This window comes from Sturnus vulgaris, chromosome 1 (genome assembly GCF_052056855.1).
Source record: "Sturnus vulgaris isolate bStuVul1 chromosome 1, bStuVul1.hap1, whole genome shotgun sequence".
NCBI classification, from domain to species: domain Eukaryota; kingdom Metazoa; phylum Chordata; class Aves; order Passeriformes; family Sturnidae; genus Sturnus; species Sturnus vulgaris.
This window is the reverse complement of record NC_142243.1, coordinates 105,851,301-105,985,731: the sequence shown is the minus strand read 5'-3', so window position 1 is coordinate 105,985,731 and position 134,431 is coordinate 105,851,301. Positions and strand designations below refer to the sequence as shown.

Genomic DNA, 134,431 nt, shown 5'->3' with positions numbered 1-134,431 from the left:
CTTCCTTGTCTCATATGGAAGTTCAGCAGTCAGCCCAACCTCTGTTAGCACCTCATGATGGACTATTTGAATGGTCTGCACAACCATCGAGGATCACAGGATGGAAAAAAAAAAAAAAGGAAGATGAGAACTGACACATCTGTGTTAGCAGATTCTTTAGAAGCCCTGGTTAGAGGGGAGCCATTTCCACTCTTCAGGGAGTGTGTGGGGATTGTTTCCTCCTAACACTGAGCCAAAAATGCTTTTTACCACTAGACTCATCAGGTGCTGCTGAGGTCTTTTAGTCCCTGGCAGGTTCTTCATGATGGACAAAATAAACGTGAGAGCATTTTGATGAGTGAGCATGGCAAGCAGAAATTACAAGAGTGGCAGAAATTACAAGAGTGGCAGAAATTGGTTAGTACCATCTACTCTGAAATAGTGGGGGGTTCTTGACTTTCTTGAATCAAAGAAATAATGAAATACTGAAATTATTAGCTAGATTGTGGTCATTGAACGGAGATTTGCCACTGATTTCAATGTGGTGAGGATTTAATACAGTAAATTCCTAATATTGTATTATGTCCAGTTAGCACTGTGTCTTTTACCAAAACTAAAATTCTTATCTGTCAGGAGACTGAAACAATATTTGATTGTGTCCCTAAACTTTTTAACCTGACTGTAATGGACGTTCAGCCAATGGGTTAACAGATCATTTCTTCACAAGTGAACAGAAAAAAGGAACAGTGTAAATTTGTCTCATGTCTAATAGTCACAACACAGAAAAAACTGAAACCACTGGCTTACCAGGACATCTTGAATTATGCACTGTGACAGTCAAATCTTCCTTTCACTAGATTTCTGTGCTCCTTGAGAGCAGAGATACACAACTATTGTCAAGATTTGTTACTTCTGTTGAAGAAAGATGAGAAGAAGGTACGAAAAAAAGGTCTGGAAGTCAAATTACCCAAATTAAACCTTCTCAGCACAATTTGAGGCCATTTCCTCCTTTTCTGTCACTTGCTGCTTGGGAGAAGTTACTGACCCCCCACCTGGCTATAGCCTCCTTTCAGGTAATTTTAGAGACCAATATGTTCCTCCCTGAGGCTCCTTTTCTCAGGCTAAAGAACCCTTGGTCCCTCAGCCATTCCTCATAAACCTTGTGCTCCAGACCCTTCCCCAGCTACATTGCCCTTTCCTGGACACTCCAGCACCTCAATGTCTATTTTGTTGTGAAACTGAGCACAGAATTCAAAATGACAGAAAGTGGTCCATTGAACACCAGCAGCAGCTATCTCAGGACCCTAGGATCACATCCAACCCCATAGATTTGTGTGTGTCTTAACTGATGTAGCAGGTCATTGACTATTTCCCTTTGGATTGTGAGGGCTTCATTCTGCTCCCCATCCCTGTCTTCCAGCTTAGGGGGCTGGGTACCCAAGGAGCAATTTGCTTTACTGTTAAAGACTGAGGAAAAGAGGTCATTGAGTCCCTCAGCCTTTTCCTCATCCTTTGTCACTGTGTTTACCCATGCATCTTATAAAGGGTGGTAATTCTTCTTAGCCCTCTTTTTGTTGCTGATTTACTTATGGAAATGTTTTTTATTGTTTCCTGTGGCTACAGCCATAGCTGGGCCTTGTTGCTTCTAATTTTCTATGTAACCTCAACGCATCCATGTATTCCTTCTTAGTTGCCTGCCCATTCTTTCAAAGGTCATAAACTTTTTTCCTGAGTTTCAGCCAAAGCTCTGTTCAGCCAGGCCAGTCTTCTCTGCCCGCTCATCTTTCAGCACAAGGGGACTGCCTGCTACTGCAGCTTTAAGATTTCCTTCTGGAAGTATGTCCAGCCTTCTTAGACTCTTTTACCCTTCAAGACTGTCTCCCAAGGGGCTCTGTTAACCAGAGATAAATGTAATTTAATTTAATCTGTTACTTATGTCACCACACTGAAGGGGCAGGAATTTCTGGCAGCAAAGAGTTTGCCTGAATTGGTTTGCCTTTTATCGTTGTTGTTTGTGAAAGTGATACTATAAAATGATCGAGTACTAGATTTAAGCAGGATTTGATATTTGGTGGGTCTTTTTGACCTAGGCAAGGATTTTTAGTTAATCTAGTTAGCCTTGGAAGCCAGCAGTTTTCTTACAGACTAGTGCTATTTGTCTAAATGGGGCTGTTCTGCTGGCTGTCAGTGTAGACATTAGCTCTGGGATCCTTTTTGTTCCATGCCATTACTTCTGCACGCCAAAATCTCTGGTTTGGAAGACTTAGAGCAGTTGTATTTCTGGGGTAGGAAGGAAAGCAAGGTGCATAGGAAAAGAGCAACCAAACTAGTAAAAAAAGAACATGAACAAAACTTTTTTATAGACAGAATGGGAAATGCAACCTGTTTCCAGTTTGGTCACTTTTCTATATTGGGAGTTCATTCCCATGAGTTCATCTCTGCAGTCTGTGAAAGACAAAAAGGAACTGCACCAACCGGCATGGATTCATTCTCCCTTCCCGTGCTGGCAGCTTCTCACTCAGTGGAAATGGTTGTGGTTTAGATGAAGCATAGAGTCCTTTTCCTGTAATGGGAATGTCTCATTGCTCTCCTGATGGCAGCTATAGTCATTCCTTGGGGAGAAAAGGCACAGATACTTGGGATACGCCTTTCAAATTACTACCATCGTTTATACAGATTCCTGATTGTGCTCATTTCACACCTTCTTTTTAAAGTAGTTTAAATGGGTCAATTAGAGATGTTAGACCTTAACGGTTTTATTTCTCGTTGAAATATGTAAAACCACTTTGCTTTAGTTTTTAAAGAGCTGAATTTGTTCTGTCTCTAGCTGGATGCCAGAATGGCTGCATTAAACACTGTTCACCTTCTTCCTTATAGATTCTTAGAACACTTCAGGCGGTCAGATACGAAGGTGGGATAAATATGTTCCCACTAAATAGCGAAAAGCTGAGGTGTCAGAGTTCTTATTAGGCTGAAAGGAGGCGTGCCGGTCAGTGTGAGGTTTCCTGGCACGGCTGAAAATTTGGCTGGAAATGCCTGCCAGGGCAGCGCAGTGCTGGGGATTGTCCATTAGGGGTCAGCGAAGCTCCGCCAGTGGAGGAGTCTGTTCGTGCGTTGTTCTGGTACCAGGAAGGAAGTACTGAAGTATTAGAAAAACACTTTATTTTCTGTACGCAATACTGTGTTTTCTCTTAAGTTAGCTAACTGCATGATAGATACAATGTTTAGTTGTACTTCTTGAGGATCCCCTTCAGAGACTTACTCAAAAATCAGTAAATACCCAGATGTGCCTTCTTAATTTCCTAATAAATTAATCAAAAGAAAAAAAAATTGAAACTCACCCTCAGTGTGATTTATTATCTTGCTGTTGCTCAGGACTCATAATATTTTTTTTTTTATTCTTAGAATTTCCTGTGGAATCTATTCTCTGTACTTGATTAGATGGTCTGGAGTGAAACTATTTTTCCTTCCAACTCTGGCCAAAATATAGGTAAACTGTCTCTTGTCAAGGGTGTTTTTCCTTAAAATTGTAAAGGTAAACTTTTTGTTTTAATGCTAGGTACTTCAGAGTTCTGCTTCAATTAATTATTCCTCAAGGATACTGTTGTTTCACAGATGATTACAGGGTCAGTATTATTAAAACAAAAATTTATGTCTGGCCATGTGCCAGCCCTTGCAAAAGAATCCAGCTTCCTGTAGACCCTAACAGATAGTTCTGAAATATTCAGTTTTATTTTAGTTAAAAGTTTTAGTTTATATTTCCTGAAGATGATTTTGGTTCTTAGAAAAGAGGAATCCTGGTTGATGTTGGCTATGATTTTTGTTGTGATGAGGGAATTAAGATGTTTGTTTAGATTAAAGTTGTTATGCTTTCTTCTAACCCAGAGTTCCTTATCATGTTCTCTAAAGCTCCCTTACGTTGTATTTAGAGATTATAAAATCTACCATGTATATCTCACACACAATCCCACAGACACCTCCCCTAGCTGGGATAACAGTTCGGGGTCCCTAAAAGCTGGCCAGCGCTGAAAAAGGAAGTCAGGTTTTTTTCCTCAGGGATAGTGATGCAGATTCACAGTAGCCATGTAAACACAGGGTTTGTGGAGTTGTCCAAGCTTGCCTGGAAAGAGGGAAAGCAGTAGAGGGAAGGAAGCTAAAATGTGTTAACTGCCAAATTATAAAATTACTTTATGCTCCAGGCTTCTGTCTGTAGTCCTTCTTGCAGGGTGCTGCAGCTGCCCCTAATGGGTTTTAGTGTCGGGGGGAAGGACAAAATCCAAAGAGCTCCAATAACCACAGGAAGGAAGAGAAGACCAGAACTTCAATTTGCAGCCAGAGATGACCTCTGGATAAGGGCATTGCTTTCTTTGCTCCAGTGCAGTTTTGATTTTTAAGAACAGAGAAATGGGGCTGCTTCATTAACTTAATCCCCTGTGTTATAGACAAACATTAAATGGAAGCTTTTTCCCCACTACAGTCCTAAAATAGACAAGGATTTACAGAAAATAAAGTTTTTCCCCTGCTGAGCAGGAAGTCTTGATGGTAAACTTCTGCTGTCCCTGAGCTGATGAATCATAATAGCAAAATGGATTTTTTTTCTCAAGAATTTGGCCAATTGCTTGCATTTTTTAGACCCATGTGGATTATTGATATCTTCAATATACTGTGGTGGTAAGTGCTACATCATAAAAATAGACTATGGGAAAAAAGAGCCTTTTTAATTTTCAATTTATCATCTGCTATTTGTTTCATTCCCCAGCATTCTCGTACAGGAACAAACAGTTGAACAATTGTTTCCTTTCTACCATTTCTGTGGTAAAATAACTTCCCATAATTTTCAGATCTTATATCAAATGTTTCCATCAGTCATATCCTTTGCCAGTCTTGGCAAGTCTTGTTATCTTCAGTTGTTCCTGTTATTGAAGGCATTTCATACCTTTAAACATCCTTACAGCCCTCCTCTGTACGTCTTTTCTTTTGTCATCTCTTTTCAAGAGGGTCTTGAACTTTGAACTGTGTTCAAAAATGTGGTTTCAGCATCAGTTCACACAATACCTTTTTATCATTTAATCAGTTGTTTATCCAGAAGAGGACTTTTGTTCCATGGCATCTTAGTATCTCTAAGAGCCTTCAGTGAAAGATGTGTAGAATGGCTTGTAAAAATCCAGGTAAATGAAATCAAGCGGATCTCCCTTTTCATGCAGTCTGTTATGGCTGGATATAGCAGATATTCTTAGATCCCAGTATTCTTTTTCTACATGACTTATAGTCTTTGATTACAGTATCTATCAACTATCCCACATCGATGTCACTCTGATGTCCCTTAGAGAATTCTCAGTGGAATGTGTGTGGGAGGGAAGAAAAAACGGCTGGTTTTTGTACAAGGCATATATAGTCACCACTCCAAAGAAAGCACAGGCAAGTTACACTATTTCTGTCACCTTATGTGCAGATGAAAAGCAATTCAAAAGCTTTGAAAATCTCCACATTGACACATTTAAAAGTTTAAGCTTGGTTACGTGTAACATCCAGCATCACTGGTGCTGGATATAAATCTATGTCAAAATAACTCCCATTTGCAGGTTTTTGTGAACTCTGTGAATCCAGAAAAGGATTAGTTAAAGTGGAAACACAGTACATCTTAATTGAAATCGGTTTGTTATTCTCAGAGTCTTGGTATAAGCAGAAAATGGGGCATGCTTTATTTGAGAAGCCAAGAATTTAATATTTGTGTAACTGACATTTTAGTAGACTTAAATAAAATGCAATATACAGTTACTAAGATTTTACTCTGGTTACTAAATTTCACCATCCCTATTATCCAACTAAATTAATACTTTTGACTGTATGAAAAATAATCAATTTAAACTGTTGCAGAGAAATGCACATGAGCACAGGCACACACACTGAGTGGGGTGTGGTGTTCATGACTGGGTTTCCTCCTTTTCCCTGCCAAGAGGAATGTGATGTTGGCAACTTCTTCATCACTCTAGGTTCCACTTGGGGCTATTTTCATGTTTGCTGATATTGTAATGGACCTTGCATTTTTCCCACTGGTCTGCAAGTGCATCTCATCTGCATTTACAATATACAGTGCATTTTACATGTGTTGGATAATGCTTTCTGCTGTCTTTTGCTCCTAACGCTAGTTTTACCCAGCTCCAAGGTGTATCTTTAATTTACCATTGATGAGTATTTGCATCCTTAGTGTGATTCCAAGTCCCCTCTTAACAACCCAGGCCTGTATTTTTCTAGACCACGTCCAGTATTCCCACTTGGAAGGCCTTGCTGTTATTCCTATATAATTGCACTGGCTGCTGTATGTGTGAGTCCTAAATACATCTTTCTTTGTAGAATAACCGCTGCCACCGTTGTATCTATAAAAAACTTTTACACTATGTGATTAAAATAAGCAAAAGTACCTAGAATGGGGAGTATCTGTCTGGTCACTAGAAAAAAAAAATTACAGTTAAGCTAGTTTAACCAAGGTTACCAGTCAGGCTGAGACAAGTTCAGCCAAAGAAGAGAACCAGACAGCTACTGCAATAAACATCAGATTAAAGAGGCATCATTTACCACAAAAAGATTAGCAAAATAACTTACTGTTTTCTATACATAGCTGTAGATCCTCTGTAGGTGCCTCCTTGAAAGGCACCCTCAAATTAAAACAGGCGAAGGTTGTGCATTCCTCTGTTATGGGTGCTGTGTCAATCTTAACAAGTGATGTGATCCAAAATAAGAAGTTCTGCTGAAATGAGTTGGTGCTGGACCTCGCTAGGGAAGGCATTGCTCTGTGCTTGTTGTAGTCTGGCCTTGGGTAGTGGCTGCCAATAGCAGTCAGAATTTGCTACCTGTGCTCCTGAAGAACAGCTTTTACTTTAGACTCCTTGAGTAGAAATCTTCTTCGTGTCCACCAGCACAGTTTTGTGACATGAACCAAAGTGCAGCAAGAGGGAATGGTCCTGATCTTTATGAAAATCGTAATGTAGGTATTCCTTGTGTGGGTTCAGAACCATGGTGATTCAAGGTTTTAAGTGGCATTTTTTACTAACTGGAGCATTTCCCAGTAGTGAAGGAAGAAATTAAGAAATTAGGACTGGAACTAAGAAGCTAAACAAAATATGTGAAATGTGAGAGGGATGTGAGGTTTCATGATAAATCCACTCAGGCAACCAGTGAGATACTTCTGCAAGGGCGGAATGACAAGATATGAAAGGCAGCTGCAAGAGACCAGGGGCCATCTACTCACAGATCAAGCTGGAAAATGGAAAAGCTCTGTCTGCAAGCCTGGATAAGCATGCACTCATGCTTCAGTGGGAGGGAAAAAAAATGGAAAGTAACAATGTTGAAAGACAAGCACACTTCAAGTTGAATCTCATTCTGTTAGGCCAGTCCTTATTTGTAATGTTTTCATCTCTTTCATGACAGCTGGGGCAGGAGATACTACTCTATAAAATGCTAGCCAGCATCTTGAATTACAAAAGGCAGGGAGAAAAGATCTGATTGTGTGGTGAAACCACTCAGAAAATGGTTTTCAATGCAAAAATAATAACTGCATGCTATTAGCTGTAATCGTAAACCTAAGCTAATGCAATGTTGTGTTTATTCCCACTGAGTGGTTTCCTGTGAGTCTGGTCTTTTGCAACTCCTTAATCCCTGCAAATGCTACTTTGTGCATTTTCCTTTCTAACACTGCTTTTCTACCTGCTGTCTGTGTGCCACATGCAATTTTAGTGAGCATGCAGGATTATCTATTTAGCAGTAGCTAGCACTGGCTGGCATTTGCATGCTACCTCTTTTCAATTCAATTACCGACTGTGCACAGGGCAGTAATTGCAGTTTCAGAAAGCTAAGGTTAATGAGTAAATTGAGTTTTATGTCTTCCTGGGTCATAAGATAAAAATTATGGATAAAATGTATTTGTATAGGAGAGATTTAAATAGTGACTGTTGTGCCAGGCTGTGCTGGAAGCTCATAAGGAAAGTTTAGGTGTCTGGTGAAATAGAAAATGTCATTGATAATGAAACTCAGGGGAGGATGGAAGAGAGCTATTCTGCACAGTTCAGCTTCTCTTTTCCCTCTTAATGGACACAATGCAATTTGGCCAGTGATAAAAGGTGAACTTAGTTTTTCTGCAATAAGACCAATTTTTGCTATGCACTGCACAGCTCTAAAAAGGCATCATAAGTAAATATGAGTGTTTGAGAGACAAAAATAACAAAAAAGAGGGGTTTATCTGATGAAGGGGTCTAAATTAAAATTAGACATTTGCCTCCAGGTGCCTGCCCATCTCTGGATAGGTGAAAAAGCAGTCCCTACAGTACATCAGTTATCAGTTGATCAACAGGCATCAGGATTCTTTAATTGAATCAGTCATCCAGTTCTAATCAGCTGCCATCTAGAAACTGAATTCCTGTTGAATTAATATGGAGCTGTTTTGTATGTTTCAGTTTTCAAAAAGACTTCAGCAAGTCAGTGGTTTCAGAGAAAGTCTAACTTGTTCAAGCTCTACCATGGGAAGAGGAGGAGGAGGTTATGCTGCAGTAATGGCTTTCTGAAAGCAGTGTGCTTTTTAAGGTCCACATCCCCCTCTTATAGCAAAATATAAGAGTAATTAACATTAATAAGAGGTAGAATGCAAACGTGGGTAGGTGTGTGGGACAGCCAAACCTCGTGTCTCAAATGCTGCACCCCAGGTAGCAACTTATCTGGGAGTCAGATCTGTCCTGCCTCACTTGGGCCATTCAGTGCCTTATGCTTTCCTTCTTTCCTTAGATCCCCTCAATCTCTTATGAGGAGCTTCATTAAAGATGGTCCTGTGTGTCCTTCCTCCTCTGGCTCACTGAAGCCCTAGCACATCTGGACAGCTTCATCTTTGATCTCCCTTAAAAGCTCCTCAGTAGAAAGTGTCTCAGCCATGGCTGGCACCTTGACCTCTCTCCTCAGTGCGTGACCCATCATGTCCCCTTCTGTCTCATTTTACCCCATACAAAGCTGTGTTAGTGAGGAGCTCAGTAACCACTGAGGGCTTCAACCACTCTGTGCTCCTGACCACTGCTACTTTAGGGAAGAGAACTGAAGGACTGTTTGTGGGGAAAACAAAGAGAAAATGGAAAATGGATGGGAGTATATCACAAGTAGGTTGGATTTACATGGGAGAGTGAAAGTGGAAGAGAAAATGAAGAAGACTTAAGACTAGTTAAGCAAATATCAATAAGGAAATTGTCCTCCTTAGTATTAAACCTGTATTGTCAGGCTGTCAGATTTAGTGGGGGAAGTGCCTGCCTTGTCAGCACTAGCTGAGCTGAGCTGAGCTCCTGGTGTGCCCAGATGAGCCATCAAAGCTGAGCTGACTGAGCCTTCTGACTGCCTCTTGCCAGTCAGAAGGGAGCTGGCTGAGCACTGTGCAAGTGGCACACCAGCACCCCTCTGGCAGCCCCAGCAAGCAGGGCTCAGACCCTTGGATCAGGATCCAAGGAGCTGTCACATGAAAATCTCATGCACGCATGGACAGGACAGCCAGGAGCCTCCAGAGCACTACTGCAGTGGGAGCAGAAGAATTGGAAGGAAAGGAAAGAAGGAAGGGAGAAAGAAGCAGAGAGGCTGAAATGGAAGAGAGAAACTGAAACAAATGTTGATAATATTAAAAAGCATTGTCCAGATCTTGCCAAGAAAATCATTAGTGTATGAGTGGAAGCGTCTTTCAACTAGAAGTGGTCTGTATGTACTTTGTTTCTGAAATACATACGTCAGGCTACTCTTATGGTGGACAGAAAACTTCAGCCCTCAGCTTTTGTTGAAGCTATGTCAACTACAGCAGTAAAACCTCCTTTTCTAGCATTGCAATATTTGACATGACATTCCAAGTAATGTGCAAAACAGTAGACCCAAAACGGAGATGCATTAATGTAGGTAAGTATTTTCTGCATTTTCTGTCCTGATTTCAGCTGGAACAAAGTTAATTTTCTTCCTAGTAACTGGTACAGTGCTCTGTTTTGGATTTAGTATGAGAGTAACGTTGGAGACACACTGATGTTTCCAATTGTTGCTGAACAATTTACAGCACTTTTCAGCTTCTTGTGCTTGACAGTGAGAAGGCTAGAGAGGCACAAGCTGTGAGGGGACAAAGCTTGGACATCTGACCCCAACTGACCCAAGGGATGTCCCATACCATATGGCATCATGCTCTGTGTATGAACTGGGGGGGAGCTGGCTGGGGGCCACGGTTCAGGAACTAACTGGTACCGGTTGGTGGTGAGCTATCACACTGTGCAGTTCTTGATTTGTATATTAAAATTATTTTATCGTTCTCATTATTACTATTTTCTTCCTTTTCTGTCCCATTAAAATGTCTTTATCACAACCTATGAGTCTGAGTCTTCCTACTCTCTCTGGTAGGCAGGCAGTGACTGAGGGGCTCTTTGGTGCTTAGTTACCAGCTGGGGGTAAAGCACAACAATTGGATGAACATACTTAATGCCCATTGCATTATACCCTTTTCTTCCTCCCCTGTGGATACACATGCACCTAAGCATATGTCAGGTAATCTGAAAACATTGCTGGCATTGAGAAGGGCACTGTCCTTGACCCTTCACCTCTGGCAGAGCTGTAACTTAGGAATCCCTCAAATTCTGAATTGGAATCATGAGAGCATTTTCTCCCATTTGTTTATATTTTATGGTAATGCAGCATTACATCCTGGTATTTCTTTGCCTCCATATCTTTCTTTTTTCTAATTTCCACACAGTATTGCCTGTATTCCACAGTTCTTCTGGACCAATGAGAGTGATCTCTTACAAAGACTTGTAGTTATTTTCTAGGGATTTCCAGAACCATATTTCCTAATATTCCCATAACCAAGATGAATGTTTCTAAGGGAATAACTACATGAGTGCTCACAGCTGTGTTCAAAGCATAGTGCAGCCAAAGTCTGTTGTGATTGCATATTACACACCCAAAATTCGGTTCCAGACAGTGTTGGGGCTGCATTTTAAGAGATCATGTTAGTTCCTAGGCCTCTTAATGCTAATAAAAATTCTTGCTGTTGCAGGATTAGTCAATGGCAAAACCCATCTGGAAGATGACTTTTTTCTCCCACTGAAACTGTGGGTGGAGGTCTGGGTTTGCATCCTTGCTTTCTTAACTATTCTTTATTCCTGGCCAAAGCAGAATTGATTGGGATTGTGATCCTGAGCCTGTTTAAATAACCATTTAATAAATGTTCTGGTTTTCTCATTACAGGAACAAATTTCAGATCTGAGACATTTGGGTGTCTCCATAGCTCTTTCCTAGGCTCTACATTATTATATTAGCTTGTGGCTCTAGTCCTGAAAAGAGTGTAATTTCATCCTCACATTTCAAAAGGTTAATCTCTTCTCGTTAACAATAAGGGGTCACATCACGTGGTTAAAAAAAAAAATATAGTAACATACATCTGAATTTCCTACCCATGTGAGCAGTGGAAAAATGAACAGGAGTGGGAAGGAGTCATCACATCATATACTAACTCATCTAAATCTGGATGCTTAAATTAGGTTCCTCCAGCAAGTGGAATCAGGACAAGTCATCTCTGTCACTGTTAGGAAAGCCAAGAGAGAGATTAAGCTCCTAATTTATTTATCAAAATATTTTATTGTATTTTATTATATGTTAAATACATTATAAAGGTGCTGTGATTATCTTGCCTTCTTCCCAGCCTCTCAGCCTCTTACTGATCCTGCTGAACTTTTAGAAGTATACCAGAACCACTTCTCCTGAGCTCTAGAGCAACAGGAAACAACAAAGAAACTTGAAGAAAGCCAAGACAAAAAAATGTTCAGAAAAAAATTCCAGAGATGAAGAGGAGGAGCTGCAAAAGTGTGTCACAGCCACAACAGTAGCTGCTGCTCTCACCCCACATGGGCTGTGAGAACTTAATGAACAAAATTGTCCACACACTTAATAAATACTTGGTCTGAAGGACTGAAGAAGGTCATGTTTTAAAGACCTAACTGCAGACAATTGATCGTGATGGGGCTAATAAGGTATTTCTAGGAGGCAAAAGTGTGACTCCAGCAGAGGCATAGAGGCAGAAGGTGTCACAGGAAGGGCTACCAAGCTCTTGGTCCTCACAAGTGGATGCCCAGCATCCCCTGTGGGGCTGTAAGGGCTCCACTGCTGCACCAGCCTTCCTGCCATTGGCTTCAGCAGCCTAAATGTTGCAGGAACCTTTAATCTGAGTCTTGCTAGATGAAAGCAGCTACACATGTAACTAGCAGTGCTGTAATGGCAGCTTTGATTACAGTGCAGGTATCTTCAAAAATAGATGATCTTGGAAATCAAGGTCAGGATGTGATTATGAGAATTACAGGCTTTCCTAAAAGTGCTGAGGAAAACAAAAATGCAAACTGAAAAACTTACTGATTCTTCCATTTTAACCGTGATGACCAGCTACATCAAACTGATCTGCCGGGAGCCATCACAGACAAATCCACAATAAAAGAAACACCTCGTGGATCGGTGGCAGACATCAGAAACCTTCCCAGAGGAGAGGTAAGGAATGTAGAGCTGCCCTTGTCGCTTCTCCTTTGGTAAATGACTACTCAAAAACCCTAATTAAGTTTCCGTCTTTAAAATGTGATTTCCATTTGGTCCCTGAGGTTTAAAAATAGTGAAAAGATTCCAGCAATTGATGACACTCTCAGTTGTACTAAATTAGAGCATAGAGGAATTAGGAGTTGCTGCTGGTGGTGTCACATAGTAATGGTATCTCCTTTTCTTCTTGCCCTTGCACCAGGTTGCTGTTCCCCACCACCACGCTCCCGGGCAGCAGCCACATACCAGAGAGGAAAATCACACGCCAGTGGTGCTTGCTGGTCAGAGTAAGTTTTTTAGCACTTTTGAATTCATCTAGCCCTTGAATCCCTTCATTCAGGCTTGCCCACGGGCCTGTGCCTCCAGTCTTTTCTCAAATAACACAGGCTTGTGAAAAGAAGTAACAATTTTGCCTTTATGGGTGTATTTGACAAAAGCTTAACTTTACTGACCACTACGGAAATTCTCTGGCACTGCTGTGAACTAAACTGGGCTCGGGGGATCCATGTGTGTGGGTTATAGACACCTTAATTGCACGTGGGCAGCATTGTCCTCTGAATCAGAAATATCCTTGCCTTGGGAAAAAAACAATATACTCCCAAAAAATTATTGTTGTTGTCCATTCACAGACGTGATCTCTTTAACATTGCCCTGCATTTGTCTTCACAAAATTTATTGGATAAATGGCAAAAAAGGCTATTAGTTGTTTCCACTGAAATATGTGAGTGATAAACACATCTGTTACACTCCTGTACAGTAATTGGGCATGCTTTTGATTGAACAGTCCCTGATTCAAAAGCTTTTCACCTGCTCTTAATATGAAGGCAATAAAAACGTACCTATGTGCTGTGTTTCTGGCACAGTTTCAGCTCTTCCACATTACTTAAATCGTGACCATATATTCCAGTTAGCTTAGGCTTCAGGCTTTAAAAGCTCAATGTGAGTAATGAAGGGAAAGCAATCTGATTAGCTGGTGGAGCTGACTAAAAGGCACCTTCATTACAAAGGAGCTTAGAAAAGGAATAAAACTACATGAAATGGATTAAAGGTATAATGATAATGGTAGTATCAAACAGCATAACAAAGAAAAATATCTGCATTCAACTGATATTAATATTTAATAGATGGCACAGGCATGTCCATGGCTTTATATTCTTCTGTTTTAATGATCTTTACCGCAGCTTGAGGTCCTTTGTCTTGTCCCCTTCTACTGACATCAGCTGGAGGAGACAAAGATTAAAACAAGGGTAATTTCCCCATGGTCGTTGCTTGGCACTATTTCTGCTTTGCTCAGCCATGAACTGAAGTTTAAAGGATGAAGTACTGTCACTCAGGCTGCTTCTCCCCTCCACCCCATCTTACCAGGGTTAACCACTCAGCCAGTCACCAGGGAAACGTGTGGCTCCTTTGCCACCCCACAGCCTCATATTGGGAACGGCACCGTAATCTCATTAGGAGGTTGAATTTGCCATTGAAGCTTGAATCCCCATAACGGAGGGGAGTGGACTAATGCAATTAAGCAAATTAGCATTTTGAGCCACTGCATGGTATCTGTCCAATACCATGAGCAAAGACTAGGTAGTTTTCTTCCTCTTCTGAAAAAAAGAGTCAACAAAACCAATACTCCAGTCCTCTCCCCACATGATGTTCAGGGAAATACTGTAGTCCCCTCTCAGCTGTAAAAGTCTTTGCAAATGGGAAGAAAATGGTTCACTTGACCAAAAACCTGAATTGTTTGCCTTTCTTTTTCCCAGTGCTTGGATCCCAGTGGTTCTGATTACTTTTACCAGTGTAATGTTGATGCTTCTAAAGGTAGAGTAAATAAAACCAGAACATTTTGTTTTGCTCTTTTCTTATGGTATGTGACAGCAGTTACCAGATCAGAACAAAACTCCTGTTGATTTCAAATCCGTTTTGATATGAAGTGTTTCTTAAGTGCTATGAATAACTCTTTTAAAATACACCAGATTTTCAAGAGATAATTCCAGCATATTCAGTAATTCTCTAGAAATGCGGATTATTAAATGCCTAAAGCAATGCTTTTCTGCCTTTTGTTGTGGGGTTTTGAGGCTAATCCAGTTCCCTCCTCCCTCCCTCACCCTGCCAAGTAAACAAAGCTGCAAAAGCGGACTGTAGCAAGAATCAGGAACCATAAATCTTTGAATAATATCCTGGCACATGAGTTTCAAAGGCAACATATTTCTCTGAGAGCCCAGGGGAGAGTGCGAGGGAGAAAGGGAAGGAAGGGAGCAGTGGTACCCTCCTGAGGATAATGCTGCCATCTCCATCACAGCATTTTTTTCCTGGGGAGGTAGAAGTTGGAATGGCATGGGTAGGATCTAGGAGCCTCTTACGCATATCAATTACTGAGGAGGTTATGCCGCTGGCTGCTCGCCTGTCTTCGTCTTTGAATGAGAAAGGCAGGAATAACAAGTGCGTTTTAGTAGATGTTATTGTGCTACCACTCATCTCTTCACAAACATATCCCAGTCTGCCACCAGGCACTGCAGTCAGGAGTGAAAGCATGGGTTATTACTAAATAAGGGCATTGGCTATACCCTCAACTTTATATAATACATGGCTCCTACCCTAAGCTGCTTACAAAATTGATGTATATTATGTAGGCAGAATACATAGTCCCAAAGGATAGTGTAATCTTAGCATTTTTTTCCTGAAAATGCGAGGGACTTCAAGACTGAGTCAGTGCTGAGAATATCTGTCACAAGCTCGAAAATAGAGCATAGTGTAGATAATGCTGCGGTTATTTGAAAAGCGTCACAAAGCCGAGTATTTCATGGCCACAAACTCCCAAAATGTCAGAGCTGAGCTGGTACTGAAGAGAAACTGATATGTGCTGAAACAGAAAATACAGGACTGAGGCTCACAAACAAAATGCGCTCTACACTGTGTTGGCAATAGCCATACAGTTTAGATTAAAGTATTTTGATATTTATGGTACCAGATCAGATAAGGAAAAATTAAAAAAAAACAAAATCATGTTTTTAAATATTGTTTTTCCTCCTGGTACAATTACAAAACAGAATCAAGGGTTGAATTACTTTCCTGTGTGGGTTCTTATGTAACACTGTAAAGTAGTCCTGTTTTGCCTATTTGGTTTTTCCCTTTTATCATGTTTGGATTAAAATGTCGCCCTAATCCTGCATATCCTGCTTTGAAAAGCTTAGATCTGTAATATATTGTATGGTATTCTTTAAAAGACTTTGCTCTTTACTGTGTGGTAGTCTTGTGTTAACAATATAGATTTCAATTCTTAACCTTGTATTTGATAGTTTTGCTTGGGTTGTAGTCTTCATTTAATACAATGTAAAACTTCAAATATGCATATTAATTGGGATGTATTCTTGGAATTTCTTCAGAGGTAAACACCAAAAATGTGTCATTTTGGTGACGTTAAAAAAAAAGATTAATTGAAGCCATATTTTGCATCCATCATGAAAGGCTGTGACTGCTGTTCCTGCAGTGGATGGGTGTTACTTGCTCTTGAGGAGGTGAGGCAGGAAAGCACTGCCAAGCGCCCATGACTAGGTTTTCCTGGTCACCTTCTTTCATCCCATAGTGAGGTAATAAGTTCACTGAGCAGCTATTATCTTTTTCCCTCTCCTTCCCTGTTCTCTTTTTGATGGTATGTTTACTGGCACTAATCACTGTGTGATTTTCCATCACACAAAGGTTTCAACAGGTATTTTACACAGCTCATTTTACAGATGAGGCATAAAAAACAGACCAAAATGCAGCTCTGCAGCTGCATCTCTGCCTTGACCTACTGCCAGACTTAAACATAATGGTTTCAAACTCTGCAAGCCTCTGGCATCTTTCTTGCCCTGATTATATTTTATGCTTGGTAAAAAGCATGAGGCACGGGTAGCCCCATGAAGATAGGAGGATAAGACCTTAAAAATTATGCTGCAGGCAGCAAGGATTTGAAGAGAGGTGTAATGTGGCCCAAAGGTCAAAGGAGATTTTAATACTCTGGATGAGCAGGAGTTAAAAGACAAGAGAAGAAAAAGCAGGAGATGGAGATAAACAAAGGCAGGGACATGCTTCAGGGAAAGTGTAGTAAAAGAAGAGAATCTAAATGCCAAAAGTGAACTTCCCTTTTTATCCTCTTTTTGTGTTTCATACAGTCACATCAGCACAATAGGTATTCATTTAGACCACAGGATACATTCATAACTTTTTCATCTCTTCAGGGGTCTGTTAAAATAGTACATGGCTTTGCCTCCTGAGATAGTGAACTCTTGTCTTGAATGGAAAAAGGATGGTGTACAGAGCCCAAAATTAAAGCAACTAAAGAGAGCTTTAAAGTTACAAAATGTGATAAAAATAATCAGCAACAATTGCAGATGTAATAGATTTTACCAATTATTCTTGGCCTTCAGTGAAGAAGAGGAGTTTTATAAAAACAAATAAAAACATCTCTGGAATGTGAAGAAAACAGGTTTTTAGTAAAAAGTCCAAAAGAAATAAGAAGGCAACCCGTTGTGTGGCATACAGAGGCACTGCCACATCCAAATGTACTGCTGTTGACAGACAGCAAAAAGCATGAGTCAGGTGTGTATTCTTCATTCAGGTGATGGCTGTCATACCATAATGTTTTACATTATTGTTCACTGTTTATTGCTAAAGGGAATTGTCACACTTTTAATATCAGCATTTGCCTGAATAAATCTCACATGCCTGTTTTTTGGGAGAAGTAGTATTGATTCATGTAGAGAAGATGACTAAGAGCAAAGCAGAATAGTGGGGAAAAAAGATAAAAATAATGAATCCTTAGTGTTTCTTTGCAAGAAAGGCTCTAGTTATGATGCAAATGATACAAAATTAATGTATTCATGAATTAAAAATGAGAGGTGGCACAAACATAAACTCATTGTTGTTGAAATGGAATTGCACTGCCGTGTTCCTCATGAATTGCCACGTCATGCTGAGACTCCTTGGTGCAAAGCTTCTCACCCTCAAAGGGGTGAGAGGCTTCTGCACCGCCGAACACAGCAAGCAGAGGGACATCCTTGTACAAGAAGGGTCTGTGATGTGCGGGGTGGATTTGTTAGAGGGAGGCAGAGCCAGCAGGTGTTGTGCACAGCCACAGTGTCTCCTGGAGTCTCCACCAGACCCTTCCTCCTCCCTACCCTCCCTATTCTTCATCCACTTGGAAAGAGTGTGTGACAAGTGGAGGAGAGGGAGGTGCAAGTCATTATCAGGCTGCACTGGGGTTCCAAAACTGCACTAGTTTTCCAAATATACTGCAATAGGAAGTATGTCCTAGACCTAGGGCTATTAATCGTTAGAAGGTAAATTTATCTGTAACATTGCTTTTCTTTTTCTCCTCATCCATATTTTGTCTCCTTCCCCCCCAAATTTTCCACTTTGCTGTGTGATGATAGATTTACAAGAATTCTGGGTGTGCAGTGTAACTTACAATCCAATGCTAGTTATCTGTAAGGTGTGTCAAAGCAGTCTCAGCACAGATCTTCATAAATTGATGAAAAGTTAATCCAGTTCTCATCTCTGAGCTATTCTCAGCATGCACAGCTACAGTGCCCACTGGCTGGGGCTTCATATAGTGTTGACCAACACATTTCTTAGAGAGTAAATCCTTTTCAAAGCAAACTAAAGTTATGTTTTTAACTACTGAAATATTTCTTAACTGTTCTAATAAATAGAAAACATTAAAAATGTTCCTGTGATAACCAGCTGATCATTTTGGGTCTACAAATTCATTGAGCTTCTCTATTGACCTTCTATTGTTTTCCTTCAAATATGATTTTTCTCCCCCATTTACTCCCGTTGTTATTCTAAATTTCATCCTCTATTTGTTAGCTTAGTTCTTCTTATTACTAATAAGCTATGATGCAGAGTATGTGTTTTGCTTATATTTTTAAAATCCTGTAGAGTTCCCTCTCATGCAAAACTGTGAAGAAAGGCTCGTTCTTGTTCTGTGTCCTACTGTCACATTTTCCACTCTAGTGTGCATTTCTTTTTCACATCACTCAATTCAGCTAATTCTAAACTTTTGCAAACCTCTCTTTATCAAGTTCGCATAAATGTCTTCAGCACTTTTCAAACACATACAAAAGCTATGTATGCTGAATACATTTTAGAAAGAATTATTTTTCTCATTTCTAGTCCCCAGTCTTGCATGGATATAAATTTAGTTTACCACAAAATTGTGTATTATGTAATTTCATTATGGTTCTCCTAGAGTCTATCAGTCTTTAGCCACCAAATAATATTTCATTATGAGCAAATTTGGTGAATTAAGATTTTCCCCTTTATTTTCTAAACTGCTAATAAACAGGTTGAAAATGCTAGTTGTATCGTGATATTCCTTGACAAGTTCAATGATTAACAGCTTTCCATTTTTTTCAGTTATCCCTACATACTTTCCACATTTCAGCAAATTGTTAGCTCATTACAAGATGAATTGTCAAGAGCCTCCAAAGTAAGATTTTATCAAAACTCTTCAGAAAATTTTGAACTAAATGGCTTATTGTGCCCTTCATAAGCTCTTGATGTTTAGAAGACTCTTAGATTTTCTATGGAAGCCTCAATGGCTTAATTTTATTATTTTTAATTAATGTCTATGTTGCATCCAGTGCTGAATCATCTCCTGCACTCACACAGAGCAGCAGCTGGTTTGTGATTTCACTTCTGTGCTGACATCCCCTTTTGGAAGGCATATCTTCCTACTCTTTTTTTTCCTCTGGGCTTAATCTAGTCTTACCCAAGCAGTCACAAGCTGTGCTGCCATAGTCAGTGGATTTAGCTTTCTCCAGGGAAACGAACAGCAGAGGCAGCACGTGCAGGGCTCCAGCCCACACTCCTGGACCATTCACATGGCCCAGCTACCTAGAGATGAGCAAACCACCCTGGGGATGGAGAACACGAGCCCTTGGGACAGAGGGACAAGCCCACAGCAGCACAGATGGGAGAAAAGGTGGAAAACCAAACCCAGGTCCCATCTCCTCTCAGCAAAGGGCTGAAGGGCTGGGGTCAGATGTGAACAACACTCCTGGGACACCCACTGCTGTGGCATCCCTCCAACAAGTGCCTGTTCTTAACAAGGATCAGGATAAAATTAATTTATGAAGTTGCAGCATCAGTGTAAGGACAGTAGTGTGAACTTGTAATTGCTCCCAGACCAAGACACACATCCAATAAACTGAGGTTTTGGGTTATCTTTTCTTTAACACAAAAAGATGTTCATACGACTTTTGGACTAATTATTGAGCAGGTGAGGCATTTAAATACATTGGACATCACAAGGCTGGTCAGTGCTAGTTCCATGCTGTCACCTCACAATTCTAAACAAAGATTAGTAGAGCTGTAATTCCATTGCCAGGCAAAAAGTTGACAAAGAGACATTTCTTCCCTCAGAAAGTGGACTACAGACTCTAAGCTTTTTTATGAGAAAATTTTTCTTCTTTCTTGTTTTTCCTGCTCTGTCAAGACACTTCAACACCATTCAGGCTCAACTCTACGGCCTGAATGGCAGTAAATCAATTAGTTATCAGATTGTATATTATTCTTTATAAAACACCAGCATTTCTGATATCAAATGACATAAAGAACTACTTTCATCTAGCCTCAAAAAAGAAAACCCTTGAAGTGTTTTAAAGGTACAGCATGTCAAAGTTTTGAGCTTTTTTTGAAATTCTAATAATGCACTGCTAAGGACACCTCTTGGATGTGCTACAAGTGTCTGCTGCTCTGAAAACATTTTCCAGTGAATATTAACTCCCTGATTTAGTTAACATCTTTATTGTTGAACCTTCTGTTACCGGTGAAGGGAAACACCATTCTCCTTTCTGCTACTGATAAGAAACAAACTGTAATACCCTACAGGACAAGAAAGCAAAGCTGCTTCTTCGACTTCTGAATAGGAGGTGCTATCTTACTTATTTAAATTCAAAAATTATAGCAAATGACTTATATACTGAAAGAACATAGAACCCAAACATACCCCTAATGTCATTCTTGGTGAGTTATACTGTGCTGAGATCATAGGTATTGTATTCTTCCACATTTCCTACAATCAATGGTCCGTCTTGCAAACATTCCTCCAGTGAATGGGCATCAGTCTTACTTGCTTATACTTCTCTTTATGTCAGGATAATGCATTCCTGCTCACTGGCTCTGCTTCTTCTGAGCCTTTAATTTTGGTCCTAAACACTGTTTGCATTGTTTCCTTAAAAATCACTGTTTCCTCAACCCATTGTAGAGCCTTCTCAGCTGAGTCTAAACTGCAGGAGCTAACTGTGGGCTTGCCTCAAAGGTGCTGCATAACTGAGAGCTTGTGTCTCTCATGGGAAAGCAATGACATGCCCCAAATTTGGATGATAAAGTTGGAGAAGAAATTCCATGTGGAAACACAGGAATCATGACGCAGCCTTTGGCAATCAGCTTTTCTGAACCCTAACAGAACAGGAGATGCACTGAGGACAAAGGAACTCCTGAACCATCACAGTCAGAGTACTTGTAAGAAGCAATTGTTTGGGATTTTCAGAGCCAGGACAAAACTAAGGAGCAGCTGTCTCAAAAAACAGTCTTAAATAAAAAATGGCTACAGCTTTGAAGGGAACTGGCACTAAAGCCAAAGGTCCTAAAGGTTTGGGATAAAATGGAGGTAGATTTCTAGAAAAGGAAAAGGAGTAAAACAAAAAATACAGTATGTCTGCCCAAGCATCTTAGGAGGAATTGAAGTGTGAATTAATGAAAATTTGAAAATTGAGGGTTAGTTTCTTCTGGGAACAGACTCCTTAGTCATGGTCAGAAAAAAATTGTTGAAGAGGTGCTAACAGTAGGAGGAAATAATACAGTGGGAATGAAGCTCTGTGGAAAAATACTGACTCTAATTGCTAAATTTGGCACAGATATATCTTGGAAGTTAATCCGACTGAATGTTTGCTATATTGGGATATTGGTTACTTATCAGAGGCGTGTGTGTGTGCAGAATTATATTTATGTAGCTTTCTTCAGCCAACTGTACCATTAGAAATGTATAATTTGTAATATTCTAAGACTGACGTTTTGCTCGGTGTAAGGTGATACTTTCCTTGCAGGATATCCAAACTAATCACACTGGCAACCAACAAGCATCTTATTAGTCTGGCTCCTCAGCTTTTAAAATGTCTCATAATTCTGTGAAATATTTCTGGTGTTGAGATTCTATCAAACTGTATCTTACAAACAGTGTATCCACTAATGCATATCAATTTCAATAACCAGAAAATGTGAAAAGCATCCATCTTCAGTAAGTAACATGTATATGAGCCGTCTTTCTTTTTCCTCACTGAACACCTGATAAATTAATGGTACCTTTCTGTGCCAGCTCCACACTCTCTATGGAGGAAAACCCAAAATGAGCTGTTCCTCTTCTAGGGCCTATGATTAGAAACAGCCTTTGATTCTCAATGATTCCTGACTTATTCGGTCTCTCCCTGTTGCATCTTGTCAAACATAAGTGATCCTTTGGAAGGTAGGGAGCTGGAAAATGAGTGGCACACTGTGGTGTGCTACAGACAATAGCAGACCTCAAGTATTTCTGCCTAGAATGGGAAGTGGATGATAAACTTTTAAGTATGCATGTGGGTGTTTATTGACTCACAGGTGGTTTGTGAGGAGAAAAAGTACAAGTTTATTAATATTGGAAAACCCACTTTGTTTAGTTCTAAAAGAGGCAATAACTCTAACAGCAAGGTATATGCTCCTTGGTACAATAGGATATATTATTTTGGAGGTTATTTTCCCACTGGTAATGACAGTTGGATGTACTCTGCAGAGATGGAACCATTGGTAACAGGCCAAATCAGTCATCAGCATGAACTTTTGTGATTCTCAAGCAGGCACCACACTGGAAAAGCTCTGCCTTTGTGGTGCTGAACATAAAGGACTTTACATTCTGTCTCTTTGACATTTCCTTGGATATTGAAAGAGGAACACTGCACACTTGGGAACACCCACCTGTAACAAGGTTGTAGATTTCAACCTGGGTAGCAGTGACTAACCCAGAGCTGGAGGAACTGGGAGAGGAGGTAGCTCCATGTTTGGGAAGAGCAAGGATGTCTTCACCTCTGGGAACAACCTGCTGCTTGCAGAGGGAGGAACAAGCTCCTCCCCAGCAAGGGTGCAAGAGCCACTTTTGCTTCCTAAGCTGGGCCTGATCCCAGGAGGTTTCTCACACGCACACAGAAAGGCTCAGCACCAGCAGGAATCACTGATAGCAGTCAGCGAGCCCCAGCAGTCCCTTGGTGTTTAAGGGTTTGGTCTTTAATCCCTGCAGTTTGAGGAAGCTTCAAAGTCAGACTTCTCACTTGCTGCCCTGACACATGGCCACCTCTGTAAGAGCTGAGGTGCTGCTGTTCTCTCATCAAAGCTGATTGCCTCTGTGTTTTGTGTGGACCCCAAAAATCCCTTTAGAAAGCATTGGTGATAACTGCACAATGCCCAGGGGCTCCATTGCTGGTTCCAAATCAGCAGGCATGGACAAGGAAAAGGCTTTGGCCATCCATGGAGTTTTATGGCCGAAATTAAGTTTACCAATGGAGTTAGGAGACTGTGGGATTGGCTGAATGAGTTTTGGGGGATCACAATTTTGGATGAATGTGCCTAACATCTCCTCATTCTCAGTCCTTTACAGGAGCTAGTCATGCAATTATTTTCATTCCCTGATTGAGTTATGGCAATTAGTAATATCATTACTCTAGGACAGAAGCTCCAGTGAAGAACTGAGACCTTTAATAATCAGATTTTGTACAAATAAAGAGCAAGAAGTGACAATCTAGATATAACTCCTGGGACCAGGAATAAAGCTTTAAAAAAGGTCTTTGGGGCTTTGAATCCCTCAGGGAGAGAGAGCAGTTGAGGGAGAGCTTGCAAAAAAAAAAATACAATTGTGGATTTGTGAGCTTGAAAATGTCACACATTTTTCTGTTGAAGCTATGCCTCATTGCTGTTGTTAACGTGTCACTGTAACACCTGCTGGCCCTGATTAGGATTCCTCTGGGATAGTATAATCACAGAGCTCAATGTGGCCACAAAGAAATTACAGCTCATGATCTGCAACATATAAAGGGGAAATAATGATAGACTCAACCAGGTTTATGCTGGGTTATCCATACATACGGCCCGTATGGATGCATTTATGTCTTCATTTACTATTTTGATTTAGCTCTGTAAACATCAGTGCTCCCTCATAACTCTGAGCCTGGCCATTATAAGTTGGCTGCTCTTATGGTGTCATTGAAGAAGGTCTCAAACAGGGATTTGCAATAGGAGAAAATAACAGCTTAGATTTAGGCTACTGTAAGCTGGGCTGGCTGAGGGGCAAATTTACATTTAGATTGAGCCTCTTCATATCTTCTCTAAGTAATTGTAAACTCTCTCGTGCCTCAGCCCAGGAAAAGAATTTAGGCAGTCCTACACTGCCAAAAACTGTCTTATGCTTTGTAAGATGTGTGATAGCTAATCTAAGCAGTCAGGCTTAGCATCTACTTTTCATAATTATTTGTGCAAATACAGCTCAGTTATCAAATGTCAGCATTAATCAGACAAAGGATATCAGCATTGCCAAAATAAACATGTTGTAAAAGTGTTGTGTCTGATTATTTGTATTATTCAACCAACACCCAGATGTCCTATTATGTTAACAGCTACACAAGCATATAAGAAACCATTCCACCAGGAGGGAGCGCATGACTAATTTACGATAAGAGAAAACAATTGGACATTACAAACAAATAAAAAGAAAGAGAGAGGAGAATTAGGGGGGGTTATGGTAGTCTGTGGCTTCGTGTTCCTATAAGAACCAATAATGAGTTTTAAGTAAAGGAAAAAAATGTTTTGATATAAATAAATAAGTAATATGATACCAGTAATTCTTACCAGGCATTTGCCTAGCCCAGTGGAGATTTCTCTGGTATGTACTTAGCTTTCATATTAAGGTCTTATCCTCATTCATGCCATGCCTCTTTACACCGTTCTCATAGGGGTCTCCAATAGGCATTGCACGACAGCAGAGGACCGAGGAACACAGCCAAAATCCTGCAGCTGGCCTCATACCACACAAATCTGCCATCTGCACCCAGCCAGGCACATGCCCAGGGAGGGCTGCAGGGGCTGCATTTCTTTGTTATTAAATGCCTTATACTGCCAGCACAGCATAAAGGGATCCTGATGTGACTGATCATTCGTCTCCCTCTAATGTGTTCTACTGCAGCATGTTTTCAGTGCCACAGCCCGACTTTGTTTGAGCATTAATGTGAATAAACCACTTTATTAAGGTGCCTGGTTGAACTGGTGCTGCCCATGACAGCAAACATTACTGTATGTGTCAATGAGAAGAAGGTGCACAGAACACAAAAGTACACAGAGTTTACAGAGGTATCTACTCTCCAGTCTTCTTTCCGATCTGAGGTCCTGCCTTGTCATGGGCTTTTCATTATTCTGAGTCTGTTTGTCAAGGCCACCTCCTCAGAAGTCAGGATGAGTCTTAGTCCTCCTTGCCTGCAGGAGCTTGTGGTCAGTGATGCACAGTGATACAAAAGACATCTTAAATGTAAAACATTTAGCAGTTGAAACAAAGTATTTAGTGAGCGAGAAAAATATAAGTAAGCTAGAAAAATATATGTATTTATTAATGTATTTACAACATAAAATTTACAAGGTAACCACAGGAAACTGGGCTGTGTCAGGCACTTAAGTGTCTCAGATTAATTCTCCCAGACAATTCCCAGCCTTTTGTGAATGTGCTACTTTTTTCACATCCCTAATTCTTTTCCCCTCCAGTGCAAAGAAGCCTGGCAGTGTCCCTCATCTATTGTTTGTACAAAAGTGGCTTATCTTGAGCCATACTTTTCCTTTCATTTTCCTTTTGAATTGAACCATTCTGTTCATGGGGCAAAGTCAAAACAGGGTACTCATAAATTACCACAGAGCAATTCCCCTTTCATCACAGGCATAAACACTTTGCAAATCAAGTAGGTGAAGCTGGAATTCCCATCTATTCTTGGAATTCATAGCCAAAACCAAGTGAGAGTGGTGACATAATGGTGCAAAACAATCTTTCTGATATGTCCCATGTAAGGCAACATGTATAATATTTTGTGTTTCCATAATAATTACTATTTCTCATTATGAAATACAGTACTTGACATCTCTTTCACATTCCCATAAAGGAGAATTCCTTAAACTGCCCAGCAGTGTACTGACAAAAGGAAAAAAAAAAATTAAAGGAAACAACTAGGAGCACAACAGCTCCATAGGGAACACTAATAATATGTGATGGCTTGATAGAAATGCTGTGTCATTAAAATGTTAACAGTAGTTTGCATTTTATAAGCCATTTTTCTAGATCAACTGAGCCACTGTATTGCTTCTATACACTGATTGTCTCACCCAAACAAGTAAATTACCAATGTTTTACACGGACGGAGAATAAACCCGCGAGTGGGTTTGTTGTGTTTGACTCTCCTCAAAGTGTTTTCTATAATTTTTAAAGGACTTGGCCCAGCAAAGTCTAGTAGCTCTAGTAGATGTACATACCGGCAGCAGCCAGTGCAATCTTTGCCACAGTAGGTACTTTGCCGTGTGACCTGGAAGGCACATTTGGATGCAGGAACACAGCCGTCTGGCAGCGAGGCCAACGGGTGGAAAATAAAGAGCACTAACAAAAGTGGAGTTTTTCAAGAGATTTAAAAAAACCATTCAGCACAGCATCGCAGCACCGCTGGGTGCCCCGGAGCAGTTTTCATCGCCTGCCCACTCGCGGAAGGACCACATCGCCTGTACCTCACCCGGGGACGGGGAGGGACCTGGCCACCTCCTCCGCCTCCGCTGCCGCTCCAAGCCCGGGCTTTCTCCCGGGGCTGGAGCCGCCCTCGCCCCCGGCCCCGCCGACATCCCGCCCATCACCGCTCTCCCGGCTGGCGCTGCCCACGCCGGCTGCCCGGGGCGCTGTCGTGGGGCTGCTCCCAATTCCTGGGGACCTGTAAATACAGCTCTGATTTGAATGTTGGTGGGTTTTTTTCACCTTTGCAGTCTTTACAAAGTAAGGACTACCTGTTGCATACTCATGCGGCAGAACTATTCCGCAGGATAAATCGGTGTTCCCCTCGTTTACTGGGAGAAAGGACCTGGGAATGTCCGAGCGCTCCTGTCTCTTCCCTGGGCAACGTGGCCTGGCCCCAGCCCCGGCCTGGCACTGCCAGAACCAGCTGCCTGGTCTTGTCTTAGCCACCCGCCGTCTGTGCCCGGTGCCCTCAGGCTCCAGTAGACCTTGGGGCTTTTGCCTTTCGGGGTAATGCCTTGAGCCCAGATGAGCGGAGCGGGGGATCTGGAGAGCCGCAGGGTGCTGCCCACCCTCCCACCCTCCCAAAATGTCCGGGACTGTCCTCCCTCGAGGGCGCTGCAGTCCCTGACGTCCAGACGTGGATGATCCGAGCCTCCCAAGGACTTCAGAAGCTAAGCACGCATTTACTACTTTCGTCTGACAGATAAGGCAGCCACCGCGGCTACTCCAAGGTCCGCTGTGCCCCACCGCAAGAATCGGAAACATCCCGGCTGGTGCTGCTCTGCTCTCCCCATTCAGGCTATGCCTCTTTCCCACGCCTGAGCCTCTCCTCCCTTTCATTTACTCTCCGGGTGCTTTGCAAATGTAAGGACTGCAATTTCATATCCCAATGCTCCTAAAGGACAGGTCCGTGTCTTTTTGTAGTTCAGCCAGAGACAGGAACTTGCTGATATCTTCAGATACTCGGCTCTGCCTCTAGGTGAACCTGTATCTGCCTTGAGCAGGGAGATAATGCGGTGGCTGTTGTTTTGTTACTGCCAGTCCCTGGAGAGAGCGTTTCCATGAAGTCTTAGCTCGGGGGAAGAAAAACCAAAACAACCAAAACGGGCAACGCTATAGCTCATGAGTGGGAAATCAAAATTTCTCCCTCAATGAGGCTTTCTGATAGGAAGAGGCTGGCAGAGGCGTCCCTATAATAAAGCGTGCGAGGAAAGTAGTTTGCCGGGCGGGAGGAGAGCAGCCTGGCTGGTTGACAGAGGGGGCGGATCCTGCGCACGGGCGGGCAGCGCCGAGTCGGAGCGGCCCCGGCAGCCGCGGGGCTATTTCAGGAGCCGGGCGGAGGCGGCGGCTGGAGCCGGAGCTGGAGCCGGGGCAGTGATGGGGTTAGCGGCGCCGGTGGGCTGAGCGGGGGGCTTTGCAAGCGGAGGCGAAGGCAGCCGGGAAAACACGCCTTTGCCTCGGATTGAGGGGAAAAGGATCGGTTTTTTGGGCTGCATCACAACTTGAGCAGCATCAAGCGGAGCCAGGCGGAGAGGGGAGCGGGAGGGGAAGAAGGAGGAGAAGGAGGAGGAGACGGCTGCCACCGGGGGATTCGGGCTCGATTTATTGAAACAAATCAGTGCTCGGGAGAGAGCGGGGAGGAGGAGGAGGAGAAGGTGGGGGTGGGGGGGCAGGAAGAGGGGGATCGAGAAAGAAAAGTGTGAGGGCTGTGGCTGGGAGAAACAGAAGTGATGAGAGAGCGAGCAGGGAGGCTGGAGGAGGCTGCCCGTCCTGTCGCCGCGCCCCGCGGGCACCGCCGCTCCTGCCGCCGCCGGGCGCCCCCGCGGCCGCCGCTGCCGCCCCGCCGCCCCCGGCCCGAGCCATGGAGGCGCTGAACGGCCCCGGCCCGGGGCCCGGCGACGCGCTGCGGCCGCCGCCGCCGCCTTCGCCCGGCCACCACCACCCGCACGCCGAGAAGAAGCGGCTGCACCGCGCCCCGTCGCCCGCCAGACCCTTCCTCAAGGACCTGCACGCCCGCGCCGCCGCCAAGCCTCCGCCCGCGCCCCCCAAGTCCCCCGGCCTCCCCGCCCGGGCGCCCTCGTCGCCGCACCCGGGCGTCCACCAGCCCTCCGCGGGGCTCCTGGCGGCGCCGGGCCGCCTCTCCCGCCGCCCCGCCGCCCCGGGGGGCAAGGCGCCCGCCGCCGCCGTCACCGCCGCCGGCAGGGCGGGCGCCAAGGCCGCCCCCTGCGCCAAGCGGGCAGCCCGAGGTCCGGAGCCGGGGCCCGGCGGCCGGGGCGCGGGGCGGCAGCCCGGCGGGGAGGCGGCCCCGCCGCCCGGCAAGGGCAGGAAGGCGAAGCGGGGAGCAGCGGCGGGCAGCGGCCATGCGGCGGCGGCGCTGGCCCGCGTCGGCCACACGGACAGCAGCTCCGACCTCTCCGATTGCCCCTCCGAGCCGCTCTCCGACGAGCAGCGCCTGGCCCCGGCCGCCAGCAGCGACGCCGAGTCCGGCACCGGCTCCAGCGACCGCGAGCGGGAGCTGCCCGCCGCTCATCCCGCCGCTCATCCCACCAGCGAGCCTCCCCGCCCCGGCCCCGGGCGCGGAGCTCCGGCGGTCCTCGGCTCCCGCGGGGATGCGCTGGCTGCGGCCACGGGCGGGGGGCGAGCCCCGAGCCGCGGGGAGCCGCCGCCGGCGGCCCCGGAGGAGCTGCAGCGGGAGGTGGAGGAGCTGCGCTCGGAGAACGAGTACCTCAAGGTGAGCATCGCCCGCGCAGCCGGGCCTCGGCGGGGAAGGGAAGGGCAGGGGGCGGCAGCAGTAGAAACGCGGGCCCCTCCTGCCCGGGAATGAGGGGACCGCGCTTGGAAGGGGGGGAAGTAGACTCGTTCTGCCTGGAGTCGCCTCCCATGGGACCCCCCGCTCCCGCTGGACCACGTGCCAAATTTTACCCATAGGAGAGAAATAGGGGCAGGGAGAACCGGCCGGGTGCCTCGGACCCCTCCTCCCACGCCCCCACGAAGCGGGAGCGCGGCACGGCTTAGGGACAGTTAAGGGATTTAAGCTTATGATCGCGGCTCCCTGCAAAGCCCGATTTGTGGGCGCTGGATACACGTCAGTCCGATGCAACATGTACCGTGGCAATGTTGCGTTTTTTTGACGTGGTGGTAGCTCAGCAAACCCCGACTCTTTCAAAAACACCGCAAACACTCTACTGGTTAGCAGTACTTTGCTTTCCAGGAATTGTTTTCCTCAGTATCACCCTTTTAGGAAAAGCCAAAGGAGCAGGTTCCCTCATTTGATGTGGAAAGGATTATGCATTATGTGCTCTGCTTATTGTGTTACTTTATCACTGGGAAATGAAGCCACTCGCTGTGAAGAACTAATAGAAAAACAAGAGCCGCAAGAAAAAAGTGTCATTGCATCCTTGTACAGGTAGAAAAGTACATCAGTATGAATCCATCCTCAGAGAAACAGGAAAGCTAAATTCAGGCGAGCTCTGAGCTGGGTTGACCTGTGGGAACCTTTAGTTGGACTTGCACTTACAATCTGATCTTTTGGCAGAGCAAAGAAGCTACATCCATAAAGATCTATAAATAAGATAAACTGAGATAATCCTGTAACCACAGCCACTGTTTGACTCTGCCTCTAGTGAAAACAATCTTTGTTCCCTGATATTTGGAACACCCCGTTGTCAAGCAAAATAACCATGGAAATCCATGTAAATCTAGGATTCTTACTCGAATAAGAACTGGAGTTTTGTGTATAACCTTGGGAAAGAAGGGTGATAAAGATACAGGCTAGGCTCGTTAAGGGTTTTTGGCTAAGATACAAGAAACAATATTCAGCATAGCAAAAGGGTAACGGCAGGGGTGCTGCAAGGTTCTTTGCCGGGTCTGGTGCTGCTTAGTGAACTGGAAAAAGGAATGAGCAATGATACAGCAAAATTTTCAGATGACATTAAGTTTTTCTAGCTTAAGTCAAGTCCAGCAAAGATCAGGCAGAACTTAATCATAAAGTTAACCCCTGAGGAATGTGTGAAAAATGAAAGCAGAGGATGGTAAAGAAATCTTAATGTTCAAAATCTTAAGTACTTGGAGAGGAAAAGTATGTTCTTTTCTGTTTAAGTTGTGTTGTGTTAACTTGGGAGCATTAACTTGGGAGAGAAGGAGAAATGAAAATCTGCGAAAATTGTTAATTACAGTGGAAACTGAACAGAGACTAATAAAGAAATCTGGCAATATTTTATAGAACTCACAGGTCAGGGAGTATACCTGAAATACTGTGGGCACTGCTGGTCATCTGGAAAAGGATAATACAAAACCAGACCAATAAAAATTATTGGCTCATAGCAAAGCTTTTATAGCACTCATTGGATGGAAAACTCGAGTGTGGTAGGGAAATGTAATAGTCTATAAAAAGATGAGCAGCACAGAGAACCCTTATTACAAGCTTCTGTTTTATTTGACAGCCTAGAAGCAAGAGGAGATATAATGAAATGAGAATTGATAATGGGAATCGCTTAAGGAGTAGCTAACTGGCACTGCCATTAGCAGTCATGAAGTCCAGGAGCATCTCCTTGCATTACAGGATTTGCACTAAGTATATGAGCATTATATACTTAAACCCATTACAAAGTGTATGTCAAGCTCTCTTTCTTTATACTGAAAGTGATTTTTAAGTATGGGAAACTGAAACAAAAGACTATGTCTGAATTGTCTAGGACAGACAGTTAGTGTGTCCCACCTGAGGAACCCTGTGATGGTGGGACCTAGCTGGCAATGGCAAGTCTTAGGTGAAGAACTTTATTCTGCTTCATTCCTAATTTTTCACTCTGTGCAACGTCTTCAGATCTTCCACCTTGATGTCTTCATCATCTACAGCAATTGTATCCTGACACTTCTTTTGATTCAGATTGTGACTTTATCATGCTAAAAGTATTTCTGAGTCTGGTAGGATGATACAGTCTGGTTTCTTTGGTGGGCATGTCCTGGTGCCTGGAAAGCCATGAGCTAACACTATTGCCTCTTCTTGGGGAAATGAGTACATTGCCTGCTTTGGCCACCTGGGTATGTGAGGTCTTAGTTCTGCTCCTCTCTCAAAATGGTTGGAAACAGCCCAGTGGTGTAAAAATTATCAGGAGAATTCCCAAACCTCATTTGCGTTCCCTAGGAAAACCTATAAAAACCTCTGCAAATGAAAACCACATCACTGTCTGAGTTGTTTACTTGTGGGTTTGTTCTGTGTGTTTTTTACAATGCAGTTCTCTTGGTTGGCATTGGAGTGAGCTGTGTTTCTCCAGAGGGGACTAAGGGATAACAGGGATGCTGTCAACTGTAAATAGACAAATGATTAGATAAATCCCAGAAGAAACTGTTAATTTCCTGAGCATGGCCACAAGCCAAATTTTGTGGTTTTCACTCCTCCTTATCCCTCCTTGCAGCTGGAGTGCAGCCCTAAGTGCACATTATATACTCTTTTCCAGGAAATTTTAACTTTCACAAAGGAAGGTCTTTCATGTATCTTTCATGTGTCTGTAACACAGGTTATAGAAGATACACACAGACTTGGTGCTAAAGGTTACTAGAGATTAAAGTGTTGCCAGAAAGAAAAGAACAAACAAACAAATCAAGCACAATCATTTGTTTTTGTTTCTACACACTAAGTACTAGAAAGTCTCCCAGAATGCAGAGCAAGCTCCTGCTTCTGCAAATATCTCAGACTTCATATACCATGAGCCAGATTTTAACTTGGTATCAAGTTTCCACCTTACATATTTGCAGGACATTACTCTAGATAAGAGTGGCTCTAGCCATAACCATAGCTAGCTAGCTGCAAAGCTAAGCCTGTAGGTGAAGTGCATAAGGAAGCATTTACATTGAGAAGCCTCTCATCTAATGTCTCTGTGAAATTTCATTATTGATTTCAGTTTCATGTATTCCTTGCATGACCTTAATTCAGCTACCTGTAGGGGGAAGACTGTAATACTATAGCAGCATATAAAAGATATCACTTAGTTGTTGATGTCTAAAAAGAGAAATTTTGTCTGACTCTGAATTGGTACCTGACTCTGTAGGACCAGAGATCCTTGGTAACTGCTGGTAGTAGATAAAGTTTTAGTTATTGCTAGTTAGTCTGTTAGTAGTAGCAAAACACTGCCCACACAAGTGGTTGATATTCAAGTTTACTTTCAAGTGTCCAGCACATGGAGAACTGTCATTCACTATGCAGATCCTTGGGAAACTCGGGAAGAAACCCTTTGTAGTTGTAGAGCCCTCTGAAGGGTGAGAAATCTCAGGGAAGCAGTCCCACATTTGAGCAATTAGACATGTTTTTTTCTTTGTCTCAGCCAAGCTTTAATTTAGACTGTGTTAATTAAATAATTGTGCTAGCAGAAACAGCAGAGGTGTTTTAGTCACAACACAAGCCCCTTTTCTCTTTGCACCCTTCATGGCCATAATGTGAAAACAGCCTCCTACATGAGGCATGACACTTCCTACCGCCCTTGAAATAAAACTGGTGCTTGCTGTCTCTTTACCTGGCCTTCTCTTTGTGCCTGTGTTGGTACAAGTTCAGTGGGCTGGAAATGCTGCTACAGTGTGGATTAGCACAGAAATACACTATCTTGGATTTATTAGATAACTGTCTTTTTTTGTCTTGCTTTGTCCTTTTTTCTTTATACATTCATTTGTAACTGTGACGTATTCTGGATATAAATTGACTGAAGGAGCACTCCAGGCCTTATTCCACTCAGATGCATCTAAGCTATGTTCATAAAAAAAAATAAAAAATCACAGTGTGTCATATGAAGTTACATTGTATTTCTTTACTCACTTGAAACTGTAGCTCTTTGAGTTGTAGGCTTGTGCTGAACTCAGGGGGAGTAATTCCACTGCTTCTTTTATTAACCTGCAGGGATTTGTGGATGTCAAAGGGTTTTGCAGAGCAAGAATGATGCAAAGTGATGGCACCAATTTTTTTCCGTTTAGTGAGGGTTACCAGGGTTAGCAAAACAAAGCTCATCCCACATCTGTTCTTGACGTGCTGCTTTTCCCACCTGGAGAGCAGTGGCCCTGCAGAGAAGGGAAGGTGATAACCCTGCCCGGGGCACAGACCCCACTGGCTGGGCTCAGCCGGAGGGACGGTCAGCTGCCAGGGGAGATGTCACTTTGGGGGAAGAATAGCGGGGCTATGTGCCTTGTTAGCTCCAGCTGAGTCCCTGGCAGCCCCCACCCTGCTGGAGGGGACGGGCTGTGTGATGCGCCTGGCAATAGCTTGCCTTGGTGGCCCTCAAGAAATGCAGTCGATGTTGCCATTGATGAGCGCTCGAACAGCTTCGTCAGCCCCAGTCAAGGATATGTGTCGAAACAATCCTGTAGCTAAAGCGTGGATGAAGCAGAAAAGCTGCCAGATGTGCTCTCGCTCTCAGATCCTGCAAAGTTAAACCCGCCCTGAAGTCAACAGGTGCTCACGGTCCTATGACTTTTCAGTTCACCTCCTGGTTTGTGCACAAGCTTCAGACCACGTTGGATCGGTGCATGACTTGTAAAGCAGTCTGATTTGAGAGCTAAATAATAACATCAGGGGCCCAGGGACTTCGGGCTCATTAACATATTTTGCAAGAGGCAAAAATAATGGTTGTTACTTTCTTCCCAATCAAAGCCTTTCAGAGCATATTTATCCCTGCTGCAGTTCTGCTGTGAAGTGCTGTGGGGGATGTGTTTATTCCTTAGCAGCAGCAGCAGCATCTCCTACATATAGACAGTTTGAGATATTTAAAACATGAATACAGAGATTATGTAAAATCACAGTTCGTGAATCTTGGATTTATCAAGGACTTTCTAGAAGCTCTGGATTCACCAGTGCAATAGCAGCTACCCACTATAATTTCCACTCTTCCTCCCTTCCCCACTCTCCCCTCATTTGGTTAAATATGTATTAAATAACTTTCTATTTAGAAAATAGCACTGACAAAATCTATAAATATGACTTTTGGATAAATCAATCAATATATTTTTTACATAGACAATTGAATTTCCTCCTTCATTTTCATTTTCTTAAATGCTATACAATTTATTGATTTTATATGTTTTTGTCTTCCTAGTTTGCAGGTATTTTCAACCTAATATATCACTTCTGATATATTCTGAACAATTACATGTTCTAATTCACTGGAGCCTAAAGACTTTTCCAGTGTGCATAACTGTTATTCACAGAGTAATGAATTCAGTATCCATGTATCTTTTATGCTATTTTTTTTGCATGTAATTTCTCCCTAATAATAATTTTCAAGTTTTCTTTGACTCATGGTTGTGTTCCACTATTTAGTCTCTATTCAGGCTCTGAGATAAGAGCTTTATTCTTTTCGGCAGTAATTCATCTTGGTGAAGGTCCTAATGCAAGTGGTGCAGATGACCTGATCCTTCAGTTTTGTGGTCTTGCCTTGGACTGCATTTAGTCTGACCCCTTGAACAAAACGTCCCCATCATGAATGTGTTTTAAAGCTGTCCAGAGGACTCGAGTAATGGAGCACATTTGATGCACACTTGTAGATCTCTGTTTCATTTCAAAAGGAATCCATTTCTTGCATGCTCTGTGGACAGAATGAGTGTGCAGTTGGTGGAGATGATTGGAAAATTCATTTTCAAACCTTATTACAGACCATAGCCAGACTGGCTGGGTAGACAGAGCCCATAAGTTATGCAAGTATTCCTGGTCATTTCAGTGGGAATGACTCAGATGAGTATGGGTTATTCAGTGCAATAGCTGCATAGCCTGACCTTTTCTCTCTCTCTTTCCCTCTCTCTCTTTTCTCTTATTTATTTTTTTCCTAAGAATCATAAACATTCTTTTAATTTGTTCTTAATTATACTTCATTATAATTAAATCAATAATAAACAAGCATGACATCAGTAAAGGTATTAGTGGAATAATGGCTTCTCTTCTGACAGGCAAAGTGTTCAACTTGCACAGTACAGACAGAAAATGACCTATCAGTAAGTATTTGGGCTACACAGTGATGGAAATTCCACACAAGACTTTCCCCTTCTCAGCCAGTTCATATTGGCCTGGCACACTGACAGACAAACAGGGAATCCTAATTCCATTGCTTTTGTGCTGCAGTCTCGGGGACTCCTGCAAACATAGTGGCTGTTTTTGTGTGGCTCTGTGTCCACAGAGCCACCCTGTGGCTCTCAGATGGGCAGTTCCTATTAGACCCCAAATAGCTGGCCTTTAGGAAGTCATCTGGGCCAAGCGAAACCATAAGCTGAAAGACTCAGGAGCTGGAGCAACTTGGATTTCTACCGCAAATTTGGAAAGATCTGCCAGTTAGAAAACACACTTCCATTCCTTTTTTTTCCTGATGACCAGAGTGGCATAGGGAAAGAAAAGCAGTTAAGTTTTTCCTAAACAATATTTCTTCTTGCAGTACTCTCTGCCTCGTGCTGTTCTTACTGAAAGTAATAGCATAATTAGCATTAAATTAAAAGGGATCAAGAGGATGCTTTCATCCCCTTCAGGAATGCACAGCAAAGTGAAGCTTCTGATGCCAGCACCTAACCTTCCAATTTCAATTGCCACTTTGGGGTGCTGGAGCAGGTCCTCCCTGTTTAAGGAAGGGAGCAACTCTCAATTTTTAGATGAACAAAGAGGGATGGCTGCTATCTTACCTGTTTGTTTTAATTACTTTTAAGTGCCTATTCTGATCTCTTTCTTCAGTTTTACAATATTAATGTCTACAGCATGAAGCTCAACACCTCCTGAGAGAAAGAGCTTTAATTCTAACTCACAATAATAAGAGTAGTAAGAACAATGCATTTTAATTAAGTCAAGGGTTTGGCTGATCTGTTATTTCCATCTGCCTTGCAGCCAGAGCATCCCTTTTTTGCAAACCACCACGCTGGGAGTTTTGGCTTTGCTGCATTTACCTTTGATTTCACAAATGATTGACATGTTTACCTTTAAAGCAGTAGTTTGCCAGTTTAGTAAGTAGGACCATCATAGTTTCTATTACAATTTCTTCTTCCATGGGTCTTTAACTTAGCATCCTTCATTTTCTGTGCATGGATTGCTTTAGAAGAGGAGGTTAAGCTGTTCTGATTTTCCAGGTGCAATTGTACCAGTTCTGACTTAAGATCTGTTAACATACAATTTCAGTGTCCACAGCAGAATCACAAGTACTTGCCAAGGAGAATAAGCCGTTAAGAAATGAAAAAAAGCATCTACACCCTTGTCACTGGCCTTGTCACCTGTATCAAAAGCAAGATTGTGTCTTTATTGTAACTAAAGTTAAACTGTGTCGGTTTAGTTAAAGGTTATCCCAGTATCTATAATTGTGCGCTGACTGACATACAAAATCTGAGCTAGATTTTCCAGAGGTGACATGTTCCTCCCTATATATTTATTCTATAAAACTAGGACTTCATGCTGCTATTCAAAAAGATTTAATCTGTCTGATTTAATCTGGTTCTTTTCCTTTCTGGGCTGGACAGACTACATAGGTTCAAGCCTCAAGCACTACAGCAATAGAGCAGAAAATGGGCTGATGCTGCATGCAGCCTGTACAGTGACGTTTCTACTCCTTATACAGTCAAAACTCTTTGTGGCCTCGTGTTGCCTTATTTTAAAGCTCATCCAAAGGGTGTTGTATCTCTTAATATAAGTCAGGACACAGTTTGATTTCTACGTGAAAATTTTGAAAGTGGAAAAGAAACTCAGTTCAGTCAAAAAATATCTGAGAGGAGAACTGTGTGTGATTTTAAAGTACAGCTTCCTTCATTGTATTCTAAATTTTAATTTATCTGCAAAACTACACAAGAGTAAAGCAAATTTGTATTTATAACCAAAAACAGAGGCAAGCATAGTACAAAAAAAAAGAAAACCCAAAAAACCAAACCAAACCAAAAACACAACAACAAAAAACCAGCAACAAAAAACCCCCACAACAACAAGAAAAAAGCCATAAAGCAAAAAATAAAAACAAAACCCAAAAAATAAAACCAATCAACCAACCAAAATAAAACCTCACTACACTGACTTACAAAGTCATAGTTGTGCTGATAAGGGAGATTGAGAAAACTTTGGTTTACCAGGAGGTTAAAGACAGTCCTATCTCCTGAAATATAGCTCATGCCAATGCTTTCAACTCTTTGAGGAACTTCTTTGGTGTGAGGAAAGACACTGGAATCAAGTCTCCAACAGTGACTTTTACGGCTGGGAGAACTCCAAAGCCCGCAGAAGGGATTTGGAAATACTCAGTTTAAAGGGGATGAGTGTTTCAGGGATTTGGTTATTTAAAATTATATGAGTTTCACTTTCCAAATTTGGTTGCAATAAAGGCTTTGAAATTAAATATTGTTATTATTTGTCTCTAGAAACTAACCAAGTTTACTACCAATCAAACCTGATAAAGATAAGAAGGAAGTATAAGAGATGAGCAATGACATTATAATAGCAGGCTACTTTATACATGGAAGCCATTGCTTAGTTCTTGAATGTAAACATCAGATTATAAACCAGATCCCATTAATTTGTTAATGACAGTTGTTTTTCTTTATTGTGGATTTGTGTTTCAAAATTTTAATTTACAACCAAATTACCAATCTAGCATTAGCATTCTAAAGATGACATAAAAAAGTTAGTTGAACTTAAATCTAGTTGAGGTTAAATTCAACACCTGAGTCTGCAGACAAACCTTAAGAAATAACTCTGGCCCTGTGCATTCCATAGGGCTGTGTTAGCTCTGACTGGTAAAGACTCTACTTTTGATATGAGTACCTTAGCCAAAATACCTCGTTAATAAACTGATAATGCACAAGTGTACTCCTTTTCTAAGCTTCAAAAGCCGCTGCTACTCTCTTATCACTTTCTAAAACCTTGACATTTTATTCTGCATCTCTTATCTTCACTGGGTAAACTTTTACTTTACGTCTTGAAAGTGTCTAAAATTGTGAAGTGTAGTGATAAGTGTGTACGCAGAAAAGCAGGTCTTGTTCCCAATCCAATCAAACATGCATTGCTATGTTTTTCTTTTTAAAAATACACATAATTTATCAAAACTTCACCAGTGCGTTGGCTGTAAAATGGCCAGAGTATTTGTCTGTGTCCTGAGGAGGAGTAGATGGAGCCTGGACCCTAAAGTGTTTTGGAATAATTCTGCTGGGTTTGATCAGCAGAGCTTATTTACTTCCTTGAAGTCAGCTGTTTGTGCTTAATTAATGTATTTGGAACTTCTGAGGATGTTGTTGCTGCAGGGGTAACCTCAATGACTGTGCTTACACCGTTCCTTTTCAGACAGTGTATGGTGCGAGCACAATCCAGCCCACTGGGGAGTAACCCTGGAGTTTATCCATCCACACAAATATCCTGCTCCTGCACCTGTCCCAGAGAGACTGTGAGACAGGATGCTCCTGCAGCAGAAATCTGAATATATTGAGAATGTACAGTGACATAATGGGCTTGTGAGAAAACTTCTCTGTCCTTTCAGAGCATCCAGGGAGAATGGTGTAGGGCTCTGAGGGGGCTGTACTGGTGGAGCAAAGCCTCGCCGGTGAGCCAGAGCTGCAATTTTGGAAAAAACAGGCCTTGTGTGTACCCAAAATTTATGCTGGCTCAACTAATTCAAATTAAACCATAGCTATATTAATACTGGAGTTTTTTATACATGGATTGGATTTTGGTAAGAATAACACAGTAATTCTAACATAACTGGCAAGGCTAAAGAACCCATCTTCCTTTGGTCAGGACTGTGCTCAGGGACAAGATCTGCTCTGCATTTGTTATCAAAACTCCAACGAAGCAAGATTAATATGTCAGTCTGGTTGTGCCATGGGAAAGGGGGAATAATTGAGAGGACTGCCAAGAGAGTATGGGCAGATGTGTCTATGCAGGGACTGGACAGGGATGGTTCAGCCAGGAGCAGGGGGGACTTTGTTAAGGGTTTTGACTTCATAGCAGTGCCCTCTCCACATGGGACAAGTGTGAAATATTCTCTGGCCACCCTTGGTATTTCAAGTGGGAAATAATCTCCAGCCATCTTTGGTATTTCAAGAGTGATTTACAGACCTGAAGTGATGTCACAGTGCAGCTAGCCCCAGTACAAGTTCTCCTGGAGTCTTATTTAAGTGAAGTTTTCCACAGCAAATTTGGTCTTTATAATATGAAATGCAATTTTAAGGAAACCAATTAAAAATTAATAGTTAATATTCTCCTCCCACCTCTTTTTCTTGATTTCCTCCCCCAGCTTTGTTCAGTTTGTAGAATTATATTTTTTTCTCTCATGCAGTAATTGACTGCCTTGTACCCCTCTGCCTGGAAGACCTTTATAGCAGTTCTAGCTTTGGAGCTTGAGTCACTCACGTGTTGAACAAATGGAAATGATAGAGCTTATCCGTTGAGCTGTAAATCTTTAATCTTTAGAGAGCAAGTGCTACTCATGGTGTAATGTAGAACTGGGACAGTTCATGATGCCCAGAAAAAAAACGAGCAGGTTATTCCCATGGGCAGAGATTTTGTTTTGTTCCTGTGGCTGTGTTATTGAGATGTGTGAGCACACAACAAAACCCCTTTCTCCTGCACACAAACTAAGTGTACAGTGCACAGTGTTAGGCTCAGGTGGGACAACATTTCCATATGAAACAGCTCAGTATTTTGTGTAAAGCACTTCTTTTCCCCTAAAAATTTAATTTTTAGGAGGTGCTGGTTATTAAAAAGGCAGACCACACAGAGATATTGAGGCACTTGCTTAAGTAGGTTTACTGTAGTCCGAGAAAAGCAAGGAATCAGTTCAAATAGTGGTAAAGTATTGTGCAGTTTGAATTTGAATTTGAGATGGTGAAATGAAGGTTACCAGTTTCAGGAGACATGAACATCTGGTTTGTTTTTAATTGTCAAAGCATTTGAAAGAAATATGACAAGTATTCATTAATTTAGTTCAGCATAATTACTCAGTGTTGGGTTGAAACTTCTGTTCCTGTGACTTCTGGAGCTGTGTGCTGCAATCTGTATAATTTCATTAATGTGGTATCCTAGTGAGCATGTTTCCTATTTTGCTCCCATGGGTGAGATTTAGGGGTATGATGGAGCACTGTTTTGACTTCTCACAGGATGAGCTGGATGAACTTCGGGCTGAAATGGAAGAAATGCGTGACAGCTATTTAGAGGAAGATGTTTACCAGCTGCAGGAGCTCCGGCGAGAGCTGGACCGGGCAAACAAGAATTGCCGCATTCTGCAATATCGTCTCAGGAAAGCAGAACAGAAAAGCTTGAAAGTTGCACAAACAGGCCATGTGGATGGAGAGCTCATTAGGAGCCTGGAACAAGATTTAAAGGTGGGTTGAGAGATTCATATTCACAGCAAAAGAGAGCAGATTGTGGTGTGGCTCTCTGCAATGGAAGTGAGGGTGACACATGAAACAAGCAGTAGTTCTCCAAACGTCATGACCAATTTCCTTCTGCTGCGGTGGAGAACGAATATTCATCTCATCGCCTTAAAATGATGTGTCAGTGAGTAAAAAAACATGTGTTCAGAATCAAAACGAAAGAAATACAGTCAAGTTACATTTCTGCATTTGAAAGATTTAAAGGGTCTTGTTTTACTGAAAACCTTAGCTTTGCAATACTGTATAAACAAAACCTGATATGCTTTTTCCAGTTCATGCTGTTTCCTTCCTTTTCACTTCTTGCTTATGCCAAGTAACTGGAAAAAAATAGTCTTAAGTCACATTTCTTAGTGTCTAGTGAATTGCTTATAACAGGAACAGACTGTTACAATATTTTTACAGGGCAGATAGAGACTCAAAATGCTCTTTCCCTACAAACACAAATACCTGTAAAAATTATATTCATACTGAAACAGTTTTTGTATCTTTCAGAAATGCTTCATCAAGACCAAGTAAAGCTTTGTATAGACATGATATTTATCTAGTTTTACTCGTCTTTCTTGATATTGCTATCTTGTAGCTTTTTAAAAAATATCTTCAGTAGAGAGGGACTGCTTGCAACTAGAATTAATAAGAATATTGCGCTTAAAATGCAAAACATAAAACCTTCTGAAAGGGGAATGATTTGTTGTCAGCACTGGAAATGAGAGTAACATATCAAGTCATCAAACCTTTTAAAATGTCAGATCTAATTTTTTCTTTTATGATGGAAACCGAATTATAACCTTATAACAATAGCAATGATACATTACTCAGTAAAAATCTGTACCTAGATTTCAATGACAGAGATATTGAGTGTTTTTATTACTGACTTCTTGTAATTCCATAATTCCTCGACTTGTATGATGTGTCACCTTTACAAATGTTTTTGGAGTAAATATCTATTCTTGTTAGGCTGGATTCAGAAAACCCAAGCTAGCATATATTTCTGTGCTTTCATATCACTCTTGCCTAGTTGTGATTGCTGCTAGAGCAGCAAGTTTGTGTGGCTGTGACTGCTGCACACACATTGCTTTGATCGATGGCCCATCAGCTTTACAGCATAATTCCTTGTCTTTGGCTTTGTCTGTGGGATGTGCTGGGACTTTGATGGGCAGCTTTGGTGTCTCCTTGTTTCCTCCTGCTGTTCATGACATTGCATTAGCATAATGTGTAGAGGGAGCTGGAGATGGGTAATCAAATATATTTTCATTCTGGATTTCTTCATTAGAAATGAATATTCATTTTGGTACTTGGAAGGCTTGGAGTGTTCCATCAACAGTGTCATAATTGAATTAAAAATCTCTTGGCTGTCTAGGGCTGTAATATGCTTCTTACTGTAGGAGACATACTGTAGCTGTTGCTCCTCATGGATGATCTTCATGCATTTGTGCTCTTTTGACCAGGTAGCCAAAGACGTTTCTGTGAGACTGCACCATGAGCTGGAGAGTGTGGAGGAGAAACGAGTTAAAGCAGAAGATGAAAATGAAGTCCTTCGGCAGCAAATCATTGAGGTGGAAGTATCCAAGCAGACTCTGCAAAATGAACTGGACAAGTTAAAAGAGGTAAGCAACTGTCAGAAAAGTCATGCAGAGCAGTATTGCTGGGTTAGAAAGGAGATTTGGTACACAGGTGACTTAGACTAATTCTTACATGAAATGCTTGCTGATATTGCTTGTATTGCATTGCTTGCCCCAAAGGTCTCCTTTGTTATGTGTCCCAGATACATCATCAGTAATTTAGAATCAATAGAGATGTAGATGAATGATGCTCCACTTTTTGTCTGGGGCTTCTCACAGGACTACTGTCCCATTTTAAACTGTCTCGTTAAAAACTCTCTTCCTGCTGGAGCAAAACTCTCTCTGATTTGACTCCAGCTAGCACTGGATGTTCTTTACACAGACTGGGACTTCCACCTACTTGAAAGTCAAATGGAGTGTGCATGCCTTGCCTCTGAGAGCAGGGTTCAGATAGGCAAGCTGCTGTTTTGGCTGGTACTCCTCAGTGGTGGCGGTGGAGCCATCAGAATGAGCTGGGCAGCAGGAATGTGGTCTGTAATGCTTAAATAACATTACACTTCAGGCACAGAAACGCTGTCTCTTGAGAAAAGGGATCATTTCAACTGGTGCTGATTGATGCACAGTCATACTGGGTGAAGTGATGATCCTTGGAAGCAAGTGAGCTGAGGAGCAGGGGACTGTAAAGGAAAGCCAAATACAGCTCTTTGCTGGAACCTACATCCCAATCTGTAGTGGTATTTCTGTTCTCTTTAACAGTACAGCAGATTGGCAGCTCACAGCCCCTGCTCTGTTTTAAACCAGATTGAGATAGAGCATTTAAACGTAATGAGGAAAGGCATTTATCCTCTGAGCCCTGGTCAGATTTAGAGAGCTGCTGCAATTATGTGTTATTTTAATCTTTCCAACATTACTTGTGAGTCAACTGGCACAAAGCCTGGCTCAGTTTTATAAGGACAGCTCCTATTTAATTTCTCTGTGCGTTTGAGTTATGAGTAGTCCAATGCAGGAATTTTGGAGTGTTTGTATCCAACAGAACAGATCATCAGCTGGCATACATATCAGTGTTGCTTAGATTACTTGTGAACCTAACACGAAAGATAAAGTCTTGCATGATGTTTTAGCTATTCTTCCCTTTTCTCAGTGTTATTTGTGAATGCTGTGCTAGTGGACATGATACCATGTTACAGGGTCTGCAGTCTCTGCTCTGTACAAAAATGCCATCTCATCCACAGTAACAAATTTATTGCTTGTTGTTGATTAACATGTAGGTCCACTGAGTACTGCTTGATGGTCTTGGGATTCAAGCAGAAACTAAATTGTGGGTGAGAAGTGAAGGGAAAAATGGTCCAGCAGTGCTGAAGACTCAAGCTAGCTCTAACGAGGCTGAATTTACCATGCTGTTTAGGTTGCTGCAGCCTAGCTGTGCTGGGAAGTGCTGCTAAATCGGCTGTGTCTGCTGGATTGCAAGATGAAGTGAATGCATCCTTACTTTACAAGCATTCCCTGCCCCATAAGAGGGAGCTAAGGAAAGGGGGAGATAGCAGGTAGAATGACAGGATGTATTCATGCTCATCTGGAGATGAAGCAGGCATAAGAGGGATCATGAGATATAGTAGTAGTAGTAGTCTGGTCTCACATGCCATGAGTTGTGGTTTCTCTGGCAGTCACAATTTCACAAGGTCACAGGAGGTGAGAAGATGAAGTTGGAGTCCTTGGCAGGTCACACAAGGACAGAGGAGCCAAAAGCTGGAGAAACACGGCTATGCTGTGTCAGATAAATGTGTGTTTGCAATGTTGTTGACATTGCTAAAAAAAAAATATTCTTCACTCAAGATGTGTTCAAATAACTACCAGAAGTGGTGCCTCCTTGGGAACATTTAATGTGTGCAAGGAATGAATTACAGACGTGCCAGTGGGAAAACTAGTGCTTTATATATCAGGACAAAAGTGACTCCAAAGCCATGTAGCTTCTTCCCAATCCACCCTGACTCTGCATCTTGTCTATCTAAGGGCTGACAGTTGGAAAGAACGTTTTCCTATCTGGTCCTGGAGCGTTGCCTGAGCCCCAGTTAGACAGTGTTCACTCTCTGATATAGCTTACTGCAACCATATGCTCATTCTCTGTAATAGCCTTGACTATTCTTTACCATCAGATCAACAGAAAGGTTTTCTCAGTTCTGTGTTCATAGTTATTGCTTAATTCAGTGCTAGCTTCTGCTTTGGCATGCCGTACAATTCCCTTGGGTCCCGTTTCTCACTGCAGTAGATGGCATATATGTTGATTATCTTTAATGTATTTTGCGCGCTGAAATACCCTTGGGAATTGTACACTTCTCTGAAAGCACTCTTTCTTTAAAGCCACCTTTGGTGTTTATAATAATCTTTTGAAGAATCTCTAACATTTATTTTGTTTAGCGCTGTTATATATTTTTTTACACCAATACCTGTTTTGATCTCCTGTGATATTTTCAACAACTTAGGTATATAGACTTGTTCTATCTAAATAACATTTTTATTTCCTTAAGAAAGAACCCTTGTAGTTTTAACTGGGAAATTATTTTTTGCCTCCTACTGACCATGTAATTTCAAGCTGTTGTATTAAAGACATATGAAAGAGACTCCTCTCTCGTCACTAAATAATATTTCTCAGTGTGTCTTACTGTGAAAATAATCCTCCTCTCCTCTCCTCTCCTCTCCTCTCCTCTCCTCTCCTCTCCTCTCCTCTCCTCTCCTCTCCTCTCCTCTCCTCTCCTCTCCTCTCCTCTCCTCTCCTCTCCTCTCCAGTTGCTGCTGATACTCTTCCCTCCCCAGTCCCAGGCACTTCTGGATTCCCATTCCATGACATGCTTTCAGAAACTTTTGCATAATCTATCAAAACAGCATCTAGGCTCTTGTTCTGTTCTGGTATCTGCCAAACGCTCCCCATCAAAAAAATATTCTGATTTTCACTGATGGTTTCATTAAGGAGCTCTCAGATAACTGGTGAGTCACTTGCAGGTTTTTAGGATAATGCCACCTCCTTCTTTCCCTTTGTCTTTTTCTTTTTTTGTCATAAATACCTTCCAACCCTCCAGCCTTTTGCTGCATTTCCTGTGTTTTGAGCGAAGATATGAGTTGATAGGGATGTTTAACAAATGCTTGTGAATTTTGTCCAATTCTGATGTCTTCCAGTGAGACATCATTCTTCTCTGAATGTCTTCATCAGTGTGCTGGCATTCACTTTGCTTACTCATGCCACTGTACTTCCTTTTTTCTTTCAGTTCTCTTAGCCAAAAGATAATATAGTTCTTTCCCATAATGCTTCCTATTTTTTTCAGATTTTACTTGTTTATCACTGTTTATCATCTGCTACTCTTGCCTGAAATACTTTCACTGATTCTTCTGAAGATACTTCTTTCACTGGCTAATAATGTTTTCTCACTGAATATTTTTTAACTTTACTGACTATAGCAAGTTTTATTTTTGTATGTCAGTCTTCTCTATCTGCTGAAGCACTGTGGTTCATTGATTTTTTTTTCCATTATTACATTCACCTACTTTTTCAGTTTTCATTTTTCAAATCTTCCCTTTCTGTCTTACTGTGAACATTTTAACTGGTCTTGGGCTGCCCTCTGATACCTTTTTTTGTAGCATTCTCCATCAGACCTGCATAGTTTTCCTACTGCTGTGAACACTTTGTAACATATCCTGGGATGTTTCTGAGAACTATCCCTTCTAGGAATTTGCTAGGATTTTCTGTGACTTAACAAACCTGCTTCCTCCTTACAGCTTTGGAAGCAAAGGCAGTGTGCCCTCACAGATTTGATAAGAACACATATCCCTGCCAAGGCTTGCTTGCTTTTCCTCGTGTCGTCTGGGATATTAACATTGCCATTTGAGTCAGTAGGCTGCCAAGAGAGAAAAAAATTACTCCATCACTAACAAATTACCTCAGCAACATCCCTGCAACTGTCATTTCCCCTTTTCTAATACCCTAATGAACCTCCTGAGAAATATTGATGTGTGTTAAGAGTTTTTCTCAATCAATCAACCAGAAAAAATTCTGAACACTTTTTTTCCAGAGTTTCCTTTCCTTTGCACTAATTTTTTCAAGGACTTTACCAATTCTCTTCTGAGCATCTACAAATCAGAATTTTTTCTTAAAGGCTTGACAACAGCAAGTGGATTTTCTTTGAGAACTCAACATCTCCACTCAACACCTAACTCATTCCAAACATCATTCCCCTGGAGCCACCAGGGCATCTTTAAGGAACGTCTTCCTTATATTTTCTCAGGAAGGATACTTAACAAAAGGAGGATCTTTTTTCAGTCTAAGTGTAAACAACTAGGAAATCATGCTTGGCAAGTGCTGGGGGTCTTTATATACAGCAATCATTAATTCCACTGCAAGCAATACCTTTCAAAGTAATCCTGCCTCTGAAAGCTCCATACCTGGGGAAGAACAAATAATTTTTGCCACTTACTGAAGAAAAGCACTGAGATGGCACAGGACCAGTTCCTGTTGCCCATGAGGAGAATGAGTTAGTTGCTTGTTGGCAGCTACTAAACATGTAATTTCCCATGTCCTTTGTCTGGATTTGGTGTGCTGAGCCAGGGTAGAGAACGAGGCAGAGCTGTGGCAGCACTGACACTGCTGGGGAAGGGCAGCCCTGTCACACCAGACAAAGAGAGGGGAGGAATAAGGTCAGGGGTAGCAGCTGCTGGAAGATTTGATGTGAGTACTATGAAATGGGTTAGCAAGAGATGAATGACAATTGTGTAACTGGGAAGAAAGGGGCATTTATTGATTGTGAGTTGGTTGTACTGAGCAGGTGACAGTCCTTCTTCTGGCCACTGAAAGCAGAAGGACCAGAGGGGGAGTGACCAGAGGTGTTGCTTTGTGTCTTACAAGGACCTCTGCTGTAGCAGCAGCCTCCCACGAGCCACTGAAGATTTCTTGGTCAGCTTCTCACTTCAGCTGAAATGCTTCAAGCCCTTCAGGTTGTTGGGACCATTGGAGACCCAAGTGCTGCTCTCTGGGCATCTTCACTCAGGAAACCACTTCCAGCTGATGGAGGGCTATGGCTGCAGCTCCTGTTCACTGGTGTTTTTATAAATAAGGGTAGAGGCAAAAGGCAAGAAGTCCTCTTTCCATCCATTTCTGCTTAAGTGGAGAGAAGTACAAGTCCTCTGGCCCTTAGTAATGTCTCCAACATGTCTTTTCAGGACACAGACTGAGATGAGAACCAGTACCTACTGTAAATGGGCTTTCCCAGGTTACCTGTGGGCTTTCTAGGGCAGTGACTTCTATAAATGCTCTTTCATCCAAGAGCTTTTCTTGCTTTGGATGGTGTAATGCCCAAGCTTATTCTCTACTCCTCCCCTGCAGCATCTGATTTTTGAGGCACTGTTCAAGAGCTTCTGCTTCTAACAGTCAAAGAAAATTTTCTGTTAAAATTTTTGTTTAACAGAGTGAAAAGCTACATTCAGAAGCTTGTAAAAATGATAGAAATATACAAGATAAGTTGAAAAGTCTTTCAGACATATTATTTTGAGACAAGTTTTACTCCAAAGTGCAACAGCAGTACTCTGTTTAACATTAATAGAGGTGGAGAGCATTTTGCTCATAGAAGAATTCAGGTCTATAAGCATAATATAGCAAAATGAAATCTGGAGGCTGCTGTGTGTGAAATCTGGAGCTGAGTGTGACAGTGATTTTTCATTGCCATGAACCTTGTAAGTTGGGCAAAACACATGGTCCATGTGTGTAAAGTGTGATTTTTGCTCTGATATAAATACATAGATATGATACAAAGTGGTACACAAGTTGTAAAGAAATTATTTTTGGTGAAAACACGCTTGTTTGCATAAAACATTGCCCTATGTTTTCATTAGCTAGAAATTTATACATATTTATTAAAGTGGCACATGATGTTTTTCAAGAATTTTTCAACTGAAATTTACTCACAGAAGTAGGAATATACTGTGAAAATTCTTTGATTTTTGTAATATATTACCTTTTCTTAGCTATTAGTGAGTTTACCTGAAAGGAAATTTATGAGAAACAGGACAGGATTCAAGTAACACTAAAAGGACTAAGCAAGAACACTATGTTGACTCAATAACCCTGTTTGGAATTTAGTGCTTGTGTCAGTTTTAAGTAATGAAGTCCTATGCAACAATCATAACTAAACCCATTAACTGAATGAAAGTTTTACCGCAGCACCATTTTGTCTCCAATATCTTTTTTTCACTGTGATAAATAATAAATTGGTACCTACCCACAGTGACTGATTTATACTTGTTATGGCATTTCAGGAGCTTACAGAGAGTGAAATGATCTGCTCCTTCTTGGTAGGAGGCAATGCATGGGAATGGATCTCTCCGGACTCAAAAAACAGAGTAGTTAGGAAGCAAACTCAGTAACATGATTGATTTTTTTTTTTAAGTAATTATATTATACATCTTCTAATGCACTATCCACACTTCTTTTTAGAAATTTAAAAAATATCTTTAAACCAAAGGACCCCTCAAATTTTCAAAATCTTTTGTGTCAGTCTCTTATGTTATAAATGTCCCTCCCTGAGCAGTATCTGCATTAAGAAATTAAGATTTATCATTTACCAAATAAATGCTGTCAAATTTCAATTAATCTTAATTTTCTAGGTATTTGCTATTTGTCCCGACTGGCCAGCAACCATCTGACACTACTTCCAAATCCTATTATAACTTTTGAAGTGAGTGATTTTGAGATAAAGTAACAGTGATTCTGCTGATCAGATCCAGAGATGTGTCTCGTGCAAAATCCCTGTTACTCAGCCCGAGTTTCTCATCCCAGGCATGGGCTTCTGCTGACTCACCCCCCTCATTACTCCCAAACACTTTGAAGGACCACAGCTGACCTCTGCATATGGAGAAATTATGTTTAAGTGATGGCATTTACAGTAGGAAAAATTACCTAGCATAGCTGCATGACTCTCTAGGTACTGGTTAGTTATAAGGAAACCTTCTTTGTATGATAAAAGAAATTTCTCTGTGCTCCGTTGATCATGCATTTTTCTTACTACATAGCAGAAGTCTTTTGGTAACTTTTTCAATAGTAGAGACTGGCATGGAGAAGTTCAAGTAGTGTATCAGTCTCCCCATCCTCCACCCAGTTACCAAAAATAATCCTGCTGTCTTGTCACATGGGCTTCAGCAGTGACAGTGCAAACAAACTGTAGTCTCTGTGACACTTTCGTTTGAAAAATACCTTTTTCTGTATTCATTCCTCCCCTTAATATATCCTAATATAATTAAAGGTTTTCTTCAGCAAACCCTTGCAAAATATTGGTAGCAAATCCTTTAAGTGCTGCTCTGGGGGGAAAAATAAGTGCATGCTCTCCATATTCTAAATCATGCTTCAATTGGGGCATAAGTCCTAGGTGAAGACATTGCCCTTTGTTTTCCTTGCCAAGGTGTGGGCAAGGTTTTGTTTGAGGAGAAGTAAATTGTCACAGCATGCTGCTGTTTCTGAGAACAGAAGCTGTGATTAAAAGCTGGAATATCCACATGCTGAATGCATGCTGAAGTTGATTAGGTATATCCCTTGTCGATTCACTCTCCAGTGGAACTAATTCAGATTAGCAACCATCTGGCAACTGTTCCTGTGGGAAGTGTCATGCAGTGTTTGGGGTGGAGGTGGATACCAGTGCATTGTGTTTTCAGAGATATCTCCTGCTGTGCCCTCCCTGCTTTCCTCCAGGGCTCAGAGGAGCCAGCACAGATCCCAAGTGAATGTAGCCTTGTGCATATCAGGGAGTTCCAGCTGAAGGAGAAACGGTGTGCAAACCTGTGAAAAGCTCCCTTCACTTGGTGCTCAGTGCAGAGCTGGCATCAGTGGCCAGCTCAGTGCCACCACTCCTGGGAGGCACAGCTTCCCTGCTGCCCTCTGGCTGGCTCCTGGTGAGAAGGTGCCAACTGTTTTCATGCCACATCTCAGGTAACTTCATCCCAGCATCTGGAGCTCTGGGTAGCAGGATGGAAAAGAGGGAGAGACACTCTGTCAGGGTGAGAAGAGGAGCTCTGTGAGATGCATAGATTCTAAACAAATTTTCCATTTGTGGTTTTTGTTGTGATGATGCTGCACTTAGGAATATGTGTCACACCAGAGCGTTGTTATCCATGGGGATGGTATTGTCCGGAAATGCTTAGCAAGGTGAAAAGAATTCAGAGCTATTGATTTCTGTCCTTCTTTGAAAGGGTTACTTGATTGTTTTTCTTCTGAAATTAATTATTTAGACTTGCTTCTCTAGCTCTATTTTTAAAAGGAGAATGTAACTTATTGCACAGATAACTTATGAATTATTAAATTTGCACTACTCAAGCTGTCAGAGGATGAATGAGGGGCAGAGATCTGACCGTCTTGGCAAGTTTTCCATTGCCACATGCTACAGCACTGGACTTTCCCCCTTCTCTATGCCTGGCACTCTGCAGGTAAGCCTGGCTCCCCTGTCCAAAGCCTTGCTGGCTGAAAGGCAGCCCAGCTTGGCAGAGTGCCACATATTGCCTGGATGTGTCAAAAATTTCTCCATTCCTCTGAAAGGGAAAAATGGAGTCAGCTGGTGCAAGTAGGTCAAGAAAAGGGTTTAAGTGGTAAAGAGGTGGAATTATACAATTGTGACTCTTCAAGCAACTTCTTATCAGCACATTTTGCTGCCCTGGGTAAATAACTTGTTTCTTCAAGCCACAGATGAGGATACATTCACCTGTCTTGCTCTTTTTGAAAACCCAATCCATGTCAAAGTGCTGGTGTGTGCAGTATTCAGCACATCTCCTTCTCATGCCCACAGGAATGATGCCCACACCCCCACTGGTTTTGCCAGCAGTTATATCAGCTGGGAGCTTGCTGCAAGGTTAGGATATTTTTTCACCCTGTTCCTACACTCAGCCTGCTAAAAAATGCCTGGCGAGGAGACAGCTTCTGTTCTGTGGGAGGAGGCCTGGCAAAGCCTTCACTTGATTTAGGTTTGGGTTTGGTGTGCCTTGGTGTGAGAAAGCCTGAAGTTCCTTTAAGCACCCATAATGGTGGTTCATTCATTCTAGAAAAATGACACAGTCTGCCCCTAATGGGTACACTACTTGTGATTTCTCTCTTTCCTTTTCTCTACTGTGTATTTTGCCACAAGACAGAAGGTCTAGCCAACATGAATACAAAAATTACAAGATATTCTTACCCAAATTTTAGGTCTTGCTCCAACAATAGTAGCCAGAGCTGGGGAGGGTGAGCTGTGCTGCTTTTAGGGACATCAGCATAATGCCTACGTGGGCAGAAGAAGCACAACGATCCATCTGAGACTGACAGATGTACGTATTGGTCTATTTAAGGCCTCTTTCTCAGGGATCACTCCAAAATAGTTACAGTCCAATCTCTCCAGCGTGCTCTTGCCTCAGTCAGCTGTGCCAAGAGAAAGTGGGTCTTGTGCAGAGATTGGTGAAGGCAGCTCACCTCATTGTCGCTATGTGCAGAGTTCAGGATGAATTCCCATCCGAGTTCAGTAGTGTCAAAGCAAAAGGCCTTGAAGGGATCAAGGATCAAGAGATGATACAGTTACTAAGCCATATGATAAAACAGTTCTAAGGCAGATGCAAATCTGAAAACCTTTAAATTGTTTTTCTCTTTAATGTTTTTAATCATATATATTTTTCTAGAAAAAATAATTGAGGATTTTTTTTGTTCATCTCTTCTTTCAGTTTTCAAGAGTCTGGTCCTTCATAGAATAGAAGGATGTTTAAATGTCATCTACTCCAACTCACTTTCAATGAACAGGGACATCTTCAACTAGATTGGGTTGTTCAGAGCACCAGTCTGACCTTGAAAGTTTCTAGGAATGGGGCATCCACCACCTCTCTGGGTGTGCTGGTTTAGGGCAAATTTGGGATGAAACCTCCTAATGGGGTGCCTCTAGAAATTCAAGCGGCCCCTCCCTCCCACTGGTTCAGGAAATATTTCCTTGGAGAAAAGTGGAAAAAAACTGTTTATTTAACAAGCAAAGTACTCGGAAACATGAAAAAAACCAGTAGTATTAAACAATGGAACCTCTTGTTGCTATGAAGAGATGGCAAATTCAGAAAAATCCTTCTGTGGATTGGAGAGAGAGGGAGAGTCCTTCTCATGGGTGTAGCCTCAGCTTTCTCAGTCTCTCCAGGGTTTGGGTCCTGTGTCCCGGTCACAGGGCAGCTTGGGGGGCCCCTGGATGATAGTCCCGGTGTTCCTGGACTGAACAACAGATGAACAGTTCCAAAAACACTTCTGGCCTCAGCTAACTAAAAGCTAACTAAAAGCAAAGGACAGCTCTCTCCTGCTGTCTGTGTTGCAGGCAACAGAGTCCATGAGAAGGATGCAGGGGAGCGAGTGCAGATTCTGCAAACAAACCTTGCTCTTCTTCTGCCCCCCTTCACTCTCAGAACCAGCCCTAAAGGTGCAGAACTTAATATCCAGCACAAACAGAACAGACAACTGGGGATATACAAGCATCATAAAGTCACCCAAGGACACTGGGAAATCTGTTTCTGTGTTTCACCACACTCATAAAAAATTTCTTCCTTATGTCCAATCGAAATCTATCTTCTACCAGTTTAAAACCTTTACACCTTGTCCTATTGCAACAGGCCTTACTAAAAGGTCTGTCTTCATTGTTCTGATAAGACCCCTTTACTTTTAAAAGGCTCCCATAAGGTCTTTCCAGAGTCCTTCCATCTGAACATTGAGCCATTGGCCACTGCCATCTGATTATGACCATCCAACCAATGCCTCATCCACAGAACAGTCCACCCATCAAAACTGTATCTCTCCATTTCAGAGAGAAGGATGTTGTGGGGGACCGTGTCAAAGGCTTTACAGAAGGACAGGTGACATCTGTTAGCTCTTCCCTTGTCATTCCATCACAGAAGACCCATCAAGTTGCTTGGGCAGGACTTGCCCTTGGTGAAGCTCTGCAGGATGTCTCAAATCACTTCCCTGTCCTCCATGTGCCTTAGCATAGCTTCCAGGAGGATCTGTTCCACAATCTTCCCAGGTTCATGGGTGACGCTGACAGGCTGGTCATTCCAAAAGTCCTCCTTTCTAAAGGAATCCTTCTGCTTTTCCATTGCCATGTTCACATGTGTTTTATGATGAATTTACTAATTTGTTGATTATCCCCAAACCAGAAGATGTAATGCATACTGCCACAGGTATCATAAACTATGGGCAATTATAGGGGAAGGTTCCCATAATAGTTTGGGGAGAAATTGAAATGTAGGTCCTACATTACTTACAGGGATGTGAAAGGGTGGGAATTACTTGTGGGAAGGAGCTTCCTTGACCATTGTATCAAAACCACTGATTGTTGTACCTTGACATTTACATATCAAAGCTGTAGAATGATAGTTATTATGTTCTCCACTGTTCTGGTGAGCTGTCAGAATGTGACTACAGTTTCTGGATTACCTAAACAAGAGAAAAGAAAAAGAAATTACAGTTAGTTTCCTTAAAAATAAATAAATAAATAAATAAATAGAGACTATATCTTTGAAATGCCCGGCACATCACTCCTCCCTTTTGGTGTTGTCCTCCATCTCCTCTGATGGCAAACAGATCAGCTTTCCTCTCTCCCCTTCTACAGGTCTCTCCTTGGTGGGATTCTCTCATCTTCTGTTCCTTTCTTTTCTTCTTCACCTTAGGTTTTTTTCTCAGCATTTTTCAGATACAGATGCTAAGTTGAACACAAAATTCTCCAGTATATGCAAACCAGCCCTCGAGGTTAGGAGCAGCTGAGATGTGCAGGACTTCAGACACACCTTAGGACAGCAGTCTCTGGTGCTGAGGGCTGAGCTACACTATTTGGAAAGTTATTTTACAGCTGCTGCCAGAAGCTGCTCCCCTAGGTCAGGACTTCAGGCAAGGAAAAAAAATCTTTAAACAGGAAGCTTTTTCTGCTATTTATGGCTCCACTTGCTCTCAATCTCCCTGAAAATACTGTGAGAACATTCCTGTGGTGGGATAATTTGTCACTTCCATTCTCGGCCTGACTGTAGCAAGTGCAACAAAACAAACAAAATAGAAAACAATATGTCAGTGAATATTAAAGTCAGGGTGGTTTTTATCCTACAGTGTTGATTTCACTCTTGGGTAAAGTTTTGCATCTCTTCAGTTTTGTTTGAGTGAATAGCCACTTCACACAGCCATAGAGGTGACTGTAATTTAAATAACACAGATTCAGAGATGTCTCTTGCTTCTCTTGGATACAACTCTTGCAAAAATAACCACATATAAGAAGTTATGTATTCTTTGGGGCAAAAATGTAAATAATAGAAAGGGTTCCTATGGTTCTGCACAGGAAGATGAGCCATTGGTACTCCTGCAGCTGCCTTTCATTGAACATGGTTCTGTGTTATTGGGCTGTTTGAAAAAAACAGAAACATTGCATGAATTGCTGTCCTTTTGAGTTGGTATGAAAAAACACTTTGGAGAACTTTTTTACTGTTGTTTCTGTGCTACAGGATGATCAGGAAAAAAATTGACAGTAATTTTCTTAGTCACAGGGAAGGAAGACAGAGCCTTTAAGGGTTGAGCAATTTGTATATGGACATTTCACATCTGCTTTGTGTCTTCATGGATGCTTCCTTAAAGTAAGAGCAAGAGGAAGGTTTTGGATACAATGTACCACAGGTATCCACAACTTAATGCTCCACAAGAAGTACTAAACTTCTTCAGAGTCAGGTATTGAAAGAAAGATCTTTGTCATGCTACTACATGATTTTTCACTGTGAATACAAACCAAGAGAGAGGGGAAAAAGAAAGCCTTTCTGAAGGCTTCAGTTTCCTCAACCAATCAGCATCTAATTCTCAGTGTATGAAGATTGACATTGCTTTCCAGGATTCGCTAAAACCAGTTACTAATAAAGGCATTTTCACAACTAAACCTGACGGCCTGTTAACTGGCTTTAAATGTGGGTGTTGATTGGATCCTGGCACCTTTACTCCAGGTCATCAGCTGACATAATTGAAGGGGACAGGAGCACTAATTAGAATGCACAGGTTGTCATTCTTATAATCTGGGCTTTAAAATCTAAGCCATCTTTTCTTCCTTTTCCTGGTCTGCAACCGATTTGCTTTCTCACTTGTACCCACTAGCTCTTGCTCTGAGTTCCTGGAGCTGGGTTTTACTTGGCAGCTCAGAGAGAAGAAGGGGAAGAATATGAGAGATTTCCTCCTGGGTAATCAGGAGAGGAAATAGTTCAGATGAATTGCCCACCACCAAAGGCTCATTTTACTCCTGTTTCATATGAAGACCTGCTGGGTAAGGAGGATGTGGCAGTAACCACTTGGAACCTTGTGATGGGGAATGAGGAATAGAGAGCCTAGAGATAATATTGATTTAGCTTTAATTTTCAATTCAGGGGCTTAATGTGTTGCAAGAATCTACTTCTCATACCTGATTATCCATAATCAAGACATTTCAAACAAAGCCATTAGCAGAAATATTTCTAGTCTACCTCTGAAATTCATAATAAAGGTTTAAAACCTTAAACCAGATTGGCAGGTTGACGTTTCCAAGAATTGTTTTTGCTATGTAAAACTGCTAGCATAAAAGAGACTCGGCATCATTAAGGATTTATTGAGCTTCTATTTTCTCCATTAAAGTACTGACTATTATTTTCAAATGAAAGATGCACCACAATGAAATTGTTAGTGACTGTGCATTTAGGGATTTTTTTTACAGCATTCCTAACTATTATAGTCAGGTGGTCAATCTCTGTCAGTGTGACATGCATAGCAGTGACAGCTTATCTTTTCTCTTTGATAGGAGATGGAGAATTTGACCAGAAGTGAGCAGATATCAGAATGTCATAATGATCATAGCTACCTGGGTTCTTTTTTTTTTAAACCTCATGGGTTAATAACTTTGGCTTTTTACTTTGTTTTCATTCTTTAATTATGGACCCTGTTTTTTTAATCATGACTGAGTGTGTGTTACAAACACAGCCTTGGAGAGTGAGATGATGATACAAAAAGTAAAACATCCCATTATGGCCCAGGTAGGGAAAAATATGTCCATGTTAAGCTTTCTAGGAGTTCAGCATTCAGTTCCTAGGAATTCTGAAATGTGGGAGAAACTGATGACAATACTTACATATTTATGAGGGACTGGGGTAGGGGAATCAGACCTTGAAAGGAGTCAAAGGTCTGATTTCTCTGTGCAGTTTTTAAAGAGAAACTGGAAGCGTGGTAAGGTCAAGTCAAGCCTTCACAGGTAACAATGGCTATCTTCAGAGGCAGTCTTCCAGGCAAAGAGATTTTTTTCTGTCTCAAGTTGTTGATTATTCTTACAGACCTAGTTAATCATTTAGACTAATACATATGTATCAAAGCACCCAATATTTTGGTTTGATGTCCAACAGCAAAAAAGTGTCTGAGGTTTAATGAAGTATTTTGGCTGCAGCCAAATCAAATATGGAGGCTTCAGTATCTTGCAACTGTGGATACTCTCAAAAGTTAGATAAAAAATCCTTTGATTAGAGTCTTGTGGTGGAGTGCTTATTCCTGCCCATACAGTGTGGGATCCATCCACCACACAGTCCCTTTTCCCCATATGTGGTACCATTTTGTCTACTCCAGACTGTCAGTTCAGCATTGTGACAACAGGTAATGAACTAAAATCTGGACTAGGTGAGGTTGAGCAGTTATAAGTTTAAAAGGTATTTCTGTTCTTGCAAATGATGTTTAAAGCAGCATCTGGGGCTTGCTGTTTGATCAAGCAGACCATCAAGGTAAATCTTTAGGCAAATCTTAGTAAATCTTAGTGTACTTTTTGATTGCCAGTGCTGAAATCTCTGTATGGAATGTGATTTGTTTGTAAACAGCAGTAAGAAAAAGTTCTGCTGACAGTATTCCTTGGCATGGATCGGCTGTTCCCTGCTATGATAAGCAGAGGTAGCCTCTTGCAACTGCACATCTGAGGGCACTGGCCAACCCACCAGCTTCTGCCTTTGGTAGGGGATAATTTGTTCATCTCTCAGGAGGAATGGAAAAGAACATCACCTTTCCTTTCTTTGCCAAGCTACATGTTCCTCCTGCAGAGCAGTCACCTGATCTGCTGTGCACCCGGGGCAGCTGCTTGCCTACTCACAGATATACCAGCTGCAGGTGGCTGTCTCTCTCCTGCGCTTCTTAGGAGCATTTGCTGGATGAGGGACACTGGAGCCAAAGACTCAAAGTGAAAATTCACCTGTGACAGTGAATGGATGTCTTCTAATTCTCAGAAATCAGAAGATTTAATAGTTATCTGAGATTGTGTGTGTGCTCTGTATTTTGTCTCACAATTGTCAGCAGAGTTTTCATGAAAAGGGAGCAGGAGGAGGAAGGAAATTATAATGCCCAGATTTTTAGAGACTGATGGTACAAAGGGTAGGATTGCAGAAACAGAACAGCTCTTTCAGATATAATGCATGATAAATTGCTTCAGCATAATGATGCTCATCAGAAGAAAGTGAGTAGCAGAAAAAGAATGTCATTTCAATTATGCCATAAATTCACTTTTGGCTGGCACAAACAGCTATCAGAGGGCAGACAGAATTTCCTTTCTAACCTTAATGAAATACAAGCACTCTGATTTTAATTTGCAGCTGGGGCTTCTTCTTAGGTGCAGCAGAGGTTGGAAAACAATGTCCCTCTTTTTTTATTTTGCATGAAGTCTATTTGCTTGGAAGCATTCCTCTGTTTGTATTATTAATTCCCTGGTTTTTTACTATGTGAATTTCCTGTGATGATCTCATTATGTTTACAGCATTTCTTGCAGTGTTGTAAACAGCGACTGATGCCTTGTTTTCATATTTGGGTGTGGCAGGGAGTAGCCACATGCAAACTGCTGGTGAGCCACATCCAGGGAGCCCAGTCTAATGTCAGCCTGAGACTCCTTTCAGGCAAGGCAGATTCGCTGCTAATGCCATCAAGCTTGAGGACTGTCTCCACTGAGTTCCAGGGAGATTTAAACAGTAGTGAGAAAAGATAAATATAGAAAAGACCATGCTAAAAATTAATTTAAAGTATCACTGGTTACTATTGCAGATACAAGAAAGAAAACAGTCCTTGAGAAAAAAAATCTTGAATGTGCAATGCTGTTGTATATGCAAGGATTTTAAGTAATCTTGAACAAGATTTTAGTCAGTATAATTGCTTCAAGTACTAGTAGCTCTTTCATAGTCACAAAAATGAAAACAATGCATTTCAGAATGTTTACTGACATTCAGTAATGTCTTTAGAGCTATCTAAATGTTTTCAGTCAGAGACCCCCACTGTAATTTCAGGAAATTACATCATGGAGTTATTTTATCTGTGTGATTTACTTAAGGTACACTGATAGGAGAAAGCAAGGCACAGGATTAGTTAAAACATATACTACTTTTTGTCTGTTTGTGTATTCCTGATCTCTTGAGTAGGGATGGCCATTGGGCTTCAAGGCCTAACTACTATGCAGTGAATTCTTATTCTTTAACTGCTACTACAGTAGTATGTTCAGGAATATGTTTGAAAGCAGCTTTGTATTTTATTTTGGGTTTTTCTGATTAGAATTGTAATATATATGTTTGCCTAAAGAGCTACTGTCTGTGTTGGGTATGCTTTCACTGGCTGTCCTCCAAATCACAGCTCCTAACAGCAATCTTTAAACCCCCATCATTTCTCCTCGGTGTTTACTGCAGGAAAAGTGTTTCTGCTGCTGACTTTGCTTCCCCAGCCTAAGACAAAGTGACTTTTATACTGGCACAGAGAGTTGCCGGAGGCAGAAGCTATTACAGAATAACTTGTTGGGTAGACAGCATAAACAAGTCACCAGTCTGTGAATCTCACTGCTGCATGATTATCACTGAAGGGCAAGGATTTAGGAGGACTCAAAGGAGACCAGGCATGCATCTATATAAAGTGAGCAACCAGACCTGTCATACAAGTGCAAATATTACCACCAGTTTTAGGAATGAGGTAACACTTGATTTAGAATTTAAGTACACATTGAATTTGAGATTTACCTGGAGTCCCATTAGCTTGAAGGGATTTCCTGCAGAACCTTCTTCTTTCAGGCACTGTCAGTGATCATCCCCAGCTTGCTTCCCAAAGGGAACATGCAGGTGTCTCTGAGCCTGACATGCATAACCTTGGTAAAAGCATACTCGTTGAAGCTGAGAAGCTTCACAGCCCCAAATCCCTAACAGAAGGTATTATATCTGAATTGGCCCTAAATTGAAACTCCAGTTTCATATTCTTCCTTCATCTGAGCTCTTATAAATCCTCATTCAAATGTCAGACGTCCATTTCTCTATGTGTTTTGGCTTTTCATTTTTTTATTCTCAATACAGCTTCCAGGCATGGCTGGCTTTTCTTAGTTGATGCCTATCTTCTCAGGAACTTTAATTAAATATAGCCCATCCTAATAATGCAGTTGCTTGTGCAATTTTTCTCTGACAAAATAAATTATAGTAGGCAATATCATCTTGCTACTTACTCATGGAATTTTTTTAAATGGAAATTGCCAGATCAACATCTAGTCAGTAATTCAACTGAAATGCCTTTACTTTTAATATTTTCTCCCAAAGGCTAGTGAAGGAAAGAAAATATTACAGATTTTCTAAGAAACCTGAGAGTCCAGTTTTTAGATGGTGCATGGTTTTAAGAAGTCTTTTTAACAAGGTTTACACTGCCATCACGGATGAGTAAGCTTAATCCTGACTGTAATAAAATAGGATTTAGTGGTGCTCTTTGCCTTCCCAGCAAAGTTGGAGCAACAGGATTTATGTGGGTAGGTATGTGAGAGGAACAGCTGCATAACAGATCTGTAGTCACTTGTGGGCTGCAGCACTGTTGGGGGATTTGGGCTCTGTGTTTGTGCCGGGGAAGAGCTGCCACTCCAAGCCAGACTCAGGCTGCCTCCTTCTCCAGGGCATGAAGGGAGGGACACGGTGGGACAGAGCTCAGCACAGCCTGCTGGGCATCGCTTTTTGTGCTGGATTGGAGAAGGTGAATCTAGCAAGGCCTCAAGCTCCATGTGGGAATTTGTGTAGTCCTTTTCTTTGTTCACTGAAACGTGTTAAAAAATGCCCTCCAAGATTTCACATCCTTTGGACAGGAGTTATACAAAATCTATTGTTGTCCCTATTTTACATTTATCAATACATTGTAGAAAAAACAGGAGCAGTATGACCAGGGCATAGGAATTGTTCTCATGCAGGTGGGAATTGGAAGGAGGGAATTGGACAGACCAAATGCTGTGTGTGCAGGTTGGTGCCACTGCTGAGGAACTGAGATGAGGACAAGAACTTATCCCATGCCACCTCAGCACTGCTGGGATTCAACCCAGGAGATTTTTTAAAATTAGTTTTATAGCATTCAGGAGATGCAAATGACCTACTTTCCCACCTTGCAGTGCCTGCACACTTGTTCCTGCTGCTGCTGGGAGCCAGAGTCACTCACCCAGGCTCACTGGGATGGTGCCTGCGTGGGACTGCACACCTGGTGGGCTGGGAACAGAGAATTCCCTGTGGCCCAAAGCCACTCCTGAGCCCAACTGCGTGGTGCCCCTGGGAAGCAGCTATGCACCCATCCCTGCAAAGGCACCATCCATTGTGTCCTTCTAATGCTGCCCTTCCTGAAGAATTGCTCTGTTAATTTAGCAACACCAAACTTGGAGCAGCATTGCTGTTTGCACCCAAAACAGCTCCAAGCCCAGGCATGAACCACTTTTCTCAGTACTAGATGGGGACTTGGGAACAATGTCAGTCTTGAAATTAGCCTTGTGGCCATTGATTTAGAAGTCCTTGCACATGTCATAGGATAGGTGATGCCATGAATGATCTGGAAGTTGAAATCTACCTGAGAAGAAAGTATGTCCCTCCTATCACATGAATCTATTTGAATCTAGTCAGACTAAGGGAGTTTAATCACTGATTTGAAAAGATTCATCAGGTTAATGGAGAGATGCAATTTTGTTGTTCCTCAGAAATTTGGTATGCTTTGTGTGTGTACTTCTGACTCGTGTTCATTGTGTTCTGCGGGAATTGAACTGGTAGATGCAAAAGGTGATATGGGGAGTTCTTTACCAAAATGTTGAGAAAGGCAGAAAAACAGAAGGTTTGAACTTCCTTGGAGGCTATTCCTTTGAGCTAATATTCAAGGATATGGAATAGCAGGAAATTACTGATATCAACCTCAAGACTCTTTTGATCCACTGCACAGATTCTGTCTGTGTGCAGAGAAATTACATGTGGTCTTCTCTGGGTGAATACTGAGGTGTGCATTACAGGTACACAGAAACTCCAGTGAGAACTGTCTGGAGCTGTTCACAAGCTTGGCTTTCTGGCATGCCCATCTCATAGACCTTTGCAAACACACAGAGCATTCATCTGAGGATGCAGAGATGTGTATTACAGCAAATCTGTAATAGTCTGCAGTGGATACTAAACAAGAAATTCTTGAACAACCGGAGGTGGGAGGTCTTCAACGTTTTCCATCGTAAATGTTAATGTATGTAGCAGACAGAAGGAGTATTATATAAAAACTGAAGACTTTCACATTTTTCTGGTTCTGACCTATGGTAAGGAGGCTGACATTTGCATTATTTCCACAGTATTTTTGTCATAAGGGAGAGTTGAAAGCAAAGACTTAGAAGATTTAAACTCGAAGCAAATCTTTCCTCTGAAAGTCTGATTTAAACTGAAAACCTATTTAAAAGTAGAAAATAGTGAAATCGAGATGTGTCAAACTAAAAACATTTTTTTATTATAATTAAAACTTCCTGTTAGAGACAGATATGTCCAAATTTTTCTGCAACATTTTTTCTATGAGAGACACCATTATAAAATGCTAAGTTTCCTTACCTTGATTGTGAGGGTGTTATTATAATTTTATAATATATAGGCCCCAAAATATCCCAAATACTTCACAAAAAAGGCAGAAGACAAGTTCTCTGTCATAAAGAATGTACAGTTTAAAAGTGAGGCTTACATTAACTGTTTTAAAAGATAATGAGTAATTTTCTGAATCACTGGCTGTAGTATAACTGAAATTTTAGCACTGATAAACCCTTTAGTGCTTTCTTGAGACATGCAGTGGAACATAAATATAATGTAGAAGATTTATGCCGGGAAGACAAACTTGTTTATGGGCATGCACTGAAAGAGATTGTAATAAGGTGTTACTGAGAAGCTCCTGCATAGACTTGGACTGTTCAGGAGAACACATTGCCACCTGTGAAAAGATGAACAATGTTTGCATTCTCTTCACTTGCAGTTTTCTCCTGTAGCATGGCTGCAGCATTGCTCTCCTTAAGACTCTCTTGATTTAGTGATGATGATGTACCTCTGCACACCAAGAAGTTTCATGCTGATCTCCTGCACAGTGGTAATGAGATCTGAAAAGAAAAAAAAACTGGTTTTTGTCTTTTATTCAGTTGCTTTTTACATTCTGGTAGAGGTTGTTCCTGACATTTTCCATTCACACTTGGTGCTCTGCATTGAAAGCATAATTTCAAGTCAGAAATGGGTAAAGTTCCTGTGATTTTTCATGTTCTGACTATACAGGTGAATTACATGAAGAGGAAATCAATTAGTCCTTTGAAGCTGTGTATTTTCTTAACCCATTGGAACAATTATTGATTCACATAAACTGTAAATTGACATTTGTGGCTTGAAGTAATCTTAGGTTGTGTTGGGTTCCTGTCCAGAAAGGCAGAAACTTTAGAATTGGATTTCCAGTTTTGGAAACAGGCATGCGATTCCCATTCATCCATTTTCTCGGAATGAATTCTTATTCCTGGAAACTTTCACAGTGAGGTCTTTTGCTCAATGTGAGCATGGAATAGGTGAACCTGACTGCAGCCCATTAATGTCAAAAAGAGATGCTGAAGTGAAATTGAACACAGCTAGTAAAGAGTGTAATCAATAAGTAAAAGTATCTGTGCTGTTTTATTCAGCCTTATAAATAAAATATGTGGATGTAGGGTATATAGGACGTACAGCCATTATGTACTTTATGACTTTGTGGGCACATGCATGGAGATATATAAGCAATGCCAACTAGAAAAAGAAAATAAGCATAAAGACTTTCTAGTTGTACCATCTCTCTCCTTAATTTTATTTCTTTGCCCACTTTAAGCAGATCTGCAAAATACAGCATTTCCTAGAGTGACAAACTGCCAATTGGATGTTTTACACCGTTCCCAAATTTGCTTCCTCCTACATTCCGTAGTTAGCCCTTTGCCCCTTTAGGCAGTAACCCTCATATTTTGCATGGAAGTCCAAGAAGAAAGTTTATTACCCCTTGCTCTTCATGGGTTTCACTCTAGGGACAACAGTTCAATAATATCCTTTGTCATGCTCTGATTTTACTGATTTGATCACTTGGGTTCCTTCACCCCTTGTCATTCCTCTGATCCTTTCCAGGTCTCTATGCTTATTGTTATAAAGCCTTTAGTCAGACAACCTTTTACCCTTATTTTTTGTTCTTTAATTTTTTTCTTTTTTTGAGGTGTAGCTGTTTTATTACAATAGCATTTATATTCCCAGGTCAGTCACTCTCAGACCAAATAAAAGGAGCAATATGGCTGTGGATGCCAGCAGGCTGTCTCAAGTCTTCTTCCCCATGTCACAATGCCATCAATTATACTTGGGTTCATCATTTAATGCAAATAAAAATAAAACAAATTATCATGTGTTTTAATGTTCCCAGAAGGAAAAGACTCAGAATAGAGGCATTGAGACATATTCTGAGTTACTGTGGAGGTTTCAGGCATTTAGCGTCTTCTGCTAAAACCAGAAATATATGTCCTGTTGTTTGAAGAGCACATGGCCCTGGAGCAGTCACTTTTGTTAGAAAAGCAGGAAAAATCTGCTTTACCAGTTCACTCTTGAGAATCTTCCTCTTGAAAAAAGTGTAGCACTGTGCTCTGGTTATTCCAGCATTGCTACTGCATAAGCAGCATATTTGCAGCTTCCAGTATTGCAGCTGTTCATGCCTTCAGCTGCATTTTCAGGACTTGGAGAGACAATAAGGAGGAAAAAATGTCTGTGTAGGAGGTACAGTTTTCCAGATCTGCTCAGATTTAATATTGTCTTGGAGTAATGAGGAACAGATGAATTCTAACAACATGGTTTTTAAAATCCTTTCAGTGAAGCAGCTTTGCTTGGAGCAGTTTGTCCACAGTGCCTTTAGAGACCAGTGGACATACTCAAGGTGCTTTAGATAAATCACCAGAGAAATGTGAATCACTCAATCTTTACCATCAGAAGAGAAGTTTATTCCAGTTTGATTGCCCTTAAGAGTTCCTTTCTTGTATGTCTTCTGTTGATTGATTAAAGAAAAAATTTGCTTACTGTTAATTTTATGCAGTGCTTTAGCACACTGTACAAGCCAGACATGACCAGCTTCATCCTCTTAGGACTGCACTCATCAAACAAATTATTAAAAGTGATGTAGCTCTTGTACCACCTTGATTTGTACATTCTCTTGTTATTTAGTGTTGTTGCTGATCTCTGGTGACTGGTGTGCACCCCAGAGATGTTAGGTTAGTACTAGCTCAGGGCTCATTATCCCGCTTTTTGTTGTATGTCAGAGACATCCCAAAGGCTGATGGGAATGTCATCAAGCTGAAGAAAGGGTGGTCAATATAATTATGAGTTGTGTGTTTTTGCAAGACCTTCATGGCAGCAGGATGCATCAGTCTTTTCTCAATAAATCTCTCCTTTCACTCCCTAAGTCTGGCAAACTTCAGTTTAAATATCAGAAAATGCTGCTGCTGACAAAGCTCCTTAGCAAAGTGTTCATTTGGGGTAAATGCTTGCCTCACCAAAAGTACAAATATGAGTCCAAAGGCAGTATTCTTAATTTACTACCTGGCATAAAACCACACACAAAGAAATAAAGTGTCAGCTGAGATAAAAATTAATATCAAAAAGTGGTTGGAGAGATACTATCAAGTTCTACCTGCCCATCTGAAGAAACAGCCTCCCCTGTGACTTCATATTTGAGGTCTCAATTGGCCCATGTTTGCTGATTTGAGAAAAAAGATAAAAGGGAGTACGGATCCAAAAACAACCACTCGCATGTGCTCAGATGTCATTTTAAAATTTGATATACTCAGGGTTTTTTACCTTTCAGAATATTCTTGTTTTTAGAAGTGCCTAGGCAATGCCTAGCTACACAGACTTAAGATTATAATGGCACTGCTTGAAAACAGGCCAAAAAGCCCCAAAAAAGAACCATAAAGGAAGGTCCTGAAAGGGACACAAAATTTCATAATTGAGGTCTGAAACTAATCTATAGCTGGTAAGAATAAGGAGGAGACTTCCTGGCTTGGAAGCCTATCCCTATTAACTTACCATCAGGCTTTCTGCCCATTTCTGTGAAGCAGTTGGTGGTGTCTGCAGCAGAGATGTGATACCGGAAGATGGATGGACAACTTGATTAGGCTCTGTATCCTCTTCTTACATTTCTGCTAAAATGGTCTTCACATTTAGAGGCGTTCAAGGACAGTCTGCAGTCCTGAAACTGGAAATGTGAAAGACACATTCCTTTGAGAGACATAAATTGGGTAAGGCAGACCAGGGAGAATCCATCTCAGTTTATGTATTTATGTTGAGTATTTATGTTAAGTTTTTGCCAGCAGTGAGTCTTTTTTTTTCCCCTAATTCAGCATATTTTTTCATTTTCGATGGAAGAATGATCCTATATGAAGAATTCAGTGTTGGTCACTCATTTCACAGTTGGCCATGGGTTTCTTTCTGAATAATGAGTATAATTATCACCAGCGAGGCTTGTTTGTCATGGGACTTGCACCTTTTCTCTCACAGACATGGTACATTTTTATTTTTCTGTTTGCTAAGATAGCTACAGTTATCATTGCTTATTAAAAAAATTCTGACAAGTACTAGCATTAAAATTAGATTACATTACTTTAAAATAATAATGTCATCAGCAGAAAAACTGTTTGGGGAAAAGAAAATGTCAGAATAAACAGCCAATTTTCACAAAGACAGACAGATGGTTCACTCATTAGCAATAGGCTCCTGAAATGCCCTCTCCTGCTTCTCCTTTATTCGGTAGCTGAGCACCCCACTGTTTCGTAGATCAGTGTCTGAGGAGCCAATTGCTTGTCCTTAGAAACTTTAAATTGAATCCTGTGATTGCACGGTGTACAGGAGAGCATGGAGTAAGCTGGTGACCTTCTGTTAGATGGATGGGGATTAATCAATCATCTCTCGGGCGGAAAACCCCTGGGAATCCAGCGAGAGCTTTGAGGGCCCAGGACAGCATGGGACTAATGTCAGACTTTGGTCTGCAGATAAGATGGAAGAGTGTTTTGCTATTCTTGTGATGTGGAGATTACAGACAGACAGGACTGTGCATTTCCCTACCAAATGATGTGATTGACTAACACACTCTCTCGCTTTTCCAGAAGTGGCTTGGAAGAACTGGTAGAACATGGAAGGGTGAATTTCGTTAGGGACTAGATGAACAGCATCCAGGACAGACTTCAGCCTCATTAATTGTTAGAATCATAGAGTATCTTGAGCTGTAAGGGATCCATAAGGATCACCATGTCCTACTCTCAGCTCCTCACAGGACCACCTAGATCTAAATTTTGTTACTAGAAGTATCATCCAGATGCTCCTTCATCTCTGACAGGCTTGGTGCCTTGACCACTTCCCTGGAGACTTTGTTCCAGAGGTTAACCACTATCTCTGTGAAGAACCTTTTCCTAATGTTTAATCTGAACTTCTCCTGATGCAGCTTTTTTCCATGGTTGGTCATAATGTTGCTTCCAAGTATAAATGTGGTTTAAGTGTTTATTTTCTCTTATTGCCAAGTAGTCCTCACTTCTGTCATGCCATTCTCTCCACTTACACAAATCCCTGGTTGTTCTTGCTTTTGTCACTGTGTTTGCCTTACAACTGATCTCTTCTTGGAGTTTTCCCTATTGGGGGTTTCCAGACTGCAGACTTTTGATTTCCAGGGCTAGACCTTTGCCATGCATGAAGAGCTCTTTTTTTGTGGGGGTCCTAACCTTTGCAGCCCATCCAACTGGGAGTTGGACCCTACAAGCTGTTGGGAAGCCACTGGTAATAGCTAAAAGAAGTGACTTGAAAAACAATCCTCCACTCAAAGCAGCCCTTATGGCCTCACGTTGAAAAAGTGGAGGTCACCAAGGATGTGCAGAGCTCCCAGTGAGAGCATGCTCCTTTTCCACTGTGGCATGCCTGTTTCTCTGTTTGAGTCTTCATACCAGTGCCTGCCTCTTTTACTGGCCTCAACATACTGCTCTTTTTGAAGGTCCCTGTCTTTATTTCAGAGTTTAAAACAGGGAGAGCTGAACAGTTCTGACATCAGAGCCACAGCTGAGAAGTAGCCCCCCAGAGCTATAAAAAAGTTGTGGTTTGTGGCAAACTTCTTATCTATGCTGCCACTTTTTAATTTTTCTCTTTGATTTAATGCTTCACATTCAAGAAGACAGCAGTGAAGTGATGAATTAGATAGAGGATCAGAACGGCACACTGACCAGAAAGGTGTAAACCTGGCACATTCCCAGTTTAACAGAATGAACTCCATCTCTGTGGCAGCAGCTGTACATATCATGCCTGGCTTGTGACTGTTGCACCTTAACACTGATGCTGAATTTGCCTCATTTCCAGGATACTCATCACACTGCCACAACATGAAATTACATACATGTTTACACTGTGGTAGAACATCAAATGGAATTGAAGAATAAATTGTGGCTGTTGTTTGTGTAACTGTGGAACTAAGAGATATTTATTTTCAATAATTGTGTGCTTTTTAATTCATGACAAATTATATGCAGGTTTTATCCCAGGATAATAAGAGAGAAATTTTCTAAATGCAGCATAAGATAATTACACAACAGTTTATCTTTTAATTCCTATTGCCTGGCAAGTTATCAAGTGACCTTAACTAAGGTCTAGCTGTTATTCTACATATGATATGCAGATCTTTTCAAAACACAGACTTAAATATTAATCCTTGCAAAGGTTTAATCTCTGCAAAAACTCTGTGAGGTACATACATGAGCAAACTGCACTCTAGAAGTTAGGCTGTATGGAAACTGGTGTTAAACAAAAATGCAGCATTCTTGTTTACCACATCCATGTTTGCATCTGCTGCTTTGGGGGCCTGCAAAGAAATCAAAATTGTTACCTCTCTTGCAGAATAAGCTGCTTGTTCTTCTCCAAAGTGGGTGTAGTCCCAGGACATTTTTCTTCCTTTTTCTATGTGTCTGCCTGACCTATGCAGCTGAACTTTGGGATTCTGCTGACTGTGCAGCCTCTTCAAGGCTCTTCAAGAAAGTCCACATATTTTAGGAGCTGTTTGCATCATAAATATCCAGTTGTGGGCAAAGAGAAAAAAAATCAATATTACTTTTCTTCATTTAGCAGTTTTTTTACAACTGTGCACAAAACCCCAGGCACATTTGCACAAACATCCAAGCATAATGAGGTTTAAAGCTCATGATTTGAAGAAATTTGCATCAGCAGTGTGGGCTCTAGGGCCACTTTGTTGTTGGTTACCCTTTTTTGTTTGGGATACGTCAATGTTCAGCTAATGTGTTGTGGGAAAGGACAAAGAGGCTTCAATGGTGTCTGGAAATCAACAGAAAGAGCGTAAGGAAACAAAACAGTAAAAAATTGCCAGAAAAACTGAAAATACCACCCTGTCTCTGATGTGGGAGCAGCCATCTGACTGTATACTACCAAGCCAGTATGCTAAGAAACACCTAAACACTGTATTTTTCGACCTTGAGGTTATTTTGCTTTCATTTTAAAAAGACTGAAATAACCAAGTAACAATGTAAGAGCTAGCCACAGCTAGCTCTTAAAAACTGTAACCCCTTAGGTGACATTATTGTACTGTTATACCCAGAATATTGATTCAGAAAAGGACTAGTTGGGTTTTAAGTTCTGCTTTCATGATCAGTGTTTGAGGAAAAAAGGCTTTTGAATCAAAAGATTTGAACAGAAACATTCAGACTATAAAAGCCTATATGCATTTGCATTCTTTGTTAAAATCCAGCCAAAAGGAAAATACTCCTTTGGAGATTATTCCTGCATTAGGCCCCATGTAGTTTCTTGCTGTGAAATATATCCAGAAGTGCTGTTTTGTGCTGGGAATGTGTTAATGCAGCAGCAGCACTGGGGACATTGCTCCCTGCATGCAGTATGCAGGAACACCTGGCATTGCTTCTAATCTCCATTAGTATTGGTATTAAAGCTTTGTTATTCTTAAGGAAATCAGAGCCCCCTGGCATCTATGGAGAATATTGTTTCCAGAAAAAAAATTAGGAAGAAGAGCAGTTGGTTCAGAGGAAATCGTGTCAAAGCTGCTTTTTAAAATATTTAATGGAACTACAATCAGCTTGTGGCCTGGAGTATTTTCTGCAGACTATTTGCAGACAGTAATTGCAAAGTTTTAAAAGTCTTCCACTCCTTGAGCTCTTACCCTGGGCTCAGCTCCTTAGCTTTGGCTGGTGAGCATCCCTCCCTCGCAGGTTTATTGTGTGACTGAATATTTCAGCCTGGAGTCAAAATGAATATGTCCAGAGCTGCTTGTGAGAACCGAAGAGCCCTTCCTACGTGTGAGCTTGTGGGGAGGCTCACTGGTTAAATTCACACTTACTATGAAAAGCCACACAGAAGTTAGAGGTCAGAGGAAAGAAAGGAGCGCCTAAAGAGAAGAAAGGCAGGACCAGAGGAGAGCATGTCATTCAGAGGAGCTGTGTGAAATGTGACAAGTGTGCATAAATATTGGGCCTGCCCATAATAGGGCTGTGATTCTGCAATTCCTACTGAAGTGGGGTCAGTGGGATGCCTTGTATGATGAATAATGAAGCACTCACATCAATACGTGCAGCACAGCTTTGGAGCATGAATAGCTATAGTGTGTACTATAGATTCACTGCCCTCTGCAGAAATTAAAATAGGTATTGAATTTCAGTTGTGGGTGGAGCAGGTTTTTAAGTTTTGTTTTGATTTTATTTTTCTCTCACTTGTGGGTAGAACCTTTTTTATGTCTCAGTGTTGCTGAATGGTGTTCAAAAAGTTTTATTTTTAAGGACAATCCCTGCTAAACCGTTTGGAAGGAATGTGGAGACTACTTTTTTCATCTTGCAGTGTCTGCAAGGCACTGCTGCAATCATAGCAACAAGTGCTAGAGTGTACATAATGCTGTAGAGAGCCCAGAAAGTGAGGTTAAAAACCAGAAATACTTTTTTTAAGCACCAGTCAGAATCAATCATTTGCTATTCCTAAAATGTAAGTAGTTTTATTATTATCTGAAAAGTGGGGAGGAGATTTCAGATAAGTATATGTCTTCTAATAAAACTGATTATTTGTTCCTCTTAGAATTTAAGGCTGCAAAAAGCTTTTGCTCTATTTCTTTAATTTCTTTTCTATTTTCTTATAAGGCTAGACTATTTTGCTAAAACCTGCCATTTTTATGTTGACAGTTAGGGAAATGAATAGGCAAAATCTGAAGAGGATTCATCCAAATGAATCCAAGTCATTAACAATAATTATCTCAATTAGAGTTTTATTTTGTGTAATTCTTGATCTACGTTTACTTCAAGTTTTTTTGTCTCCTTCTTGGGCATGAACTGCTTTCTCCAGTTTTCCTATGTAAATGAAAACGTGTTATAAATTCATACCCTAGTTATATGCAAAATAAGGAGAAAATAAGAAAGCCAGATTAGGAAATTGGGTGTCATTCAGGGCACTTGGTGTGCCCAGGAAGAGCTTTTCCTGCATTGACAGGTAAGCCAAGTAGCATGGGGACATATTTGTGTATGGGAGAGGGAAGGGGCTGAGTGCCTGTCTGAGATACTTTTGTTTTTTTTAATTTAACTTTATGTCCCTTTAGTGAACTTGAAGATGTGCAAATGTTGAACAGTCAATATTTTTTCATGGTGTTTTTTGTATATGGTGCAAACTTTTCCCTGATTTATTTCCTACCTTTTTCAATTTTTTTCTTTTTCATTTTTTTTCTGTTTTTGGGCTCTTTTTCAAAGGGCTGCTGTGGATCTCCGAGGGCTTTCACTCCCCACTTGCTGACCCAAATAAGCAGAGTCCAATGTCATTGTAGTCAATGTAGAATACTCTGCCCCTGCTTTGCATTTAGAGGCAAAACACTGCCAAAGATGGGGAGAATGAGTGTCTGGAGAGAGAGACCTGAGCTTTGCCACACTTTAGAGATTTACAGGGAGAAAAAGTGAGTTCTTCTCCATTTCTGTTCATCTTAGAGCTCCCTTCAGGAGCCTGGCAAGGTAGGGCAGCCCGGGAAGGAAAAGTAAGTGTTGGAAGCGGTCCCTTGGTTGAGACCAGCTGCTAATTGCCTGTGGTTTTACTTCCTCTTTCCCTCACAATATTTTAGGTGTCAAGACTGGTAAGATCTTAGAAAAGAGCTTACAAAAGGATCCAGGGACTTCAGGTTTCTCAAACGAGCAAAAAATCACCACACTGAGACTTCTAAGAACAGACTAGAAATGAACATTTTATCAAAATCCTCCATAAAACCTACAGTCATGTAAAATTTGCACTCTTAATGAGCAGGCACATGGGAAGATCAATCCCACATGCAGTTTTATTGCCCTTACTTTGAGCACTGACACAGCAGTACCCTTTGAGATAGGTTGGGCCCTCAGCTAAGAAAAAGCTTACCTGTGAGGAGATGCTTTCTCCAGGTAGCCAAGGAGACAGAAAGAAAGAGTCAGCAATGAATTAAGTGGTAGAGAGAAACCATTTTCATGTTTTAATTAGAAAAATGAAAAGTGCATGAATTTCCTCATTGTAATAGTTTCTGTCTTCTGAGAAATAATGATCTAAAAAAAATTGTCGATGTCTGCCAGTCCCTCTTCACTCTAATCATTATTCACTCTAATGCGTACATATTATTCGTAATCATTAATCTTCTGCACCCAGGCTGCTATAAAGACTATTCTGCTATTAGTTGCCATGTTTCAGTTTAAAAGCTCTTCCACTGATCTAGCCCAGGCATTTCCATTTTGTTATTCTTGGGAGAGTAAAAGCTTTTTGTGAATTCTCACATTGACCAGTGGTAGAAGAAGACTATTTAGTTCATGGTTTGAAGTTTTCCGTTTTCTTTTCCCTTTTTGCTTTGCTTTGCCAGTCAGAGAAAAGAGGTGAAGATTTATCAAGTCCCTTACCGAATCTGTGCTTGCTTTTTCTTCAGGCTTTGTAGAATAATCCTAGATTTGTATCCTCCCCTGTCAGACCCTGGTAGGGCTTCAGGATGTGACCTGATCACCTCCTTTCATTAGGCATCCCTGCTGCCTTACTTTTAATCACAGCAGAACAACAGCAATCGTGGATTAGTTGTTCCTAATTAGATACCTCTCTGCAGAAACCCCTGAATGATGCCCAGTCTCCCACAAACTCCTGTTTCAGAGGAGACAATGAGAGCTTTACACTGCCTGAGGCCTTAGACTAAGCCTCACTGAAGTTAACGAAGATGTGAGACTTTTATTTTTTTTTAAAGGCATCAAAAAGTTGGAGGTGGGTATGACTTTGGTGCAAAATTAAATTTCACTCTGGTATCTGGTATTTAGCCATTTGTATATGGTAAAATCTCTGTATTTCATATGCTGATTTATAGTAAGAAAATCAAAGTGCTACTTTACGTTTTGGTCAAGAAGTGTAATAAAAGGGAATTTCCCCTGATTATCTTCCCAGCCTGCAGTCCCCGGCAGGAGCTGCTTTGCTCTACCTGAATGCTTTGCAAAGCTTTCCACATATGAAGCGGATCTTAGGAGTAGGCAAATCAAATACAAAGCACATCAGGATGTTCCTGCTCTGATGTACTTGAGCATGAGAAGTGCACAGAGATTAGAAGGTCTTTGGAGTTACTGTCTAAAAATGACTTTTCAGAATCTGATTTGCAAATCATCTTCAGAAACCTCCTTTACTAGGCAGCAACAACAGCAAGCTCTGCAAAGGGGTCCATAAGCTCTTCCCACGTGTTTTGGTGCACGGTTACAACCAAGGACACGCTGACTGGCATCGTTTTTCAGGGACTGGTGAAGGCAACGGTGCTGCTCACTTTTTTCATATTTTATTCTATTGGAGTTGGACCCATTAGCTATCAGTCTTCATTTGTTATCATAATAATTTAATAATAAAAGTACCATGTGCAGTGTGACTAGGGATGCAGACTCATTCCCTCAAAAGAAGAGGAGTGGTACAAGTTTCCCAAGCTGCCTAACAGTGCAGACATGGTCCCTTCCTGCTCACTGCCTTGTTTTGGGGCTGGTCGTGCCTGTGGTGACCTTGCACTGCTCTGGTGGATCCTTCAGTTTCTGGAGGGTAGAAGGCTTCGTATCCAGAAGTAGCTCCTGAAACCAGCCCTGGCTGTGTGACTGCAGCTCACCCCACACAAGAGCATGCAAATGTGGTATGATTATTGTTTGGTTTGTTTGCTTGGGGTTTTTTTAAAGTGTATCCATGTTACTATTTTAGGCTTCTTGTGCTTATTTTGATAATAGCAAGAAAGGCAGAGAGGAAAACAGTGGGATAAGTTCTCAGATAAGTCTGGAAACTAATCCTTTTCCTGATTTAAGGGAATATAAATAGGTCATCCTCTTTTTCCTTCTATTCTGCACTGAAAAAGAAAACAGATAAAACATTGCCATTTGTAACAAATCTATATCAAAACAAAGTACAGGACTTAGGCCCGAAACAGGATGCGTTTAGAGAGGGATGAATACAAAGTTGAGGCTGTGTATTTCTCCTTTGGGCAGGTGCTGAGCACCATTCCCTCCTCAGAAACCAGCCCTTTGAAGCACTGAGGCAGTGCAATGGGGAGGCTGGGGGCAGCCAGCTCCCCTGCCAAGACATGGAAAAGCTGTCTGTCTTTCCCAGGAGCTACAGAGCAAACCAAGAAGGATTATCCCAACCCCTGCTTTCACCCATCACTCAAGGAGCCGTTCTCAGAGGCCTGAGACTTTGAGATCCTCTCCAGGGTCTCACTTCCCTACGTAACACCCAGTAATGCACCCAGTTTGTCTTTAGTTTTGTGCTTCTGTCCACAGAGTCAGAGCATCCTTCTGTGCCCAGAGGCAGAGACCCTGAATCCCAGCAAGGAGCTTGAGGCAGCTCATTTTAGGCTTCAAAGCAGCAGTAGCATAAGAGAGTGCAGTGCCTGCACACTTACAGAGCCACCCCAGTTCCCCATAGGCAATCAGAAAAGATTCCCAGGCAATCACAGTCCAGCTCCAGGAGCAGGCAAAATAGTTAAGGGTAACCCAAATACCTGCACAGGTTGAGGTCTCCTCAGAATCATGGTTCACAACAGATTATTTTGCTGTTAGCATTTGTGGAATATTTATGATTTTTCTGCACATTTTTGATTTTAATGTTTGAAGCACTGTGCTCCCACTTGGACTTTTCATACTCCTTTCTAAGCACATTTTTGTGAAGCTATATCAATCATGTAGCGTTTTTAATCTGATATTTACAAGGCTGCTGCTGACACATCTTTGTAGACTGGTTTTACTAAGGAAATGCAGATTTTGCAATTTGCTCTCCTAACAATTTCTTTCCCTTCCATCTATTTCCAGCTACAGTTTGGCACATAGGTAACCTAGCCCTTTTCTCCCATGAGGGCAACTCTTCTTTCACAGCTTATGCTGGGAGAGTGGGTGGACATTGCACTGACATGCTTGGAGGAGATCCGTCCCCTTCTTGTCGCTTGTGCCTGCCCTGGTTTAACAGTTTCTTAATTACAAGTGCTACACTCTGGCTTGAATTTCATTCCTGTAATTGGTGGCTTTGTTCATTGTAGCAGAACTAACTTTATTTGGGCTTGAACTGTGACTCCTATGGCTCGCTGAGTACAAATGTCTTGGGAATGACTCATTACCTGGCAGTAAATTGTTGTATGCATTGGATGATGTATCGGAAAGTGCATCACAGGTAGCAGTTGTCCAAAGTTCAAAAATGTCACCAGCTATCCAAGTGTGAATTTGCTGTCTTTTTGCTCTGTTTTTATAACCCACTTTTTCAGAGTGCAAGGTCCTTAAAGTTGTGAAAGAATAGATGGGCAACTGAGGATTTCAAAGGCTGTCTAGGACATGTTTGTTGGGGGTCATTGAAGTTGGCCTTTAATTTCTCTGCTTCTTTAGAATTTCATTTAATACTTTATAGAAATAGCAAGTTGTTCTAATCCAGGGGAGATTGAAGATTCTTGTACACACATAGTTGTCTGAAAGGAAAATTTTCCTTTCCATCCCCAATGTAAAGAACAATACTGTGGCTGTTGATCTATTCGTGTGGACACTGCAAATGTTGTGCAGTTGTGAATATCTTTCTCTGCAAAAAAACTTCCAAAAATCCTCTTTTTCTAGATTCTATGACATTTGCTCTTTAAGCCCATACCTTGAACACTACAGAGATTGCCGAGCTGTGTGTTTTCTCCCTCTCCCAGTTTTGTAAATGGCTGCAGTATCCTCCTGACCTGATATGGGCTTGCAGCTTTGCTCAGGTCCTCTCCTCTCTTTTATCAGCACTGTCAAATCATGTCTAATTCTGTTTTATCCCATCAGTGTCCAACTCTCCAGTTTGTTCCTCCAGTCCTCTGAGTCTGACCTGATGATGGAACTGCCAGCTACATAGTATTACTGCCTAAAAGGTCTTGGTGTAGAGAATTAGCAGACTCCACCTCTGCAACTGCACAGCAGGTGTCTATTCCCTGTGTATAAACTGCTTACTTACTCTTCTTCTGGAAAAAAACCAAAAAACCAACCAAACAACATTTATCCTTCTAATAGGTTGGCTGTGCTTCAGAGTGTGCAGTGACAAGCAAATAAATGCTCTCATACTGTCCTTCTTTGGAAATGTAAGCTCCCAATCCCATCTCTGAGCACTACCTGGCCTGCAGTCCCATTCAGTAAAGCATTCTGAGGAAGCATTTTTTCATGGAGAACAGGCAGGAAGGACAATCAGCCTCTGTTTCCAGGCAGTGTACATTTAGCACTGGGTGGTGCAGGTGATGCCAAGCAGTGTGAGGTGGATGGTGGATGGCAGGGCAGGTATGTCAGGAGTGGCTTCTAGCAGTTATCTGTTTTGCTCGGGCTACTGCAGTAAGAGTCATCACAAGAGAGAAGAAAAAGGCTTTAAAAAGTTTATACAAGTTGTTTCATCTTCTCAGCGAGTTTTGCAACCCCTATTTGGTCCAGAGAGGCAGAGAACGGATCCCAAACTTGCACTGCTGGCTGAGGGGCTGGCTGGGTGCCTGGCCCCACAGTGAGAGACAATGTTTTCCTCTGGGCATGCTGAAGTGTTTCCTGGGCTGTGAGCACCTGCCGTGTCTTTCGGTAGGGTTTCATGGCTGATGATGAGCACCATTCCTGTTGCCAAGTTGTTTCAGGACAGGTTTGTTTCTGTGTGTACTTAGTGCCCAGCACATTTTTCACGGGCTGTCTGCGAGGGGATTACACTAACGAGGTAATTAGAGGGCTCAGGGAGTGTCAGCACAGTGCATACCTCTTGGATTAAGCCTGGCTCTTCCACCAGTTCTTTCCCAAAGGGGTGCAGATTGACATGGCTCCCTTTTGCAGGCTGGTGCTCTGTCACTGCATCTCAGCTGATGTGGAGGAATTTGGGGTGTTGCTCGTGCCTCCTGTGCCAGTGGGGAGGAGGGGGCGGGTGGTCCTTGGGATGGTTTCCATTGGCATTAGAGGCATAATGTGGTGGGAGATGGAGCACAGAGGCCTGGCAGCAGCCACTGCTGTGGGTCACATGGATACAGCTCCTGGCTGGCAGGATTGTGAGGGATGTGGTGGCAGTGCTTTCCTCCTCAGGCTCAGAGGGTAACCCTCCTGGGCAGAGGGTTAGCACGTGTGCCTGTGATGTGGGGTTAAGGAACGGGCACAGTGTGCAGAACTCACATTTAATAGCTGCACAAGTGGAAGGATGAGGAGGCTCAGAGGGATGTGTTTGCTCCTGGCACATCAGTGTCACTCTACTAGTGTAGCAGGAGGGGCTAAAGCAGCACTGTCTGCAATCATCTGCCTGGCTTCTTTCTGGTTTCCTTCACATGAAATAGGACCCTCCATAAGAAAGAAAATCTGGTCTCAGTGTGTTATAACTTTCTTTATGTATTGTGATAAATGTAATGTAATTAGGATATTTTATATCGTAACAAAATGGGCAGACATATATAAATATAAAAATATATTTTTATGAATTTAACAACTCATTAGGAAATGTTTGGGCAGAAGAACTGTATAAGACAATGATACTTGTTAGTGGTTAGGATCTCAGTTGTCTGTTGCAGGATTTATTTTATTATATTGATAACAATTATTATATCACTGGGCTATACCCTTTACCAATTATTTCTGTAATTATTTAGTAATTATTTTATTAGTAAGAATTATCATATTGGTTTCTGGTCCCCATATCAGCCTCCACTGACCAAATATTAAGTGAAACAGTGTGTTGTGAGCTGAACACAGAGCCAGCCCAGCTGTCCCCCATCCTCCCAAGAGCTGCAGTCTAACCTTCCAGGGCTTCAGACAGCAGGTGCAATGCTGCTGCTTCCCTCCCCAGCATGCACCCAGACCTGTCACACCACATTATTTGTAAACACCAGGGCTGCTAATATCACAGTCTGCATGTGAAGGGCACCAGGAAGCCACATGAGACAGACAGAGCTGTGTGTTCATAGTGAGAGGCAAAAGAAAGAGGCTCCTATTCATAAGCTTAGCACAATAGAGTAATGCAGCGTTAGGGAAATTTAAGCTGGTGCTGAAAGCTAGTGTACTTTGCTGCTCTTTTACTCAAGGGATGCCTTTTATCCTGAACTGTAATGCTCATGATATTTCAGACATAGCTTGCTTTGCTAGGTCATGTGAATGATGAATATCACAAGTATTTAGAGGTTTCTAGTAAATGAAATGCACATGGGATTGAATGGAGATACAGATCACTTGCGTCAAGCCCAGCTTTATCAGGGCTTGGTGAGATATCTTTTTCAAGGGCCTACAGCAATTGAAAAGCAATTAGAATTTCATTGTACTTTCCAGTTCCATTAACCATCCTGTAGATATGTACAAGAGTTCACAGTGAAAAAGCTTTACTTTCACTGTGCAGCTGTTGAAATACAGAAGAATGGGATGGCAGCAAAGCAAATCTTCAGTCGAATACTTGGGACTTAGAGACACTTCAGGCTTCAAGAAATAATGCAAAGCCACCCTGTCCTACCTTAAATAAGGGATATTACTACAGAAATGGGAAATGCTTTTTTCCCAAATGGGCAGGTAACAGTAAAGAACAGTGCAGTGTGATAGCTGAAATATGCACTTCTAAAGAAACAGGTCCTGGTCCTTGTCCAGGTCATGTTTTTTTCTTCTTAGAACAGTTTATTCATCACTGATTTAAGAGTGGCAGACCTCTGCACAAAGGGGTTTTTTTCCTTTATCTGCAAGACAGGACAAACAGGGATAGCTCTAAAACAGCGAGATGAAGGAAAATCATGCATGTCCTCAGTGTCAGGGTCTGGCAAGTCCAAAGCTGCCAAAAGATCAGAGGGAAACAGCCAACAGAGCTTCATTTGTGTGGATGGGGTTTGCTGGAGAAGGAACATGGAGATCCCCATTCTTTTTTATCTCCTGTCAGAATGTTCTTATGCAGTCCTGCACAGTGCCTGGAAAACGCTCGCAGTGATGTGTTCCTGACTAGTGGTGCAGTTAATGAACACTGGTTTACATCTCTTGGGGATAAATCCACCCTCTGACCATCTGTTAATAAGAGGATCTGGTTTTCTTCTGATTCACATAGATTCTAAGCAGAATTACCTTCGCAGAATTACCTTCATTTAAACCACTGGTGTTTCTTGGAGACTAAGTGCTATGAAAATGTTGGTCTATTGGCAAGATCTCTTGATGAATTACATTCTGTGGGGCAGAGATTATGACTCTCTGGATGGTTTGCTCACTCTTGAACATGAGAGGCCCCAACAGCTAGCAAGAATTTAGCTCTTGTTGTGAAATGCCAATGTGCATCTCTGAAGCTGTTAGCCCTGCAATTACTGGCAATCTGCAAGTGGTCTGCTTCACCTACTGCTGGATTTGGAGCAAGTGGATGTGGTCACTTGTGCATAATTTTTTAAAATACTGTCAGGTCCCTCACAGGCAGTATCTTCTAATGAATGCAAATGAAAATTCACATTATCCATTTGATTATCCATTTCAAAGCAATCGGTAGCAAGCCATCATTGGCACAGAACATTATTTATACAGCTCATAAGCGCCAGTGATGCTGGTGCATAATTCTTCACACATCACAGTAATAGAAACTGCCTTCAGGGCTGGACTTTCCAATCCAGCCTCTCTGCTTTTGAGTTGCAGACATTGTCACTTCAGTGCCTGACTACTGGATTTTGCAGGTTCAGTTTGATGCACATATGATAGCAAGCCCACGCTTGCCTGCAGATGCCAGACTGCCACCCAAATTACTTGCTCCTCTCAGCAGCAGTGAATAAAGTGACAGGAAGGCAGCTCTTAGGGACTCTTGGTTCTCTCATTTTCCATATCCTTCTCTACCAATGCCTACTTGCAGCTCTATTCTCGTCCTACTCAGCACCTGCTTCAGTATGAAAACTTGGAGTCTATCATGTGTTTGCATGTACAATTCCTCTTAACTCAAACTTTATTTCCATATTTTGCTCAACCTCCAATTCCAGTGCATTGACTCCTGCTTGCTGTCCCCTCTGTGGGTTTCACTGCTCGCTTCCACTGCTCAGTTTGCAGGACTCTTCTTTGACCTGTTAAAAATGGAATTCACCAGAAAATGCAAATTACCTCTTCCCATCCCTGCTAGGCTCCTAAGAAAAATAAAAATAATTGTGTCTCTTCCCACTGTTAATACTGTAATCCCTACACCCAATAATCTTTTGGGAAATTTAACTTTTAAAACACTGGGCCTCCATACGTTTGCTCTCCTTGGTAGCCAAGATGTCCATCAACAAATTGCAGTGAAACCGTAGAGCTAGGAAATGTCTGCACAAGTAACCACTTTCTTAAGAGACTCTGTTAACCAAAGGACTAATAATATCTTATTTAGCCATCATTTGAAAGAGTTTTTGGTAGACAGCCAACTCTGGGTGGTCTCTTGAGTATAGAAAGTAGTATAGAAATGTTCCTTCTAGCATTAATTCATAACAGCTTCTGATGTCAATCTCCTGTACATCAAAGAGAAATGCTCATTTATTGGACCATTTTGCATTTTAAATAATTTAAGCTCGTAGCACATTCCCCTACTCTTAGCAGCAGCAGCCTTTGCCCTTAGTCCAGCTAAAACAGCAACTGTATTGGCTGGTGTTCCATACACACGAGCAGCCTGGTCCCATAGTGCTGAAATGGAGATACTGCCTTGTTTTCATTTAGGACTTCGGGGGTTATGGCCAACCAGTCCCTTGTTGCCATGCCTGTGTTCAAGTCCTCTACTGATACACGGAGGGGAAATTTCTCCCTGTAATCCACTGGCAACTCCCAAAGTTAAATATTTCTATCTTTTTCTTACCCCAGGACAGACTCAGCCTAAGGTAGAGTCTCTGTCTTATGGAAATACAAAGCAGTCTCCCACCTGAGCACTGATTACAAAGTTGTTCTTAAGCAAATCCAAACGGGACAGTGTGAAAATGCTTAAAATGGGGCCTCATCTAGGGCAATATGTTATAAACCTGTTGGTCTGGATCTGTGAAATTAATTTTTTCAGTGAGGAGTGGGGCTTACAGTTTCCAAAGCCAGATTGCTACCTACCTGTTTCTCAGCCTGTGATCCATGTAATCTACCTAAATTTAAATTCCTTTCCTCTTGTTTTCCAAGTATCTTTATTACTGTATCTTGCACACCATAGTCCATGTGTTTATATCCCCTAGCTTCTCAAGCTGGATGTGTCTAAGTGTAACCTTTTGCCTACAGGTAAGGTAGGCAAGAGATTTTTAACATTTGGCACAAGGCTTTTCGTTTCTAGCATAATGAGTAGCTATTTGCTGCAACTGGGCATTGGGGCATCTACAGAAATTGATAGCCTCATCCCTGACTCTAAGGGCTTGCAAAATAAGTTCAGCATCCAGACAATCTCCTTTCACTCAAGTTGTTCTTGCTTGAAGTCACATGGAAAATAAGTGAATGTGAGAACCAGGGCTATGACCCATCTCTCTTCAACCAGAGTGACCCCTCTTCTTGCATGCCAGGGAATGATGCTGCTGACTGGTGATTGCATTCAGTCACATATCTGCTTCCAGAATAACACCACATTGAAAAAAGAAAAAAGAAGAAAAAAACCCCAAAACAACAAAAAAATCAAACCAAAACAAACAAGCAAAAAAAAAAGAGAGAGAAAATAGTAACTGTTTATCCTGTCTAAGCTTGTGTAACAGGTCTTCATGTGATGATTTTAGTGTTTAAAGCCTTTTTTTATTCAACTGTTTCAGTATCCAGAAAAGGCATTTCTCTTACTCAGCTTCATTAGTTATAGGAAATCACTGGATTAATGTAGAGAGCAGATTAGCAAAAATAAACTGTAGTATGTCTTGGGCATATGGTGCTGCGTATGAATGGGTTTTAACTACTTATCTGTGTATAACAAAGAGTGGAAGGAGAGATTTATCTTGGTATGTAATAATTATAATGTGCAGTAGCTGCATAGCTGAACAGGCAGAAACCACAAAGCCAGGGAAAGCTTTTGGTTCAGATCTGTCTGTGCTGTGTGTGCTGGTCCCCAAGCTCACATCATGTTTTCTGCCAGCTCAAGGTTGGGCACGAGACTGGGCTTTGCTGGGATGCCTCTCCCTCCTTTCCCTTCCTCTTTGCTGGGCTCATGTTTTGTAGTGCTGGGTTAGTGTGGCTTACAGAGACTGGGATTTAGCCCATCTGGTATGGGAACAGGAGCTGGTCCAGGGACACTGCTCCATCACATGGACCAGAGCAGGAGGGCAACCCACATCACCAACTGTGGGAAACCCACGACAGCCCAGGCTTTACCTTAGCTGTATATTGTCCCCCACAGAGCAGATATAAACAGAAGAAATACATAAAAGAGGCCAGAATATCGGGGTGATCTGGGGAGTATCAGCCTTCAGGCTCTGGGCAAAGGCAGAGCAACATGGCCTGCTTCAAATTCAAATTCCACAGTTTCCAACTTTCTGATGTTTTTTTCTCTGATACCTTTTGATCCCCTCTGATACCTCAATCTGAAAAGTGTCGAATTTATGCCTTTTCTAAATAAGCCCATATCACATTAGTTTGGAAACCGGTCCTGACACACAAGTAAACATTGTTAACATCCTGATGGTGCTCTACCTCTCACTTCTCAGGAAAACTATGCTTTTCCAGTTGGGAGATGAGAGATTTTTCAGTGAGGTAGTGATGATGACATCATTTTCATATCTTAAAAACATTTGCTTATAAAGAGATATAAAGATTTGCAAAACAAATCAAATCTGGTTTATAAAGTAAATTCAAAAATACTTGGAGAATTATCTGGTCTTTTTCTGGGCTCCTCAGTATGTTTGCTAGCACAGATTAACAAATAATGTTATGCCACATAGTTTAAACATGCATGTCCTTGCCTATTTTTTGGGGGTTGCCTTCCTCTGAGGTTTCACAATGTGTTTCACATCGACTGTGAGTAAGATTCTTGGACTTCTGCCTTGGATTAATCAAACATGAATAATTGGCCCATGCAAAAAGAAAGTTTAGCCAAAAATTGTGGTGGTCCATAGAAGAGAAGGGGGGGGGGTATTCCCCCCCTGTGAAGTTTTAACTGATTTTATTCCTTTTATTGGTGGGAAATTTGGGGCATTAAAAGATCCACTGAGAAGACCTGATCATCTTGTTCTTTTAAGGATTATTATGAAAAATTAAATCCCCAGATATTCAGGAGAATATTCTTTCTCTCTTTCTCTCTCCTAAATTAATTGTATGGTATTGTAACCTGCCAAACTTGCAGTCTTTGTATTTAGCTTATCAATAACACAGCGTTGCTTCTGTTTCAGAGTTCCCTGAAGAGGAGAGGCAGCAGAGAAATCCACAAAGAAAAAAAGACATTTACCCAGGTATGGTTTCCATGAATGCAACTTTGAGCAAAATCACATGATACAACTCAAAATTTATTTTTATCGGTTTTGACATGACCATCAGGTATATTAACTTGAGTGCAATTAGGCCTTAATCTACTGAGACCTCCCAGAGATAATGTAGAAGCAATTTAGGACAAAAGCACAGTCTCTAAACTGTGCAGCTTCTCGGGCTCATTGTGCTTGTATCCATTGATTCAGGCTGCAGGTTTTCTACAAGAAGAGCAAATCACCTTGCCTCACAAAATAATTGGATTGCAGCTTAGGGACTAACTAAATTTATACACTGTGCCAAAGATTTTGTGCTAATGAGTGTCTTGGCAGGAATGCAGTTCACACACTGCAACGACACCTCGTGAGCTCTGGTGTTACAGCCCGGGGTTTGACCTCCCTAATGCTGCAGGAACTTGTGCTCCCCTAAGCTGGGCTACCACAGAGGGCCTAAGCTGCCCACTCAGTCTCTCTTTGGACATGGGTTTTATTGGAATCTTCTTGGTCAGTCCTTCTCAGGAAAGCAGTCTGCCTGGTTTCCTCTGCTTTTTGTGCTGACTGTAGGAGTTAAAGCTTTTCCCAGCACCCTCACAGTTGCTGTTTATAGCCAGAGAGATGGGGATAGTATTTCACCTCACTGGGAAATGAGCCAGGAGAGCCATTGTGCCTTCATTAGAGAAGGGATGCACTTCCCCTGCTGCCCCCTTGGCAGGCTCAGTGTACACAGCCCAGACCTATGGGTTGTCTAGTCTTAAAATCCATTGATTTGTAATAGAAACCATAATAAATCACTACAATATGCTGAACTTGAGGGGGTTAGGGCAGGCAGCTGAGTGGACATACTGGGAGACTGGCCAGTGGCCAGGGCACTTCAGCTTGCTTTCCCAGGACACAGCAGACTGAGTGTCCTCACCAAGATGACACAAGCATGGCTTAATCACACCTTAAAATGGGGCTCTTGTTATGGAGAATTATTTAAGTTGTCAGTCAGGTCAGGTTTTTCTGCAAGTATGTAAAATATATGGATAAAATATATACACATGCCCACACACATGCAAATTACAGATGAAGCTACGTGAAGGCACGATTGTGTCCATAGGGGTTTGTGGGCAGCACTGTCCTTCCTTTCCTCATTCCTGGAAATACAGAGCTGTGCAAAGACAATGGATTCTTGTGCTTGCTTCCTCCACCCAAATCCAGGCATTAAGACTAGCTACAGTTTGCTTTGAAAAGCCTGAAAAAGGACTTCACAAAATTAACTGAGTGACCAAGTGTGAACTCAGCACCACTTGCAGCAAAGGGAAGTGATCCCAGAAGCTATATGGGGAGAAAACTGTTACCTTCCACACACACATCATAACTCTTGCAAGCAAAGAACTTGGGGTTGGAAATTAAAACCATTGCATCAGCACTCTGCAAGGCAGCAATTCAGTTTTCTTTACCAATTCTTTAGGGTAGAAAAGACCAAGAAATAATCTTATATACTAACATAGCCTAGCCTATATGTACATGTCCTGGCTTTCTCCCAGCTCTAGAATATTACCCATAATTGTCTCCAAACCCAGGCATTAATTCAGAGGTGTTTAATGCTTGAGATCAGGGCACATCGCAGCAAATGCCTGACCTGGTCAAACAGTTGCCAGGTCCTGGGCATGGCCCAAAAGGGTTGGTACAGACATAGATCAGGAGGTTCAAAATGCTGCTCTTCAGGGACTGATACCCTAAATACCTAGAATGAACACCCATTGTATGCTTTGTGACTGAGAAGGCCCCAAACATCCACATGTGCATCCATGTGCACAAGGCCTGTGCATCCACATGCTTACAGATATGTATAACACGTGGCAAGACTGGTGTTTTTAATTACTGAGAGCTTGTCATGAAAATTAGCTGGACTTCACACCCACCACAGTGCACACTGAGTAAATAATACACCCATGAAGTTGATGGTCTTGAAGTTGTGTAAAAGCAGAATTCATAGCAGCACTCACCCACCTCTAGCAGTATTGAAGAAAAAAGTTTTTATTCAGCAGAATGGCAAAACGGAGCTTCTTGGAAAATACCAGGCACCAGGCAAAACACAAAGAAAAGTGGTTCTCCAGCGCAAGGTAGGAGTGCTGGCACTCAGCCAGATGCTTGGGTGCTGGTTGTACTGCTGTGTCATCAGACTTGCAACTCCAAAATTGCTTACCAGTCTTCTGCCTGGCAGTTCCCTTGAGCTGGTGGTGGTGGTAGAGGAGATGGTGTTGGCCTCTATCTAGCTTTGTGTCTTTTTGCCAGAAAAGAAATATTGTATTGGGGAATTTTTGATCAGCTCTTCATTCTCATCAGATCTCTCACACACTACACATTTACGTTCCATAATTAAGTTAATTTATTTCCTATACATTTCATTTCTTTATCTCCACATTATACATTTGTCTAAATTAGACAGCAGACTCTGTAGGGAAGGATCTGCTTTTTTTACCCATTTACATCATTCTGAAGTGCCATGCAGAGCCACAGTGCAATTGCATGCAAATTATTATCACTGGTAATCATTAACTCCCGTTTGTCCTTAATGATTTCTCAAAGTCCATGACCGAGCACCATGACTGTCATATCTTAGCACTGCTGTTCCTTCTTTTCTTTCTATATGATTTGCCCTATGTACACATTTTAGGAAAGCATCCACATACTGGATGTTTAATATAGACAGGAGGTCATTGCCTAGATTCAGCCCCTGGGATTTGAGCCTCTTGTTCCTCCAAAACCATGGAAAGGCTATTCTCCCTCTTTTTTATTTTTTCCCTTCTCCTGTCTTTTCATTCACAATTTAACTAATAATGAGCTATTCATAATTTCAGTGATTTGGCCTGTCTTTAGTTTGCCTTATATATCAAAACTGCTTGCCTGTGTGGGTGTCTCACCCTCTCTCTGTTTCTACTTGGTTTCAACTGATCAAGAAATCGGTGATATTTCTGTACACAAAGTTTCAGAGGGACAGATGCATGAAGATTGGAGTCCTACCCGTCTGGCATGCTTAGATCTGGCTGATAAATCTCTCCTGACCATTCTTTTCCTTTGGAAAAAATGCTGTCAGGGGAATGGGATGTTCCCTGGCAGGGAAGTGAGGAAGATCCCGAGCTTTCTCACCTTTCCAGATGGGATCCATATTTAGTAGGCAAGATTAACATCAGCTCTGTTGTTTTGTATGAGGCTTGTGTTTGTTTAATGAAAAAATCTTGCTTGTTTCAGCTCTTGCAAGAAAACAAAACTTGAATATTTGATCCTTTAAAAAAAAAAACTGCTAAGACAAAACCTGGCGAAAAAGTAATGCCATTAAAGGAGTTAAAAGTGGTTTTGTCCTGCAATAATAACACACTAACTCCACAGATGCATTGAGTCGTGCAGTGATGCTGAGCAAAAGCATTGGGGCCCTGACCCTAAACCCATCTAAGCCTTTCCCTTTTCTTCAAAAGCTTCAAAACTCTGAGTGTGCTGTCCTGAGTTCAGCTCGGTGCAGTTATTTGTACTGTCTGGAAGGCAGTGGGTGTCTGGCTGGAGGTCCCTCTGGCCCCAGGATGGGAGAGGGCCCCTGGTGCTCCCAGGCAGAGCAGAGGGATGGGGCAGGCTGTTCCTTCCCTCAGGAATCTCTCCAGCTACTGCCACAGACAGCCAGGCTCCTGAAACCTAAGGCAGACAAGGAGCTGGGTAAAGAATGCAGGATTACAAAGAGAGAATAAAGAAAATGTCAGACCAGCTACTAACAGATTAATAAATAAATAACCAGGAATAATCACCCCACCTGTGGGTTCTGATATGCAGAGCTGGTCTGGCTGTAACTTTCCTTGTGATCTTGTAGTTCCCTAAAAGCAAAACCTAGAGCTCTGGGGATAAATTGATTCACCATGATAGGAAAAACAGAGGTAATGTGTTGCACAGCCCTGGACAAAGATGATGCTTTAATCATACAGCCTTATCCAGATAGAGCAACCGAAATTCAGAGTGATTCCAGCAGAGGTTGCATAGGATTTTGCCAAGTTTTCATTTGATTATTAATTTGCACTTTTGAGTTATAAAGAGAAAAGCAATTTATAAATGTATGTGTGAAAAAGAGAAATATGTATGCAAGGAGACAATGGAAAGTCCGCCTTCTAGAGGCTCTGCTTCTAATCAGTCATAAGTACCTTGCTTGAATTAATTTAAAACTTACATTTCTGATGCCAGAAATATGATGACCAAAGTTTTAGCCAACCCATGAGCTGATTGCAGTTGTGTTTGGCTCTTGGTTATCAATGAAAACCACATATTAACAGAACGTTTGACTATTCTTTATCTCTATCATCTTATTAACATGTAAGTTAACTTTTTTCTATTTAGCATTTTAAAGTCACAACCTGCAGCATGCAGCATCAATCAGAAAGCTGATTGGGTTCAGAAGTATACAATCGATCACTTTTGTGCCTGTTCAGTCATTAACAGCTGAAATTAAGTCATAATTAGTTTTTATGTAAATAGAATGTGGCAAAATTAATCTAGGTAACATAGAAGACCAATGTGCTAGGATGTGTGCTATAGAAATTAAATCATTTCCTCAGATTGCTGAGCCATAATTAGTTTCTTAATTTTTTTTTTTCATAGCTTGATCTGGGTGAACAATTAAAGTCAGTCATGTTTTCCTCTGGATTTGGTTTCCATTATTAGGAATTATAACAAAATAGTGCTTGTGAAAGACAACAGTGCTCCAGAGACCAAAATGAAGTTTCCATATATAATTGCACATATGTCCACATGGCCTACCAACAACGATAAAATCTGCTGTCTCAGGAGATCATCTTTCAAAGCCTGCCTTCCATTATTCTGCTAATGCTGATAAATGTGTCTCTTTTGAGGCCAAGTGCCTGTATCTCCATGACAATTCATGAAAGTGATTCATGCAAAGAAATTGTTCACAGGCTTAGAATTTACTTAACCTTGTCTCTTATTTCAGCGCAATACACACTGGAGTTTTCATTTGAAATGAGATGCAGTACTTTTAAATGCCCAACACAGACAAAAAACCCCAAACAGTCACTCAATACCCTGGTACTTCCTGAAAAATATAGATTTTCACATGGGATGGATTTGGATGTAAACACTGTTTAATGAATTTTTCTTCCCTTTCTCACATGTTTTCACCGATCTCCCTTGTGAACAGTTGTTCATCCCAGAAACAGAGATCACAATCTGCTCTGTCCTAATAATAACAGCAGTAGAGACAACAGTGTGTTTCCTATTTGGAAAGCAAGTTAGGAACTTAATCTATTTCACAGCATTATGAGATTGCAGTAATTAAAGTCTTCACTTTTCAGGCAACCATGCAGTTCAGCACACCTTTGTTGTGCTTTCTAGCTGAAGGAGCCCAAAATTTGAGATTATGATGAGAAAATTAATCTGAGTAGTCTTTGTTTCGTGGTGCTTAAGGGGAACAAATGTGTCATTACAGGTAAATGGAACAAAAAGTAAATGGAATAAAAGGTGCCAGCAAATCGCGGAACCTTTTCATTTGAGTCATTATTTTCCACAAGGTTTGCTCAGCATTTGAGAAGAAACATTGTGCTGGCACTCTTGCATCAGTGAACACTTGCACAGGCACATTTTTTTTTCCTCCCTCTTTAACTCTGTTCAAGCTGCTTTGCCAATTTAACCAAGACCAAGCCATGAAATGTGTCAACTGTGTGGTTTGTGCAGCTCTGTCTGTGAATTGTGTGCGTATTTAGCAGATTCAACTCAGAGGATGGGGAGGTGGAGATTTTGGAAAATAAGCTGCTGGTTGTGCTTCTATTGCAATATAATCTTGGGGTGGGGGGTGATTATTTTTGGCAGGAGGACAGTGCTGATTTGAAGTGCCAGCTCCAGTTTGCCAAAGAGGAGGCAGCGCTGATGCGTAAGAAGATGGCCAAACTGGGGAGGGAGAAGGACGAACTGGAGCAGGAGCTCCAGAAGTACAAGTCCATCTATGGAGACGTGGACAGTCCCCTGCCTACCGGGGAAGCAGGGGGCCCGCCCAGCACCAGGGAGGCTGAGCTGAAGCTTCGTTTGAAGCTGGTGGAGGAGGAAGCCAACATACTGGGCAGAAAAATAGTGGAACTGGAGGTGGAGAACAGGGGGATTAAAGCTGAGATGGAGGATATGAGGTGCCAGTACGAAAAGGAGTGTCTCAGCAGGGACCACATTTCAAGCATTCCTACCTCGCCCTACGGAGACTCTGTGGAGTCGGCCACAGAGCTACGTAGGCACCTGCAGTTTGTGGAAGAGGAAGCAGAGCTGCTGAGGAGGTCAATCTCTGAAATCGAGGATCACAACAAGCAGCTAACAAATGAGCTGAACAAATTCAAGTTTGAGCCGGGCCAGGAGCCAGGCTGGTTGGATGACGCAGCGTCCAAGGGTGGTGGGACCTTGCAAGAGGAGCTGAAGTCGGCCAGGTCACAAATCAACGAGCTGAGTGGGAAGGTGATGAAGCTCCAGTATGAGAACAGGGTCCTGATGTCCAACGTCCAGCGTTATGATCTTGCCTCTCACCTGGGCCTGCGCACTTCCAGCCCCAGGGACAGCGATGCCGACAGCGATGCTGGGAAAAAAGAGAGTGACAGCGAAGATGGTCGTCCACCACAGCCAAAGAGAGAGGGGCCCATTGGGGGCGAGAGCGACTCCGAAGAAGTGTATGAGAAGACGTCGGGTTTTGGGAGTGGGAAGCCATCAGAAGTCAGCGACCTGTGCTCCACCGAGCTCCTGAGAGTGAAAGAGGACACAGAGTCATTGATTAACATCAAACGTGAGGCTGAGAGACTTGAAAGGACTGTGGAGCGCCTTATCACCGATACGGACAGCTTGATTTATGATGCAAAGGTGCACATAACCAGCAGCCCATCCACCGAGCAGGATTTCAGAAGTGCTGAGGAAAGGGGAGAATATAAGCATGAACCAGAGCTTCTGGACACTGTCAACTCCAGGATGAAAGCTTTCCGGAAGGAGCTTCAGACCTTCCTGGAAAAGGTTGATCACATTGGAGAGGGCCTTAAGGAGCAGATGGAGGACCTCTCCCCTCTTCCCCATCTCACAGAGTCTTCCAGTTTCCTATCCACAATGACGTCCATGTCCCGAGACTCTCCCATTGGTAACCTGGGGAAGGAATTAATCACTGACTTCCAGGTAGGTCAGCCTCTTATTTGCCTTCTTTCTCTTGATCGTTTCTCTTTCTTTCTGGCAATTGCTACCCTAGAGCTAATTTTCCTCACAGCTGCTTTGTTATGATTTCAGACCCGCAGTGTATTAAGTGTGTAATGTTAAACAAACACTTTATAGTTTTTTTTCTTTTATTTATTTGCACAACTCCTTTGATTCAGAGGCGGTTCCTCGTGGCAAAAAGGCTAATCCATTGGTGTTAAAGAGATCTGTCTTCTTTTTGTCTGTAACAGCAGTGTTTCCCCATGAAAGAGGAGATTAATTAAAAAAAAAATCTGATGAATGTAAATTAGAAGCCTTGCTAAGAAATGTGAGGAGGTCTTTATTATGCTCTCTTGTAAAAGGGTCAGGCATGTTCTCAAAAGCCTTGCCAAAAGAACCCAACCAAATGCAGTTTTCTAAGTGATGTGTTTTGAAAAGCCTGCTTACAGCTCACTCCCCTAAGCGAGCAGCGAGTGAGAAGCTCTGTAGCCAGCGAAGGACTGCCTTGCCTAAAGCGTTGCCCATGGGCGCATGTCTAAACTGCCACAACTGCCACACTGGATATGGCTTTTCTGCACCGCACAAGTAAGGAAGGAAGAGCCTTGTGTCCCATATCCTTCATGACTTGTATGCTTGCTGTTGGTTTGACTCATGCATCCTCATTGCATGCGCCTCATAACCAGTGTTTGCATTCTTTTTTCCTCTCTTTCTCTTTTTTGCTTTTCAGATGTTTCAGCCCATCATTTTGCTCATCCTCATTTTGGTTTTGTTCTCTTCACTTTCTTATGCCACTGTATTTAAGTTGTTTTTTCTGTTCACGCTTTTCTTTGTCTTGTAGTTTTTCAGTCGTCTACCTTACCCATTTTTGTTTTCTTTATTCCCTCCTGTCCTTTTGTTTTTTTTGTTACAAACCGCCCATGCATCTAACAGTCCAAACTGAGGGATCAGATGGAGTGGCAGCTCAAACAAGACCGTGGAGAGCAGCAAGAGATTCGCCACCAGCGAGCCACCACCGACCCACACCGCAGAGCTGATGGAGACATTAAACTCTACAGGCCAGGAGACAAGGGCTGTTTCAGTCTAGAGGTCAGCAAAGGAGCCCATCTTACTCACTGCCTCCTGCTGCCTTAGGCAGGAGATGAGTAACAGAAGCCAGGGGTTGGGGGAGTACGTAAGACCAAACACAGCACCCCTGTTGTGAAATTTGTGGTTGATCTCATTTGCCCCACGCAGTTTCAGAGAAGCAAATTTTTCCTAACTTTGGAGCAATCACCCTGCTCCCAGTATCTTTGCTAAGGGGGAAAGTACAGCTCAGGGACCCATTACGACTGAGTAGAGAAATGGAAGATCTCTGAAAGAGGTTGTAATCCCTGATATTTGATCATGCTCCCAGGTTTTACCTTGTTGGATATTCTAAATCTAGAAAGTGTACAGATAGAGATTGCCTTGCATTTTGCCTGTCAGTAGATGCTGGTATGCATGATGATTCTCAAAACCATGCAGGAATACAGCACCCTGCAGCTTCCAAAAAAGCTTATTTAAAGCATAGTTCCCCATTGTTTGGGTTGTTGAGTACTTTTCCATTTGTCAAAAACATCAATCAGTTTTTATTTGAATCTTCATTCATGCAGAGACCATATCTGCCTGAGTAAACATCTCCTTAGCTGCTTTCTCATGAACACAGATTGTTCAGACAATGCAACTGGTCATGAAGAAAACTATTTTGAATCTGTCTCCATAAAGGTGGGCTTGGGAGTAAAGAGAAACATCTGCTGGCCACTGGGAAGCTAATTCTTGAAACTGTGATGGTTAAAGTAGCTTCTAGTGAGGGATGAGTTTTAACATGGTGTTTATTCTATAGACACATGAAGAAGACTTAATAGATCTGAAACCCCTAACTCAGTCTGGGAAAAGGGGACTGCAGGCTAGGACAGCTGGGTTAGTGAGTAAGCAATTGCAAGACCTAGAAAGCAGGGATAGGAAGATAAAAATTTCAGGGCAGCTGGTAGCCAAACAGCATGATGATGTGAAAATGAAAGGGAAAGTGGCCCTTCATCTTAACACAGGTAATTCTTTGCTGGTTTTGTTTGGTTTGGTTTAAAATATCCTGACAGCACAGATCTTTGGTAGAATTACAACAATAAATTTGTTCAGCGGTGTCTCTTCCAACTTTTCACTTGTAACAGTGATAATAGACCTCAGGAAGGATATCTGATAAATCCAGGACACCATAATGCTCTCACTGAAGGGTAAAGTAATTCTTCCTCAGCTGTGAAAGGGGCCAATCAGGTAGAGAAATCTTCAGCATGGATCCTTTTGCAATCAGAAATTGATATTGCTTGACAGTTATGGTAGATAGCATAAGGAAATTACTCCAGCAATATTTCAATATTACAATATTTCTTTTTAAATTCTGTCACATTTATTGATTTTTCCCTTATCTTATATCAGTGTTGGTATTCTACTAAGGGCTGTATATGTATGCCCTCTGTTAGGATTATGAATTGGGCTAATTTTGGCACAATACCTTTTTGTTTTTCCTCTCCCAGGATGGGCTGAGGTATAAAATATGTACAGCAAACCGTGGTTGTACAGAGAAGGGACAGTTTTCACACCATAGCCTGGCAAGGAACTAACCAGTAATTATAATCAAAGGTAGAGAATAACCAGTTAAGGACCAGATGTGCTCAAAATATGACCAAGGCTGGAGCTCAAATAGTCTAACTTGAGAAAATGTGCAAGACTAAGGTGTTTTTACAGTCATGATCACTTAAGCAACAAAGAATATTACAGTGCTTTATGCTAAAATTTTTCAGTGGGTAGGCAGCTTGTGGGAATCTTAAAATCTGTAGTAGGCAAGCCCAAATGAAGGAGAAGATTTCTCAAAATAATTTTGGAAGATATAATTTTGAATTAAATTAAATTTAATTTAATTTTTATTCAATTTAGTTTTATTATTCAATTTAAGTATTTTAATTTATTTTAATTTGATTTTTTAAATTTAATACACTGCACTAGCAAAAACTGCTAATTTTTTTTTTGTTTCAGATGAATGAGCAGGAAAGAATACTGTTCAAGTTTTGAAGGTGTCTTTTTATTATCACAGAAATTTCAAATAGAGACTCAGACCTTTTTAATGGCCACAGTGGGTATGGCTACATGTGAGCCTTTATCTGCTTTGACTTAAGAAATGAAAATATATGCACTGGCCTTTCATTTCGCTGAGGAAAATGTTTTCTTTTTATTCAAGCAAGCCCATTAATCTAAATTTATTTTTTTCCAAGCTGAATTTTAAATTTAAATTTTCACAAGCAATGCCGAACAGCTTCCATTTAGCAATTCCTTCTATTTTTAAAAGTGAGCACCATGGGAGCCTAATTGTTTGATTAAATACAATAAATGCAGACAGACGTGCTTGAAACTACCCTGTGGCCTAACTGTAAACATCTGCTGTTGTTTGGGCTTTGCACTGCAGTTATTAGTGCAATAGAATTATTAGAATGTATTTGTGTATTAAAGAGGTGGGTTAGAGTCCCAGTCCAAGGGAAATTATATCTTGAAATTGCCTTAAGAGCAGGGCTTTGTTTTCTTGCTGAAACAAGCCTTTCAGCTGCTGTTGTGGGAGGCTGCAGCCCATTGGGGTGGATGTTCGATCCATTATTCATGATTTTAGCAGAGCTCTGTTATGGTGGGACAGGGAAATCATTCTTTACTGTCCAAGGAAAAAGCAGGTGAACTAGTAAGAATTGCCCTGACTAAAACAAACAGGAGAACTGAAAAAGGTAACATGGAGCAAACATCTTTTGGCAACAAATGGAAACCAATGGGAAAAATAGTAAATAATTTTTCACCTGGTGATTTCTGCCAATGGAATATCTATTAAAAAAAGGCAGTTTCCTCAAGCAATCTTCTCCTGTTTATTCAGAAGCAAGAAGACATTCTGAAGAAGAAAAATTTCATTCTTTCAAATGACCAGATATGGCATGTTACATGTGATACCCAATGCTCTAAATTGGAGCTTCATCTCCTAGTTCTCTTCCTTCAGAGGATCTCAGTTCTGACTTTTCCTGAGCAAGTGAATATCAAAGGCAAGAGCACTTTGCATTTCAGATTTTCATTATTTTTATACATGGTTTTTAAAGTTATACATTTACATCTGTGTAGAAAAATACCATAAAATCTCTGACATTCATAGATTATGGAAAAAGAACCACCGAAGAGAATTAATGTAAAAGGAGTGAATTGTCACCAGAGATGTAAAATAAAAGCAGATAGGCTGGAGAAGATGAGAGCATGTCTTAAACAACAAGTTTTCCACGAAGTCTAGTAATAAAATAGGAATAGCACACACTGAAGAATAATTTCTTCTAAGCCATTTTTAATATGTTTATCCATTTTCCTTACTTATCATGCCAATAAGGAATGTATAACTCTAAGTTAATTACTGGGTTAAGTGTGGACCAATCAGATACAGTGATGTGCAAGTTAGGTAAGTCAATTTACCACCTGCTTTGAATCAAAACTTCTGTATGGATCCATTTTGGATGTATGAGAAGGATGTTGATCTGTATTTTGACTGTTCTATTTTTTAACTGGTGATGTTTCTGTGCAATTTTCATAATTCCGTGTGAGAGTTTTTCAGCTGGATGGTTTTTGCAGCAGCTCCCAGCCATGTGCTGAAAATTTGCACATCCATTTCTCTGGTTAAAGGTTTTGTTTTTCCAGAAAGGAAGCAGTGAATGGTTTACACGTTGTGACTTTTTTTTCTTCTGGTAAAGAAAGCAAACAAAACAACAACAACAACCAAGGACCACATAGAAAGTTTTATGTCTTATGTTCACTATTCCTTCAATGCAAAGCTATGGGAAGAACATAAACTGATGCTGTGATTATTCCTTCCCACCAAGATTAGGGGAAGCAAGAATAATTTACTTTAATGTATTGTATTCTTTCTTGCCATGTAAGATTCTGTAGAGGTTGACAATGTAATGGCTTAAAAGACCCTTTATGATGTAAATCTGGATATTTGAGTCCTAACCGAACTTGGTAAGACTTTGTGTACTATCCATACAATGAGATGGATTTTTAAAGACTTAGTTTTCCCAAACTCAGACTTTTCATATAAGCACAGGCAAATAACCACACAGCTGCCTATTCTACATTAGCAAATTAAATGTATTGTCTATTTTTAAGAGGTGAGAAGGAGAGTACATCTTCAGAAGCAGCCTCTGCGAATTCAGTTAGATGTGATATGCGTGTAAAAAGTATAACAAAAGGCACTGGAACTTTCTTTCTGACTGTTGCATGCAATGGCCAGCTGTCAAGCTGAGAAAAATTAGCAATTTTTAAACTATATGTTCAAATGTAAGGTCCAATATCAAAGCATTATAATGTAGTTCTAGAGGAGCAGCATAAAATATTTATCTTTTGACTTCCTTGGAATTGCACACAAATACTGGAGAGCATTATTCTACCCTGCCTCCTCAGGCCTTATTTTGTTTGATCATTTCTAGAGGAGAAAAAAAAAAGGTTAAGAGAAAGATTCCATGAAATTTCTTATTCACGGTTGTTGCATATAAATTGATTAAGTTTGCAGGCAAATTGAGATTGCAATTAGCTACGGTAAAACGGAGAAAACAGACAAGTAAAACCCAGCCATACCTTATCTTGGATGGCAATCCTGTACAAACAAGTCATGGCAGAAATGTGGGATTGTGTGAGCTGCAAAGTAACCTGAAAAGCTGTCGAGACTCTGAGAGGTGGGGAAGGGGTTGGTACAGCGAGGGAGTGGTGGTGAAGTCCCCAGCTGTGGATGACTTTTCTCTGTGCATCCTCTTGAGGTAAAGACATCAGCACGGATTAGCTTGTTCTGGAGTGATAACAGGTGAGATAAAAGGACTGAGCAGAAGGATTTGGCAGTGCCTGTCTGAGGGGACAGGAGTGGAAGTGCATCTGGTAATGGAATAACTGGGATACGTGGGAAACTGTTAGTTGGTGTTGAGCTGTGGATGAAGTGCAGCTGTTTGCTGTGGTGCTGTGGTAGAGTAGCACTAGCTCGTAGTTCCCATGGTATTATTGTGTTTGTATGTCTGGTTGTAGTGAGTTTGTGTCTGTTCTGTGATGTCAGTACTTTGTGCACTGGCTGTTGTGTTCAGGGTGTCTTCTGTTCCTTGTGTAGCACGTTCCTTAATGAGACCAAAGGAAAAAAGAATGGAATATAACAGATTATCCACTGTTGTGTCCATTTTGTTGTAGTGCTGCTTTACAAAACAAAACAAAGCCACAGTTGTGCCACAGACTACACCCTGCTGGTTGTATGATAGGAGACTGATTTCCACATACAAACATCCAGACATCCATCAGTGCAGTATCAGGTACCTGAACTGCACACAAAAACATTACACGATACATTTATAAGTATTATTATTCATTCACAATCCTAATAGATTTTTTATAGGTTGTTTAGCAGCTATCTATTAGGCACTTAAGCAGCCTTACCTCCTGTGATTTGAGCAGTGGAGATATCCCAATGCTTCTGGTAGAAATGACGTTATATCTTATTATAAACTATGAAGAATTCTCAGGTTGCATTGGAAGGGAAAAGGTGTGCAGCTCTGCATTCATGCACCAGCTGCTTTTCAACTTAAAATTTACTTTAGGACTTAAAAAATGTATTGTCCTTAAAGAGGCAAAGCAGTTGTGATGTGATTTTGACTTAATGTGAATGTAATCTGCATCTGCCTTCATGATATATTTATTTTCAGTAATTCCAACAGTTACTACATAATTCTAGCACCCAAGTTTCCTGAAATTTAGCCTTGCATGGGCTACTAATTTATAAAAAATTGGATGGGTTAATAATTTTGAATTCACAAAGTGAAAGAGGTTTTTTTTAATTATATATTATTGAACTGATACATTGGTTTTTCGTTTGCCATATTCCTAAAGAAGCCTGATCAGAATAAAATAATGCAGAAATTCCTGATGATAGTAAATTTCTCTTTATTGCATGGCAAAATTAAATTGGCGATTTACAAATGATTGTGCAAAACTGACAAATCCCATCACAAGCAGTAATTTTCAAATTACTTGTAAGACCAAATGTTGACTTTATGCACTACAAAACATCTGCAGACACACTGCAGAGACAGACGAAATTGATAAGGCAGATAATGTTCTCTTAGTCACTTTGTGGGTACCTTTCAGAGGGATGGAAGTGTCTCTTCCTCAGGTACAAAACAGACACGCACAAGTCAATAAATGACTCAAGTAAAGAAGGAGCTGATAGGGCCCAGAAAGTCTATGTAGGTCCACCTTTGGTTTTCAGTAGAGTGTGGTCCTGCAGGTAGTTTTTGGGATACATCCATTTGCCTTATCTCATTTTTCCCCAGAGGGGTGAGGAGTGGCTGTTCCAGGGAGAAATAAATTTTGAATAACCAAAATGTTCCAACAGGGGTTGTGTGGCCTGAACAGCAGCAGCTGCTGGCTTTGCTCTGGGAAGTGGGAGGAGTGCCTGGGGAGGAGGTGGCTGCTGGGACTGATGCTAGTGGGGAAATGGCAACACAGCCCATGAGAGCGGTCCCACGACCTTCCTCATGTCCTTGCAGCTGCTGAGGTTGGAGCATGCAGGACACGGGCCAGCTGAGAATTTGGGATTACACTTTGAAGCCTGAAACAATCCTATCTTTAAGTACATGCTTGCTCTGGGAAGTAGGAATTTGGTGCTGTAGTGTTTTGTGTGGTCACGGACGTGAAGAGGATGGCATCCAGCCAAGCACCACTTTTGTACAGATAAATCAGTTTTAGCACCAAAGTGACAGACACTAAGTGAAGGCGCAGAAAGTTTTGATCAGAAATATAAGTGCCACTAGATAAATTGCCAGAGTATAAATAATGAGATCTGACTCTGCCTTCTTGAGTCTTTATTTCTGAGTTAAGTAACTTTCAGGAGTAAAGTTGATGGGATGCCAAACTTAATGAGAACATAAAATTGAAAGTATTAAGATTAAATCAGTATTGGACCTGGAAAGGGGGGATACTTAATTATTTTGGTCAGATCTCAGGCTCACACAGCTTATCACTGTGACATTTTTGTAGTAATTATTTTGAGTAGAAATCACAGAATGAAGTTGATTTGTGCAAAGAGCTGTCTTGTATCTGAAGAAAGGGACCTTATGTATACTAAGTTAGTTTAATAAATACTATCCCATTAACTGGCCTATCAAAACTGTTGCAATTAATGAATAATTAGGTTCAATATGAGTGCATTAGATTCATCTTATGCAGAGATGTTAACATTTCACCACTGTATTATGATGAAGAAATGCACCACCAAATATGTAATCCTGCAAACAGGAGGCTCAGCTTTCGAGTGCAAACCCAGAGCAGAGGCCTGAAAGGAATCCAATATGTAACATCAGCATCCCAGCTTTAGTTTCCAGAAGAAGCCACACAGGAAATTCCCACACAGATTTAGGACATTGTTATTTATTTGCACACTGTACTTTGGTTTTAACTATTGATAACCGTGAGTTGTGCAGATGTCTGTCCCGCAGCTCTTTTCTTTTTTCATTTTTTTACACCTCGGAGACACATTTTCTGCTAAACCTATCCCTTTGTCCTGCTGATCAGCTCAGGGATTCCCATGTTTTACCTGTACAGAATGTATCGATACAGGAGCTTCAGGCTCAGCTTGAGCAGGAGACAAGACTTCACCGAGAGGAGCAAGAAAAGTTTACAGAAAGGATCATCCAGGTAAATACAAAACCCACCTGCTGGGAGAGACGCATGACCTTGATTGTGACGTGAGCCTTGATTGTCAGGAGTGTGGGAACTTGTGTCCCGATGGCTGTGCCTGTTTGACCTCATCTGAGTAAATGAAGAATCTGGAATCTGGGGAAATATAAACTCAAGCCTATTTTGCCACTGCTATTCTGGCTTCTCTGCTTGGTGGAGATCAATTTTGTCCTCCCCACTGTAGGAGAAATCGTGGTAGAGACATGAAATGCTGCACAGAGAATTCTATCACCCTTCAGTTCTCTGTGAGCTGGGGAAGGGTGTGTTTGATCCCTGGGAGCTCAGTTTGGCTCCATGCCTTATTCTGACTCCTCCTAACCCAAAGAAAATCCAGCACCTCTCCAAAGTCAGAGGAGTTGTTATGCACGCATAGCTGAGAAACAAATCAGGACATTCATTCTTGTATTTCTCAGTACTCAGTGCTTCAAATCTTCTTATTAATAGCTGGTGAATAAATCATATTTTTTTACATGAGCTCCCCCTGCTCTTTTGAAAGCTGGAACAGATTAGTCAATCGTTTTGTGATCTCTAGCTCTTAGAGCAAAAAAAATCTGTTGCTAATTTCTGCAGGCTGCTTGGCTCTTAACTGGAGTTTTCTTTTAAAATTTAATTCATAAACTAAATTCAGCATAATTGTTGCATACTGTAAAGAATTTTTCCGTGTGCCAACTAGTCTCTTAATGCTCAAGTGATATCTCTCTGTTTTTTCATAACTAGCTTTAATTTTCAGTTGATCTCCACTGGAGCTTTTGAAGGCAACCAGTCAATTGATTTTCTTCCTGGTTGCCTCAGCTGTGAAAGCTTTTTGGAAGCTATGCATGCCTCTTAAAGTTCTTTTCTTTTTGCAATTGTTATCCATTGAAAAAACATAACACTCTATGAATCTACCTCCACTAGGGTCTTCTGCAAGAATTCATGACCACAGGGATTTGAAATATTACAGCTTGTCAAAACAATGAAAAATGCACCAAAATTAAAGCTAGCTGTTCACATTGATACACAGCAGAAATAGAAGAATAAAAGCATCTTCTGGATTCTTCATTTTTTCCAGATTATGCCCATCCTGTTGATGATGTTCCCTTTTTATCACCTTCCAGGATTTCTGGTGGAAATTACTCAGACATTTGCTGTATTTAACCATAACTTCATTTGGTGAAAGAATGGCCATCAACATTAAATCTACTTCTTTCTGTCTGTAAAAATTAAATTTAAAATCAGCCCTTCTTTTACTATTTGATTTTTAGGAATGTTTAATGACATCAAATTGATGTGTGCTAGCAGTGTACAGTCTCCATGAGTGTTATTAAGAGTTGTGTGTACATTTTTTGGGCCATTATGGCTAATTTTGTTCCAGACTGCTTTTAAGCTTCATTTTAAACTAGCAACTACTGTAAACAATTTCAATTTGATTGGGAACTTTTAAAGGCATAGTAGCATAGATGCTAAAAATTTGCATTATGTAGGAGCACAATATTTAGATGGCAGGCGAGTCCTTATTAAACTATCTTGTATGGACTGGTGGACTGTTTCAGAAGCATCTGAATGTTGCCATGAAAATAAAACATACATTTCTTAGCAGTATTTATTGCTAGAGAGTCCTGGTCCCTGAAATATTCTTTATTCTTATGTGAACATTCTTGCAGGGCGTGTTCTGATGGTTTGGATTGTTGTGGTCATAAGTGTTCTGTGGCTTTCATAGATTTCATCTATGGAGCTGGTCAGGAAAAGGAGAGGCTGTTGTTCTGCAGAATGGAAAATAGAAACTGGCACCTGTAAACAGTGTCTGCACTCATTTTCCATCTGCATTTTCTTCATCTATTAAGAAGCCACACCTTGTTTGAAGTGGAAACAGTTTCTCATCTATGCACAGTTTGAGATATTGTACAACTAGCTTGTACAAATTCTGCTGGTGCAGGTCATGCCATGGTATGATTTTTATATATTGAGGGAGAGGTCATGTTAAAAGAATGATGTTTCAAGTGTCCTTGCAGTGAAACAGGTGTAATTATATGTGTACTCTAAAGTCTGAGCTTTTCTTGGTGATTTTGGTACTAAGGCTGAGACATGTCAAATGCTGAGTTGCAGTCTGTTCCTGTCTCTTCCGTTTCTGCTTGTGTCCCAGATACAGTCATGCCAGAATGAGAGACTGTTAATGTGGTATCATAGAGATGCCTCCAAGTATGAACTGCAAGAAGTGGGGGACCAGTAGTTGTATCTGAGGTATTGGATGTGTTTTCTGCAGAAGTGTTGCCTTTCTAGAAGCAGAGGGAGATGTAGCAACTGTGGGCAGATTGAATCTGTGGCTGTGGAAGGAAGTTGCAAGGCAAATATTCCGGGTTGTCTGAAGGGCAGCTGTGGTCCCCCCTTGTACAAATGCCTGCAAATGCAGTTAGGAGGTGTGATATGTGCAGCAGTGTGGGCTGGTGGCTGTGCTGGGAACCTGCTGCAGGGATACAATCAAGAGAGGGAGGAAAATATGAGTGGAGTAAAATATTTAACCAGCTTTGGAGCTCTTGTGCATCTTTGAAGTAAATATCCACTTCCACAACAGGAAGTGGATACTTTCATATGGTTATCCAAGCAAAGCTTATCATCTGCTATCCTCTAATTTCCTCAGCAGTCATAACTGCTGAGGAACTTATGGAACCAAACTCAATAGCTACTCACTCCTGATGAAAATTAGAGATTTCAGTTTGTCTCACCCAATGAAGTATAAGTCCTGGAGATGGCCCCAGGACACCATCCTGTTGACATATTGCTTGTTATTCCATTAAAGCTGGAGGAGGAGCATATGCAGACCCTGCGGAGAAAAGACTTGGAAGTGCAGAGCTTGACTTTGCAGAACAAACTGGAGGAGAAGACCTGGAGTCAGGAGAAACATCTGCTGCAGCAGGAACTCAGGCATTTCAAGCAGGACACCTTTCTCCTGTATGTCAAACTGAAGTGGCTGCTGAAACACTGGCGGCAAGGCAAGCGCATGGAGGAGGAAGGGGAGGACACATTAGAGGTAACTGTCCCATCTTAATGACCCAGATGAGTAATGGGATGTCCCTTCTTGAAGTGTAGACTTGATAAATATGATGTGGCACCAGCAGCTTTCAAATTGCACATATGTTGAAAGGGGATTCAAATTAAACATGAAAGCTTAAGCTGGCTTGTGCTGAAATATATTCTGCATGATATGTTACAGATCACAAATCTTTAAATTGAAACCCTTAACTAGTACAAACAGCACGTCCTGAAAAACTCTCTCATAATAAATGAAAAATTAATTAGGTCTCAAAGATATGACTCCTGAGTAATTTTTTGAAAGCAAAAAAGCACATTAGCAAGGTGAGGGAGTCAAATCTGTTTAGATGGATTGAGTGCTGCTGTTTTTCTCATCTTGTGCACAGTGTGTTCCTTACAAAGCCTTCAGCAATACAGATGGAGGGAAGCTCTGTTTCTGTGTTGGCAGGAGAATTATACAGCTTCATGTGGGAACTTACAGTGAATCATCCTTATTTGTTCCCCTTCTCCATACACACGTCTGTCGCCGTCAGCAGCAGCACACCAGTCGTCATCATGGTGCTTTTCTAAGTACAGGCTAAATCAAGATCAGGAATTTCAGAAGTACATAACAACCTGGAATCCCCAAGCTGACACATCTCAGCAGGGGTGTGGTTGCCAGCCAACATGCACTGTGAAGGAAGTGTTGAGTTGCACGCCAGAATTACTATTTGCTTCTTAGCTAAAGGGAAAAAAAAGTTTTTTCCCATTCTGACATTTTGTACTAAATTCTTGAGAACAATGGATTTGTTTTGCAGGTTCATGCAATTCTGAAGCCATTTGGTAAGCAACAAAGTAATTTTTCTCGGTATTTCTGATTCTTTTTTACCTAGTGTTTTTCAAGGTTTGCTGCATTTGGCAGTACAAGTAACCTTTCAGGTCTGGTCAGAGTATGCTAAGTTGAATCCAGTGTTTAGTATTCTTAGATAAAGGGTGGATGAAGATCTTTAGATTCATCTGCTGTGGTAATGTGAGTCAGAAACAAGAGATGAGTAGCTATTTAGAAATAATTTGCTTCTACTTTACTTCAGCAGTGATAATTTGCTTCTGTGTAAACTAGCTCACCTTCTAATACCAAAAAGCTTTCATTTCTTGACTGTATTTTTTAACTGGTTAATTTATTACCATTATTGGTAATCTCTAGCAATTATTGGAGTCATGTTTTCTCACACTTTACAGAAAATAAAGTGAAAGATTTGGATACTTCCTAATCTCCATTACTTCATCACACAATACTCCAGTGTCTTGTAGAGTTCTTGATTAATGTGTGATGGATTATATCCATGATGTGACACTAGACCCATCTCAGCTGCATAAATCCCCTGTGTTGCAGGCTTGCATAGTGTTGTGTTCACACATGCAGTGTGTGATATATCACCCAAAGATCAGCTCTGTAGCCTGGGTTGAAGTCAGTATATGCCAGCCCAGAGATGCAGTCCCTTCCCTGAGCCCTTCGGTAGATTTCTGGCCTCAGGGGTAAATGGCAAAAGCATGTTTCTGTGTTCCCTCTCACATTTTAGATCGAGCACCCTGAGGCCCTCCCAGACTTTGGCATTCAGTCTGAGCAGAAGGCAAACGATGCAGAGCGAGAGGAGGAGGAAGAGGATGTTGTGTTTGCACTGGCAGATTTCTCCCAGCATCCCACCACAGAGAGCACTGATCATGGACCACAGCTGCAGACTGCAGAATTACTTCAGCAGCAGAAGCAGGTACTATACCATTTCTGTATCTTGCCCTGGGAATGGAAACTGTGGATTTTCCGAGAGAGTTCTGTGCTGTTGTGTTAAATCACCTAGAATCACACTTGTGTAAATATTTCTAGCTAAATAGCAATTACAGTGGATTTCATCCATTATATTTAAATGTAACCACGAGCCACGTGATTACTGTTCTTCTGTTGACAGATGCTATCAGTGAAAAATCCTATTTCCTCTTGTGGCTGTTTGCCCAGAAACATCTATTAGTATGTGATGGTTTGCAGAATTTACATGCTCCTCTTGTCTGAGCACATTGTACTCTACTGTCAAGCTTTTAGCAAGAACATGTGATTTTATTTCCTTTAAATAATTTAAGAATCTAGCACATGTATTTAATGTTTCCCTTAGAGATTACGGGAAAACAATGTAAAAGTTCCTTCCTGTCACTGGGTTTGTTTTTAAAAGCCCCAAATCAATTTATGCTCATTTTTCCCTGGCATCTCCTGCACCCTGTGTGTCAGAGCACTGCCATATATCCTAGCTTTTTCCTTGGTACATTTAATATACTAACTATCCTAGCAATATAAATAGAAAACATTCAAAGACAGATTTCTTATATTTTTTAAATGAAAACTGTTCATATGAGACCATCCTGTTACATGGAGTTATTTGCAATCATAAAGAGAACGGAGCAAGAATTCTATGTGAAAAACAAATTCGGGGGGCGGGAAAAGTCGTCTGTCTTTATGCCTGATGTCCTTTCTCTATGCAGGCCTTTGACTTGGGAGCCCTCTCCACAGTGACAGCTCTCAGGCAAATATGTACTCCCCATGATCACAACACTTTGCTGGAGTCACTGCAGGGCCTGGGGATTGTGTCTCTTTGCATCTGAGTTCCTCACCTGGAACTCCCCAGACTTTCATGATTATAGACAACCTATTTGCTAACTGCCTATGTGTTGCAGCAGGCAACAGGAAAGCTCTATCCTATAAAAAGGATAGTCTTTAACTATTATTTTCTGTGAAGTAAGCTACCAAGTTAGTATTCATTTGATCAGTTTGGCATTTGGAAAGGTTCTACCTTGCTGGTCACCCAGACCCATCACTGTCTTCCTCTCAGCAAGTTCTTCTCTGCTAACAGGCTGTAGAAGGCCATGCAAGAGATGCTCTTGAACACATCATTTGGCTGCATTCCATCTGTAGACTGATTTATTCTGGAATTAGTAAAATAAATAAATACCAAAATGCTGTTTCTGTACAAACTCTATGTACTAACTTTCCATACAGTGCTCTTAAAATAACCAAGAACATTCAAATGAATTATGTACTCTTTGAAATAATAATTGCTTAGGCATTAATCTCAATTAAAGTGGCAGAAATGGGCAATAAATTGATTTTAATTCATTTTATATACATCACAACAGTTCCAGCTAATCTTGCTTAAAGAATTGATCCACATCTCAGTACTCTCCATGATGATAAATAGTGCATGATATCCAAGTGAACTTGTCAAGATAAAGCAGATTCCTTGCTTCCCGACCAGGAAAAAGTGTTATTTCAACACTGCAAGAATGAATGAGTTTGCTAAATATTTCTCATATTCAGCACTATTATTTGTTTTGCTTGTGCACACTAGGGCATCTCACAAGCACTGCTGTGCTGAAAAACACAGAGCTTTGAGGAGTTTTCTGCAGGTTCCTTAAGCCCACAACTGGAAAAAAACCACTGTTTATACAGGGAATTTGGAATGAGTGGTGCAGCTGGAAGTCTCCAAGGTTTGCACCTGCCCAGGAGAACCCAAAGTTGCTGGATCTGCCTGACAAGCTCCAAGATGAAATGCATCAGCACTTACTGCACATCAGGAATAAAACTTTTAGTTAGTCTAGGAGTGGCTGAGATAACTAGGTCAGGAAAAAGAAAGGGCTTATGGTAACCTGAGGTTACCCATATTTATTTTTAACGTTTTATGTTAATATTTAATGGCTAGTATTTTCAGACTGCATTCTTGCTGCTGACTTTCTTACCCTGCCTAGAAAGTGGAATTGCTTTGAGAAGAATTATAAATCCAGAGGCCTTAATTTCAACATGCAACTTTTAATTTTATATTGCTATAATTTGAGATACTCAGCTGGCTGGGAAGTACACCAGTCTGGCTTGCCTGGGATTTTTATTTAGACAGTGTGTGGAGGGATGTAGGAAAGGTGAGAAAAAAAGTAAGCTGATAATAGGCAGAGTAGATAGGGAGTCTGAGAGGGGTCAGTTCATCTTTCCCTGCATGGCATTGTCCCTTGGCTGGTAGCTGGGAGACACAGCAGAAAGTGTCAGGCAAGGTTAAGAGCCAGGCTGGAAGTTTGATCATGTTTAGGAGATAATCAAGCAAGTTGGACTGGTGGCACAGCAGAGGAGGGCTTGCTATAAATCAGTGTTTCTATGTGTGTGGTAAGAGATCAGGGAGAGCAGCTCGTGTATAAAGGAAGAACTTAGTTTCAGTTGAGTATTAGGGGTGAGATGCCTGTTAGATGGTGTAAGATAAGGGAATAAGGAGAAAAGAGTTTACATATCTGTGATCCAGTGGAAAAAGCCATAAAAAAAACACAGTAGTGTCGTTGCTGGGAGGGGTGTCAAGAAAATCCCCAGTTAGATCTCTTTTTGCTCATACACTGTTGGTTTTCAAAGCTTGGCTAAGATAAGAACCCAAAGGAACAGTCATTAAGGCCTGGATATACTAAAATGAGTTGCACCAGGAACCAGCTTATCTTTTGCCTAGATCTGTGATTAGACAGAAAAAATGCACAATTCTCCTTAACTGTTTAGGCTCCTGACCTTCTGTTTTTAATTGACTGCTCTACTAAACTGCTTTTAATACTAGGCTGTGCCTAAAGTCTTCAGTGAAATTTTCAAGTGATATTCTCAGAGAAAAATGAATTGTGGTTGAAAGCAGAACCAAAATGCAAATAACTGCTCTTGTCCAAAACTTTTCTACAGCTGGATGCTCCTGTTTCTGAGGTTGACTCAACTTAGTAAATGCTCTAATGTCCTGGAATTTAATTGGAGTTTGCTACAAAAAGGTTTAGTTTGTTGACAGATGTTTTTTTCTATAAATCCAGAGCTATAGATACAAGTCTTTAATCTTTTGCAAAGCCTTTGTAATTATCTTGTATTAAGTCAGTTGTGAATCAGTGAGATTCCTCTAAGCATCAAATTTTACAAACAGCTAAGGTGCTAAAGGGCCATCTCCTTGCATGGAAGACTGTCCAGGGAATCACAGACATGCCAAATTTCTGCTCTGCAACATGCCTGAAAGGAGGGGGAAGACTATAACAGTACTTGTTGTGAATCTACTTGTGAATAAGCTGTTTTGCAGTTTTGCCAACAAAATCCAAAGTACAGCTAGATGTAAACACTGTATTTCAGAGCACATTCTCTCAAAAGTACTTTCTCTGTTCTCCAAAACCACTCCACTTCGGCAAAACAGAAAAAAAAAAATCACAGACTTCTCCAACTTCAGACTATAAATACAAAGCCATGCAGAAGAGACTTCCCCACAGGAGTACAAAGTATGTAACCAAAATTGGATTTATATTGGCAAGGTAATTAAAATCCCAGCAAGCCGGGGGGTACCTGGGATGCTTGTCTCATAACAATGACATTGATGTAATGCCTCTAGCAATAAGAAATGCCCTCATCCCTGTAGGCTACAAACCTGCAATGAGGCTCTTTTGTCTCCTTTACGTACTAGTCCATATCTTCTTTCTTTGCAAACCAAATTTTATTGAAGAATTATCAAATATATGTGCAGGAATGAGAGATGTAACTTGCTTTAGTGTCATTTGGTTTTATTTTTCTTCTGCCTCCTTTCTCTTGTGGAGCTTTTTGACTGCAGAGAAAGGTTTGTACAGCACACCAGAAACACAGAAAGTGGCTATTGAATGAAAGCACTTCACAGAAATTTGGAGTCGGGGTTTTCAAAAAGGGTGAGACCAGATTTTGATGCCTTCAGTACCCAGCCGCTCCTGTTGTGACATTAAGGGCAACACTTCAAAGGAGCTCTTATTCTGATTATTACACAAGGGGCTTGAAATGTTTGGAGAATTTAGCCTTAATTAGGTAGTGGAACAAAAATGCATGGTGGAAACATGAAATCTCATTGCATATTGAATAGTAGGTGATCTTATATGCATGGTGGAGACTGCTGCTGGATAGCAGGGAACTGCTAATTGGCATTAAATGTTAATGGAATTAATTCTGCTTCTGTGGGTGTGTTTCTTGCAAAACCTCATCTTGCACACCATCACTTTTTATTAGCCCAAACAGATAGGTCAGTCAATGAGCACCTGCAGTCATTTTCCTACATCTAGCATATTTTTGTTGATGCATCAAACAGCTTGGAAAAAGTAGACCACATTTGTTTGTTTTTTAAAGAAAATAAGGCACCTTGGCATGTATGATTAGTGATTACAAAAATGGGTGAGGTGGGTTCAGTGATGCCAAAAATCTGATGAATACATTAAGTCAGCTTAGTTGTCTGCATTAAATTTTGTTGTAAGTATTGCCATTGAAAAAGCACATGACAATTAGTTAGATTTTTTCATAGAAGTTTACTTGACTTGTCTTCAAAGAAGCCCCCATGTAGTTATTTCATGAAATACCAGATAAGAGGGAATGCAGGAAGCCTTCACTTGGGAAAACAAATAAAAAATACATTCAATTAGACTATCATGCCAGGATAGAGACAACTAATTTGAGTTAGGCCTTCCCAATGGAGTAAACACATTCATGAGAGCCAGGTAATTAAATGCTGAATTTTTTGAGTAAGCTTTCCCATTTTTCTGTCCCTTGCTGTGTCTGCTAGTCAAGTATAATTTCCATAAATGTATTTTCTAGTCAGGACAACTTGTCAGATACAATCTCTGGTTACTCCTTGATGTTTGAGAAGCTCATTGGGAATATTTGATTTAAATTTTGGACAAATAAATAATATATTTATGTTTTCTGATTCGATGGCTGCAAAAAAAAAAAAAAAGGTGGGAAATCTTTTCTTTTACTCATCCAGAATGAATATTTAGAAAATGTTGTTTGATATTTAACATAAAAATGGCAGGTTTTGCAAGTGCCCAGAGAATGTGCAGAAAGTAAATGCCAAAAGGAAAAAGGGAAAGATCTACTTCTAAGGAAAAAGAAATAAGATTTGAGTAAGAGTACGTGATGTCAGCTCTGGGCTAGACTTCTAACTTAGCACCATTCTTGGCTTCTGGCTATCACAAGAGCTCTGACAACATTTTCAGTATGGCCAGGGCATTCCCAACAGGACATGAATGGGGGTTTGCTCTTTGATCCCAAAGAAGGGTGCTGCTGCAAAGCTAACCTGGGTGCAGCTGCCTTGCATGGAGCAGGAATATGCAGTACAGACTACTGAAATACCTTAGCAGAGACACTCAGCTCAAAGCCTCGCTGTATTTCCCAGAACAATTTTATTTGTTAATACAAAAGCTTTGAAAAGTTATCCCCTTTCTTTTTATGTAGTTTACAAATATTTGAGATTTGATATGGAGCAACGACTGTATGTTGAGATAGATGTAACTACCCAACAAATTTCAGGAATCATACTCTACCTTTGGTTTACAGTATTAAAAAAGAATTTATTAATGATGCTCTCAGTCCAGAAAGATGCTTAGTGCCTTTTCCAGGGTCACTTAAGTAACTTTGGCTTTCAGGAAGCATCAGCACTAGGGCTGACGAGAAGCAGAATCATAGAATCATTTAGGTTGGAAAAGATCTTTAAGATCATCGAGTCCAGCCATAAACCAAACAATGCCAATTCCACCACTAAACCACATCCCTAAGTGTCACATCCACCCATCTTTTAAATACCTCCAGGGATGGTGACTCAACCATTTCCTGAGCAGCCTGTAGACAGACAAGACATTGCTATTCTTAGTTTTCTCAGGCAAAAGTTAGCCCAGGCACTTTCTCTTCTGTGCAGTGGACACACAGTAATTTTTCATCCTCAAAAATGAAACAGGGGATTTAAGCTATCATCCAATGGCAGCATTTTGTCTGCTTTGTCGTGCCAGGCAAGTGAGAACCGTAAGCTCCTGAACGCTCTGAAGGGTTTGCTGGATGACTTCCGCTCGGAGCTGCGCGACGAGGAGCGGGAGCGCCAGGGGCTGCAGCAGCAGTATGCCCTGCACAGGGCAGCCTGGGAGGTGGAAATGGCTCAGCTCAAGTGTCGCCTCGAACAGGTAATGTGCCCTAAGTCCTGCACCTGAAAAGAACAGCTGAGGTGCTTAATGAAACGGGAAATTCATGACAAACTGAAAAGGGACTTCATTCATGCATTTTATCCTGAAAGCCCTCGCCTGAAGCCTGATCAAAGCTTTGCTGCCTGAGTTGCCTCTTGGATTTCCAGTTGTCCCTGTACAAGGGCCCGTGCAGTGGGCACTGTATGATGTAGGTGAGAACAAAGGAACTGAACTCTTGCTGTATTTTCTCAGCAGAGTTGGGTGGTAATATATCAGCTGTGGTAATGAGACTTGTGGGCGTCTGTATTTACTGAAAAGAAAAATGTCTTCAGGTTGACATGCTCACAATTAGCTCATCACTGTGCCTTGGTATGTAACAGCTGCAGTACTTGATTTATGGCAGAGTGATTCAACAACATTGAAATGATAGATCAATATATTAATATTAAACCAGCCAATCAAAGGTACTGGTTAGTGATGGATGGCACCTCAATGAAGAGAGAGGTCTCGCTACCTGCCATGGGATACTGTTAGAAGTATTTGTATAAAACCTGGTGCCAGGTGCTTCAGTGTCATGTATGGTAGTTCACAGAAGATGTACTGTTTCTGAAGCAGCATGAAAACAAATCAGCAAAAACCACACAAGAATTTATTTCCAAAGCTGATGGCATAAAAGCTCTAATTTTACACATTGAAGAGGGGAGGCATGGAAGAACTAGTACATTCAGATCTTGAGAAAAATCATAGAGCTTCTCTTCAGAAAGAAAATATAATAAAAATATTCAGTGTTGGGAGGGTGGTACATTTAGAAGGATTTACTAAATTTTAGAGGCTCACTGTGACACACAGAGCTGAGATGTGAATAGTGCTTTCCCAGAATGAAGGAGGCAGCTTTCGTTTTCAGCAGTCTTCTCTGAGAGAATTCAAATTCTTATTTCCTCTGCTTCTTAGTGCACAAGCATTTCCGAATAATGTATCACTTGAAAAAGGAAACAAAATCAGTTCCTGTTTTGGCTCCTAAAATATCTTGGTGACAGATTTACCTTAAGCTCGAGGTGGCAACAAAGAACAAAACTTAGAGAAAAGTCTGACCTCAGAACTGCCAAGCTTTCCTGCTTTGCCTTTGCATGGGGAATAAACTTCCAGACTGCCACTTGGGCTGGTGTTTGACACCAGGATGGTGCTGCCTGCCACTCCTGCTCAGGAGTTTCCAACCTTCCTTCTTTTACCAGGCTCTTTGCAACAAAGAGTCACTGTAATTTTCAGCCTCCAGCACAGCAAGTGAAAAATCCCAGTATTCTGGGACCTGTATACTGAGAAAAGTTTGGAAGAAACAGGGAGTTAGTGTTAGGGGCCAAACCCTGCATAGGCTTTGAGAAGTTGCATTAAGGACATGAGACCCATTAAGGATATGAGAGTCCCTCACAAGGACTCCGACCAATAGTCTAGCTTCAGGATGACTGGGGGGAATATTATAAAATATAATATAATATGTGGTGCACAGGTGTGAGACAGATTGTCATATCAACTGTTAAAACAGGATGCTGCTCTTTGAGAATTCATTTTTTTGGTTGATTGTTCAGTCAATTGAAAGAAAACAACTGGACTCTGAAAATTAGTGGTAGAAAATGCTGGTGTTTTTAAGATTTCCCTGTCACTGCAAGTGGCTGTAACAGGATATTCTCTGCAGCTCAGTACAATTCAAGTAACTCAAACAATAATCTCTCAGTCAATTGTTTGGGGAGGTTGTTCCAGAGACTAGTAAGCATCACTTCTGAATCCAGTCTGAATTTTCTTTGCTCAGAATGTTTGGGCTTATTTTCCACATAGGGCAAGGTGAAGGCTTGTCCTTCTCTCTTGCTAGAGGAATATGCTTCCCAGCAGACCTGCTGCCTCTCATTTTTGAGGACAACATTAACTCCAGAGGTGGAAATGAATTTTCACTGCTTTTCACTCCATTTCACCTGCAGAGCTAGGGGATGGAGATGTATCCCATTCTGAGTCACACACACATCTACTGAGCTGTCAACAGAAGGTCAGATTCCAAGGATAAATTCTTCACCCACTTGAACTTACACAAAACAATTGAGCACTTTTTCCCTCTGACAACAGTCCAGCACTGGCCTAGCTTGACCAGAGAGGCTGTGGCATCTCTGCACTTGGAGGTTTTTCAGGATCCATTTGAACAGTCCTGTACAACCCATTCTGACCTCAGAGTGTACCATGCTGGAAGCAGAAGGTTCAACTAGAGGCTTCCTGACAGCCCATGGAGTCTAAGTTTCCTAAGTTTTCCTATGACTCTATTATCTTGGGCCTGCTCTTCTGTGTTTAAGCTGACCTCTGGTCATGAAATCGAAGAAGGGAGGGAGGGCAGCATCATATAGCTGCCCTTGAAATCAGTTCAGACTGCAGAAGCTCAGAGATGGGGGGATGATCTTGGTGCACCTGCTGCTGCTGCTAACACCTTCTCTTGTTGGAAGGCAGGCATACAATAACACCACTGCTGAGGGTTGTTGTGGGATAAGTCTCTTCAGAAGATTAATTCACTCTCCTTAGGATTCAGGTGCACTGGGCAAGAGCACAAAAGCAGAGCAGTAGCTGTGGACATTATCTTGAAAATTGTCTCAGAGATAATGATGAGGCTGGAGTTTCTCTCCATGTTTCCTTCATTACCGGTACCTATATCCCCATCAGAAAGATCGTAATTGGTGCCTTAAGAGCATGAACTGGTATAGATTGACAAGTTATTCTCTGTAGTTTTCACAGTCTTGATTTTAAAACTCTTTCCACACTGAACATATTTGATCCATTTATTGGGATCCTAGGTGTAAGAATTGCTGCTATTCTGCCATTACCTCTGTGAAGTTAGGTATTTAACTCTAATCCATTGTCAGACACAGGTTTTTATTGCAGAAAGTTTAACATCCTAGTAACATTTGACTTCATTGCCAGCTGGAAGGGAAGAGTGAGAACACCTCCGGAGAAACAGGTCTCAGTTTGGATGCAAAGGGAGCTTTTAAAAGGGAAAGAGAGGAGCACAAGAAGCTTCTGGCTGACAGTCACAGCGTGGTGATGGACCTCCGCTGGCAAATCCAGCACAGTGAGAAGAACTGGAACCGGGAAAAGGTGGAGCTCTTGGACAGGCTTGATAGAGACAGGCAAGAATGGGACCGTCAAAAGAAGGAGCTGCTCAGGCGGATAGAGCAGGTAAGGAGCTGTCAGGTAAGGAGTCATCTCGGGAGAGCAGTGCCTGTCTGAAAGAATGAGACCCTTGTACTATTGCTACACTCAGGCCAAGCCCAAGGGACAGCATTAAGAAGCAGCACAGGAATTATTTTGCTTCCTTGGCTACATCAATGTTTCTCATGTTACGAAACAATTTATATACACAAGAGAATAAAAGGAAAATGTTCATAATCCCTATAAAAAACCACTTATGAGAAATCAGCTCTAGGTTAGAGGTCATTTCCTCATTTCAATTACCCTGGACAAGCACAGTCACATTCTGCTTGAAAGCCTTAGTGCATCTGTGTGCTGAAACGCTCAACCCACAGAGTTATTCAAGGTTTGGTGTATATAGCTTCTTGCTGTATGAAAGCAGTTCATCTATGAATTAGCCACCAAAGATGCAGCTGCTGCAACTATTCAGTCTCAACTGAATTCTTTTTCTCTGGCAAGGGAAAACAGGGGCTAACATGAAGAGCCTTGACTGATAACAAACACATTTATCAGTACCAAACATTTGGAAGAATGTTGGTCACGTGAATTTTGTGCAAATCTCTGTTATCATTTGCAAATCTGGGAAATGTATACCTACCCCCTTGTTTTCATGCCTATCTGTATTTTCCTCTGCTTAGTATTAGAGACAAATAATGCCTAGTGAATTTATTATCAAGCTGGAATCCACACAAAAAATGAAGCTTTATGAGTGAGAGTTAAAACACTGTTTTTGACTGAACACTGTTCAGCTCCGAGTCATGCATTCCAGGGAAAGCAAGAGAAACAACTGAAGTTGGGTCCTCAATTAACTGAATGCTTTCTATCCTTAGGACATCAGAAATGGAACCACACCAGACTTGTGCATGCTTTTTAGATAGCATTATACTTGAGCAAAACACAGAGTGCCCTCACAGGTTTAAATCAATGAAAGGCCAGTGTAACTTCATGACCAATTTTTGAAAAAGATTCATTGTCTATGTCTCGTGTTCCCATGTTAGGGCTGCAACAAGAAGTTACAGAAAAGACATCAGGCTGGAAATATTATGAGTACAAGACTAAACCTTGGTTTGAGCTGCAGCTGTTAAACCCACAGAGAAGCACTTAGGAAAATCCCATGTTCATGTGGGTATTTCTAAAATCAATGCTAAAAGTGTAGGTCTGAGTGGGCAGTGCCAAACATGAAGACAAAGAAAGGTGATTTTTTTGAGCTTCTAAATTTCAAAATATCCACAAACTATATTCTGGACTTTTTAATCTCCTATATATCTGAGGGTTTTGTGTGTACTTCATGAAGCTTTTTGAGCTAGCCCTTATAATGCAACACAGTAGTGCATCTCCTAAGATAAAACCTTCAGAGCCTATAAGCCTTATAGCAAAGCTCATCATGCAAAGTTCCTGGTTTGCAGGGTTCAGTGGCAGAAGGTGCTTAGTTAGTTCTTCATGGCTTGACTGGGCTGGTTTCTAACTGTTGGGTTGTAGTGGCCAAACTACCTCCTATGGATTCTTTATGTACAATAGCAATTAAATAACTCTCAGAAAATTTTCTGGTACACAAGGACGTAGACAAACTTTTCTTTGAAGAGTCACTGGTACCTCTTTGGATGTTTATTTTCCTGTCCTTATAAATTGTGGGCATAATTGTTAGATTTATCCTTAATAGCTTGAGGGACTTAACCTGATTGAAGACTGGGTTTTTTCCATTCCCTGGGAATGGGGCACATTGAAAGAAGCCACAGAGAAATTCCTGTTAATGTTACCTGGCTTTCAATTCTCTTAAAACCTGACATAACCTCTCAGTGTCATCTTGGGAGAGCCTGCAGAACAGCTCTTAGCTAGTGCTGGAACTGATTCCTTTTGTTATGTTTCTGAAGCCTCTGGGCTTTAACTATATATTTACTGTGCCAACAGAGTTGTACACAGAATTGGCAATGAATAGGGGAAATAAAAAATATTATATCAAGCTAATTTGAGGGACTAGATGACCAGAAATAGCATTTGAAATCTTGGCTACCTGCCTACAAAACTTCATAACTCCATCTTGCTTATAATCAAACATTTCCCTGTGTGACAAGAACCTTCTAAATATTTGCTAGCTTTTAGTTGAATATCCTCTCAGATTGCAGTCATGCCCTGCTTTATATGGAAACAATTAGTATATCACTGAAGTCCTACTCCCCAGGGTTTTGGTGTGTGTATTCCATGTATGGCAATATACAGAGGATGAGGAGACTACACCACTGTGTATGTTTGAAACAAAGTCTAAGACATTGCAGAAGCACGTGTGCCAAATTTCATTCTAATGCTTTTTGCCAGTCTGCTTTCATACAGCTCCTGAATAATACATGTATGATAAGGGGGAAGTCACACCAATGTATAAAATATATAAAATACTTTACTCTGGATGGTGATGGGAATACTGCTTGCATAGAAAAAACATGATGACCTACTTTCTTCAGAGCTCATAGTTGTTGTTTTTTCTTTTTAAGTACTCTGTCACTTCATTTTCCCTTAGAGAATCTCCCTCCCCTGTGCTCCTAAAGCTAATTGTGCACAGAGCACACTGACAAATATTTAAACCCACAAGATCACCTGTATGAAAAGCTGTGTATTTAAAGGTATAAACACATGGGGACTCAAAATTATTAGCGCAGTATTTGTCACTTTAATTCTTCTGTCAGCTCTCTGAGGTTCAGAGAGTAAGGCAGTATCCGATACTGTTCTCTCATAAAGATTTCCAGGTCATTGTCCTTACAGGATCCCTAAAACACTGAAGAGCTTGCAATTTAAGCCATATATAAAGAAAGCATGTAATTACCATTTTTCCTTCCTTTGAATCTTGCTCATATGCTCAGGAATGCCCTCCAGGATTTCTTGATATATACCTTCCAGACCCTGCCTTTATAAGACACCTCCCTTTAATAAAACTGTTTCAGATTTTGTATATCATGAGCAAAATACTGAAGATGCATTTCCCTTTTTGTAGACCTGAATCAAGAAAAAATCTCACTGTTTTCAGCTCAAGTATAAATATAATTATTTGGGACCTAAAATGTTCTGGGCTAAATTAAGCAATACAATGTCTGTTTATTTTTCCAAATACAAGCAACAAGCTGAATATGTTTTGTAGGTTCTCAGTTTCCAGGGCCCTTGGGAATGACTTGCATTTTCAGTTTATTGTCACTAATGCTGCTCCAGCAAAACATCAGAGCTCTTATCAGATTCCTGCAGTTATTTATCATGTTTGAAATTATCCCTTACTTCATCCATCCTGTTGTGTACAGTTAAAAGAGAAGCTGATCACATAATCTAATTTTAATATTGACAATTTCACTAATGGTTCGTCCTCTCTTCACCAGTTTTTAAAAAGTGTAGAGTTAATGGCTTTGATGCCTCTTCTATAAATGCACATTTTATTTGAACATGTTCTGCATGCCTAATTCATCCCTTTGACAGTGCTGTTCTGTACGAATACTCAATTTTCCAGCCATGCATTCACACTAGGCCATTTATAAAACGAAGCTTTGGTTTTTTGTTAAGCATAGTTTTCCACCTCTGGAAACAAGTGATGTACATAAAAGTGCAATTTTTGTGTTGCTGACCAGAAGAAAAATGTGTTTGTTTTGATTAGAAGGCAATTCACTCCCCCTTCCATCAGCTTCTGCTTGTACTGTTAGCAAGATTGCTTTTAAATAACAGTCTGTGTTGATTTGTTCCTTTAAAAACCAGATTACAGACAGATGCATTGTTTTGTATATACATATATACTCAGTGTGTATATATGTGTATATATATATACATGCAAATAAGCAAAACTGTACATATACACATTTAGTCACTCAAAATCCCTTGAGTAACAGCATCAAAGTTCTAGAGAAGTCTCCCTTTGTGGAGCAACCAGTAGAGCAAGGCCAGTGTCCCTTGGAGGCGCACCCCTGGGGCAGGACTGTAATCCCAGGGCATTGGGTGCCTTGCTCCTGGGGAAGGAGGAGTTCTGCCAAATGCCACACACTGCAGAAGTAATCGCTGCTCCTTCTAATCTGCCTTGTCTCCAGCTTCAGAAAGAAGCGAGCCCACGCAGAGGAGGTGGTTTGCTGTGTGACCAGAGCGAGAGTGGCCGCCGGCCGCTCGCGCCCCAGGGGAATCTCCGCGTGCCTCGTTCCATGGGCTCCAGGTCCTACTCTGACTCCGACACCATTCAGTTTGATGAGCGGGCGCTGTCCAAGCTGAAGGAGAGCGACCGGTGCAGCGCCACGGAAAACCTCTTTCTGGAATCACTGTCACTCGACTCCCCCGACGAGCCTGAGGAGCATCGCTCTCGGCACCTGGAGCGGGACAAATTCTTGACCGGACTAACAGAAGTATGAGCTCTTCTACATCTTACCATGCTGTCATGTTATCTCTTCTGTCAGAGCCAGTACAGCTTCCCTGCTGTAGGAAGTGAGATATTGTGTCACAGGCACTGCTTACAGTTACCCAGTAGTGAATTTGGTATGGACAAGTTTTCATTCCTTGTTATGAGCTGGTTAGACCAGTGCCAGTCACCTGGGAAACTTGGAGCCAGCCTGAAGGTCCCAGAGATTACTTCATCTTATGGCCATTCATATTACATATGAGAACTATATTTCACACAATATATTGGCTTAGAAGGTCTTAAATATTTTCCAATTGTAAGTACATACATATTTATGAAGAAACATGAGCTTTACTTTGTTAGTAAAGCAGCAAGTGCTGTAGAGAGGCACTTCTGATTGTTCCACTGTGGTTGCCTTCTAGACAGATCAGCATGAGTAAGTGAGATGAGATTTTAAAAAAATAAAGTTGTTCATCAGCAAAGTATCTACCCTGAAGTCACACCATAAAGCTATATAGATACAGAACACAGTGCTAAAAGATGGCAGTGGGAAATGGCAAATGAAGGCTGCGTCCTCCACCATGGCAGGCTTATTTCCATCAGTTCCAGGTTTTCACAATTTGTTTACATTTTTCTGAATGAAACCAAGGGTCCCTGTCCCCAAATGCTGCTACAATATGAAAGGATTGAGAAATCTAGCTCTTTGAGAGGAAGAAGAGAAAAAAGATTAAGAGAGGCAAGAAATGTCACTGCCTAGGTAGCTCTGTGTTCCAGTTAGATTTTCTTCCTTCAATGCCATAAGTGTATTGCTGGCATTGGTGTGGGATCCCATATTTATTATTTCTTAGGGTTTTTTTCATACATGTCCAAGTGGTCAGCAAAGAATGTTGGTAACACTATCAGGAAAGTTTTGTGGTTAATTTTGATTGTTGTTCCCATTCCTTCAAATTAAGTCTGATTTTCAGAGAAAATCTCTCTTCCCTTTTCTGATTTTCAGATATTACCACCATTAACAAAAGGATGGGCAGCAAAGTTTGTCCTTGGTGACATTTGCATAGCTTCTTTCCTTCAAAGAATGTTTTAGGGAAACCTGGACGAAGTAATTTTCCCTCAAAGGGTTTGCTGAAGCAAGACTGATTGGAGTTTAATGAGTAGCTTAACTGAGGATGCACAGAGGCAGCTGTATCTTGCTGACTCTACCTTTCACTATATTTTCTTTTTGGTAGTATCTGCAGTAGAAGTCAATCCAGCCTTCACCCTGATTATGCATTCAGTTAGGTCACATTTACTCTGCAGTAACTCCACTGAAGCTGCCAATGTTATTCCAGAATTATACCACAGTGAATGCAAGAAGGATCAGTTTACCTCTATTTTTTTCCCCTGGCCCAGGATAAATACCAGAAAGGTATTTGCTGAGTTAAACACTGCTGTTTTTAAACAGTCCCAGTTTGAAATACACTTTTGGTAGTGTTCTTGATTTCAAGAGGTCAAATAAAATATGTATGGTACCAATGCTCTTTTTTTTCCCCGACCCTATTTTGTATTCCCTGTAGTTTACTGGAAATATAAGTAAACAGTCAGAATGACTGTAGAGCAAATCCTTCAGAAGGAGCTATTCAAAACCCCAACTCATTATGGGAATTTTCACAGGGAAATAACTGCTATAAACACATCTTAATGCTGTTAGCAAGCTGTAGGTATTCCGTCTATGAACAAGCAAGTCTTCCCACACATTTAACATATCAAGCTTTAGGAATTTCAACTGGTGCCACTTGTTGGTTCCTAGAAAATGTATAATGAAATATTATGAAAAGAAACTCAGTTTATCTTTTTTTTCAGCACAGCTAGGCCTCTAGCATAAAGTAGATTATCTCCATAGCAAAAAGTCAGTCAAAAATATATAGTCCAAAACAATATATTGCGGAAAAAAACACCTTTTTTGGCCTACATCTGCTTGTGATTGCATGGGAATATAAAAGTTCAAGGCTGTTGTAGATTTGGCATATATGCTTTACCTGTGCAATGTGTTATCCTGATGGGATTGCCCACTCTCTTGCCTATATACAAAGTGAAGAATATTCCCACTGGCACTTTAAGAATCTATATCAGAGAGAGAAAATCAGACAATTTTTAGAGACAAACATACCTGGTGCAACTAATGGGAAGTGGATGACAAAATACCCATAGGCTAATGCCACCAACACCTTTAGAAATAACTTCTCCTGCTTGTTTCTGTTTTCATTCAGGAGGAAGAAACACACAAAGGAAATCTTCAAAGGTGAGTAAAACTTACAAGGGAAAGCCCAGCAAATACTCAACTGCTGGAGCTATAACTCTCTGCACCCAAGCCACGGCTCCAGGATATAGCTATGCCACCTCCTAAACAGCCTGCAAGCCAGATTAATGGATTTATCCAGAGATTAATTTGTCTCAATATGCTTCTGTTCTACTCTGATTAACTTGGGCCACATTCAGCTGTCATGCACAAAGATCAAACTCTATGAAAGTGCGTGAAGCTGCAGCTCACAGTGAAATCTATGCCTGCCTTAGCAAGCAGTGCAGTACGCACTGCAGACATCAATGTATACAGCAAAACACTTGGTGCTGAGGACCTAATATGCTGCTGCATGTCAGGGATATTTTACTTTGAACTGGTTCTGGTCTTATCCCGTGGGTTGAATACCCACCAAACCCTAGAATGTATTAGTTGTGCTTCTGGAGCATCTTCCAGCTCATTTTCATCCCTAAGGAATGAAGCCTGTGCTCTCTGAGATTGCCTTCCTGATGCAAACCAGAGCATCTGACTAGGAAATCCATTTAGAAACCATACTCACCTGAATCCCTAACAGAGACACACCCAAACTGCAGCGAGAGCTCTTGATTAAAAGCTCACAGTGTGACTTGGCTGTATCCTCTGGATCACTGATCCATGAAAACCACTGTTTGCTGACTTCTCATCCAGCTTCAGTTACCTCATTGAACCGACTCTGATAGCTACACTCATTTTTATTTAGTCCCATTCAAAAATTTTGATACATTTTTTTCTGAAAACAAAGGAGTAGGATAACTCATCTGAATGCCTGTGATTTGTACAAATTAGTGAAATGTGGGAGAGCAAAGAATTCAGCATTATCACTTAGAGATTCCTTTTGGTTAAATTTGAGCATGAGCTGAACTCACCAAGCTAGTTCAATGTACCAGCATTTCTTCTGGTTGTCCCACATCACTGCACACCAGCTGTGCAGCCTGGGCAGTCTCAGGAATGGGGGTGGACTTGATGATTTCCCAGCAGGTCAGAAATACTCTACACTTGCTTTGAAAAGTGTGCCTTGTATTGTCACAAGCACTATTTCCTGTGAATGGTATAATTTTGAGATGCATCCTACTGCTCCACATTACAGATATTCACCAAGCAGTAATCCATGAGAAAGCATTAAATTAAGAGCCTCTAGTAAACCATTTGGTACTTTTAATGGCTCATTACAGATGTTTTTGTTCACAGCTATTTCAAAGATAATAAAAGGGGACTTAAATGAAAGAAAGGGCTAAAGGAAAGAAAATTAGGAAAAGGTTTTTCATGCAGGGAGTACTTGGGCACTGGAACAAGCTTCCCAGGGAAGTGGTCATGGTATCAAGCCTGCCAGAGTTCAGAAAGTGTGTAGACAGTTCCCTCAGGCACATAGTGTCATATTTAGGGTATCCTGTGCAGAGCCAAGAGTTAGACTTGGATGGTCCTTGTGGGCCCCTTCCAACTCAGAACAGTCTATGATTCGATGATTGAAGTGGTTTTATATGTAAGTAGATAGTGAAAGTTTGGTTTCCAGAGTTTGCTGCTGAAAACAAGTTACTCTGTGACAATTTCCAGGTGCATGACTAACTCTCTTGTATTCTTCTCTCCAGGGCAATGTCAGTTTCTTCCATGTCCGAATTTCAGCGCCTCATGGATATTTCTCCATTTCTACCAGAAAAAAATTTGCCTTCATCTGGCAGCAAAGATGATATAACCCCTCCCTTGTCTCCTGATGATTTGAAATACATTGAGGAGTTCAACAAAAACTGGGATTACAGTAACACTAGGAACCATGGTGGGGCAACTGAGAAGCCTGCAGAGGGTTGGGGCGAAAGGACAGAAATTGGAAAAGCTGGGAATGATCCCGCTTCAGATCCATTCCAGGCATCCTCATGGTACCTCACCACCAGTGTCACTATGACCACCAACACCATGACCAGCCCGGAGCACTGCCAGAAGCAGCCAACGAGGAGTCACAGTGTAACTGACAAAATGGGAGTTCGGGTGTTTCACAGCCCACCCGTGGTCCGTAGGTTTGATAACTCAGTGATAGCTGGCAGTGACGGGAAAAACCAGGCTGAGCCAGACTTCCTGTTTTCTGTGACCAAAGCTATGGGGAACGTCACTGAGACAAAAGGTGCTTCCTCAGATATGTTTGGAAGGTGGTCTTGTGACCTGGCCAAACACCATAAAGATTTTCTGGAGAACGGTCTTCATCCCATTGAACGTCCTATTTGCACTACTGTGGGCTTTGCCTCACCCTTGCACAGCTTGGAGATGTCCAAGAACATGAGTGATGACATGAAGGAGGTGGCTTTCTCTGTCCGGAACGCAATACGCTCCAATTCCACAGAGCCGCAGTTTAAGGACACGGCGTGCCAAACCAACGGCATGAGAACGACAGGGACACAGACCACCCAGACCATCAGCGTCGGCTTGCAGACAGAAACCCTGCGCAGTATCACCAGCAGTCCCCACAAGTGTCTGACACCAAAGGGGGGGTCCACGCCTGTCTCTTCGCCATCCAGAAGCCTGAGAAGCAGGCAGGTGACCCCCGTCATTGAAAAGGTCCAGGCTAAGTTTGAACGTACATGCTGCTCCCCCAAATACGGCTCTCCAAAGCTGCAAAGAAAAGTCCTTCCCAAATCAGACCAGCCAAACAACCGGACTTTGCCTGGCACACCTCAGAAAGGATTCAGTGAGTCCGCTTGGGCTCGATCAACTACCACACGGGAGAGTCCTGTCCACACCACTATCAACGATGGCCTGTCCAGCTTGTTCAACATCATTGACCATAGCCCCATCTTTCATGAGACCTTCCAAAAATGCCCCAGGTCTGGCAGCCGGTCCAGGTCAGCAGAACCCAGAGCAGAGCTGGGCACGTTGCAGGAGCCATGTACAAATGCCCGTGGCAGATCGCCCAGTCCTCTCCGGCTGGGGACAGAGACACAAAAGGAAGAAGGAACTGAGGTGACAAGTATTAGGCAGGACTTATCTGCTCCTCCAGGGTACACACTCGCAGAAAATGCTGCCAGGATCTTGAATAAGAAACTTTTGGAGCATGCCTTAAAGGAAGAGAGAAGGCTATCTTCACACAGCCCACCAAATCTTAGCAATGACAACAGCACAGGAGAAATTGTCAAAGTAGATCCAGGGTCCATAGAGGTAATGAGTTTGCTTGTTTTTCCTCCTATAGCTAAGTGCACTCTTCTTTGAGCAAATGTATTATGAGATCTCTTGCAGTCCTAGTGAGTATTTACAGTGAATATCCTAGTCCTGTCCAGGTACTACCAGCAATTTCCATTCATTAAACTTTGGATTAGTCACTGAAGAATGCATGAAGGAATTGAATTTCTATCCTGGCATCTTATTTGGCTTGAAAGCATCAGAAGAGTTTTATCCTTTATAGGATAAAAAATGGTTCTTCCCTGAATGGCTGGGATAAGTGTTTTCTGTCACACAATGCACCACATGTTACAGATGCTCTAGGGACACTAGGTGTGAGTAAATTTTTATGCTGGATGGAAAGGTAGATTCTGTCTCCTATACAAGAATGAGTCTTAACAAGTTCGTGTGAAAAATAGTATCTACAATACCCTGGACCTAAACTTCAGGGCCTTCAGCATGTCTTTTCTGAATGTATCTGATTAAGTTTGGCTCAGGTCTGTGAATGTGATTGAATGACATGATGTTTGGTGCTGACTGCTGCTTCCTCACAAAAATAACAAAAAGCAAAAAATACACATATAATCAGTTAATCTAGGCACATACCTATTTAGTATTTAAGAGCTCCTTGCTGATATTTTGTCATCAACAGTGTAACACTCATCATCTGTCTCAGCAAATGTGTCCAGATGTTGGAGGTCAGGCTAAGGTGCAGCAGCAATCAACAAAAAGAGAAGGTGTAATAAGGGATGAAAGCTTTCAGTTACCAGTATTTAAACCTCCTGTTTCTGGTGAACCTTTGAGAGCACTTGAGAGTCTTACTCTTAAGAAGCCTAGAAAAGCTGAATTATGCCCAGCTCTTACATGCATATGTTGCCTTTCTGGTACAGCCATGAAAAGGGGTGTACTGCTGGGTGGTGACAGTCCCCAGGGCAGAGGCAAGCACTCCTCATCCTCTTTGCCCTGTTCTGTCCCTCTAGCATCCCAGTCTCGTGGTGAGCCCTGGCTCCGGGGAAGCAGCTCCTTGAGCCCTGCACACCCCATACATCCACCTTGCCTTTGCTGGGCAGACTCCTCCTACCCCTGCCTCAGATACCTCCAAAGGGAAGGTTCAAACCCCATTTTCTAACTCAACGTTTAATGTAAGGGATTTCTGGGGACTTGAGAGCTGAAACCTTTGGTCTGCAGTTCACCTTGCCCTACTGGGTGGTTCTCAATGTACAATCAGTTCCCTTTTTGTAGGTACTGCTCAGAGGATGTGATCTCTTTTGCCTAATAGACAATCCAAACTTGAGGATATATTCCCTATGTGCAGTTTAAACAGATATAAGCAGGGAAGTTTTTACATTAAAAAAAAAAAAAGAAACCACACGCACATTATAAATACTAATGAGTGAAAATGTGCACCAACCTCAGAGTGAATAAAGGTGGGAAGTAGCCTCATTTATTTGACTTCTTCCAGCTGTCTGAATTTTGTCCTTAGTTTGAAATACTGGGAATACACTACAGGTCCTTATAAGGAAATGTGTTGAACTCTGAAGTTCAATTCATCTTTTACTTCAAGGTATCCCTGGAAACTCTTTATTTCCTCCTGTATCTTTTAACTGCCTCAGTCGATTTCAAATATAAGTAGATGGATGTCATCTCACATCATCACAAATTGCTGTTGGCAAAACACAGACTAGCAGCAGTACCTGAGTTTGATACAGAGAAAGATTTGGGTCAATGCTATTTAGAGAAAACTCATTGAACATCAAATTGGTAGAAAATTGCTCCTTTTTGTGAATTTTCAGTATTTTTTGCCTAATTTTTTGAGTTATGAGCTCTAGAGCTAAGTCTAGTTTCTCCTTGCAGCTCCTATATGGCTGTTACGACTGTAGTCTAGATGCACAGGTTTTGTTCTTTGGCTGGCCCTGGCATTTCTCAGGAATGTGGATTGAAAAGGAAACTGATGGGCATTCACACAAGGAGCTTAGCTTTTCCTGAGTGAGGTGGTGCTCTGGAAGATGTACTCAAGGGAAGCATGGGTTTGCTGTTGAAAAAAACCACCCACAAATAAGTTTAGACTCTGCAGGTGCCTTGGGTTATTTGTGGATTACCCTGACCACACAAATTACACTTTGTGCAAATTCCATTTAGCCCATTTTGTACAAAGCCAGACACAGCTGTTCAGGGAATTATGATCTTGAAGGAGGCAGGTTTGTGCTTTGGGCAGCGCTGACACAATGCTTCCACCCTCCTGGAGATCTCTGCTCTGCTTCCCTCTCACCTGTTGGTTTCTGGCCAAGTCAAGTGCCCTTCTTACCACCAAACACCTTCTGGGTTCTGCAGCCATGGCATATTAATGACTTTTAAACTTGCATGCAGCACCTGTTGGTGACTTTTGCTTAATTTGAGCTTCTGAGTTCTTGAGTTACATAATTTACATCTATATTCCTGCTACAAATATGAAATCTAGTTCATATATTTATCTATTTATGTAGATGTGCGTGTGAGTGTGAATGTGAGTGTATATGCACACAGAGTAGCAATAACTTCATATTTTCTAACTTGCCCAGAGCTGCTTACAAGCAAATTCATATCCACATAGTGTGGCCTACTAGTATCGTATCCCTAAACCCCTATTTTACTTGCATATAATAGGATTTATAAATTTTAGTATTAAAAACACAGATTAGCATTACCTAACTAGCAACCCAAGAGCTTTACCAACATTTTGCTTTTATGACTAGCAAGGGTGTAAATTGTGGAGGTTACACAACAGTCCTGGACTGGGAGTCAGACCCGTTTCTAGAAACAACACTGTGAAAGGACCATCCACACAGACCCACGGATGAGAGAGCAGGGGCTGCATCCTCTGCTCGCCAGGACAAAGCAATTGCTACAGGCTTGCTGCTGAACCATTCAGCATGGGAGGTGGAATGCTGAAAATCAGGGAAAGTGTTGTCAGAACTAAAGAGCTTTTGGTTAAGCTTGAATTTCCTATCCAGCATCGCTGTTGAAGAAAAACAAAGGGGAAAGGTGAGGTAAAGAGTTGTCACGAAACCTTAGCAATGTAAGTGTAAGCAAAAAAAATAACAGTCATTTTCTTGCTTGATAAAGATTTTCTAAGCAGAAACTCTCCCTTGAAATCAAATGAAGGGAAAAAAAATACAGCTTTATTCCTCTCATGGTAATGTGGTTTTTCCCTAGCTCCAATCAAGGTTGACAAAGGATAACAGATATCTTTCTCTGCTGAGTAGAAATGTTTGATTTGCTTATTGCTATGTCCACTTCTGAAACTGTGCTAGGATTGTAAAAGGTTGGTTTGTTTGCTTCCTTCCTTTCTAAGCCTTTTTTCTGCTAGTGGCTTACCTTTTATTTTTGATTATTAGTTTCCCTGTGATAACACTGGTAACATGATCTGAATGAGAAGTAACATCGGGAGAGTTCTTCCTTGCTGACATGAAATCTTCACTTCAAAAAAAATAATCAATTAAAACAGTTCTTTCCAACCTACTTGCTTTCTTTTTCTTTTCTGTCTGTTCTGTCCAGAACCAAACTGTCTTATTAACTGCCCCCTGGGGACTCTAACCCTGCCTGCCTCACTGCTGTAAGTCCTTTCTACCTTGTTTCCAGAGCTTTCCGAAAGCGGTCACTCTTGAACATGTGTGTTAACAGAGGGAAATAAATGACCACAACTCCAGAGGTATCAGCACTCACCTGACATCCCTGTGGGGTCCTTTATATGGTCCTTCCTTTGTATATCAGGTCCTTCCTGACCTGACAGTCAGGAAGAGCCCGGGATAGGAGCTCATCTGCTGTGTCCTGCAGCAGGACAGGCTGTGAAGGGGTCACACTTAGGTCAAAATTTGTGCTGTTGGGTTTTTTGCTAAGCTTTTAAAAATTGGCAAAATATAAGACCGACACAAAGGTATGCAAAAATGTTGGGGAGGGATTCAGATTTATGATAAATATTTTTTTTCTTTTCTTTTCCCTTTTTTTTTTTGCAAATGCACAGCACTGTGCAGAGCTCCTGGCTGCCCCAGAGCACCTTCCCTCCAGCTCTGGCTACAGAAGCAGGTGGAGAGGGCTGGGAAGGGGGCTTCAGCACCAGCCTGTGGATAAAGGCTGAAATCACCTTTGCTCATTTAGCAGTTCTGGGCCCAGTTCTGTCCAGTGGCTGTGGTTGCCAAAGTAGAGGAAAGACACTGTGCAGCCATAAGCTGTGACCATCCATTCTGCCTCAGAGAAAAGAGAAACCTATTTTCTTTCTTTATTAATACAGGCATAACCATGGTACCTGACGGCCTGTTTTAGAAACTGAAGTTGAATCATCTTTCCCATTTTCAGTGTTCAGGCTAAGAAGTGCTGCCTGTCCACCAACACCCCTGAGCAACTACCAAACTAAATTACCCACTGGCTATTTATTTTTTAAAAAAACATTTCTAGCTATGACAGCTACATGAAGTAAGGGAGGAGGGGTTTTCACAAACCATTCTGCAGAGTTTCCTTGTCATGTCTGGATTTCCATGCTGCAAGTGGGGGTGACTGACTCAGCAGCACTTTATAAGATTATGCTGCCAGTCACTTTTGGCCCTGGAGCAATATCCATCACCAGCACAGCCTTGTGAGGTGCTGGGCATGTGTACATCACAGATAAGATGAGCTTAACCCTGCTGTTTGGTAAAAGCTGACCAACATCTGCAGTCATGCTGGAGAGAGGCTTTTGAACTGGGAGGCAGCAGTGGAAATAAATTTTGTTATTGCTGTGCTAACTCTGATTTACTGCTCTGAAACTAGGATAAAGCAGCTAGGAGCAATCAGCACTATAAAGATATCATTTTAAGCCTCCTTTTTGAAAGAGGCTAAGACAAAACCCGCAAATCTCATAGCCTCAATTCACTGTGCTGTGCTGCCCATGACTGCTGCTGCGCAGATGGATTTCTCTTAACAAATCTGAGTCTAGTGGCAGCTTTCACAGACCATATGCTGCCCCAGGCACAATGGGATAAGGTGAAGTAAGGACACACAGGCAATCTTTTTGTTAGCACCAATTTATACTTCAGCCCTACTGCTGTTTTAGCAAGGGTCGTGAAGTTCATGGCACAGAGATGGGGCAGGGGTTGAGGATGCAGAGAGAAGGAGGTGCAGGCTGAGGTGCTCTGAGAGTGCCGAGGGCAGCTGGTCATAGTTCTTCCTCAAGCACTGGTGTGCAGCTGTAGATCACCCCACAGCTGCATGCTGCCCAAAAGTACCTGGGTTGACCCTTCACTGAGGCTTCCCCAAGTCCAACAATGCACTCTCTCCAAAACAGGTGTCACCAGCTCCATTTCTCATACCTCATTTCTATGTCTTCAAAATTGGTCTTTCTGTCCTATGACGTTCATGTTTGGTCTTACTGCAATTGAGAAGTTCAATGTTCAGTGCTCAGTGTATCACCTTGTTTGTTCACTGTCAATCACATCATGTTACCTACTCCAATATTCTCCACCCTTAGTCACTATTTTCCTTCTCCATGTGAAACTACGTGCTGAATCCTGGCCTTCCTGCTGCCTTGGTATCCCTGCGCCTTACTGTGCCAGAGCTTCACCTTTGCATTGTATATTTTTTTTTCCTCTCTCTTCATTTATCACCAGTTTGCATTCTGACTTTGGTTTTTATTGAACTCACCTGTACCTTCCAGTGACTGCTGCTTGGTGTACACATTGCTAGAGGTTGTCTAACTGCTCTGATTTGCTTTTATAAATTGCAAAGTATGCAGTGAAATTCAGAAGTTTGGCTTTGGCCCTATGAGACTTTCACAGCCACTCATCTTGATGTAGGGAGCATTCAGAGCAAGGCAAGGGGCACAGCTGTACTTTAAGCAAAGTCCATGAATATTAGAGGCATTACCAACTTAGTGCCAGGGTGAAAAATCACAACTGCATATTATTTCTAATTGCAAAAGCAAGCTAACCAAGCCGGAACAAGTGGAAACCTGGTGAAGGAATAAAATTTACAATTTCTTCCATTTCTGTGAATGTTGCCTTTAACATACAGTACCTCTGAATCCTGTAATTCAGGCTTCAGCAGATGGAAGTTAGAAGCGGTGATCCAGAAAATGAAATCTGTAGGTAAGCCTCATCTTTAACCCAGCTGGAGATCATAACCACCCCTGTAGTCATCATTGTGTGCTGAGAAGTCTCCTGCATGTCAGTCTGAATTCTGAAGGAGAAAAAAAGGTGACAGGGGTTGATTTTTCACCCCTCTTGCAAATGCCAAATCTGGCCTTTTTATGCCAGGTCAGCACTTAGAGTAAAGTGTTGAATAGTGGGTTTTCCTGAATTATTATGCAAATGTAATTTTTAGCTCTTCTCTTTCTAGCAGGAGGAGAAATAGCAATTGGAAGTTTGTCAGCTACTCCAACTCACTCTCTTTCTTTCATTGTCTCCTTACCTGTTCCATAAACCATGGCCACACGTGCAGATACCTGGAGCCCACATGCAGCTGCGTGCTCGCTGCTTGCTTCTGCCCCGCGCCGTGCCCTGCGCTTAGCTTTAGTTCTGCGGGTTTGTTCCTTAATTCTTCGCGCATCCCGACAGTCCCTGATGCCACTCACTAACCGCTGTTTTGCTCTCTTGGCTGCCAAGGAACTGCCTTGTTCTGCACTAGCCCCGTCCCTCCAACCCTGCTTCTCCCGGCCAGAGAGACCAGCGAACCGGCGCCCACCGTCACGATGGGCCTCACATTCCCCTACTGCCTCACAGTCACAGTCCACCGGAGACCTGACGTCCTCAGAGGAGCGTGGAAGCAAGGAGATGCTGGCAGAGACCCCCAGCCAGGGAGGAGAGCCAGCCTGACTCCGCATGGGAACAGGGCGGGCCACCACTCGCCTCCTCCAGGTCGCCCGCCAGCCGTCTCTGCCACCAAGGAGGGAGATCCGCTTGGAGAGGTCAAAGAATGTTCTCAGACACAGCTGCTGAATGTCCGACCTGGGAAACAGAGGTGTTTCTAGAATGAAACAGTTAATGTGCCTGTAATAACTTAATTTTTTTCATAGCTGAGAAAACTATTTTTGTCTCCATCTTTTCTACATACAGTATATTAACAAAAACGAACAAAAAAAATTAAAGGGTTAAAATGATATAAAGTAAGATTTAAAATAAAATGTAAATTAAGTTTTAAGGGAATTTGAATACGTGCTCGCGCTCTCTCCAAATACTGACTGCCTTTTGGTTATATTTGCACTGTTACGTTTTCAGTTTTGGTTTTGGGTATTTTGGGTTGTTTTTTTAGGTTTTTTTTTTATTTCATGTAAAACTAGGGTCTTAAGTTAATTTTATTCTATTTTAATGTCAGTGTTATCGGTTTTTAAAGGTAAGGTTCTTAAAGATGCTTCAACTGTCTGAAGCGATACCTTTTAAGTAGTGAAGAAAGCCATTAAGCTCGTTCACTAGACTTGTAATTAGTTGAGATGGAGGGGAATACAGGTAAACACAAGTAAATGTGTAAAAAAAAACAAAGAAAAGAATGCCTCAGAAAGTCTTACAGAGTTAGCTGTAAAATACACCTACAATACTTGACTTGCATGCCTCTGGGTCCTCGCACTTTAGTGCATGTACATACTGCTACTGTACCATCACATAAATGTGAGTCAATCTGTTTCACTGTAATATTGTTGTGAATTTACCTGTACTGTACTTTTATTGTTGGTATTCTTGCATTGACTATACAAAAAAGAATTTTTAAATTATTGTTAGCAGTTCAACTGGCTATGTACAGAGTTTACTGAGAACTTCCTTTGTTTTGGAAAAACCATGGAAATCTCTGGGCATACTAAATTGTAACTGGTCTTGTTTAAGAGTCTGTTGGAGACCATGTGAAGTGGAAATAAAACCCTCAGTATTTACAAGCTGCTCGAGTGCTTCATAATGTTTTTTTTTATGATGGTACTTCCCAGGTTCATTTAACTGGGGGAAATAAAAGCCCCTGAACTCCTCTTTTATTCATAAGGGAAGAAAAAAGCTTCCTTATATGAAATAAATCACAGCAAAAACAAAAATTATGCTGTGCTCCCTCCACGGGCTCCTGTGAACACTGGATCAGACCGTGGGAAAGTTTCTAAATTTCCTCCCTGAACTCCACAGAACATATACTCACACAGATTGTAGGACCCATCCTCTCAGTTTCTCTGAGGCCCTATGGCTTGTTGTTTTCTCACTCCTGGGAGTGAAAGCAAGCCAGCTAAATGGAACACCTGAAATATGACATGTCCAGTATTAATCTAAGCTTATGTACCATCTGCATTACACACAGAGACCAATAAACAGGGAATTTGTAAAACTGGAGGCTAACAATGAGAAGTAAATGCAGCCAAGAATTCATGCATCTGAGAGGTGGAAACCTCTCAAGCTACTTTGGAAACCTCTCAAGCTACTTTGCCTAGGACCATCTGTTTGGCCACATGCTTTCTCTGGAGCCCCAGAACTGCTCTGACTAGTTATCCCATTGCTGAACTGGCTCATTCCTGTTCTGTTTCCTTAGCTGAGGTTTTCTGAGGCTCATTTGTTGAAGAGCACCATCTGGGCTCCCTAGAAGCCTTCCTGGTTAGCTCTGTCAAGAAATAAGCCTTTAACATCCCGTCCTGCTGTGTCACAGCTGGCTTTCTAGGAAGTTTAATTCAGATGTTGGATAAGAACAAACTCCCTATCTCCCAAATCACAGCCAATTCAGGTCTGATTTCTCCCGTATCATGTCAGGCTGTCGCTATTGACCTGGGGTCAAAATGTCCATCTGTGGGTCATCCTTACAAAAATGGCCACTTCCCAAATGGACAGTGACTGAACAGTACTGCTCTCTAATGGCTCTCTGGTGCCACAGTCAGAGCAAGGGGTGTCCAGAGCCAGCGGGGAGCATCAGTAGTCATGTTAGCTGTCTCAAAGCCTACTGCTAGCCTTTTTCATGAGTTAAGTGTAATCCCCAAGTGTGAATGCCTAAAATGGTCTGTGGTGGCCACCCTGTTTGCTTGAAAATCTTCCTCCTGCAACACATTGCTGAATTGTTGCATTAATTTTGGTTTGGGAGTGGAAGGAGGAGCACATGCAAGAAGTATTTTGAACGTGAACCACAGGAGTCACAATGATTACTGGAGAAGACTAAGCCACAACCGAAAAATCCTTGTTTGTTTTCAAAAATTGCCAGTAGTAGCTTTGCAGAGACAAGGGAGAGGTTGCTGCTTCCTTAAAAGCTATTTGTCCTCGATGACGCACTTGGAAGTTGCAAATGAACAAGCAATGTTGACAACCAGCAAGTGAAAATGATGTTCTATTTCTTGTAGCTGTAATTTTTTTTAAAATGATGCACCAGAAAATTCAGGGCACTAATCTGTTACTTTGATGGCAGGAGATGGTATTTGCCTTTCAAGTCAAGGATACAGCAGTTTGCAGAAATATCTGCTGGCCATCCTGAATATCTGTGAGGATAAGCAGCTGCCTGTGGCTTGACAGGTAAAGTGCTTCTGAAACAGCAGGAATCACTGAAGCAAAAGCGAGAGAGCAAGCCATGGCAAGAAGGAGAAGGTTAAGCACAAATAGAGATTCTGTGGGCAATCTTAAAAAGAATGACATTAATTAAACATAATCTTTTTTCTGGTCTAAATAGTGGATACAGAGACATTGAGAAATATCCCATGTTTCTACTGTCTCTTTGGAAACAACAGGACTTTTCCTATATAGCTGCTGATGGGTTTGGGACATTCCTACCTACCTTCACATTATTCCATCATGCTCCATAATTGCTTACATAGATCATAAAACAAATAACATGTCTTTAGTCCATCTGAAGTCCTTTTAAAATCTTCTGAGAGAAAATGAAAAGCCTTTTTAGAAAGCTTGCAGCTCAGTGTCTGTGGGGTATCTGAATTATTGCCACATGAATAATCAGGGCAGGAGAAGCCTCACAGATTAATATACAAGTTAGTGTAAGCGGATGTGAATACATCTGTCACAGCTTTGTTTGGTAAGGCTGAAATAGCTGGATTTCACCCAGGGATTTGTGGTGCCAGAGACAATGGCCTTGGGATATTGCCTGCTACCGCAATACAGAGGGGATCAGGAGCAGGATTGTCACCTGTGACATCTCTTCCAGTCCAGACAGCTTTTGAGGTGGCTGCATTGAGGAGAAGTCACCCCTTTCTCCCACTTTACTTCCTGCCTCTTCACAGTCACCTGCCCACGGTATGCTGCCCTACATTTTGCAGGCCAGGGAGACATGGATCTATTCCAGTGGCAATGGTGTACAGCCTCTTAACTCACTGACCCAAGCTCACAAGGAAATACCCAAAAGAGAACAACCTGGCAGCACCAACTTGTGTTGTGCCTCAGTGCCTGGAAAATGACCAGGCTTGGACCATCCTTCCCCATTGCCCTATTCCTTTCACATCCTCCTCTGCACAGAGGAACTCTCCATGACCATACAGTACCCCAAGGCATGCATTTTCCCCTGATCTCTTCCTTTCCTGAGTATCTGAACCACCAAGCTCCTCCGTGGTCTCTTTGGAGGCATCCCATTTCTCGCTCACTTCCTGCTCCCCAGTTTTGAGTTTGTTATATGTAAATCATTGCAACTTGCTGGAGTATTATTAAGCTCCTAAGTGCATATAATTTTCATACAAAATGACAGCTAATGTCTTCAGTCTCCACACAGCCCAGCCTGCTTTGCAGAGAGACTTAATAGCTTTGAGCAAAGTCTGCTTCCCTTCCCTGTTATTGTCCTTTTATCCATCGTGCAGGAGTATGAGACATGATGCCTTCAGATTTGGCTAAGAGATGTTACTGCCTTGCTATAGATGTCTCTAGAATGAAAGACTAACATCTGTTGCCGAAAAACACTTTTTATTAGCTATCAGAGCAGATTTAGGACTTCTATCATAATTCAATCTTCCTTTTTTGGCATACACTTTCGGGAAGCCAATCTAATCATCCTCTGAAAAAAATATGTGAGAAATCCTGAGAGCACTTGGTGATTTGGGCAAGATCTCACCAATGAGGGAGGGATCAGTGGG

General features: G+C 41.5%; 1 protein-coding gene and 1 long non-coding RNA gene across 11 annotated transcripts; one reads left to right on the top strand and one right to left on the bottom strand.

Annotated features, from left to right (window-relative positions):
* Window positions 1-28,223: 28,223 nt before the first annotated feature.
* Window positions 28,224-131,281, top strand: MTCL1 (microtubule crosslinking factor 1). 8 transcript variants are annotated; one of them, XM_088173260.1, is made up of 17 exons: window positions 29,008-29,093; window positions 40,439-40,663; window positions 42,160-42,318; window positions 83,342-83,401; window positions 85,444-85,521; window positions 89,261-90,586; window positions 91,532-91,687; window positions 99,263-99,355; window positions 102,174-102,404; window positions 103,966-104,154; window positions 110,216-110,383; window positions 113,336-113,590; window positions 117,655-117,960; window positions 120,200-120,231; window positions 121,854-123,408; window positions 126,943-127,000; window positions 130,020-131,281. In XM_088173260.1, the coding sequence occupies exons 2-16, from the start codon at window positions 40,466-40,468 to the stop codon at window positions 126,979-126,981; spliced, it is 4,845 nt and encodes a 1,614-aa protein (XP_088029386.1). In that variant the 5' UTR covers window positions 29,008-29,093; window positions 40,439-40,465; the 3' UTR covers window positions 126,982-127,000; window positions 130,020-131,281. The 8 variants fall into 8 exon arrangements, with proteins under 8 accessions (XP_014726708.2, XP_088029386.1, XP_088029365.1 ...); XM_014871222.2 differs by lacking the exon at window positions 126,943-127,000 and having other exon boundaries at window positions 28,224-29,093; XM_088173239.1 differs by lacking the exon at window positions 126,943-127,000 and having other exon boundaries at window positions 85,447-85,521.
* Window positions 52,244-68,860, bottom strand: LOC148225390 (uncharacterized). Of its 3 annotated transcripts, XR_015806763.1 has the most exons (4): window positions 68,471-68,860; window positions 65,638-65,806; window positions 62,140-62,672; window positions 52,244-53,722 (listed from the first exon to the last, which is right to left on the bottom strand). It is a non-coding gene; the product is annotated as an uncharacterized LOC148225390 (long non-coding RNA). The 3 variants fall into 3 exon arrangements; XR_015806764.1 differs by lacking the exon at window positions 52,244-53,722 and having other exon boundaries at window positions 62,018-62,672; window positions 65,638-65,800; window positions 68,471-68,858; XR_015806762.1 differs by lacking the exon at window positions 52,244-53,722 and having other exon boundaries at window positions 62,018-62,672; window positions 68,471-68,854.
* Window positions 131,282-134,431: the final 3,150 nt, after the last annotated feature.

Excerpts from the sequence above, each read along its gene's own strand:
- MTCL1 (XM_014871222.2), top strand. The coding sequence starts at position 28,224 with ATGGAGGCGCTGAACGGCCCCGGCCCGGGGCCCGGCGACGCGCTGCGG. Across the intron at positions 83,402-85,443 it reads AAAAAAAGACATTTACCCAG|CAGAATGGCAAAACGGAGCT; the intron begins GTATGGTTTCCA and ends GTTTTTATTCAG. Across the intron at positions 123,409-130,019 it reads TAGATCCAGGGTCCATAGAG|GAACTGCCTTGTTCTGCACT; the intron begins GTAATGAGTTTG and ends TTGGCTGCCAAG.